This window comes from Diplotaxodon limnothrissa, linkage group LG22 (assembly GCF_057381915.1).
Source record: "Diplotaxodon limnothrissa isolate DT_005_m linkage group LG22, D_limnothrissa_male_GT1.1, whole genome shotgun sequence".
Taxonomy (NCBI): Eukaryota; Metazoa; Chordata; class Actinopteri; order Cichliformes; family Cichlidae; genus Diplotaxodon; species Diplotaxodon limnothrissa.
Window position 1 is genome coordinate 18,119,035 of NC_140616.1, and position 144,179 is coordinate 18,263,213.

The 144,179-nt window shown below is 40.7% G+C and overlaps 7 protein-coding genes across 7 annotated transcripts; 4 read left to right on the forward strand and 3 right to left on the reverse strand.

Annotated features, from left to right (window-relative positions):
• Nucleotides 1-230: 230 nt before the first annotated feature.
• Nucleotides 231-32,544, forward strand: spire1a (spire-type actin nucleation factor 1a). The gene is made up of 17 exons (XM_085345847.1): nucleotides 231-673; nucleotides 4,977-5,008; nucleotides 17,018-17,284; nucleotides 18,980-19,105; nucleotides 21,760-21,834; nucleotides 22,005-22,169; nucleotides 22,306-22,392; nucleotides 23,546-23,675; nucleotides 25,869-25,916; nucleotides 26,231-26,385; nucleotides 26,813-26,894; nucleotides 26,985-27,124; nucleotides 30,170-30,307; nucleotides 30,420-30,490; nucleotides 30,946-30,973; nucleotides 31,084-31,235; nucleotides 31,325-32,544. Exons 1-17 carry the CDS (start codon nucleotides 328-330, stop codon nucleotides 31,584-31,586), a joined length of 2,304 nt encoding a protein of 767 aa, XP_085201973.1. The 5' UTR covers nucleotides 231-327; the 3' UTR covers nucleotides 31,587-32,544.
• Nucleotides 32,545-35,435: 2,891 nt separating this feature from the next.
• klhl38a (kelch-like family member 38a) lies at nucleotides 35,436-41,488 on the reverse strand. Its single transcript, XM_085346106.1, has 4 exons — nucleotides 41,072-41,488; nucleotides 37,310-38,666; nucleotides 37,103-37,208; nucleotides 35,436-36,907 (listed from the first exon to the last, which is right to left on the reverse strand). The coding sequence occupies exons 2-4, from the start codon at nucleotides 38,663-38,665 to the stop codon at nucleotides 36,618-36,620; spliced, it is 1,752 nt and encodes a 583-aa protein (XP_085202232.1). The 5' UTR covers nucleotide 38,666; nucleotides 41,072-41,488; the 3' UTR covers nucleotides 35,436-36,617.
• A 3,665-nt stretch (nucleotides 41,489-45,153) lies between these two features.
• fam91a1 (family with sequence similarity 91 member A1) lies at nucleotides 45,154-70,365 on the forward strand. Its single transcript, XM_085346091.1, has 24 exons — nucleotides 45,154-45,401; nucleotides 46,502-46,586; nucleotides 47,449-47,600; nucleotides 48,957-49,014; nucleotides 51,035-51,102; nucleotides 51,403-51,516; nucleotides 52,076-52,166; nucleotides 52,616-52,678; nucleotides 53,990-54,096; nucleotides 54,237-54,275; nucleotides 56,395-56,507; nucleotides 56,839-56,948; nucleotides 57,404-57,516; nucleotides 57,928-58,014; nucleotides 58,211-58,340; nucleotides 61,848-61,996; nucleotides 62,650-62,784; nucleotides 64,895-65,008; nucleotides 65,228-65,300; nucleotides 66,791-66,937; nucleotides 67,441-67,542; nucleotides 67,750-67,873; nucleotides 67,984-68,053; nucleotides 69,611-70,365. Exons 1-24 carry the CDS (start codon nucleotides 45,330-45,332, stop codon nucleotides 69,794-69,796), a joined length of 2,502 nt encoding a protein of 833 aa, XP_085202217.1. The 5' UTR covers nucleotides 45,154-45,329; the 3' UTR covers nucleotides 69,797-70,365.
• Nucleotides 70,366-74,467: 4,102 nt separating this feature from the next.
• On the forward strand, nucleotides 74,468-76,265 carry lratd2a (LRAT domain containing 2a). The gene has a single exon (XM_085346378.1). The coding sequence runs from the start codon at nucleotides 74,836-74,838 to the stop codon at nucleotides 75,658-75,660; it is 825 nt and encodes a 274-aa protein (XP_085202504.1). The 5' UTR covers nucleotides 74,468-74,835; the 3' UTR covers nucleotides 75,661-76,265.
• Nucleotides 76,266-95,607: 19,342 nt separating this feature from the next.
• On the forward strand, nucleotides 95,608-99,214 carry LOC146609769 (uncharacterized). The gene is made up of 5 exons (XM_085346117.1): nucleotides 95,608-96,282; nucleotides 96,551-96,647; nucleotides 97,021-97,131; nucleotides 97,580-97,746; nucleotides 98,080-99,214. The coding sequence occupies exons 1-5, from the start codon at nucleotides 95,927-95,929 to the stop codon at nucleotides 99,125-99,127; spliced, it is 1,779 nt and encodes a 592-aa protein (XP_085202243.1). The 5' UTR covers nucleotides 95,608-95,926; the 3' UTR covers nucleotides 99,128-99,214.
• A 1,866-nt stretch (nucleotides 99,215-101,080) lies between these two features.
• Nucleotides 101,081-104,885, reverse strand: LOC146609770 (uncharacterized). The gene is made up of 12 exons (XM_085345936.1): nucleotides 104,502-104,885; nucleotides 104,321-104,353; nucleotides 104,135-104,224; nucleotides 103,652-103,723; nucleotides 103,455-103,543; nucleotides 103,240-103,342; nucleotides 102,860-102,962; nucleotides 102,728-102,780; nucleotides 102,530-102,608; nucleotides 101,842-102,308; nucleotides 101,449-101,642; nucleotides 101,081-101,340 (listed from the first exon to the last, which is right to left on the reverse strand). Exons 1-12 carry the CDS (start codon nucleotides 104,712-104,714, stop codon nucleotides 101,196-101,198), a joined length of 1,641 nt encoding a protein of 546 aa, XP_085202062.1. The 5' UTR covers nucleotides 104,715-104,885; the 3' UTR covers nucleotides 101,081-101,195.
• A 27,279-nt stretch (nucleotides 104,886-132,164) lies between these two features.
• On the reverse strand, nucleotides 132,165-139,329 carry trib1 (tribbles pseudokinase 1). The gene is made up of 3 exons (XM_085346441.1): nucleotides 138,660-139,329; nucleotides 137,573-137,865; nucleotides 132,165-134,759 (listed from the first exon to the last, which is right to left on the reverse strand). Exons 1-3 carry the CDS (start codon nucleotides 138,978-138,980, stop codon nucleotides 134,285-134,287), a joined length of 1,089 nt encoding a protein of 362 aa, XP_085202567.1. The 5' UTR covers nucleotides 138,981-139,329; the 3' UTR covers nucleotides 132,165-134,284.
• Between the last annotated feature and the right edge of the window lie 4,850 nt (nucleotides 139,330-144,179).

The window sequence follows — 144,179 nt, forward strand, 5'->3', positions numbered from 1 at the left end:
TGATAATTTATTGATTTATATTTTTGATCAAAAAAATATGACCCTTGATTACACACCGGAAGTTCTGTGAGTTATAAAAGACAGGAGTTTTGGCATGTTGCTGATGTTGATTGGTAATTAAACGTTCAGGCTTTAGGACCGCGCGGATCACGTTCTCGGTTGGCTGTGGCTCGGTGTGAACCGTTGGTGCTCCACGGCCACGGTACAGATAACACCTGGCTGACGGACGAGGCTACATCTTATCATGTAGCTGGGCAGCTCTGGGACGTTACCCGACAAACCTGTTCGTTTTCCCCTTTACGTTATGCGGACAAAAATGATTTGAGGATGGCCAAACGACCGGGGACTGAGGATGGGATGGTGACTTCGCCCACCGTTCTCCGGAATTTCGCCGCCGATTTGAGCATCGGAGACGTGAACATGGACTGCAGCGACGGAGCCGAGGAGCTCTCTTTAGAAGAAATCCTGGCTTTGTACAGCCAGCCGATAAACGAGGAGCAGGCATGGGCAGTGTGTTACCAGTGTTGTCGGACTTTAGCGCAGAAACACCGGAGGAGAAGCTCCAAGTCTGCTGTTGTCTCATCAGCCGAGCACCCGAGAAGGATTGAGGGACCCGGGAATGTGAGGCTCGGGAGAGACGGGACTGTCAAACTGCACTTTGAAGACAACGCAGGTAACTAAACCAACCAACCAAGACCGGGCAGGTGTCCGCTTTAGCTTTGTGTGCTATGAGTAACTGCACAGGTTAAACGAGGGAGACTGGCTTTGAACAGGCAGCCGTCAACAACGACAACAAAAAGCATTTTCCTCCACATCCCTGACAGGCCAAACGAATGGAGCATCCCTACGAAGAGGCCATGTTGTTGTAGCTGCCTGCTTTTAGCCATGTGGCGATTTTGTTTACAGGCGCCTATTAATAATACATCATAGATCACCGCATAGCTGCTGGGGGGGGGGAGACCACGAAAGCTTGTGTGATGAATTATTTACGTTGCGGGTTTGTTCTCATAACAGCGGCTGATATTTACATCACAAACATGATTCATATTAAAGCTCTGTTTAGACTGGTTTGTGAACAGGGCTGCCTCACAGCCACTCTCCCCTGGAGTACAGCGGTCAGTTAGTCAGCAAACACAAATCACGTGACCTGTTCAAATTGCAGAGCACCTTTTTGGGTGCCAGACTGCGGTGAAACAAAACACTCCCTACAAGCACGAGGCCGGAGACAGATGAGTCATAGCTGCTCTTTGTTGTGACATTTTGGGGTGAATTGGGGACAAATTTGGGGCCAGGAGGCAGAATCCATTCAACAGCAAGGTGCCAGGTGTAGGCTGAGAGGTTCCACGCAATTTAAATCTAGCTGGATGGAAGTTTGTGTACGCACGTTGACTGTATACATCCTCTATATCCACTCTGTTTTTGTTTCCGTCATGCGATTTAGAGGATCCTTGAACTCTTTAATACAGGCTCATTTTCTATACAGATATTTTTGGGTAGTAAATAGACTTTTGTTCTGTGCTTGGCTGTACAGATAGGAAAGCAAGTTATGTTTAATTCAATTCAGATTTTTTTATATGGCACCAAATCACAGCAGTAATCGCCTCAAGATGCTTCACATTGTAGGGTGAAGACCTTAAAATAATACAGAGAAAACCCCACCAGTCAGATGACCCCCCACTATGAGCAAGTGCTTGGCAAAAGTGGGGGGGGGGGGAAACACCCAAACGTTTAACAGGAAGAAACCTTTGCGAGAACCAGGCGGGATGGCAGATATCTGCCACGACCAGTTTGGGGTGAAGGGAGGAAGACACTGTAAGAGAGTCAGAGGTTAATAATAAGTAATGCAGAGAGGTGTATAAACATGGTAAAAAAGAAACACTCAGTGCATCATGGGAAGCCCCCAGCAATCTAGGCCTATTGCAGTGTAACTAAGGGAGGATCGTCAAAATTGTACTTTTAAATATCCTAGGAATAATAAGTAAACCAGCAGTCTGGGAGTGACACAATCTGTTTGGTTGATACGGTACAATGATGTCTTTAAGATAAGCTGGATCTAAAGTGAGAGTAGATGTCTAAGATGAAAACGCTCGACTTCTATAAGACCCACACCAGAAAAACGTATTAGAAGCCAGCAGGTCTCTGTGTACTGAAACTACAGATGAAACTGTAGTGTATCTCTATACACAGGAGAAAGGCTTAGTCTTGTACAACAGCTCAGGTGTGGAGAAAGGTGTGTAATGCCTTTAACTGCATTCCATTAATATTTCAGAGATGAGATTGGGTGTGTCTTTCTGCGCAGCCACATTATGTGGGGAACCTATTTGAACCTTTCTTATTTTTTCCGTCCCCCTGTCTTGAGTTGACCCCTCTGTCCAGCTCTGCCTTGTCTAGACTAACCAGTAATATTGTCTTCCTGTGACTCCGGCTCTCAGAATAAACAGATTCACTTGATGCTGCTTAGCATCTTTGCACCACCAAAAATAGAACAAATGTGTTGATTAGATGCACTGATTTTCAGAGTGCACATCAGTTCGAGATTATGGGGAGAGTCCTCTGCTGCTCCTCCTCGCTGGTGGCTGGAGTATTTTTGGGACAGCTTGGCCCTGTCCTGATTCCTATTAGGCCTGGTGATGAGAGAGATGTGAGACCTATTAAGCATCCAGCAGCTGAGTGGCTAGTGTACCACACCGGCATAAAATCAGGGCTTATGCAACCTGCATATGGCCTGCATGAGTCAGTGACAAGGTGGCATGATTTGGCCAGCTCCCAGACCACCAACAATAAGCTCCTCAACCCCTCTAGTGATATTGGCCTATATTAAGATTTTGACTGCTGCTGTGGGTGGTTATCAAGAAATCTCAGCAAGCGAAGAAGTGTTTATTTTCGTGACGCACAGCAAACAGAATCGGACTAATAAGCAGCACCAAGTCTTGGCTTATTTTGCGGTGAATCGAGGCGTGATGAACATGCTGCAGTCAGATCGGTTCACATGGAGCATGGGAAAGAATACCTTTGCCTCCTCTCCTGAATGCTGCATCAGACGAGACGTTTACCCTGATTTCAGTGATCCATACCAGCAGGAGCTTCTTTTCCTTCTAAATTTATTTGACTTGCGGGTAGTGATGGTTAAAGACTTAATTATCGTGTCTCTCTGTGAAAGCCGCGAATGCCTTTCAGCAGCACAGAGGCTATTTGAATGGACAGAATAGTCAGGCTGACACTACACTCCTCTAAATATGTCCGCTGAGATTTACTTGGCCTGCAAGGGTCCTGGCTGAGCCACCGCTCCTCTGCTGGGACAAACAGAGGATCCAGTGTTTCCCGAATGAGTATTCATGAGTAATTGTTGGCTGTTATTTAGTGGCCTGCAACAGAGTTGTTGCACACTATGAAACAAATGTTTTTCATGGATGTGTCCTTGAGCAGGAAATCTAATTTTATTTGAATAGTTTATGAGTTGAAGCCTAAATGGCACCAGTGTTAGTACGCAGAATGATTGCATCTCTGGCCAAAGTTTCTCATTTATATGCGATGACCTAATTTTACAGTCTGGACTGTTGCTCTTTCATTCTGTACTTTAAACTGTTGCCTCATTCTTACCGGTGGTTATAGGTAGCTCAACTCGCTGCCTCAGGTAACTTAATTAGGGCTGAAGTTCATAATTTTAACTTTAACCAATAGTTAAAAATTCCTAGTCCTCCCAGCACCTGGAATTTTAAAAGTTCCTCGTTTTCTTTCTTTCATGTTGTTTATGGGTGAAAAAACTTTGTAATGATTTGAAGTCATTTGGAGCAGTAGTACCCTCAACAGAGTTGTTGCACAGGCTGAAAATAACCCCTGTATCAACATCCCTGTGTTGGTGTTGTTCCCAGATCATCATAATTAATGTCACATTATCGTGATGTCATAGTTTTGCGATGTAGAAACACCATCCCGACACACACCGAACCCTGACCCCATAACTGTAACCCAAACCACATCCTAATCCCGAACTCTCCCACATTGGCTGTTATTTTCCACATCGCAAAGCTATGGGAATATGAAATATATGAAATTGTATTGAAAAGGAAAAATTTAGATGTTGGGTCAGGATGTTTTGGAGATATATTTTAATACACTGGATATTTCGAGCATTATTTTTCCATCATGTAAGATGGATATTGTGAACAGACGTGTTTGAACACAAACTGCAGTCTTTTTCTAAACTTAAAGTAATTTTTATGCTGTTGGCATTAAAAATCGGATTTATTGTTATATTTTTCTTCTGGATACAAAGGAACTGCTTATTTCTATTGATTTTTAGGATGCTTTGTGGACATCTTGAGGCAGTGCTGGGTGGAAAAATAATTGCCTGAAGAGATGTGGAGACCCTGATTTGCTTAGTCTTTTTTTCTTTTTTTCCCCAAAACATGAAAGATAATGTGTAGTCATTTTTTTTTTATTTAATTAAAAAAAACCAAACAATAATTGGTAACATTTCACCTTTTATGCAGGTATTTATTGAAAGGTCATAAACTTTAGGTATTGATTTCTTTTATTTTTCTTTCCATTTTAAGCAATGTATCCATGGAAACAAGAGCGAGAGAATGAGAGCAACGTTTCGATGTTTGAATGAAAATACTACTACAAGCAGCCCCCAGTGGCTGGTTTTGACATCTCTGTCTGCCTCAGGCGATGTGCGAGCAGTGTGCCGTGACTTGAGAGGAAAACATAATAATGTATTAACTTGCTCTTTTTACAATCATCTTCAGTGCCGTTGAGTAATCTTGCTCGCGTCTTCTAACCTCCATTTTGGTTTGTAACACCGTGTGAAGTTTTCCTCGCTTCGAGGCGCCTTTGGATGATTTGTACAGTGCGTTCCCATTAATGATTAAGAGGGTGTGTTTGACTTGGTGATTGTTACAGGCAGCTACTTGCACAATAAGTGACATCCTCATTGTATGAGTGAATAACTCTCCTTTCTGCTGTCATTACAGATAAATACCAGTCGGCCCCTACGTCATTAGAGGTGAGTTCACATTCAATTCAATTTAATTCAATTTATGGGTAAAGCAGCAGCACCGACTCATAACAGCAATCACTTTAAGGCGCTTTATATTGAAAGGTAAAGACCCTACGGTAAACCCCAACAATCACACGACCCCCAGTAAGCAAGGACTTGGCAACAGTGGGAAGGAAAAACTCCCTTTTAGCAGGACGAAACCTCCAGCTGAGCCAGGCTCAGGGAGGCAGGGAGGGTCAGTCATCTGCTTTGACCAGTTGGTGGGGTGAGGAGGGGAAGATGGGACACACTGTGGTAGAGAAAGCCAGTAATCAGTTTTGAACACTTTTTTTTTTTTTTTTTTTTTTTTTCCTTTCAGTGATCCCAGTAGAACATGTGGACGTTACTTAAACGTTTGAATTAAATGTTTACAGTCTTTTCATTTCACAGGAAGACTAATTTGCTTCAACGCAGACAAAACAATTTCACAGTCTGTTGCCATTAGTCTGACCGTCACTGCTCCCATTACCTAGAAGGAACGCTACAAATGGGGTGGCGTGGCAGCTGTGGTGCAGCGTTGTTCACTCTGGCCCTGCAAAAAACATTCCCTCATGTCTTGTGAGTGCAAGCAGATATTAAGCATTAGCCCATTTTCACTTTACAGACTAGGAGAAATATGGGGTGGGGAGCACATCCCAGCCAGACCTGTGATGCGCTTAAACCTGAGCAAGTGGGTAAGAGCGCAATACAAGTAGCGCTCTTCAGTTTGTTCTGCAGTTATTGTTTGTGCTGCACTTAAAAAGAGCAGCTCTGTTGTTGTTCACCGAATGTTGTTGTTCATCGGTTTATTTTTAGCTCACATCGCGTCAAACCTCATCGCCAAAACCACGTTAAAAGGACATGTGCCCAGTGTGTGTTTGTCCAGCACTATGTGCTGTATAATGTTGGGAGGAGAAGTCTTCATTATGTGTACAGAGAGGATACTTTGTGTAATTGGTCCATCAGGTCTGAGCAGTTTATGTTTGTCTTTGTTCACGTGATCTCAGGCATGCACAGTATGCAGCTGTCCCTGCATGGCTAAGTTTGAAATAGAATTTCTCTTCGTCAGCTGATGGTCAACACTGATTATCTCAGGGCTGAAGCCGACCTGTGGCAGCTTGGTTAGAAGTGAAAATGCTTAACTTGGGTTGGTTTTCTTTGCAAGTTCATGCATCTGCCATTGCATGATTGGTTTCTACAAATAAGCTGGGAAGAGGGTGTGTTTGTTTTTTTTTTTTTTTTTTTTTTGTTTTTTTGTCTTTTGTTTTTTTTTGGTGGTGATAATATCTTTCATAATGGTTATTGTTATCAAGTTTTTCAAAGCGTGAAAGTTCCACTGAGGGAAGTGTGGTTTAAGGCTTTAAAAACTGTATTTATCAGCTTATGCACAAATGTAACCAAAAGAGCACTCGGAGAGAATCTTCTGCAAATCCCAAAGGCTCTTGTCTGATTTTTTTTAATTTTTTTTAAAATTTTATTTATTTATTTATTTTTTTAAAGAGTGATAGCGATCTCTTTAGGGGGGAAAAAGGAGGGAAAGATTTCGGCTCGGGTATCACGCAAATTGGTTTTGCTCTTTAAAAAAATTCCCGTCTGCATCTTGCAAGTGGAAATTAATTCTTCTATCCAACCCATCAAGGAAATTGACGCCCAAGTTTCGTTTGTTGTGTCTGTGGATATGCTCCACTTCCCCACCAGGTTTCATGAAACTCCAGTTGTTGTTTTTTGTGTAATCCTGCTGACAGACTGAAAACATGTCTCCACCCTGGGTTTTGCGCTTTGGAGGAATTACCTGTCACCTGGGCAGAGCAGTTTTCCCACGTGATGGTGACAGCGTTGATGTGTTTTATTAGAGCTGGAATTTATTTTTTAAAATCACTGCTTTTATATGGACCAATCATCTGACTTTTCCTTTAGAAGCACTCTGAAGTTTAAATATTTTCAAATCTAAGTTTAGAAATTGTATTTTTGTAATTTCTTTTTAATTGGCGATTTGCATGAGAACCTAGCTCTTGCAGAAATAGCCAATGCCAGACACTAAAAGGGTGAAAACACAAAAGTAAAATAGAGTTAAAGTGAATTGAATTTCATTTTAACTGGGAATGATAATAGTGTTGTCAGAAAACTTTATAAAGACATTTAATTTCAGTGTAGCCAATACCTCAGTATAGCCAATACCTCAGTATAGCCAATACCTCAGTATAGCCAATACCTCAGTATAGCCAATACCTCAGTATAGCCAATACCTCAGTATAGCCAATACCTCAGTATAGCCAATACCTCAGTATAGCCAATACCTCAGTATAGCCAATACCTCAGTATAGCCAATACCTCAGTATAGCCAATACCTCAGTATAGCCAATACCTCAGTATAGCCAATACCTCAGTATAGCCAATACCTCAGTATAGCCAATACCTCAGTATAGCCAATACCTCAGTATAGCCAATACCTCAGTATAGCCAATACCTCAGTATAGCCAATACCTCAGTATAGCCAATACCTCAGTATAGCCAATACCTCAGTATAGCCAATACCTCAGTATAGCCAATACCTCAGTATAGCCAATACCTCAGTATAGCCAATACCTCAGTATAGCCAATACCTCAGTATAGCCAATACCTCAGTATAGCCAATACCTCAGTATAGCCAATACCTCAGTATAGCCAATACCTCAGTATAGCCAATACCTCAGTATAGCCAATACCTCAGTATAGCCAATACCTCAGTATAGCCAATACCTCAGTATAGCCAATACCTCAGTATAGCCAATACCTCAGTATAGCCAATACCTCAGTATAGCCAATACATGTAAAATGCTTTAAATTAAACCTGCTGAGCATAAGCATGTTAGCATTGTCTGTCTGGATGGGCTGGCATGCTCAACTAGTGATCCGATCACTGCTGTAACTGCCTGCCTCTAAGAGCTGGTAACTGCGTTTCAGCTTAATTTAATAATGTAAAGTCTTCTGACATTAATTAGAACTGTAAATTCATCCCATTGTTTTCTCCTGACCAATCTGCCTTCGGATAATTTGGGAAAATTGATTTATATCCCTTGCACACAAAAGGTGCAAAGGTGTTTATGGCCCAATTCCTGTGCTCCTAATTCTTGACTTTACATGTTTTTGTTGTGTCTTAGTCGCTTGTGGAAGTGAGTCAGCCACTACCCCTCTCTCTTACCTCTGCTTCTAGTTTTTGGAGCAAATCACTAGCTTGTTAACACCTGCTTTACAACCAGTAAAAATGGGTGTAATGGGTAATCAGTAATGCTAGAGAAAAAAAAAAATCTTTTCCTGACATTAAAAACGGTGGCATATTTGGCTTTCTCTTCTAGTGCTCGGTCATCTTTTAGGAAAAAATGTTTGAGTTGTACTGTGCACCTTCTGTTGTAACCTACAGGACAAGCTTAACCTAGTTTGTCCTCATCTGAAGATTAAGGTGAGATTACTGCTAGTATCCTATTACAAGGTCCAGAGGTTGCCAGATCTGCACTTTGGGGCCAAAATGATTAGTTTTCCAGTATAATGTTTGAAGTAAACCCTTGGAATTAATATAGATTGTAGTGGGCTGAGGTTTAGCTTTAGGGATTCTCAGAAAATTGGAGTTAATGCAACCTGTCTTTAGGTCTGTTTTTCTACTGCTTAAAACATTATACCCTTAAAGATCAGTTTAAAGTCCATGTGGGGACCATCATGTTGTGTTTTGTAGATTAAGCTTCTCAGATTGGGTAGAAATTGCATATATTTGCATTTCAGCATCGTGCAGTTGTGACTTCCGCTCTGTAGCGGGTTAAGCAGGTGCTGCTATGAGGGTTCTGTAAGCGCAGGGGCTGGATGTTTCTCCCTTCACCCTTATGTATGTCACTGGAGGTTATAAGCCTTGTCCCTGCAGAGACTGCCCTTCAGTTGTGTCAGCTTTGACGAAAGAGTGCACATTTGTGGAAGAAACAGGGTTTTCTTTATGTAGATCTCAGGCACGGCCGAGGATTGTTCTGATCTGTTTTCTGCATGCTTGTTTGTAGACGCAGCTTTTGAATTCAGTCGCAGTCCCCCGGGGTGAGTCTCAGTTGGATCCCTGTATGCCCAACATGTACCAGTGACCTCATTATGGCCTGTATTTATATAGCACTTTACTAGTCCCTAAGGACCCCAAAGCGCTTTACATATCCAGTCATCCACCCATTCACACACACATTCACACACTGGTGATGGCAAGCTACATTGTAGCCACAGCCACCCTGGGGCGCACTGACAGAGGCGAGGCTGCCGGACACTGGCGCCACCGGGCCCTCTGACCACCACCAGTAGGCAACGGGTGAAGTGTCTTGCCCAAGGACACAACCGAGACTGTCCGAGCCGGGGCTCGAACCGGCAACCTTCCGATTACAAGGCGAACTCCCAACTCTTGAGCCACGATCGCCCATTATGTTGCACCCTGCTTTTATTCAAATTGATCAATTGATTTTTTTGGGGGGATGCTGACTGCTTTTCTTTTAAAGCGGCTGGCATTACAGTCCCTGAGGTTACATTTCTGCCTGTACAAGAAAATTCACACAGAAACTAAACCGCAGGGATCTGTTTAGCATTTAGTGCTATTCTGGTCAAGGTTTTCTATTTATATCTAACACTGAAGAAGCTCTTGCTCAGTATTTATTTTTATTGTTTCTTTTTTTATGTGGTCCAGCCAGGCTTGAGAGATTAATATTTTTCTCCTGCTTGGTCTGTCAAGTCTATAAAGTTATCAGATCTTTAGCTCTTTGTGGTTTTTGGAACAAGAGGAGCTGTTTTTCTGCTGTGCCATAGAAGCTGTCTGTCAGATTTGTGGTGTTTAGAGCTACTTTAGGGATTCTGACAGCATTTAGGTCAAACTCAGTGGGAGGACTTTTCCAGCTGGTGATTAGTGTATTTCACTGCAGCCTTTAAACTCTGTAGGTTTGTGCTTTTCAGAGCATTTTTTTTTTTTTTTTTTTTTAATCCACACACTGCCATTGGCTTGAAGCTGTTTGATTAAAGGCTTGAAGCTGTTTGATTAAAAGCTGATTCTTTGTGTGATGTATTCAGTCTCAGCTCATGTGTAGTTTTTATCTGTATGTGCCTTTTTTCTTTCAAAAATGTTATCCTGCATTTTCAGTGTCTGCTTTTATGCCAGTTTCCTATTGAAGTGGAAATGATCATATGTAACATCAGAGCTGACTGTTCTCAGGGCTCAGCGTTTTCCAGTTGACTTCACTGATGAATGCAAACTCAGCTGAGTTTGACCTGAAGACGTAAAGAAGCTCCGTCTTCTGTCCCACTCTGAAGTGGGAAGGTGATGCTTCAGACCGGAGGAGGCTGAGCATCCGCTCCTGCAGTGGAAGACCTCACGGTTTAACTTTGGTTATGTAACTGTCTGTGTTGCGGTGGCTTCACTCTACTGCTGCAGCAAATGCTGAAGGCGGCTTATCTGATGTCTTTGTGAAATCTACAGGCCGCAGTGATACCCAGGGCTGTGCGATTGTGTTACCTCTGCTCCAGGAATCTGTTCGGGTAGTTGGTGTAGTCTGCAAAAGGGAAACTGTCTCCATTTCCGGTTCCACTACAGCTTGGAGAGTAGCTGGACAGTGTTTGTAGACACGTCCATCACTTTCATGCAAATTCCAACTGCATTACTGACTATAGTAGTGACCTAAGCAATCACAAGGAGGGATTTTTCTTTTCTCCAAATCAGTAATGCACGTTCTTCCCTCACGACAGGTGGCTGACAGATGGTCATGAACTGACCTTCATAGGACTGCGTGACTGGTCATTAAAAATCATGCAACTGCTTTCAACTGGTCAGGAAATCCTAATTTCTCTCCTCAAGCCCAGTGGCTGCCAGATGGGACTTTATTTGCCCGATCTTACATTGTCATCGTGATTGTCATTTGTCCGAGATGGTGGACAAGTTAACATCATGTGGTTACGTGTCTGCAAAAACCTCAATAAGCAAATTTCATTTCATTAATGGCCACATCAAGGGCCAGATATGCAGTTTATTGATATGCTTTAATTTAATTTTCTTATAAAAAGAAATGTTGGAGGTCACATAGAGGCTTCGTACAGGCAGTTCTGTCCACAGAAAGCTGTTCTCGCACATGCTTCTACAAGTATCACCTAACACGTTTCATAGATCCGAACTTATGGCTGTGTCAAAAAGATCATGTAGTTCACGTGCATCAGAGCCTGGTGCTGAAATTAGCCATGATAAAATCTACATTTTCAGTTTAAAGATGAACCAAAAACCTCAAATTGGCCTCTGTGACTTGGACATTTCCTCTTGTGTGATGTGGAAATGATGACGACAATATTAGACTTGAGCTTTTGCTATAGTTGAAATGTTTTTAAGCTCAGCAAGCTCAGCACCCTCTTAATCACTAGTGAAACTTTGAGTTTACTCACCTGTACCTTGAACCTTACCTTGAGGATTATTTGACTAGTACTATGTTTAATGATCAGACTAGTTGTAAATTCTGCATAAATTGGGTAGAGGTCTCAGCAGCACAGGAGCCTGACTTCTTTCTGCTTTGCTCGTGTGAGGATGTGCTGCTCTTCAGCACAAACGACTCATTCTTTGCACATCTGCGTAAGCGCTGACTCACCGATGGTTTTCCCTCCATCTTGGTTGCTCCTTGTACTGCTTTTCAGCTTATACAACTACAAGAACTACAACTATACAAGAGAATGTAAACAGTTGAGTTTTTTGCGATCTATTTAAAATAGTGAAAATTTGAATTGGCTACACATAAAACATACTGTAGTAGGAAGAGTTCTGTTTCGCTCAAAAACCCACATTGAACTGCACTTTGCAGAATAGGTTTCTGTGCTTTAATGTTGGTAAAACACTGTTTTTCCTCACGCTGTAGACTGCTGGAGCACATTTTCTCACCCTTTGTTTAAAACTCCTTCTTTAACATCCTAAACCTAGTCTGCTTAGCTGGTTCAATGAAAATATGGCAAAGCTGGTTACATAGTCATGGTGTTTCCTGGCTTAAAATAGTCCTTTGGAGGCTCATTATATGCATAAACTCTATTGGTCCACATAAAGTTAAACAAAAAGTCTGTATTTGCTTGCCTAACATTAGGCTGTGTATTTTCCAGGCTAATTTTGGTGAATTTGAGTAAGTAAAAATGACAAAACCTCACCAAAAATGCTTATATTTATATTTGCTCTGTGGTTTATTTAACCATCAGACAACCAAGGTTAGTTGTATGACAGATTAATGACTTTTCCAAGCAAATACATGCACGCACACACTCCTCCCTAGCTGTTGAGACAAAAAAATGTGCTTACTTATGAGTTCTTTATTTTATTGTCAGACAACTACTGTCTGAGTGTGCACCTAGTACAGACCTGTTTTAACTAATTAACTTTTTTTTTTTTTAAATAGTTTCATACACTAAAAATATGTTCCAATTATTGTGAATTGTGATCTGCCTTTTTGGTTCAAGAGTGAACATGAAATCTGTGAGGTGGACAAAGGTTATTCATGAATGAGGAATTCTTTTTGTATTTTGTCACAGATTCTTAAGATAATGCCTCTGGCACAGGGAAGTAGATTCTCTATGTAAAATCCCTCATTGTTAAAAACTTTCCCCATGCAGTGATGTAATGCAGCTGGTTATTATCTTTCTTTGTGGAGGTTGAGGGAAAGTGCACTCTATTTTGAGTGGATTGGTGATTCACAATCTTGAGGATGCTTGTAAACTTTCTGAGAAAGCCTGTCACGGAGCTCAAGCTGAATTCATTCTGTGTTACGATTTTCTTTTTCTTTGGCACCCAGATGACTCATCCTGCTGCATTTCCTACTAGGCATTTTTAAACACTGGTCATATCCCGTGTTACCTGCTGTGGCTGCCTGGGGAATTTACTTGGAGCCTTATTCACCTAATAGTTTGCTACCACACTTATCCCGTAGCTTAAACCCCAGCAGTGGTTTTCCTGGCTGCCTTTCACAGCTGTTTACCCACATGCTTCCTCTTCCTCCACCTCACTGCCTCAATCCTCTGAATCACAAGTCTTCAGATGTGACTGTTTTCAGTTACTCACCACAATCTATATTTTCCTTATTTCCTCTCCTGTTTTCTTTTCAATAAGTCTGGCTTTTGATACTTAAGATGCCTCTTCCCCATTCCTTCTGACTTGAACTCAAAGGAACTTTCTCCATATGTCGCTGAACAGAATTATTTAGCTGCTGTGTTGGTTGACCTGTGGCCCGTTCCCACTAAACACTGATTCTTCCATCCTTCAGCTCCCTTTGAGTTAAGGTTACCAGTTGGGGTCTGGTAACCTTAACTCCAGTCGGAGTCTGTGAGCCGTCATAGGGTGAGAGGCGAGATAAATCCTGTTCACCTAACCCTATGGACCATATGTGGCAAAATTCATCCAAATTATCGGGAATATTGTACTTGGTGCTTAATTATTGTGTTAAACAGTGATCCTTACTGTGCTAGTTGCTGTTGAACCACTGGACAATCACTGAAACTAATTTTGTGTTTGATTAGAAAATTTGATTCAAACAGTAACTGTTGGCTAAACGTACTCTTGACCCACCACTACAGAAAATGTCCTTAACTGGACATGTAGTATAGTGAGACTGCTTAGCCTGGACATGAAAACACGAGGTTTCTTATGTATACGTGGTGCAGTATAAAGCTGATGATCCTTTTTGCCTGTGAATGAGATCCCCATGTGCAGACGGTCACTCCTGAATTTCCTAGTTTCCCTGCCCACTACAGTGCATGTTGTACTACAGATGGATTAAAAGGTTGCATAATAAGACACTAAGGAATAGGATATTTGTTTTAGCCTGGGAACAGGATTATCAACTGCACACAGAGATGATTGAGGAATGATAACGATGTAACACTATGAAAGCAATCTTTTCCCAGTGAGAATAGGTGGGTTGATTTTTGGAAATTGAGAGAATCTATTCCTGCTTTTTTTTTTTTTTTTTTCTTTCTGGGGGGCATTTTTTAAATCTTTTGATGTTTAATAGGCAAACAAATTGTATTATTGGTTATAATCCAATATGCATATCTGTGCACAGACTTTGAAGAGCAGGTGCTCACGTCAGAAAAAGCCATTATAAAATAATAAGAAAATATTGAGTTGCACACAGTAGCAGACGCTTTCCTTGCTTGCGTACTTACCGATTTATTTATATCTATGAAAATATTTTCATAAAGAGTCGGTGATCTTATTCAATTTCATAATGTTCCAAAATATCATACACTTAAGTAATGAAAATGATGAAAAATCGATAAAATTTACAGTGATGTGTTGTGACTCCACAAAGATATGTTGAGGACTAATGCTCATGACATTATGATCACATGGTTCTTTCTGTTGTCACACATGGGGTCCAACAGAGCTCAGGTGATTTTAAAGCAGAATAGCTTGCTTTTTATAAGTGGGCTGTTACTGCTTATGTTCGTCCGGCTGTAATCGTATCTCAACTTCATAATGCTGACAAACGTGGACGAAGCTAGTGCAAACACGGTCGTTACCTGGCTGTCGCTAATAAAAGCAGGTCAGAGCCATGCTGCTGCTCCTCTGGGTGCTGCAACGGCACGCATAGCTGGCTGTGAAGATAAGATGGCTGGGCCGGGCATTGTTGGGCAGAGGTTAGTTTTTGTTTAATAAAATTGGAACTTAATTATATACAGTTTCTAAAATCCCAATGCGTTGAATTAACTGAAACTGATGCCCATTCAGAACTCTCTTTCACCATGATCATGGGTTCAGAATTTTTTGTCTGACCCTGTGATTCCTCAGATATGTTACCAGACCCGTTTTGGCTTTTGGACTATACAAACAAAACAAACAACACAAAAAAAACCAACATTTAAGCTACAATGTGCTGCACCTTGATGTACCAGGACATCAAATACATTGTCACAACTGTGAAAATGGATCGTACAGTATCCAAGTAAAATCCCACACTCTAGAACTGCGTGGTTTGTGTCAGTTATTTTAGTAGTCAGTCTGATTAAATGAGTTTCTTTTCGCCTTGTTGACCTTAACATACCTAAACGTGTGCACTCCACACCCTTCTCTTCCATGTAGTACACTCCCAGACTCCAAAGACGAGTGCAGTGCTGTTTTTGGCACCAAACCAGCGCATATCCAGCCATGCCCATCAGAACTAGCTTCACTCACAGCAACGGTCTGGTTTGTTTGGGACGCCTCCCTCTTTCAACAATACACATCTGGAAATAGAATATGCAGTGCAGTAATGACAGAGCATTTATTTAATGGCTCTGGTGACAAGTGGCAAACAAAATAAACACAGAAGTTATGGCAAAATTTACTGAAGTCAATTTTTGTGTTTGCTGCTGAAACTTCAGGTGAAGTGCTCTGTATCCTTAGCCTTTGAGTATCAAAGGATGTCCACGTGCGGAATAGTATTTTAATTTTTGTGGGTACTTTGCTAAATGTCTTCACTCCCACCGCGCTCTGATTGAAATCATTTGGCCCGGTCATAACGATATCTGACGTTTCCAAGGTTGTTTCAGGTCGACTGGCCAATACTTCCGACACTTGTTGACCTCAGACCGAGGGTTAGATCAGTGAACTAAGTGCGCTGATGTAAAACTAGCAGTTTTGTGTGATCTGATAGTTGTTTGAAACATCAGGAAAGAAAAAAAAAATGAAGGTCATGTCCTACTAATTAATGAGAGAAGGCAGTGATGAAATCATCTCCTGGATTATGGTAATTATTAAGTTTCAGTCGGATACACTGGCCTTTTTACTCATTCACTTTGAAGACGTGAACTGTCCTCCGTTCAGGTGAACTGAGGTTTGTTGTAGATACGGTTGTTTATCTGAGTAAGGCAAGGGTACTATGAAATGAGGCTTGTTCCATGAGGATGTGCTGGTGTGCTTTTAATTATAGCGGAGCAGGAGGAGACAAAAAGCTGAATGTCGTCTGTCAGCTGGAAAGAACATAATGTTGGCATAGTTAACTTGGAGTAAACAGATTTCAGCAGATGGGAAAGAAATGTTTTTACCCCTCGAGCTAAGAAGAGCCACCGATTTGAACCAATACAGTGAAGACTTACAGCAGAGTATTACTGCATTTGCTTTCTGCAAATACGATACTGAGGACATATGACATTGAATACAGTATAAAGGAAGTTTGTGGAGTGACCGATGTGATTACTCATTAAACGTGGTCTGATTTCATCAAGCTGAAGTTGTCTGGCCATAGTTCGCTCCTGCTTCTGCAGTATTGGTCAGAATTTAACCAAACTTGCAATGATCACCCAAATTGTGATCATAGTCACAGTCAAGGTCATTGTTGTTGGTCTCAGTGGATTTTAATTATTAGTGTGCACAATCCCGCTAACTAGTGACAAGAAAACGTATCCTTTTCTTTCTGTAGTTCACACATTACATGTGAATTTTGATGATTGTGAGACGCATGAGCTGCTATTCACTCACGGCGGCGTAACATCCGATTGAGCCATGTAAGAATAAAGGAGGTGTTTATCCAGAGAATTCGCACAGTGAGCAGAAGTCATGGTTGTTGCCTCCTTGATGCTCTGCAGAACATTTTCTATTGTCAGGAAACATGTCCGACTGAGACTCGCGTGACATTATGAAGCATTCATGTGTGGAAATCCTTTTCATCATAACTATTCAAAACACAATTCGACTTATCGAATGCATAAACGTTGTACTGTTCATGCCTTTAACACAATGAGTAATCACTCACATTGCGTGCTAGAAAAAGTAAGCAAACCTATGTGCTAAAGACTGATATTCTTTTTGGTGTTCCAGTTTAGGAGATGATGAAAGTTGTCAGTGTGTGCACCTTTAGAAGTGATCCTCACAATAATTAAAGTCAACACTTGCAAGTACAACTGTTTGTTTCAGAATTTATCTGTTGTTCAAGCCCCTGAGTGCCTAAAGCTACAAAATGTAAAATCAACTTGGTGGCCTGTACAAAATAATAACCTACAACCTCTTCTTTTTAGGTTATTGACTCACTGGGTGTCATGATCTACAAAGCTCTAGACTATGGCCTCAAAGAAAACGAAGAGCGCGAGCTCAGCCCGCCGCTGGAGCGCCTCATCGACATGATGACCAACACGGAGGAAACGGAGAGTGACCCCTGTCCCGACGAGGGCTACGAGGCCACAGAAGAAGAGGATGAATGCGAAGAAGAGGAGGAAGGGGACCTCGTGTCTGATGGCTCCAGCAGTACAATCAGTAGCATCCGGAGCTATCGAGACATCATCATGGTAGGGTTTAATTTTATTAAGATACACATGTAATCGGTTTGCAATGAGAGCTTAGTTTGTCTGCCAGATTCCTTGAGTACATAAATCTGTTCTCAACACGTGCTGCTTCTATTAACTCTAATAATTAACTACAGTGTTCCTGCTGTAGAGCTTCATCAGTCTGATCACTTGGTCCATAATGGATTGAAATGGCAGAGCAAATTGAAATAAAGCAAAGCTATCGCAGGCATATGAAATGTGTGGCTTTCTGTTTTGTGTGGAATAAACTGCCGTATAGTTTGTGTGCTTGCCACATTTTTACAGCTGGCTTATTAAGAAAGCAGTGCAGCCGCATGTAATCACCCCAGCACAAACGTTTTCCCCTGATAGAAGCTGTCACACTGTAAATTCCCCAAGTAGCTTCTGAATAAGACGGGTAATTATAGCCCTGTAAACACACTGGTATTAAGGGAATGGGGTTAGAAGGTTTCACAGCCTGTGTTATAAAGCCTTATAAAACTGATGTGGAACACAAATTTCAGGTCTGTTTGCTGCCTGTGTGCATCTTCCCTAAGCTCTTACTCCTCCAGCAATCACTCTGTTCAGTGTAAAGTCATTATGGCATGGCTGCGGACAGATCTGGCACATCTACATCCAGTCTTATTCTCTTCTGACAAACAGAGGTATGTCACTTTGAAGTTCCAGCGAAACGTGAAGCTGGTACAGTATGACAGGACCTGCTAGCTGGCATCCTACTTAGACAGGAATATTTAAATGTTAAAGTGCCGAATGGGTTTGCTCATTGCTCTTGTACAATGGAGTGAACGGAGGCTACATGAGCTGGTATTGTTCTACTGAAAGTGAGTTAGGGGTTTGGATCCAGCCACATTTATGCCAATTATGGCTCATCAAATGAAGCCCTGAGTTTAACATCAAATTTAACTCCATATTCTTATGTTTGCACACTTGATTTCCAGAAGTCGTGCTGTTATTTTGCAGTTTCACTTGGTTTTTCCATATAAACACTTTTTTTGCATGTTTCCACAGAGAATTGTTATCAGTAGAAACAATGGAAACGACAGCTGCTGTGATATTTTAAGAATGTTTTAACTCTCACTTCTCAGGTGTCATATCACCTGTTATTTTCCCATCGTGACAAGAAGGCGTCTGTTTGCAGAGTCAGACATTTTTTCAGCTTGCCAAGCCCTTTACCTGAAAATGAAAATATGCCATCCATCTGGTTCGGTATTGTTTTTTTTGGAGATTATTTGACAGCGCATGCATAACTCCTTCAGGTAACTCTTATTGTCACAACAATTGGACTCGGATACCACGCAGGTCGGAGCTTTAAATGGTGCGCAACCAGTGATTGTCAAGCAGTGTTGTTCCAGCTGGACAAGCAGGTTTAGTGTTATTTTTGTCAAGTTCCCCAACATCACACGAGCCTTTAGCCACGCATGAGGCATGACTGAGAATTAAAATGCCCACTTTGGTCCAGATTGGAGTTAAATTAGTCTCAATAGGGTTACAAAAGTGTACAAAGTGTATGATCCACAAGCATAAAGACGATTTACAAATGTACATAAAGGTTTGTGTGTAATTTGGAGTACTGACAAATGTGTGCTTCAATCCACACACAGATATAAAGCAGCTTTATTGATTGTTTATTCCATAAGCACCAGTATATGTAATACATTGCATTCTTTGCCTCTACAGCTATGTTCTTCCCACCTACCCAGTCCATCAGATGCCCCCAACCATTACCAGGCTGTGTGCCGGGCTCTGTACGCCGAGAGCAGAGAACTGCGCACTTTCTTGGAGAAGATCAGGAGTGCCAAGGAGGTATGAACTTTTGATGTGTGACATTATGACGTTATTGCTAATTGAAGTGCAGATGAGTGCGACAGTCTTCTGCACTTACCTATTTTAAATGTTATCGCTACATTTCCAAAGTTGGGTGAACTTTTATGTAAGTCACTCAAGAACTAAGAGGGCACGTCACAAATTTCTCATATTATAAACATGAGTGCTAAGAAAAACTGATGGACAGAACAGACTGTGAGAAAGGACCAAACTCTTTTCTAACGGTTTTACCACTCTGGTTTGGTACATATGTTTGCTTAAACTGCTGGAATAGGGATCTATTCGGCCAACGGACTTATTGCTGGGGAAAGAAAATCCCAGAGTGGTGCCCAGAAGCAGAAACAACAGCCCACGAAGTGATTATAGTACAGATTGACTGAGACGGTGGGTGTCCCTGGATGACCCTCTTGTTAGGCCAGCCATGAGCTCGAGTGCTTGGCATAACTTAATTCTGAATGGGCATGTTCTGGCATCCTCTCTCAAGTAGCTGTGCTCAACCTAACAGGAACGGTTGTGTAAGCGGGATGTTTTTACTGGAGTAGCTGAGAGTTATTAGGGTGGAATACCCACTTGTGCTGTTTTTCCTTTTTTTTAAATTTTATTTATTTTATTTAGAGCAATATAAATTATTTTTTACAGTCATGAGGGGAAAAACGATTCTCAGTTGAATAACTAAATATGCCCTTACTGCTTCCATATTAAGAGGTTAAGTAGCAGGAGGCAGGTGCTGCTAATCAAATGCTTTTGATTAACTGATCATCAGCAAGTCTTAGCAGCCCTATATATTAAAAAAAAAGAAAAGGGGGGGGGAAAAAGAGGTTTTGCCAGTTTCTGGTATGAGTGTTAATACAATGGCATGATCTTCCCAGGAGTGGATGTCTCAACAAATTCACTCCAAGTTCAGAGTGCATTGCTCAGAAAAAATGCAAAAGACCCAAGAGCTATGTCTCAGTTTACAGGCCTCAGGTGGTATGTTCAACCTTAAACCTTAGTGCAGTGCAATTAGAAAAAGACTGAACAAGTATGGCCTGTTTGGAAGGGTTGTCACAGAAAGCCTCTGCGCTCTAAAAAGATCATGTCTGCACAGCTTTTCTCCAAATGTAGACAAACTTACCCACTTTGTCTCATCTGTCCGAAAGTATGTTGTTCAAAAAGTCTTGTGTTTTGTTTAGATGCAGCTTTATAAATATAAAACAGCATATGAGCGCAAACGACTAATACCAACGATAAAGCACTGAAGTGGAAGGGTGACAGTTTGGGCTTGTTTTGCAGCCACCTGGGCACTTTGCAGAGATTGAGTTGACCATGAACTCCTCTGTGTACCAAAGTATTCTGGAGTCAAATGTGAGGCCATCTGCCTGGCAGCTAAAGCTTTGCTGAAACTGGACAGTGATCCCAAGAAAATCAGCAAATCTAAAAAAATAAAATAAAATGGCTGAAAAAGAGTCAAGATGCTGCAGTGGCACAGACCAGATTGAAAGGCCGTGGTGGGATCTTAAGAGAGAAATAAGTTTAAGGAGACCATGTAGCAAAGCCAGAAATGGTAGGTTTGCTGTACAATATGTACTGTAAACACTAGCTTCTGTAGCAGGCATGATTCATGCAAACAGTCTTATGTAAGACGGTGTGGTTATAGAATCAAGTTTAACTTTATTACAGCAATTTAAAGAGCTCACAGGATTGCATCAGACCACTGCTGTATAGGGGACTGGCTGTAGCCTTAAAGGCCTCTGGATGATTGCTAATAAGCAACCATACACTGTACCTCACACATCACACATGCTTCCAAATTAGGAAATGATCAGTTTTTCTTAGTTTCTCTCACCGTTTCGGACTTTTCTCTAACAAGATTGTGAACAGCATTCTTCTCTTGGGAGCCAGCCAGACTAGAAACCAATGTAAATGTATTGAAAACGGCGTCACTGACTCTGTTATCATCGTTCAAAACAGGAATGACCCCAGGGAAGTGAAGGTGGGAGATGCATATGCAACTTTCATATCACTTTCACTGAAAGACAGAGGTCGGAACAGTGGGAGTCGGAAGTTAAAATATTACATAACAATTTTTATTTTTTTATTTATTTTTTTATTTTTTCCCCCTTAGGGACTTCTTTCTTTGATCTAAAACCCTGGTGTTATGGTAATTTGTCATTTTAAAATTGAGATTAACCAGCACAGAAAAAAGATTGAAAGTATTGGACATGTCAGGAATGAGGTTGATCTTGAGCAGTATCACAACTGAAGTAGGTCACCCAGAACAGTTCTGCATAACAGATTCAGCAGTCACATATTAATGGCAGTCATTAGTTGTTCATTGACCTTTTTTTTTTTTTTTTTTTTTTTTGTTGTTTTTTTTTGTTGTTTTTTTTTGTTGTGTTTTTTTTTTTTGTTGTGTGTTCCCCTCTGGCATAAATTCGATTTCAAGATGAGAAGGATCCACCTGGTCATGTGAATCCACATTTGTTTAATTAAACAGGCTGCCATGACATTATGGGCAATATGCCTAGGACCTTAACCTAATATTTGTCTGGGAGAGAGTTGGGCACAAGTTCACTACCATCACTTTGCTCATTTTCTGTCTCATTTTTTCCTTGCTAACATTCCATGTTATCCCATTTTGCTATCTTGCCTAGAACCTTCGGAAGATGGAAGGGGAGACTCAGGAAGAACCTGTTAAAGACCTCAATGAGCTGCAAAATGCAGACTGGGTAAGAAGATCTACTTGGTACATCAATTATCACTTTAAGGCAGGAATGTCAAACTCATTGTACATCATGAGCCACATGCAGTCTACTTTGATCTTGAGTGGGCCAGACCAGTGAAAGGCATTGCAAATGCATAAGTGCATCACTAACCGTGCCGCTTGTATTCCAATCAGGCACGGTTCTGGGTACAGGTGATGAGAGATCTAAGACACGGTGTAAAGTTGAAGAAGGTCCAGGAGCGCCAGTACAACCCACTACCCATAGAGTACCAGCTCACACCCTACGAGATGTTGATGGACGACATCCGTTCAAAACGTTACAAGCTGCGGAAAGTCATGGTGAGGGTGTTTGGAGTTTTTTTTGTTTTCGTCCTCTGTGTAGTTCAAAGACAAGCGATGGTTTTGTTCTGTAGCGTGACCTTCCATTTTTTTTTTTTTATCACGTCTTCATGTTACTTTTAATGTCTTCTCCCAGGTGAATGGGGACATTCCTCCACGGTTAAAGAAGAGCGCACATGAGGTCATTCTGGAGTTCATCAGGTCACGACCTCCTCTCAACCCTGTGAGTCGTGCAGAACACGGTGTCAGTAATTAGTATGGAGGCTCAAAATCAATAAAAATACATGAATTTATTAATTTGCAATTACACACAATAATATTGTATTTGATAAATATATATATACACACTTTTAAATGTATTATCTCAAACAAATTTTGGCATTAATCTAAAAATATGTCCTGTTTATTTGTTGCTTGATTAGCTCTCGGTCACACAAAACTTGAAACCAGTCAGTAACCAGGCAACCACTGGTCAACAGGAAAGCAGTTGGTGAGTGGTTGTTCACGGTCGCTAGGGAAAATTGGTTGCAAAGCCATAAAGCTCATTTTTCTGCAGTTTTCCCATTTTAGTGGTCCTGGTTGCCAGGGCGCCCACTGCCTGTCTCTTAAGTTGGATTTGATCTTAGTTCTCTAGTGAACCCTTAATGGGCTTTAGCCATTAGCCAGTCAACCAATAGTACAATAGTACCAATTGTAGTATGCTCAAAACACACTTTAAATTATAGCTCGTTTAAGCTGCATCCGTGATAAAGTAATTATTTTTTTTTTTTAATGGATATATAGCTTTGTTTAGGGAAAAAAAACTTTTGTGAGCAAAATAAACAAGTAAATAAATAAAATGACAGATATAGAAGCAAAATAAAGCAGACATATAATATTGCATTTATAAAAAAAAAAAAAAAGCAAACAAATCTTCTGTTATACACTAGATTTGACATTTTAATGACATCAGTTTAATTATTGAATCCTAAATTTACTTTAAAAAAAAAAGCTTGGTCCTTTGTAGCATGTCATGTATGTAATTGGTATAGTATTTAAGTATACCTCATGTACTCCACTTTCAGTACAGTAAAATTGAACTTGGACAGTGACGTGACAATTGTCGTCTATATTCAGCACAGCTGTGAAAACACTGAAGTCCGTGACATCAATATTTAGTTGTCACTTATGATACCAGTACCCTGCCATACACGATGCTGCAGATGCCAGATGGCTGAGTGTGAATGTTGACACATGCAAGTCTATCATTGCTTTTAGCTAAATGATTAATTTTGACTGAGAAAATAGCTGAACGACGTCATCACGCACTCTTTCAGAGCAGAGGTGTGAGAGGAAAATCTTGGTAATCAAGTACGCACTCCTGATTGTCACGACAGGTCTCTGCTCGCAAACTCAAACCACACCCTCCGCGTCCCCGGAGCCTTCACGAGCGACTGCTGGAGGACATAAAAGCAGAAAGGAAGCTGAGGCCGGTTTCACCCGACATGATCCGCAGAAACCGCCTGGGTGAGATGACGATTACACAAACCCACGCTCAGAAATGATTCTACTTATGGCCTGACATATAAGCACGAACTCGCACTGCTCTGACTCACATGCAAATGTATTGATCTTTAGAAGAAATCTCTCTGGGGGAGCGTTGTTCTTAACTTTCTGCATGACAGCTTTCAGTGAACCTAACCCATCCACTCAGGACATAAAACATTATCCATGAATTAATCATTCTTAACTGCAGCCATCACGAGTACTCGAACAGCCTGCTTCCTGCATCGATCTCCTCGCTTTATTAAAGGTATCAGTGTTTAAACAAGGATCATGCTGACTGCAGCTGTGAGCCTTCATGTCTTTAGTATAGCTGTTACTGCAGTTGCCCAAAGATGCCCAGGTCTCTGCGTGTGACCTTAAGTGACATTACTCATTATGTAATGCAGTGCCTTTTGAAGTGAGCAGTACATAGGTCGTAATCCTCTTTTAGTATATAATGGTTATACATGGACTGAACATGGTTTCAATTAAAGCTAAAAAAGCAGCAGTCTTTACCATTCAGTGTTCTGTGCAGTTCATAGACCGATCCCTTTGTAAGTGACTTCAGTAAACTAATGTTCAGTTGTTGCATAATCGTACATATGGGGCAATTCTGTTAAACTGTTTATGAAAATCTGAGATTATGGAGCCGTTGTGAACGCATGGACGTGTTAAACTGGGATGATTCTGACATCATCGTCCATTATAACATAACATTTTCTTTGTTTTCTATTTTGCTTCCTTCCTTTCCTTTTTTTCCTCCCAAATATGGGCATATCTGTCAGTCATGCGACCCCTTAGCATGTCTCACAGCTTTGACTCATCAGGTAAAGTTCATGTCACCTGTTATGTTCTATCCTATTGTTGTGCCCGTGTCTTATTCTAGGCTATTTTTTAGGATTTAGATTCTTGCTTCTCCCTGATTTAAACACACCCCACATACTTCACGCTTGTGTTGTACAAGTGCATTTATGACACACTACTGTCACTTACTGGCTGTTTATTATAAAGACACTTTCTGAAGGTGAGAGGAAAGATGGGTCAGCACAGTGCACCTTAATCTTAGGATGCGTGAAACTGTGTTGGTAATGTTCTGTTGCTGGGGTGATTTTTGGGGCAGCCTGTGGACACAATAAACGTACAAACTCCAGAGAGGGAGGGGATATATTTTAGGGGAGATGTTAGTCACAGAGGCTGTCTGTGGTATAGCTGTTATGAGATGACAATTGGGCCAGAGCCAGTAAAGTGAGATTACAAATCATCACTCTCTCTACAGCTTGCCTCCCGTGCTGGTCATCCTAATCCTCCCTCTCAATGTGAAAAGTGAAAGAATTATGTAACGCTGCTGTCAGCAGCCTAACCCCTTAGATAAATGGTTGGGAATGGGAGATGACTGTTCGAATGTAGCGTTACAGTTCACGAGGTGACCACAATCCAAATTATGTACGAGAATAACTTTTAGCACTGTGGCTGCACTCATTGTCTTTCCCTGCTTCCTCCCCCGCACTTCCCTTCGTACGCCTCTCCCTCTGTGCTTTCTAGTTTACGCACAATGTGTTTAAGCTTTAATATAGACCACTATCGCACAGCGTCCTGTTAATTCACACCCGGGGTCTGTACTATGAAGCGGGCTACAATTGTGATTGCGCAAAGCGCTGTCAGTCGCAGGTTTTCACATCTCCAAGTCAACCCAGGTTTTCTGATTCCAGCTAGAGGTGGTTTAATTTACATAGAGCTGCATACTTCTCGCAAGGATGGATAGATAGATAGACACATACATGTGGATATATATAAATTGTGAATCTCAACCTCCTTATTCTTTATGGCCCACACTCTGAGACCCACTGGATTAATGTGTCCCTGAGATTTACTCTTGGGTAAGGCTGTCTTAAGTTTATTTTTCCAACTGCAACCCAGGTGGTGTTAAAGGCTCAAGTAAAGAATACATATTTATTAAAACTACAGGGCAGCCTTCCAGATCTTCTCGGACCCCCCCCCCCCCCCCCCCCCCCCCCGAGTTACCTCGCTAAGCCCGCAAATGCTGCTTCATTGTACAGGCCCTCTGCTCTGACAGATGCTTGTTGCTGTCGAGTCCTCCCCGTGGTTCTAGTCTGGTGTTTGTTAACGTCTGTGTGAGCTTCGACTGAAGGTTATATTCCCTTAATTCATCTGCAGGTGCAGGGAAAAGCATCAGCACTCCTCAGGACTTGTTCCGCAGCTCAGGTAAAGCACACACGGACCGGCGTGTCGTGGCAACTTTGGAGTCTGTGTGACAAAGCAGGAGTGTCGTGAAAATGAGTGAGGGGAAATTGATGAGAAAATCTGAACCGTTGGCATGTGGCTGAGGTTTATCTTCCTCAATTCTGCCTCTGTGGTGTCCTGTCATAACACTGTAAAGAAGTCTTTAATACCAGCTACTGAAGGAGTTGACTCGTGATGTGTGGTTCATGTGTACATGTGACATCTGTAACAGTGTCTCTGTTTATTATGTTGGACGCTGTATCTTCCCGCTTTAATTGACTGTGTTTGACCCACAGACACTCCTGATGCTCGGAGGAAGTTGACCTGCAGCACCCATTCACTGTCCAGCAGCACAGCAGGACCAAATCAGGGCGGCGGGCAGGCGCTTAGCCAGAGAAAGAGGGTGCTCAAAGCGCCCACGCTGGCGGAACTGGACGGCTCAGATTCCGATGTAAGATGTCTGACTCGTATGATTGATTGCAAATGATCATGCGTGTCATGTGACTTCATCAGAATCTTGGTTATTATGCCAAAAGAGCAACAAAATTATACACAGTCCTATTTGGTGCAAAGAAAGAAAACAAACCATCTTAACTTTTTCATGCACAAAATTAAAAAGGAGAATTTCTAATAAGCAGTATAAAACAAATATTTTAAAAAAATAGATATGTATGTGATGGCTTCTTGAGCTCAGAGCATCATTATGTCTAAAAGAATCTTATTCCACAACATTGCTATAATATGGTTAAAGTGACGTTCTGATTTAGTAGCTAAGCTCTCACAATTATTAATGACACGTTAATAATAGGCACACAAACTTGATTGTGGTAGTTATGAATTTTCGATGAATTGCTAATATGTCGTTTTCTGGATGACAGGAGGAAACCACACGGAGCAGCTCCAGCATGTCCACGTCTTTGATAGAAGACACGTCTCCTGACTCCGTCGCAGCCACGAAGGGTATTAACTTTTGAACATAGTGTATTACACAAATTAAATGTTCCCTCTCTGGCAGACTTTTTCATGCATATTTGTGTCCCATGTCTCCAGCTCCAAAGTTCCTGCCTGTCTCCGCCACTCCACAGCCAGACAAGCGACAATCTTCACAGAGGCGGCACTCTATCGAGAAGGAGTCCCCTACCAGCGTCAGGCCTTTCTTACCACCATCCAGACAGAGCTCAAAGTCTTTGGTACGTTACCTTGTGGAGGCTATTTCTATTGGACTCTGTTTATGACAGATCTTTATCATCTAAATGATTTAAAAAAAAAAAAGTAAATATAAAAGCAGATACTCGGAAGCATTTCTGAATGCAGTTCATGACCCACCAGTTACATCGATTAACAGCACCAGACGTACAATACGTCTGTTGAATTTAAATGGTAAATGGCCTGCATTTGTATAGCGCTTTTCTAGTCCCTAAGGACCCCAAAGCGCTTTACACAACCTGTCATCCACCCATTCACGCACACATTCACACACTGGTGATGGCAAGCTACATTGTAGCCACAGCCACCCTGGGGCGCACTGACAGAGGCGAGGCTGCCGGACACTGGCGCCACCGGGCCCTCTGACCACCACCAGTAGGCAACGGGTGAAGTGTCTTGCCCAAGGACACAACGACCGAGACTGTCCAAGCCGGGGCTCGAACCGGCAACCTTCCGATTACAAGGCGAACTCCCAACTCTTGAGCCACGGTCGCCTGTCCTGTGACCGGCCATTGGTTTGCAGTGAGGTCACTGGTTTTCTCTGACTCTGAGCGTGGTCCTATGATTCTAGTGAAGTTGATGGATCTAATTGAAAGCACAGGACAGCACTGTACGAAAAGGATTTAGGTCAAGTTGGTTTATTCTCACTATTTATGTATTTCTTTTCCTTTTCCTTCCCCCCCCCCAACACTGCCAAACCCAGATCTTCTAATTAAGCCAGACTCAACTTTTAAAAGTCTGTAGTGATGCATGTCAAGAATTAGAAGGCTTTCACAGAGAGAACTTCATATTTTAAATCTTTGATCCCTAATCCTTTCCAGAATCTTTCATAATTAGTGACAAATGTTGCTGATTCTGTTGTTTCCATTAAAATCTGTCCAGTTGACAGTAGAAACAACAAACAGTGACGAGATTAATCTAAGACATCTTTGATGAGTCACTTTTAAAAGTTGGAATAAAAAGTTACTGTTCATTAATACTAGGATGTTAACTCTTTCTCCCTCAGATTCCTGCTACGGGTAACCCTCGTTTCTCTTTCTGAGTTAAGCAGTTTGTCTTATTTCAGACCTGTTTCCAGAACAAAATGATTGAGTGTGCATCAGAAGTTGGTGGGAGGGATTTCTGCCTGTGCAGCTTTTCCCTGGTTTAAAACACCCTCTCAAACTTCATTCATATAAGAAGCTGAAGCTCTTTAGTTAATGTAGAACAGTCAGGTCTTTGTTGCATCCCCTCCCTTTCTCGTACTCCTGTTATATCTCATTTACATGTTTACTCTGATTAGCCATCTTCTTCCAAAGACTCACTTTAAATTATTTCTTATTTTCAAATGCTACAGCTAATGACGGATCCCAGTGGCAAGGTAACTAGGTCAATTTCCTGTTTATCGATTTATTTATTTATTTGCAATGTCCACTAATCCTAACAATTAGTACTAAGGAATGCATGCATGCACGCAAGGGAGAAAGTGATTTAAAGGAATGCCATGCCAAGTATTATGGCAGGAATGCCATAATACTAAGTGCAATAATCCTTTCTGTCATCGTTGTATTTTTACTCAGTTGTATATAGTATTTGTATTCTATTTTTATCTTATTGTATATTTATTTTATTTTATTCTACTGTATATAGTATTTTATTTTATTCTATTCTGTACAGTTGTGTACTGTATTTATTCTTATTGTATTCTAATTTTTGCCTCATAACTTTTGCACTGTCCACTTCCTGCTGTGACAAAACAAATTTCCCACGTGTGGGACTAATAAAGGTTATCTTATCTTATCAAGGTTGGAAGATGCAGCCTAAAGCCTATCACTGTATCCGGCTTCTTCAAAGCTGTTTTTTATTGCTAGATGTACTCTGTGTGGTTTAGTTGAGGGAGCTGGCCGTATAGTGTGCGCAAGAGGCAGCACACAAGCTTTGTACTAGGATTTGGCAGAGACCGAGGTCTATGTGAGGACACCTGATTGGGTGAAGTTCAGGTGGGGAGCGGATGTGTGAAAGGATTTTAATGGACTGAAAGGAAAGCTGCAATGTCAGTGAACAGCCTTCCTTTTGAGGGGTACATTGAGATCAAAAATGAAATGTCAAGCCAGATATATTTGTTAAAAATTAAGTAATCCTATGTGCTCATGCATGTTTGAATGTGATGATGTAATCCAGAAGTTTTTTTTGTATATCTTTTTATTAGATTTTATGCTTGGTTACAACGTTGGCTGTAAGCTGATGACAGACCACCTAATGGGTTCATGCAGTTCTTGTATTAAATTTTACTGAGCGTACTGTGTGTGATTAGCTCGTTGGAATATAAGGTCTTGCTTCTGTTTAAATATCCTGTTCCCTCTGTCTGCTGGTCAGGTGGATGCCGGCAGTGGTGCTGAGGGCTCGGTATGTCGCCACTACTGCAAAATATCAAATTGTATCACCTCCAAGCACTGTGTGGGGGAACCATCCTGAATGGCGTCTAATTCAATCGGCTTGTTTTTTAGATGAATGGGACCTTGTGTTGTAACTGCTTGAGTGAATGCAACATCTGTGGCGTACTGAAAATAACTCAGGGAAGATTATATATGAGGCCAGATCTTATACAAGCACTCAATCCCAGTAAATGATGATGATCAGTAGATGTGCTCCCTGAGACATTTTCCCCCCTGTGGACTTCTTTTGTAAAACTCCAGATGAGAGCTCAGCTGGCACCATGATGGGGGATTCTCTTACAGATTGTTTCCTTGGAAACATCTGGTGAATAACAGGAGCTCAAAACGTGTTTTTGACAGAGAATAAAGCAAATCTGGATTAAAGTAAAGAAATCCTAGAGTTGTGGTTCCAGCATGGGAGGTGTTGTGTTGCATCACATGGAGGTTCTGCATTTATTTTCACAGCGGCGGTGTGAAACTGCCATTCTCACATCTCGTTGCATGTTTAGGTGATGTGGTGTGCAGTGGGGCATTTTTGTTTGGGTTTGTCAAACACATCACTGTCTGTGTGTTTGTGAGCATGGTTTGATGATGTGATGCATGTTTCCCCCGCAGGAGGAGTTCTGTTATCCGGCGGAGTGTTTGGCTCTGACGGTGGAAGAGGTGATGCACATCAGGCAGGTCCTCGTCAAGGCCGAGCTGGAGAAGTTTCAGCAATACAAAGAAGTCTACAACGCTCTCAAGAAAGGAAAGGTACAAAACCACCTGTAAACTTATGGTTTTCTCTTAAACTGATAATTTGTCACATTGATTTTGAAACGCTAGTGCACCTTCCTCACCTCAATTTTTGTCCTCCCCTGTCCAGCTTTGCTTTTCTTGCAGGATTAAAAGGTTCTCCATCTTCACCTGGTCCTACACCTGCCAGTTCTGCAAAAGGTAATTTGAATCGCTGTTAAAAGGACAGCTCGACTTAAAGAGGGAGACTCCAACATTTAAACAAAGTCTGTATTGGACACTGATTCCCAAATTTATAGTTTTCCTGTTTACGTACCAAACATACCCAATTGGCCTCATATCAAACAGCCACATGCCCAGCACATCCTGGCTGGTATTTCATTAGTCGATAAATCTACTGGATGCATATGAGTAGTTCTACATTTTTCATTGTTTTTCTTCAAACGCGTACGTTATTTAAAGTGCTTTCTGCACTGCAGAAGTCTGAGTCGAGACTAAAGAAACCAAACTATCTACTGTAGGAGCTCGTCTCTCTGGCTCTGCTGCATTAGTTTCTGTTTTAAGCTTTAAGTGACAGTTTGACAGGAGTGCAGTACAAAATCAGTGAAGTGGTTTTCACGAATTTCCAGCTTATCAGTTTTTTAAATTTTTTTCAGACCTGTGTGTTCCCAGTGCTCGAAAAAGGTACGAGACTGTCAACTGCTACTTGAAACATCAGTTTAGTATTTGACACTCATTCTTTAAGACCTACATGAGCCTTTTTAGTTCAGTTGTTTTGTATCTCTTTGCCTCAGATGCGGCTGCCGTCTAAGCCCTATTCCACACTGCCTATCTACTCTCTGGGTCCCAGTGCTGTGGTTAAAGAAGACACAGGCACATCTGCCCCAGCTGAGCCAGACAAGCAGCCGTTTGGGTCTGCGCACACCCGGCACAGTCTGCGCAGAAGGTGACTTAATAATCGGCAGCATCATCGTGTTGTGGCTGCGACTGCTTTCCTGTGTGTGCACAGATATTCACTCAGTTGTCTCTGTTTAGGTTGTCCAAGCACAGCATCAGCAAAGACGGGCGGTCGCAGGATGAGCTAGAGCTGCCCAAGGAGCTCACTGAGGACTGGGTCACCATGGAGGTCTGTGTGGACTGCAAGAAGTTCATCACAGAGATCATCACCTCCAGCAGGCGCAGCCTGTGCGTGGCCACCAAGCGGGCCCGCCTCAATCGCAGAACCCAGTCGTTCTACATGTCGTCGTCCAGCTCTGTCAACTTCAGGCCTTCGGAGCGAACCATCAATGAGTTGTAGAACATCGGACTGGTCTGTGCACTTTAAGTTAAGCTTTGTCATTCAATTAAAAAAAACAAACAAATAAAACAACAACAAAAAAACCAACAAAAAACTCCAAAACAAACAAAAAAAACCCCTCCCACAGTGATGTGTGTACATAAAGTGGAGTTTCGCAAAGAAGTAAGAAGTGACCATGTGGCCGGTCCATTCCAAGCTAAAGCTAGTAAAGTTTCTGATACTTCATCCTCCTCTCAGATTGGCTGAGAGGAGGGATGCAATGTGGGTCACAGAGAGCAGCCGAGCTTCTGCATGTGGGTGACGTTATCGAGCTGCTGATGTCACCATCATGAACCGGGGTAAGGATGAGTGGGAGCGAATGACACAGAAAGCCAAAAGGTGCAGTGGTATCGTGTAAATAGTTCAAAGGCCCAATCATAGTAGGTTTTCCAGTTCCTGTTTACGTCTAGCACTCAGGAAGAACAAACGATTGTCTTTTGACAGAAATGCACTGTAGATCTTCCCGTCAGGTCTGCTGGGGTAGATGTCTGCCAGTCCCCTGCCCCTCTGATTCTTCCAGCAACACTTATGCCAAAAGTTACATCTCTTCTTTTTTTTTCTTTCTTTTTTTTTTTTTTAAAAGCCAGTTTAAATGTATATTTGCTATGATCTCATGTGGCTGATACAGCACGTTGAGGGGTTAAAAATAGCCTGGTTATTTTTCTGGGTGGGTTTTAGTATTTAATTAAATGTATAATCAATTCTGTGCCTGGTGCCAAAATGTAATTTCTTTCTCTGAATGCCTTTTGTAGTTACGGACCTACTGTGCATAAGGTTTGGTTTCTCACCATTCAGGCTGGCAATAGAAGCACAGACGTGTTGGGTTCGTGAGTGTGTACATGTTGTATATCTTAACTGTTCCAAAATTAGATTTAATATAAATCTGTAACAAAGTATAATTTTACCACGTTTTAGGATTTCTGCCTCAAGAGTTTCTTTATTGGAAAAAGTTGTTTATTATTATTATTACTATTATTATTAATGTTATTATGTTTCTGTCAATATAATAAAGTTTTATTTCTGTTCTTGTATAGTTTATAAACTTCTCAGTGTTATACCCTTCTAAATCACAAATAGCACTTTTACTGGATCAATTTATTGTTTATTTTTGTTCATTTGTCTTAAATGATTATGATTTATAATGTTTTGTTTCACCTCTTGGGGGTTCATAGTGCCATTTTCCCCACAGTTCATGAATGAAAATGTGTTTGAGCGACTTCTGGCTGCTTCACAGGAAGGACTAATTACTGAATCCACTAGAAACACACCACTGAATTGAATGTAGGCACTTTAAGTATAGGACTGTCATCCTTTACCAATATTTTAGCCTTTTCAAATCACACAGTCTCACACGTGTTCAAAGTGTGTGTTTTGGGGGTAAAAAAAGTTGTTACAAAATGAACACAAATCTTAACCAGGCTGTTCGACGATGATGCCATGTTCCAATGAAATAGTCCATCTGATAAGTTTTATTTTAGAGATCTGTAAAGGAACGTGTGCATGCTGTACTGTGTTTTTTTTTTTTTTTTTTTTTTTTTTTTTTTTTTTTGTTTATCAAGGAAATTCTAATAAAATCATCATGATTCTTAAGTCTGACTCTGTTGCCCTGTTACAGAATTCAGCCTTATATGCCTGCAGGCTTACAGAGCACTGTGCAAACCTGTGTTAGGCAGCAGAGGGCGATAGAGACAAAATAAAAATGAAACTGGTTTCCTCTCCATCAGCCTGCAGACACCAGGACATCAGGTGGTAAAGGATCTGTATTGCAGACAGATCCACAAGTTTTTCTGTACCATTTGTATCATCATCCATTTTCAGAAGCTTAAAATTAATTGAACAATTGACCGATAACAAATGTTGAACTCACTTTGAATATTTAACTGAAAAATGAAGTCTAATGAGATGCTGGGACGCATCAAAGTGATGGCAAAATTTCTGAATTGGCCAAATAAAAAAGGAATGCATTCAATATTAAAAGACCATGTAAGAACACTGAAGTAGATGATGACAGAATTATTTTCATGGTTAAGAAACGCAAATAACCTCTGACCGAGTCAAGAACACTCTTGAGGAGCAAACCACTGATTACACTCAAGAACAGGAAGTCCAGATTTGCTAGAAAACATCCTGCACAGTCCAAGAAACATTCTTTGTTCCGGTGACACCAAGATGAAGCTGGATAATGGGAAGAGAAAAGTATGGAGAAGGAGAGAAACCGCTCATGCATACTACACCTGGTCGAGGTAATTTTATGGCATGGGCTACCGCTGCGACCGCCACTGTGTATACATAATATGACTGCTGATTGAAGCAGCTGGACGAATTATGAAGTGTACAGAGCTATACTCTCTGCTCAGATTTAGACAAATGCCGCAAAACTAACTGGACAAAGCTTCACAAATTAATAGCAACCCAAAGTAAATGGCAAACCACAACATGTTCTTCAATGGCCAAATCACTCACCGGAGCTCCTCTCAGGAAAGCAGCTTTTTAGTGACTGAATGCTAAAGTAAAGAGGCAGAGGATGTCAAGGCAAGAAATGCAGCACATCTGGTGGAGTTTACGGATACTAAATATTTAAAACAATCCTTATAATTAAAATTATGTTAGTTTAATCTATTAATTCTGAGACTCTGAAAATGTTAATACAATACATTTGTTAAACCCAATAAACTAAAGCTGAAAGTCTGCACTTCAGTGACTTCAATGATGGATTTTATGAAGCATGTCAGTCGTATATATAAATGTATATAATTCTTCTTGCTGCAGTCACTGTGTGTGTTTATGGAGACACACAGAATAGGCAATGATATGCTACCCCTTAATGGGTTAGTAACAGATACTGAAAATAACCTGCCCAGGCCACAGCCTCCCTTAAGGGTGACCCTCACACACTGGTATCTATGGAAAGGTATTGAGCAAACACAGAGTCTGTAAACAATCTGAGAAGGCTGTGTGAGCAGCAGCTCAGTGGAAGGTTTCACTGGGCTTTCTTACATTCTGCTCTGTTTGACTGAGCCGAGCACGTGACTGCCGGTGACATAATCAGAAAAGTCACTGCGTTGGTGGATTCAGCATTTTGAGTTTAGACATTAAGCTCATTTTGCAAGCACGAGTTGTTGAATGCATTCACACAGGGTTACAGAGAGGCATTTAGAGGGACCAGGCTAACAAGGAACCATTTAACTCAGAGACAGTGATGAAATTTCCATTTGGTTAGTGCTTGTAGGCAAGTTTCAGCATTTCCACTAACACTAATGGACAAGCATTAAAGCGTAAGAGTGAAATCTGATCCCAAATCTCTTCCCCTAAGGTCAGCTTTGCTGGAGGGCTAGTTTTAAGTAGGCCATATACCTTGCAAACAGTGAGCCTCTCAGGGGGGCAGTGGTAACCGGATATGAAGCCTTCATACCAGACGCTCTGCATGAGGAGAATGTGCCCTGAAGGGTCAAGAGGTTGACACTCACATAAAGAAATGCATTCACTACATTCCAGGAACATCCCAATATTTTAATGGGTTTTGCACTGGTGTTTAATGATGTACGGAGAGAAAATGTGTCACCTGACAACCGGAACATGTTTCTGCATTGATGGTGTTCCCTCATGCACGAGGGGGTCGTGACTCAGCTAGTCTGCAGGCAAATTACGAGCCTGCTCAAAATGAAGACCGAGAAGCTGAACTAAGATGCGATTTTGCCACAGCTGATCTGTTTTTATGCGCAGAAAGAATCAATGCAACAAATAAGAAGTTTGACTCTCTCTTTAGTACATAAACACAACATTTATGCACATCGTACAAGTAATACCGCATACAAAAATAAAGAGGAAGTCTCTTAATGTGCAAGTAGCAGCAATGCATTGTTCAGTTGATTCGTGAGAAAGTCTCAAACATTAAGATGTATACCACAAATTGTCCAATAATGGAGCTACCAAGGGCTGGAGCAAAACACTGAATGCATGCTCCATGAGGGACAAGAGGGCTGCAGGACACAGAGGGATGTAATGGCAATCAAAGTCTTGACAGGTAAGGATTTCTTTGTATGACTATGATTTCCCAAATGAATAAAAAAATGAATTCCAGATCAGTTGGTGTGATTGTGCCAGATCACCTTTAGGTTGCCCCTGCAGTCTGATGTAGCCTGTAAACACACAAAAAGTATCTCTAACAACATTTTTTACTCATGGCCGCTCACAGCAGGCCACAGGTTGTCTTTATCTAACGACATTTGCATGCACAGTGAAATATGAATGTAAACCACCATTGAAATATTTGCTCACAGATCTTGGACTGATCCAAAACGTCACATCTTTGCATACTGGTTCTGCCATGTTTTAAGCAGACATCTTAAAAACAGAACAAGCTTTGTTGGGTTTTAACTGAAAATCAACCCCCCAAGACTGGAATAAAGAAAAAAAAGTTCTTCTTTGCAAAACTTCACCAAACATCAGAGCAAGTACAACTTTGCAGTAGCCCTTATTCTCATTAATCAGTTCCCTCTGATACACATCAGGGTCAAGAAGGAATGTATTATTTTTTGACCTATAAAGTGCAAATTATTTAACCAGTTTCAGTTTTGTCAAGAGTTAAGTGCAGCTGCCCTGCAGAGTGACAGGCTGTGTTCAAATATCTTGGAAAATACAGTATTAACACAATTTAGTTTGCTTTATACAAGTGTATCCATCTGCGGAAACAGCTTTTAAAGAGCTGTTTGGATTACATACGTGTCCGAGTAGCTGCCTCTCATCATTTCTGGGGTTCTCGGTTCACTTCCGCCCCAGATGCTTAGAAATGACACCTCTGCATGCCAGCTGAGCTCTTCTTCTCTGATGCAGATGAAAGTCAGCCCGACCTTAAATGCCGCTTTACTGAGCTGCGTGAAAGAATGGTGTCACTCTGACATGGTTTCCCATTTCTGTTAGAAGCCAATAAATAATGGCAAAGGGCAGGTGGAGATTACAATAAAAAGGAGCAAGCCGTGATTAGATGGTGGGTCATGGTGGGTTTGGTCTGTTGGAAACGCAGACTAGTGGGAGAGAGCCGTGGTCGAACAGCTTGTATGGCAGAGAACCTTTAGAGGTCCAAACGTCTGTTTTTGGGTCGTAGCACTCGAAGCAGTCCGAGTCCTCGATGACGTCGTGGCCATTCAGGATGCGTCCACCTGTGACGTAGATCTTGCCGTTGATCACTGTAGCACTGTGATGCATTCGTCGCTCCTTCAGGTTCTCACACTTGAAGAATTTGTTGGCTTTGGTGTCGTAGGCAATCATTCGCGTGGTGTACCCTGGAGATTAGATGGTTGGTAAGTCATAGTAAATTACATATAGTAAACAAATCCCAAAGTCGACCAAGCAGGTCGAAATATGAGTCAAACTATATTATAGGCAATATATTATATATAGTCCATATTTTAGCGTAAAACAGCTGCTGAGAACAACATTTTTTTCTCAGTTTCTTAAAAGTAAAAATGCGTCCTTACCTCCTATGATATAGATCTTGTCGTCTATGACGGCGGCGGGAGCACAAACATTTTTCACAGTCCTTGTCTCTAATTTGGACCACAGATTGCGAGCGATGTGATACACCTGTGTAACAGCACAAACACCATCAATCAGCCTTTTTGGATTTCCTGAGCATCGCAGGCTGTTCTTCACTGAATGCTAACTTTGACTGAAGCCTTCCTTACCTGAATCAGCCTGACTGGGTTCTGCATGGCGTCCTCCCCTCCAAAAACATAGATCTTCTGATCACTGGCTGCAACAGCTGGATGAAGCACGGCTGTGGGCATGGGTGCCATGGCCTCCCACTGGTTAAACATACTGTTATACCTCTCTACTGACTGAGAGATGCGCTTATCTACACCGATGCCTCCTAACACAAAAATAAAGTGCAGGTATGAGACGCTTTGGTGGGCATATCGTGGCTCCAGCATGGGCTCGGCAGTCCTCCACTGGTTGGTTTTGAGGGAGAGTGTGTAAACTGTAGCGCTGACCGAGCTGTCGCCTGATGCCATGCAGAGGCTGAGCCCGCCGAGGACGTAGAGGATACTGTGAATGCACACATAAGCAGCTTTGTAGAGGCGCAAGGGGAGCTTGGCCAACCACTGCCAACGCTGAGTCCTTTCGTCATAGAGTAACGCTTCCCTTGAAGTCTGTTCGTTGTTTTTGCGTCCTCCAACTACCACCAGCGTTTCTCTGCAGGTATAACGTCTCGGTGTGGTCCACAGAGGCTTCAGCTCACGGCTGCACTTGGCGCTGACTGTAAGCATAAGGCGACGGACTGACTCGATTATCTCAGTGCAAAGGCTGGAGCTCTGCACCAGTGGATCATTGGCAATGAACTGGAAGAGGTAAGTTGGGTGGATGTAGCGCAGACGGACTTTCTTGAAGAGATCGTGGATTGCGCCCCTTCGTGAGAACGGGTCATGGTGGATCCACGCCAGCAGGGTCTCAAACACTTGTTCCTCCTCAGCACAAAGTCGGTCGTCTTCTAGGTAACACATGAGCTCCGGGAGAGATAACTCACAGAAATCTTCTGTAGCGGCCACGTCAGAGAAGGACCTCACAGCCATCTCCTTGGCCCTCTCCTTCAAGCTCTCACAGTGAAGTATCTCAGACAGTCGGATCATGCTCAGGCAGTTTTCCGGGCTCAGCTGCTCCTGGAGGAACACAGAGCAGGCTTCAAAGAGGCTTCCGTAATGAAGCATGGAAGCTGCCTGCATGAGTGGGAGCACAATGTCCATGGTGATGGTGATGCAGCCCGTATAAACATAGTCCACAATGCCAATGAGCACATTTGAAGAGATTCCCTTCAGATTCACGCGGGCCTGGCTGCTCTCCAGAAAGTTACTGCAGAACATGGCGCGGAAGTACGGGCTGCTGGACACCAGGACGTTCCTGTGGCAGGGGATCTCCTGGTGTTCAGTGCAGAGCAGGACGTCCGTCAGGATGCGCTCCTGCCGGAGGACGTTGAGCTTTGCGAGTAGGTGAGAGGGAAGTTCAGCATCTTTGAAAGAGAAAACATCTTGTGGTCTGGTGGCCATTCTGCACAAGGGATGACAAAGCAGGAATCATTTTGTGACTGATGTCGTATTTTTGTTTTCCAATGGGAGAAAGTGGATGACCGGCTATGCTGATGATGTGTGATGTGATGATCTACATAAATATTAGTGACGACCACAGTTTTTAAAATTTGCTTGCATCTTACTCTCTGTGTACCATCCTCCTCTGTCACACTAACCATGTCCTTCACTACATCCATCAAACATTTTTGTTTTTCCTCTTTTCCTCATGTATTCCTAATATATCCAATGTCCCTCCTCTGCACGTGTCCAAACCATCTCAGCCTTGCACCTCTAGCTTTGTCTCTAAACTGCTCTACCTGAGCTGTCCCTCTGATTTCTGGTCAGTCCCAGTGAAAATATTGACATCTTTACCCTGCCACCTTCAGCCCAGCCTCCTGTCTCTTTGTTTGTGCCACCATTTCCACACTAAACATCACAGCAGGTCTCACTACCATCTTGTAAACCTTCACTTCACTCTTCTGTCACAAATCACACCTGACACTCGTCTCCACCCACTCCACCCCGCCTTCACACTCTTCTTCACCTCTCTTGAGCACTGTCTGTTGCTTTGGATGGCTGACCCCGGGTTTTTAAACTCATCCACATTCATGACCTTTTACACAGCTTTGCACCTGTGTAAAAGGTCATGAGGCCACACACATTATTCTGTTTTGCTCCTCCTGACTTTCATTCCTCTTCTCTCCAGTGCATACCTCCACCTCTCCAGGCTCTTTTCCACCTGCTCCCTCCTCTCACTACACATCACAATGTCATCTGGAAACATCATAGCTCATGAACTGACCTCATCTGTCAACCTGTCCAACACCACTGCAAGCGAGAAGGGACACAAAACCAATCCCTCATCCCACCCCCACCTTGAAACCATCATTCACTCCTACCATACATGTCACCGGTGACCTCATACATGTCTGCTGCTCCTTTCATATGCTTTCTTTAGCTCCACAAAGACGCGGTGCAACTCCTTCCGACCTCTACACCTCTGCTTCACATCTGTAGAGCTCTTTCTCAGCATGAAGCCATACTGCTGCTCACTGATCCTCACATCTCTTCTTATCCTAGCTCCAACAAGTCTTTCCTCGATCTTCATAGTCCGTCTCATCAGCTTCATCCCTCTGTAACCCTTGTTCTTGAAAATCAGTACCAGTACACTTCTTCTCCATTGCTCAGTCATCCTCTCACTCTCCAGGACCGTGATAGCTGCCCTCATTTCCTCCTTTCTAATCCTCTCCTTCCTGATTTACTAACCGTTCTCCATCCATCCTCCTCTCTAATATTCTTTATTCATGAGCTCCACAAAGTGCACCAATTAGATTCACAAGTGTGATTTTAATAAATTTGTATTTGCAACAACTTAATCATGCATGCTTCGAAAACCGTGTGATCTGGTTCATAACAAAGCCTTTCACTTATTCGTCTCCTCTCAAACTCTTAAACCTCCCACGTAGCAGCTGTCTTTAATGTGAATGACTGACACAGATTTCTGTTCCAAATCCTGTCTAAATGATCTCACAGGATTCGTGTGCCATTAGGGCTTATTTCAGTAATCAAGCTGCCCATCATCACTAACATAAACAGAACTGTATCAGCGGACCATCTGTGTTTGTCTCTGCAACCCATCTCTCTCTGGACTGGCCTCACAGTCTCTCTTGTTATTTTTTTCTATATGTTATGTTTTCTCTCTTAGTCCCAGTGTGTCTCTCTCTGGCTGGAGGGTTTGTGGTGATCCTATTGTTTAAAGAGCATGAATTTCATTGGGCTATTAGCAACATTAAGTCTTCAAATCATCTCCGTGCCAGCTACCGATTTACTCCCACTTACATGGTCCAGCCTGTCTGATATATTTAGACCACTAATCATTATTGTATATTATTAAATGCCAATAGCTGTGAGTGGCATTTCACGACTGGGAGTTTTAACTCAGACTTCAAACAAGAGCTGCTGGTGGAGCTGCAGAACCTCTCATGATAAACTGCATCTGAATTTAAAAATAATCCATCTGCACCTTAATCACTTAGTCAACAGTGGTGATGGTGATGAATTGATCATGTACGCAGCTTAAATTATTACACTTTTAACAGACAGTTTATAGCATGGCATCATATTTTTGAGAAACATTTCCAGTCTAAATAAAGAAATGTCATAAAATGCAATGACTCACTCCTTTAAATGCCCAATAAACAAGAGGAAACGTTTTAACCAGAAAATATAGATTCTTAACTAAGAGTTATGCTAATACAAAAGAAATTTCACATTTGAAGATTTAATAATAAAACTGGAGTTAAACTGAGGAGTTTGAGACAAACATCTGTGTGAACAAGATGATTCCAGTTCATCAGCAGTATCTGTGGTTAGCTCAGCCCTTACCTCCTGTCCTCGGAGGACCAATATTATCCAAAGTCGTCAGTCTTGACAGAAAAAAAGGATTAATTCCAAATGAAAGACAGTTTAAGCATTACTCAGAGAGAAAATGGGTAGTGACTCAGGGAAGGGTTTCCAGTTAGGCGCTGTGGAGATTGCCATGAGGCCACTGTGTACATTCCTACAGCTAAGAATAGTATCCTGGGCCACTGTGACTCCAGCCGGGCCTCTCATGTGACACAGCGCTGTTTGGTACCCAGCTGCCAGCTTAACAACTCAGCCAGGGTCCAGTGGAGGGAGTGTTTACAATAGCCGCAGGAAGGAGAACCATCACAGGGTCCTGACTCAGGCATTGTTCCCACCCAGGCTGGTCTTTCATCAAAGTGTCCCCGAGCTGCTAACCCTTGTCTGTCTTCTAGTGCCGTCCAAGTTCATCCCTCCTCCTCCTCTTCCCCCTTCCTCATGTGTGTAACCCAGGATGTAGTCAAATATAGAACGGTGCTGATGGGCCACTTTGATCAGGAGAAACAGCTGTAAGAACTGGGCTCAGTTTTCAAGGTGTGGTGGTGTTTCTGTTAGTGTCCATGAACGTGCACAACTGGACGTGACCACTGTTGCTATTAATCACCCGTTTGACAGTTAACTCGTTGCACTGTGTGTGTCAAATCATCAAAAAGTATTTGCCATACCTTTAAGAGTTGAGCAACCAAACGTGGAGGTCCACATTTATATCAGATATCATGAGGTCATCATGTTGCCAAGCAACCACTTAGCTTGGCAACATGATGGCTAAAATGACCCATTACTGGCATTTATGCACCTATAACACCTTATAAAAGTGTCATATAATTTTTATTTTGCATCAGTAACATCTAATTTCTATCCAAAAAGGCTGAATTATGTGTAATGATGTCATTATGTTGCCTGACAACCACATAGCAACTGGCCAAAATGACCTATTATTAGCAGTTATGCATCTCTAAGAGCTTATAAAAGTGTCATATAATTTTTTATTTTGCATCAGTAACATCTAATTTCTATTCCCAAAGTTTAATTATGTATAAAATGATGCATACAAAATGCAGGCTACCTGTTATGTAGCATTTGTGCACCTGTAGCACCTTATGAAACCATTCTTTTTTCTTTTTTATTTCACGACAGTACATCACTTACATCCACAAAAGCTAAACTACATGCCTGGCAATCACCTAGCAACGGGCTACAGTCACTCATTTTTAGTACATAAACATCTGCCAGTCTATTTTTTAAAAAAACTTCTCTCTTTGTGATTAAGTACATCACTTTAAAAACAACACAAACGGACCAAAACCTACTAGCATGAGCATGTACTAGTTTCAAAAATACATGCAAATTTAAAAGCACAGAATACATTACAGAGAAATGTTTTGTTGATAGTGATCGGTGACTCTGAAAGTTGAGGCCTGGACCTCAGTGCATTAGCAGGTGGAGAGTTAACTGTGAGGCTCATAAAATTACAAGCAGTTTATTAGTTAATCACTTTTTGTGACTCCCCTGTGTGTACTCAGAGTGTGAATGAGTCTTACAATAATAAGTACTGTCTCTAGAGGAATTACATGATCAGTACATAAAGAATAGCTGTTGTAAGAAATTTTAAAAAATTGATTATTAGACATTACTTAATAAAACAAGCTGCTGCTGCTGTGAGAAGACATCATGTGAGATGGTTTGAAATGTAAATAAAGTTGACAGTTTGTTTCCTTTCCTTTTTATTATTTACATTAAACACAAGCAGAGGAGAAAAGCTCAGGGTTACAGAAGGTCTGATCGCTGTTCACAAAGCAAAAATGTCCTCTGCAGCTCACAGTAGTAATCAGGTTTGGTATTTATTTTAAGGTGAGTCATTGTTTGCTGTTGCATGGCTACAGCAGATCATACTTAGGCTTCCCCTTGCTGTTAAATCCCACTTTAGCCCCTGCACATTAAAGCCTTGAGACTATGAAGAACTTTAATAGTATATTTTAAAAAATGTATATTTAATTCAAAAAAAGAAACACTATTCTTCCATCTCTATGCTTCTAGTTTAGAAACAATGTGTGTTTTCACAGCTTTTATATCATACTGTAGCCTTAGATGAGGTGTTTCACAAGTAGACAACGCTTTATTTTAAGAGATCACACGCCAGAGAAGGCTGGGGAACACTGTTACAGAAATAGGGTGCAAAGATTTCCTTTCCTTCAGAGATCAGATTGAGCCTCTTGTGATATTTTTTCAAATCAGTCTTGTGTGACTTTACAGAGACATTTAAACCTTCTTTTCCTTATATTATCTGTGAGCTATAATGTCATGAGGATTCTCAATCTGCAGCCCCTTTCTGCACTCCATGGAGTTATGCCGGTTGTCTGCCAGGCAGATGAATTACTGTCATGTTTGCTTAGCGGCATATGACAGGGAACTGAAGTTACATGCAGGCAGATTGAATGACATAGCTGCAAGAAAGTGAGCTGTCAGCAAGCCAGATATCATGACCCAAGAGCAGAAGCCACTTTGGTGTTGCAGTGAAATCTTACACTGAGTCACCAGTCACTAAGTGATAGTTTCATGCTTACACGTCGGATTCCTGTAAGAACAAAACTGCAAAGCAAACAAAAAACAACTCATAAAAGCTCCAGGTCAGGGTGCAGGGACAGATTTATGATTTTCTATTTTTAGTTAATCATACCGGCTTCAAACTTGAATTTTGCTTTTGTTTCCACTGCTGAACAATGATCACATTAACCACTCACTGAAATATTAAAATATACTGTATATATTTTCTGACCAGAATAAAGACATGATAACAGACCTACTGGGACAGAAGATATATTATCACACTAAAGGATTTTTTTATGGTGTGAAAATGAGAGAAAGACAGATTGGGGGACCTAAATAATGAAGGAATTTCTTTTCCAAAAATTATCTCAGGTGATAGAAGTGTTTTAACAGATCACTTTGGCTTTGCACTTTTATGTCTGACAGGAAAACGATGGCAGCATTTCAAGCTACTTAAGCTAATTATAATGCCCTGTGTTAAAGATGACTGTGTAGTTAAATCCACATCAATCCAGAGTTGTGCAGATGCAAACCTGACAATCATGTAGAACAAGAGATTAGAGGCGATAATTTATGTTTTTAACCAAATTTATCTGCAAGTATTGCACTGTGTTTTATTGTATTGTCTTTCTGTGAAGCTAGAGTTGCTCATAAGTGGGACAATGATACTATGACAACATTTTGCCGACGGTTTGTGGATCTGAATGTTAGATACACAGGGGAGACTTGTAGAAAAAAGTGTTATGAGTACTGAAATTGGTTAGAAATAATATAAACATACATGTACTGGACCACTTATCAACACCAATAGTATCATTATATGCTACATCAAAATATCTAAGTTTGTGTGTATTATCATAAATTTTATATTTCAGTAATGTCTCAGTTAAATAATAACCTCCTTTGACCCCCCCCCACCCCCCAGCTAATAAAGTGGAAGCAATAATAAGATACTGCTGTATCAATATTTTGACCCACACTAAATGCAAATACTCACAGTATGAGTGTGAAAAATATGCTCATAGCCTACAGACATATATAATATTTACTCCAGTTTGAGCAGGATTCCAAAAACATGCAGAGCCCTGCAGGTTTAGACTATTCCTTAGACTTTTCCCTCAAACAAAAGAATATCTTTTCTGCATCATCAGTGATATGGACAGGCTTTGGGAGATGGAGGCCCATCCCAAAATGTCATTGGGATGCCCCCCCCAGTCAAAGTGGCCCATCCAGTCAGTCAGACCGGCCCTGACTTTCTGGCTTCACGTCTTCATTAGGATTAAAACAGGCTGCCGTGGGGGTGGAAAATGCTCCACATGTGCTAAAAATACTAAAAATAATGCAGTAATAATCGCACTTTAAGATAAACCATTGATTTGGACGGCGCTAACATCATCTCTCATTTGAAACTCCGCTCTCTCCTGCTCCATTCAGGTCCACGGTCACTCCTCAACAGGAAGTGACGAAAGTAGCCACGAGCGTGACGAACGGCTCTTTCGAAAATACAACAAGGAAGTTACGGTTTATTGTGAAGGAAAATAACCGCTGGAGAAAAAAAAATTATCCTCAAACCGGGGGTCCCTTCGCTCGGTTGCTGGGTGTCCGGGGGGGGCGAGGTCACCGTGGACTTTCCCGAGAGCCCGTTTCCGATCATCTCGAGGAATTCTACTTGTAGCCAGCTAGCTAGCTAGCGATGAACACGGACGTGGAATTTCACATCAGGCAGAATTACCCGTGGAACAAGCTCCCAGCTAACGTCAAACAGGTACCGACTTTTAACGTTTCCTGTGGGCACGGAGAGAGGGGGGACACCGCAAGGGGAACCTGTCAATGTCACCGGGGCTGCTCTCTGTCATACTGGCAGCTGTCAGTGTCGCACTGCTCGCTCCCCGTCCTCTGCAGGGCTTCACCATCCAGCCGGAGCCATAACTGACCATCATTACACTCCAGCTACTGAAGCCACACTGGCATCACATGACAGTTTGTTTGATTGGGTGGGGGTGGGGGCACCACATGATTTTAGAGCGTGTATGTCACCTGCAGATACGGCTTTTACGTATTTGTGCCTGGTGCATTTAATGCTATTGAAATGTGCTGTTACAGTTAGTCAGTCAAATGCACGATCCCCCCTTCTCTTCTTGTGCCACTACGCCAACATGTCTCGGTGAAGAGGAGGTGGGTGGATGAGCAGTTTGAGCTGCTGCATCCTCATACACCCTCTGAAAAGTTGGATTACTCATCAGAAACAGTGAGACTCCAGAGGCCCCTGGTGTACACATCTGGCCTGATGTGCACAATATAACAAGTTTTCTCTCGCTCAAAACAGCTTTAGATACAATATTAAGCTTATGCCCCAATTCCATTGTTAATTTTCCTTTAATTTAAAATATCTCTTCTCATTTTTTGTGTGAGTTATCATGAATCCAGGGGCTACTGTGGCTCTAAAACCTGTGGATTACATCATGACACATAAACTGTCCATTGAGGATCAGACAGGTCATTGCTGATATCTGATCTGCTTAAGGTCATTATTGGTCCAATACCAACCGGTGTATTGGCCTTGTAAGTAACTAGAAGTATGCTGTAGGTATGTGCTACCAAAATCAAGCACAAGACGATGCTTCTTGCTTTATTACCTACCTCTTAGCCTGTGTCAAATTCAAATCCCTCATTGCATCTTTGCAGTTAATATGGTTTCACACGTTTCTCAACACATATGACATCACATCTAATAGCAGGAAATATTCCAGTATGGAAAAATATTTCACAGACAGCTGGAGAACAGGAGGTTTAAAAGAGGCCCTGTTTGGTTTCATCCCCTGACACATTAATGTGGTTGACCTGGGCATTTTCCTTTCTCTGCAGAGTTTGGGGAACTCTCAGCGCGAGTATGAGAAGCAAGTGCTCCTGTACAGCATCCGCAACCAGCTGCGATTCCGCAATAACCTAGGTGAGCAATATTATCCCCCCCCCCCCCCCCCCCCCCCCCCCCCACACACACACACACACACACACACACACACACACACACACACACACAGCAGGGGTAAACATACAGGGTGAGCTACATGATGTTTGAGTGTTAGATTAATAGACAGACAGTGGTTTGTAGCAGGATAAATATAACCCCACCAGAGAGTGCTTGATGATGGGCAAAAACTTTCTCACCATATCACCTTGCAGAGAAACATACCCCAGTGCTATTTTATCATTGCAGTAAGACTTCTGATTTTATAAAAGTCTATGGGAAAACAGCACTAAGGTTCATGGCTCTGTGACCTCAGTAAACACTTCTCTGATGGAACTGTAATCCCACTCTCTGCTTTCAAAGCAAATTCAGCAAAACACAAAGTTTATTTTGTAAATTATGGTGATAATTAGGAGGATAAACCAGGACACGGCTATCGGATCCTGCTTGTCAGTTAGCGAGTGAGAATGCAGTGTCCTCTGGTTCCCATTTAGAACTAACTTTCACTCATTATGTCAGGTTTCAAAAAAGTTACAGCAAAAACAGGAAGCACACGGGTTAAAAATGGGACTCCACTCACCTGTGGGTGATGTCTTATTAGCTCTGTCCATGTTTTGTTCTGCTTTTGGTGTTGATCATAGGATTATCCTTCATATTTGACCCGAAAAGGTAATATACAACTGAAAATACTTGTACTGTTAATAATCATACAGTGGCTAAACATGTGTATGTACCTGTATAATAAAGTGCATTATGTATTACATCGAATCACTTTAGATGTGATGTTGATGTAGAGAGATCGTTTCTGTATGTACACTCTGACTGCTGTTTGTTTTCTGAGCAGTGCGCCACGTGAGGAAGGATGAGCGCAAATATTATGAGGAGCTTCTGAAGTACAGCCGGGACCACCTGATGCTGTACCCCTACCACCTGTCTGACATCATGGTCAAAGGGCTACGAGTCACCCCGTTCTCGTATTACATAGGAATCATGGAGGTAAGCAACTCATGCTGCGTTGAAGAGTGCAATACCAGAGCATTAACTTTGCTCCCATTATCATAATCTCTGTGAACAGCCTCTCGTATACCTGAACATCTGTCGTTCTGTCAGTTCCCGTTGGTTTTAGAACGATGGGGCAGGTAAACCCAGAGGAACAGAGCAGACATACTTATTGTTCAACGGCAAAGGTTTTCTAATTGACTGGAAACATGCAGTCTGTTCATTTAAAATGAACAATGTCTTCAGTTTTTGGCATCCCTGGGAATGAATGCAGGAACTGCAGGGACAAAACAAGGACTCCAAAAGACCAATACAAGTAGAGGGATCTGAGCTTTTCACAGCTCCCAGCTGTTTAGTTCAGTGTGCTTTTGTTGCATGAATAGTACGAGTATACGGCATTGTTTGGTACACCTGAGTAGATGTGCTGGATTATTATGGTCACCCTGCATAAAGGATAAATGGGTGTATTGTCATTGGTTAGAATGATTGTGTGTTGGTTCATTTTTAACCTAAAAGGTAAGATTAAGGACGTCATAAGACATTGTGTAGCTTTAGGGAGGAATATGCTATGTTTCCTATGTTCCCCAGATCTGTCATCAGTCAGGCACTAGGTGTCAGTCAGCGTCTAGTAAAGCCTCATCTACCAGCTCAGGGCAAACACACCCGGGAAAAATCTTTGCTGTTTGCTCTGCAGTCAGTCTGAGCTTTGCCTGCACGACAGCTCAAACTCACTGATAAAGCAGAGAGAACCGGTCTGTCAGGGAGAAGGGTTCTCCTTGACTTTTGGCATTTTCATTTAGATTGCAAAGACTGAGCTCTTGTGTTCACGGGACTGGAGATGGAAAATAATGCATTTGTAATTGAATTACTTCAATTTTGTGGCTGACTACATAGTTGGTGTAATTCCTTTATACAGCCTGCTCTCAGATGTATTTCCATTACCACAACTCTGTGTGCAGATACCAACTGTCACATTCGATTGTTCCACATTTAGTGTACTTCCCATTTCATAGGACAGATGTGGCTAATGTTCTTTTACCTAACCTATAAATACACATAAAGGAACAGCATTTATTTTTCAGCTCACTGAGAGGGGTTTCACCCACTTTCTGCTGCACGCTAAACCAAACTTGACTGAGCTTTAATTGTGACCACTAAATTGCCAAAGGCTATGTCATATTCTGATAATCCGTCTTAAGCACTTAATGAAAACTTGGAGTCGAAATTAGCACGGCTGCTCAGATCTGCTAATCCTGTTATTAATCAGAGACAGGGGACATAGAAAGGGGAGAACAAAATTAGTTTAATTCTTCTTTTTTCTCCTTTCTCCTCTTTTTTTCTTTCCACCTCCAGGATATTATGAACAGTGAGAAGAGTTACGACTCTTTGCCCAACTTCACTGCAGCTGACTGTGAGTTATTTTTCTTCTCTTCTACGCTTATAAAATGGCTTGACTGTCTCTGGCTCCCCAACTTTCCCAGTTCTTGTTTAATTTTTTTTCTTTTATTAATTAAAAACTGAATACATTTTTATTTTCTGTCATTTTTCACACCAAGCAGTTAATCAAGAGAAATAATTGGCAGTTTATTTTACTTAATTTCTACTTCTTTTTTTCTATTTAGGGGAGACAGCTTGTGTAACACATCAGATTTGAAAGATAAATTAAAGCAACGTGTCAAAAATGTTTCTCAGAAAATCTGGCTTTTGAAAAGCTGATGATAAAGATGAAGATTGGCACCCTGGCTTTTAGGCATGAGTAGCACATGTTGTTTGTCTCTGTACAGTTTTCTCGAGTCATTTTTCTAAGTGGTTTTAGTGTTTTTTGGTTCTTGAATATTGGAGGTTTAAGGCTTCTTAGTAAAACTGCTGTTAGTTCTCTCAAAGCCCAAACCCTGCTGTGGTTTTGTTATTTTATTACAGGAATGCTTTTGTAACCCGCTTATTAAATTCAATAACAAACCTAAATAATTGCTTTGTGTTTCCATAACCAAACCAGAGCATTGCCATGGGTTTTAATTGGCTGGTGTAAATGCCATTTAATTATAATGAAAATTGCTTTTCCCCCTAAAAAATGGCCTCATTTCTGAGGACCCGCGTTTCTGGGAAATGACTGTGGAGCCTGATTAAAATTAGTTAAAAGTCACGGGCACTGGTTGTGATCTTTGATTTTTAGTTGTCAGCTGAAATGGGCTTTGGTGTTGACTAGTGAGTGGCTGAGTCCTGGCAGTGCAGGACCTTCATGCCGTGGAAGCAGAAGGCCGCCAGCAGGCGATCGTAGCCGTACTCGGAGGGGCCTCACTCCACTAATCTCTCTGGAGGAAGTCTGGAAGTGTGTCATGCAGAAGTGGGAGGATGGAGAGGCAGTGAGAGTGTGTGAGAGAGAGTTTTACGTGGGTGGATGTTTGTGTGTTGTGTCTGTGTCTCAGTGTAGCAGCAGGGTGCAAGTGTAGGATTCTGCGATCTTACTCGTTCCTGTTTGCGTTGGCACCTGTCCCAGCACGTTTTACTCTGCCCCCCTGCAACCCAGCGCAGCACAGGGGAGGGGACGAGGTGGGAGTTTTAGACAAATTTGAATATTTTAGTGTAACATGAAACTTTTTGCTACATGGCCCAGAATTTCCTCAGATTCAGAAAAAATGTGTTCGTTTGATTAGAAATAAATATGCATGCACACGCTTACTCTTGTTATCTCTGTCTGCCGGTTGGGGGATGGATTGTGTGTGTGTGTGTGTGTGTGTGTGTGCCTGTGTGTGTGTTTGTGTGTGTGTGTGTCAGGCAATTGTATTGGAGAAGGTGTGTGGGACTTGTTTGGGATTTGTTTGGACTTGCACAAACTTTGAACAAACCTCATGAGGGTTTTTTACTGAAATAACTTTTATTGAAAGAAGTTGGAAAAACACTAAAAAGGAACTGATTCTCAAACTTTCCTTCTTGACGAACGTCTTAGGTCTTACGTCTGTAATTACAAGAAGCCAGACTGAATATTGCAGGATCATTGCAGCCAGGTTAGACTGGACAAAAGTACTGAGCCTCCTACACATTACACTGACAGGAGCTGCTCAGCCATGGAGATCCATGCCAGGAAGCTCCTGGTGCACGGTTATTGTGCTGATTTTAATGTCAGAGGAGGTTTAAAACTGCAGTTACTGATTCAGGAGAGCGTTGGTGACTTTTATGCACCATGTGCCTCTGCACTCTTGTTCCTAAAAACGTCCACGTTGCAATAATACCACTTATAACTGACTGTTGAACATTTAGGGGGGAATAAATTTCAGAAAGTGACTTGTTGCAAATCCAATAATAAAAGTACCACATTTAAATTTAGTGAACTCTTTTGGGAAACTCATTCCTTCATAATTTTTGGTAAAGGCAGACTTGATTTTATACACCTGTGATAAGTTGACTGGCTCATGTTTCCAACCATCCCACAGGTCTAAGGCTACTTGGCATTGGGAGAAACCAGTACATCGACCTGATGAACCAGTGCAGGTCCTCCAAAGTAAGATGTCATTAATATGTATTTTAATCTGTTTTATTACACCTGTGCTCTTTTTAGTCTGTTTAAGCTGAACGAAGCCAGGTATACTTTGCAATCTGGGGCCCAACAGTGTACCATAGATGGTTAGTAAAGTCAGTACGGACTAGCAACTTGAATTAAAGTAAATTCTCCTTTATTTACTTTGATTGCTTGTCCATTAGTTTGTCCATCTTTGTAGTTAGAATATTAATATCTTTAACTTTTCTCACTTCACCTGCTAATTGCTGAGCCCTCTTTAATAATCTTTGTCTCCACCTTTAGAAATTTTTCCGCAGGAAAACAGCACGGGACCTACTGCCGGCCAAACCAGTCGAGATCTCCGTTGAGCCGTGGTGGGTGGCACAGACAGGCTACATCACCGAGGACGACATAAGGGTGCGACAGAAATTTGACTCTTTTCTTCTTGATTTGTTTCAGTTAAATAATGTACAATAAGACCCTGTCATTTTTTTTATAGAAAGCTCAGTGTCAAAAATCACATATTTGCCTCAAGCTCTTTACAGCCGTACAGAATACATACAGCGATGTGGTTTAAGGTACAGACAGGCCAAAGAAACCTGGGTGAACATAGGTAGGGAGGATGAGAAAGCTTGGATCCTCATGTTGGAAGTTTAGCGTAATTCTGTCTGTTTAGATGTTTATGTGCCATAGGAAGGATAACATACACATGAAGAGAAGAAGGAACAACATGAAATGAGTGTAGTGAAGACGGTGAAGAATTACTGGTGTAATGTTTTTGTTTTCAACCTAAAACATAAATGAGCAAATTCTTCTAACAATTCTTTTTTTCCACAAGAAAAATAAAGAAACAGAAAGCAACACATAATATAAAGTTGGATTATCACGGGTCCTTTTTTTTAAAACCCTTTTTTGAAGCATATTTCTGTGGTACAGGTGTGTGCTAATGTCATCTGTTTACTGGATCAACTTGCAGATCTGTTCTCCCGCTGAGAAGAAAGCCATTGATAAGATGATAGATTCTGGTCCTCAGCTGGCAGGATCCATGGAGTACAACGTGGTCTTAAGTGAGCAAAATACTCAGTTCTATTTGCTCGTGCTCAACCATAAATTAGGTGGCAAATATTTAAATCTTGTTAGTTGTTTATAGTAAGAACAGATTCAGTCTTACCTCAGTGTGTTGGACTGATTTTCGGAGGTGAAACACAGGGATGAAGGTTGTGTTCTTGCAACTTAGATGTTAATTAGAGATCAGTTTGAGTGTGATGAACCTCTACACAGGAGTGCTGGTAACTGAGTGGCAACAAATAGAATAAAATGCACTGAGACGCTTTGCAATCTGAATATGTGTAGATATTCTGATGAGATTTTTATTGGGTTGAGGTTTTTCCAGCATACTATTATTCTACTCTGATGAAGCAGTAACTGCACAGGTTCTGTCATAATATTAGTTTCCACATGGAAATAGCAACAGCAAATATACAGAGTATTTTATACTGTTTTTTCTCTGCTGTAGGCTTGTACAACCGGGGATTCATCTACTTAGATGTTCCCATATCTGATGACAGCTGCATCTCAGGTACGTGTGTGTGCGTGTGTATGTGTGTGTGTGTGTGTTTAAACATCCCTATTCTATTTTTTTTGGCTAAGAAAGTTTGCTGTTGAAATATTGAACATAAATGAAATGCTAAAAGCTAAAAAAGTATTATGGGAATGAATTTGCACTGATCTGAAATCACGTGTTATAAGAGTATTACAGACACAGTAGTGTGCAAACGTTTCAAGCTAACCTGAGTTTCTTTATGTTTTTCTTAAAGAAACCAGATTTTCTTATAATTTTTCAAGTGATTTTTAAGAAACAATTCTCGAGGCTCTCTGGCAAAAGTTTTTCTTTTGGACATTGGCAGCTTTTTCACTTATTTTTACTCCAGTCCTTGTAACTGACCATTTTCAGCAGAATGCATTTGTTTGTTAAGCCACTTAACACCTGATCTGTGAATCATTCAAGCACAAAAAAAGCATCTTACTGAAATATGTGTCTACACGTACCAGGCTGCTGAGCGAAGAGCTAATTTTAAATTGTATCTTTTGTTATTTTGCTACTGTCAGCCTGTCTCAAAAACACTTCTTTTGTTCCCATTTCTATAGTCGAAAAATGAAAAATGTCAAACATGACACAGTTTGACAGACATAATAGTGTTTTTGCACCAACAAGATGATTCCCAAACAACTATTAGCTGAAAACCTGGCATATCCCAGCATGAGACGAACAATATCTTCAAGCCATGTCTTTAAGAAATAGCAAAAATCCAGCAAAGACCTGACACAGGACCTGATAGTTGGCATTTCAGTTGATAAATCTACTGCTCACTGAAGCCTCATCAGAAATGGTCTCAGTGGAAGGATAGCTGTCAAATAGGAGGAAAGGCTGAGGTTTGCCAAATTACACAAGAACTGGACTGAAAATCAGTGGCAACAGGTCTGTGATGCTCAAATCAGCGAGGGCTTAAAACACGGTGGAGGCTCTGTCGTGGTAAATTGATGGAATTATAAATCAGATTTTGATCCACCATGCAATTCCATCTAGAAAACATCTGATTGACAAAAGCTTCATTTTTCAGTATGACAGTGACCCCAAACACACTGTCAGTCAAGTAAATTCATAGCTGCATAGAAAAACACACATTGGGAAACACAATCAGGCATGGATTGGCCTCCCCAGAGCTCGGATCTCAACATTGTTGAAGCAGTGTGGGATCAATGTGGGAAATGAAGAGGTCAGTCCACACGTTTGCACAGTACTGTAGTGTATTTAAAAAGAAGGGAACGGAAACAGTTCTGTGTTTGAAGAGTTGCTGAACAGTTGTTGGTTACTGTTTGTGTCTTTCAGTGCCCCCACTGGAAGGGTTTGTCATGAACCGGGTCCAGGGTGATTACTTTGAAACACTTCTGTACAAAATCTTTGTGTCCATCGATGAGCAAACAAACGTAGCAGAGGTAGGCTTTAGAAATGTGTTTCATTATCCTCTGGCTGCTGCAATCATAGTAAGAGAGTGTGTGTGTTTGTTTATCGATCAACATTTCAACCAAACACTTTTTTTGTGTCTCCTGATCCTGCCTCCCTCTGTGCTTCCCAGCTGGCAAATGTGTTGGAGATCGACTTGGACTTAGTGAAGGTAGGCATCTGTTCATCCTACTGTAACTGAAGTGCAGTTTTTCAGAAGGGAAATGGTAGATCTGAGAAATATGTCTTTCAAAATTTTCACAGAAAAATGCAGAAGTGATTTTCTGCGCTTCCACTGTTGCTTTAGAAGAGATTTGTTAAACGTACTTCTTGCTTCTCTTTGTCTGCAAAGACACATGGCAGAGCAGCGTTTAGATTAAATGAAAGAAAGGGAGCAGCTTGTTTTGAAAAATATGTTTTGCTGCATAGGAATAGGAATTTGCTTTTCAAGGATGTGACGTTGTGGCATTTTGTCTGATAAGCAGCTATCACATCGGATCTTTGTTGTCTTGGAATTTCAGAGACTAACTCTGAGGGGGGGAAAAGCTTTTGATAATATGTAGCCAAGTGAGGAGACATTTCAGCACAATTTGGCCGTTTCGGTTTGGATACACCCTCACGCAGACGTGTATTTGAGTACCACGATTAGATCCATCATGACCCATGACTCCACCAGAGGGGCTGAGTGGCATCATTCCTGTTGAATTGCTGCTCCAGATGCACTCCATCATCACTTGGTCCCATCTCATTGGTGCAACTGAAAAGCAGCACTTAGGAGAAGTGGTTGAAGGCAGCGATTTAAAGCGAGTCTCCAGCAGAAGGCCTGTAGCTTCTGAGATGATTGAGATGTCTGAGAGGTCTCCATTGTGCAGAAACTTTTCCCATCCTGACTTGAGTTTGAACTTTCCTCCTGTGCAATAACCACTTCATGGCCTAAGTCATTTGAAAGAAACTTCCTCCCAGGGCCTCTTTTGATAGGATAAGAGGATGACTAGTTGACCTCAGCCTGCACCTCTCGGGTGTGACACAGGTGTGCTCATGTCTGAGTAAAAGACTTAACAGCATGGCGAGTTGATGACTGTAGAAGTGGAGGAAATAATGAAAAGGCCAGACAGCTGTACAGTACAGCTGTACTACCTTTCTTTTTTCTCCAGTTTTTGAGACCAGTTGAGTCAGCAGCCAGTAATTGCTTTCTTTTCTCCCTAAGAGCATCATCCAAAAGACTATTCAGATTGCTTTTAGTCACTTTGAGACTCTCACAAGGTATCTCTGTTTACAGTATAATTTGACAATGTAATTTCAAATCCTCTTAAAGCCATTCAAACTGAGGGGGTTGGTTTTCTTGGGCTACACGTTTGTATGACATTTGTCCATCTTTGCACTGAAACGGTTGACTTTTTTTGACAATACATTTGTTTTTTTCAGGATTTTTAATTTACTGTTGATATTTAGATTAAAATGTTAAATGAGGTCTGAATTAAAATATCTTGCTAATAAACTCTTTAAAAGTTTGTAATTTGTATGGATATAACTGCCTGAACCTAGACAGCGTAGTTTTGAGTTACTCTTACTACTGCAGGGTGGATTTCTGTACTAGAAAAGAAAATTTAGTCAGAAAAATGTCAGCGGTAAAGCTAAGGGCGATGTTGTCATCAGAGATTGCACCATCGCACAATGCGGGAAGAAATGTTTCCCAGAAGAGAGAGATAAAAATACCAAATTTTCTGGTGACGGTCTCAAGACATTTTAGAGCAAAATCTGTAACCCGCTTTTCTTCTTTCCTTACCTTATTATTGCATCTCTCTGTTGTATCACTATCACACTCAACAACCACTTCTTTAGATACACTTTCCCAGCACTTGGTTGGACTTCTTTTGCTTTCAGAACAGCCTTAATGGCAGTAAAGGGTTTTGCATGGTTAGCAGCAATAATCAGATGTGTGGTGTTTAAATAAGGCTTAGTGGGTCCAAAGCATCCAAAGTAAGCCACAAAGTCTCCCCTACACAATTACATCATCGCCACCAGCCTGAACCCTTACAAAGCAGGATGGATCCATGCTTTCATGTTGTTTACACCAAATTCTCACCCTACCATCTGAATGTCACAGCAGAAATCGAGGCTCATTAAACCAGGAAACGTTTTTCCATACATGCGTTACGTGTCTGCCATGTGACTGGGAGCAGTTAAACAGGTGTACCTAATAAAGTGGCTGATAAGTGTACATATGGTTTCAGATATGTTATTTGTGGGATCAAGCATCATTTGCGTGTGCTTCTCCTGTGTTTTATCAGAACGCAGTGTCCATGTACTGTCGCCTCGGCTTCGCCGTGAAGAAAGGTCAGGTGTTCAGCTCAGACCAGCTCCACCCCACCTGGAAGAACGCCCCATCTGTTAACAGGCTCAAGTATGTGTTGTCATCGGTCAGTCAGCGAAACACCATCTGAAACCTCAGTGTAGAGCAATTTGTTGAAATACATTTTTACATTTACACAGTTGAGCACACAAAAAACCAACATTTTAATGGAAGCTTCGAGCGTTTGAGACTCCAGAAACCGCCACACACCAACGTTATTCTTATAAAAATTCCATGCCATCAATGTTTAATGAGTTTTAATTTCCCCAGCTTTAGGACATGATGAACTACTAGGGTGTGGTGACAGTGTGTGATGTGGTGACAGTGTGTGATGTGGTGACAGTGTCCTTTATGTACTGTGTACTGTTATGTACTGTTGTAGGAGCACTATGGACCCCCAGAAGATGCTGCTGTCCTGGGAGCAGGGCAGTCCTGTAATGGAAGGAGGCTCCTCAGCCACAGATACAGACACCACTAGCCTGGAAGACCAAGGTCTGTATACACACACACATGCACACACACACAGGCATATTCTGCAATGTATGCAAATGCTGATGTGCGCACATGGAGCACTTTATGATTTGAGTTTGAAGCAGCAGTGTTAATTAATCCCTAAGAAAGCTCAGTCATGTTTCTGAAACTCATTCTCACATTAATAGGTGTTTCTCTAAAACATTCTCATATTTAAACTGAGTTTAACTTTGTTTTACATGTTAAGGTGGCACTGTTAAATTTGCGTTAGTGGATATTGTCATATAAGTGACTGTTGATCAATCACATCTCCATGTAAATCAGGCCTGTTTGATAGAGAGAGGCTTTAGTTTTCGTCTTCTAAATGCAGTTAATCATAAAAACACTAGTTTTAAAAGAATAACTCGCATGTAGCTGTGCTGTTAGACTTGCTGCAGTATGCATGAGTGGTACAGCATATTTTTATGTCTCTGTAGCAGACACAGGTAGCGTTAGCAGCCTGAGCACCCCAGCTGCACCCACCAAGAGGATCGCCTTCCTTTTTGACTCGACCCTTACAGCCTTCCTGATGATGGGCAACTTATCGCCGGTAAGTGAAAGAGTGTGGACGTGAAGGCTTCGCGTCAGTGAAAGTGGGGTAGGGTGGGGTAACAAGCATAAGATAAAGATAGTGGCTGTGCTGTGATCTCTCAGAGGGAAAATATTCATCAATGCAGTGTTGCTCATGCATGTGAGTTCTGCTGCTCGCTGAATGGTGCAGAGGGATGTTTGCCTCAGTCTGAACTATAATATGAGTGTACTTTTTATTTTATTTTGGAAAAGTAAAATCTCTGTGTCTAAATTTCTGAGTAGCAAAATCTGAAGCAACTAGATACCTCAAACTATGTTTGTATCATTATCACTGCTGTTAATCATATAAAAACACAAAAAACAAAACTTATCTTGTAAAAAATTGGATGTTTACTGTTGATCTAATTGTTTTCTGTTGTCATGCTATCAGAACCTGAAGAGTCATGCTGTGACCATGTTTGAAGTGGGCAAACTGTCGGATGAGACTCTCGACAGCTTCCTGGCTGAGCTGGAGAAGGTGAGACCAGAAATCAGAATTTCTTTCTTGTTTCCAGAAAATCTCTCATCAAAAGCTTAGCTTAAATTGAGAGGATGCTAACTAGGTGCAACAAATACACATGTATGTACAGACATCAAACACTACATGCAGACATCTGAATACAGTCACACAAACTCTGAGTTGGAACTTCTCCACTCGTTTCTGTTTCTCTCAGGTGGAGAGCACAGCAGAGGGCGAGGCGCAGCGTTACTTTGACCACGCTCTGACCCTGAAAAACACCATTCTCTTCTTGCGCTACAACAAAGAACTCACTCAGGACCAGGGACCTGATATTCCAAACATAGGTAATTATGCAGTTACACCGCCTTTATTTTCAAATGAGCACTTTGACGAGGACACGGGGTCTGTTACCAGTCACCCGTCCATCCCCAGTTTACAAGACTGGCTACCCTTCTTACAGTGTTGGTCAGATTTTAGTAAAAATTGTATACAGTGATCATCCAATGGGTCTTCATCCAGAAGTGTGCTCAAAGGCAAGGTCACTTTTGTTATTTTAAGGACAATTACCTATGAACTGTGGTCGATTGTGAGCTAAATGAGTTACTATCTATAATATAGAGCAGGGCGATATGACCAAAAATATTTATCACGATATACATTTGAAAATTTGCGATAACGATATAACTGACGATATAATTGACGCTTTACTTTACAACTCCTCAACTTTATTAGTGCAAAAAACCCCATCAATGTATTTTCACTTAAACAAGCCGCTGTTTTTTAAGTGCATTAAAGTTATATAAAAAATTAACTGACTCCTCGCTGACAGTTTAACCAAAAGGCATTTCCAGTGGAAATTGGCCGACATATCCTCAGCATAACCATGTATAATATCCACAAAACTTAAAAAGAGGTTATACACACACAATACGGTAATATTATGTTGAAGCACAGTACGTATCACTCCGCGAGACTCCTGCCTACGATAGCTGTAAAGCTCCAACAATCCATCAAGCGGTGCGGCTTCGTAGCTTAGCAAAGTCGTACTGAAACATTTGACAGATTTTCGAGCGCCGTGTACCACATAAAGTCGTTTCGAGGTCAGTAAACACAACCACAATTCATACATAAGGCACACGGGATTATAAGGGGCACTGCCGATTTTCAGAAAAATCAAAGGATTGATTTTAAGTGTGCCGTATTTTCCAAAAAACACGGTAGTAACGACGGCCCGCTAGCATGCTCTACCAAAAATAGTGCTTTGTTGTGTATCTGACGGACGAAAGCCAAACCAGTTCCACACCACTGAAGTTGCAGCATTTTTACAAACCAGTTCTGGTCCATCCGTTTCATTCAACGATCCACTTTCGCTCTCCTCATTGCCCAACATTACACCGGTATTACCGTGAGCGGTATGATATGGCCCAGCCCTACTGTAATATATTGATTTTGTTGTTTCAGTATCATGGAGAGAAACCTGTTCAGTATCTTTGCTTTTGGCATGCATGAACTGAAACACCAAAACTCTGATTATTAGATGACCTTATCTACAGCTACAGTTACATCCATATAATTACTGTTATAATTATAGTGGTGGATGCTCATTATCATTGTGAGCCAGAATCTCAGGATTCAGCCTGCTTTAAATATTTGGTTTCACACAGCTTTTGTTTTTTTCTTTACTCTTAAATCATAATAATGGGATAGAAGGGCGAGATGGCCCTAATGTGGTCATCTCAGGGATCAGGTCTCACAGCTCTGGCTGTAATTGGCTAATCCTCTCAAACCTTCTGTTTACAAGTGTCAGCCACAATGATGGTTTACAGGAAGAAGAGCTAAGCAGCTTTTTTCAGATAAAATGAGCTGAGCTGCACCGAAGTCGGTTATAAAATAAACAATGATTATTTTTAATATCAAATATTAAAGTTACGCTGTCATAATAGGGTCTAAAAACAAAAGCACTGAGCTTGAAGTAATAAGCTCCCTTTTAATGTGACACAGTGTAACTTTGAAGTGCATCAGTGGTTCTGGTGGTCTGTTTTCAGCTGATCAGGAGTTCATGTTTTTATCCTGACTCTGTTACCTAAGAAAGTACTCTGAGCTGCTCTGACTGCAGTTATAGAAAATGGTAAATGTCTTCCATTCAGCAACTTGTTCTGTGATCTCAGGAAATCAATACATGATTACTTTTTTGCTGGTTGTGCTGCTTTTGGCTGGCATCTCTCACTATTGTCTCTTTTGGCCCTCACTGCTGTCTCTTAAATATGCTCACAGAAAATACTGAAGACAACGGCATACTATGTACACAGAGTAAACCTTTATTGTTCAGCTTGTGTCTCTAGAGGGAGCAGAAGAGAGTATGTCCTCCAGCATCGACAAAGCAAGCCTCTGAGTTTCTGCGTAGCTTCCATTGCGCCACCAGATGCTGTTTGTTTGGTTTGGCTGTGTGCCTCCTTTCTGATTGTCTTATCTTTGTGTGCTCCTCATGCTGCTGCTGCTCAGCTGAGGAGTGAGAGCAGTAAGAGCCTGCTGGCTGAAGCTAAACTAATCCCCCAAAGAGTCTAATGATCATTGTTAATTTGGGAAGTGAAGGAAATTTGTCAAGCAAAGAAAAAAAACACATTTGGTAAAGTCAGAGGAGATTTTTTTTTTTTTTTTAATTATTGGACCAGCCATTCATAACTGTATTAGAATGAAGAGAATAGAAAGTTGAAGTGTGCGTGCCATTTTCCATGTTACAGGTGTAGTTAATGATGAGTTATTATGGCGGTAAATCACTTTTTACAACAAAACACTCAGAAACAATTGATACTGTCAGAACGAACATTTGCAAATCTTGTAGATTATTAATCCCCGTTTTGTCAATTAAATATAAGTCACTTTATGTATCTTTGAAATTATTTATCTTTCACCCCTTTTTAAAATCTATTTTGGGGGATTTCTAGCCTTTTTTTTTGATCAGACAGTAGAGAGAATGCAGTAAAGCTTGGATAAAGACCAGGGGGAAGGCACGGCAGTAAATGGTGTTTGGACGGATGCAAACCTGGGCTTGTGCATTGGTCTTATGGCACATGGATCGTCTGCTCACCTAGTCAGCTAAACCAGCCCTCCTGTCTTTCACCCTTTAATATCATAGACATCTCTTAGATTCAATAGGTTCCACTGCAAGATACAAGGATTTTAAATCCAAGGATGCCAAAAATATCCTTTGAAAACTTAAGCAAGAAAAAAAACTTTGCTCTGTTCAATCATCACATTATTGCCTAAAGCATCCACACTTAGAAATAACTATTCAAGCCCTTTTTTTTTTTTTTTTTCAAAGGAATAGTTAACATTTTAGGACACATGATTACCAGTTTTTTCACTGAAGATTAGCTAAAAAGATCCTTCAGCCTATGGTTTCTAAGGTATTCCTGGGCCAGATGAGAGATATAATCCCTCGAGGAAGTTCTGAAAAACTCCAGATCTCAGCCCAGCTGGATGCACCTGGAAAATCTCCAAAGAAGAACAGTCAGGAGGCATCCTAATCAGATGGCCTCTGCTCCATGCTTTCCAAGCTCATCACCCTATCTATACAGCTGAGCCCAGCTACCCTACAAGGCCAACTCTTATTTTGCTCATTTATATCTGTAATCCCATTATTTTAGTCACTACCCACAGTGCATGATGACAGAGCATGGTTGGAACAAAGCTCCCAGTTCATCATAACAGTCCGGTGGAGTGCAAATTTTTTGCTGTGGCGTTAAGTCTCTCTATCCTGAGACAACACTACAAATTTAATGCGCATAAACATTTGCATTAGCCTGTTTAGGAAGTAAGTCAAGATTTTCTCATGTTTTTCCTCTCACTAGGTTTCCCCTTGGACATGTTGCGCTGTGAGAGCCTGCTGGGTCTAGACCAGGCCACCTGCAGCCGCGTCCTCAACAAGAACTACAAGCTGCTGGTCTCGATGGCACCGCTCAGCAACGAGATCAGACCCATCAGCAGCTGCACCCCTCAGGTATGATGCCTGGAAGGAAGGAGAGCAGAAGGGCTGCTATTTGGCATGCTGGGATGTTTGGGTACATGTCGAGTGCGTTTATGTGTGTGTGTGTTTGTGTTCTAGCTGACAGTTAATGAGTTTGTCCGTTTGGTTGTGTTTGCCTTCTCTTGTAGTGTACACACTCATGCGCTCGGGATTGATTTGTGATTGTGTGTGTGCTCCGAGTGCTCAGCCTGCAGTTGCCCCAACAACAAGGCTACACATAGAGAAAAGGGAAGGAAAGGAGGCGAGGCTCACCAGTAATTCCTCTGCCTGGCCACACTCCAGCTTTCTAGCTGAGCTCAGAGAGACAGAGGGAAAGAAGTTAAACTCTTGTTGTGCCGTTCACGCTGCTGCTTATTCTAACACTGCTGCGACTCAGTGAAGTGGAATTTACCAAATTCTTGTCTTTGTTTTCTTCTCACGTCTCTAATAGCAGCTTCAGTTTCCCCTCAGACAGAAGAACAACACGGACGCAATTATTGTCATGCGCCTGTGTTATTTTTTTAGGTTGATGTGAAGTGTGAGTTTATACAAGGAATGAGATGGGAAAACTGCCCAGTGTGCATGCGTTAGTTCTGCTTCTGTAAACTTATGTATGAGTGCGTGTGTGTTTTTGTTTCTCCTTGTAGCACATTGGCCCAGCCATCCCTGAGGTGAGCTCCATCTGGTTCAAGCTGTACCTGTATCATGTGACTGGCCAAGGCCCGCCGTCTTTGCTGCTCTCCAAAGGCTCCAGGCTCCGCAAGCTGCCAGACATTTTCCAGGTTTGTCCAAACTAATGATTAATTAACTGTGTAAGTCAGAGGCGTAGAGACACGGTCTAGTCAGATTAAAAAACAGCAGTACTGTGTTGGACCAGCAGTTGGCTGAGTCACATTTTCACTCATCTTTTAAAACCTACCCTCTCAAATCTTTGACCTTCAGTGAGTCGGAAGGACGGGTAATCAGAGCGCTGGCTAGCTCTTTTCTAAACAAAGGCTCTCGTGGACCTTGGTCATATCTCACTGTAAACCTGCATTTTTCTCTTCAAAGGCTTCCTACTGGTTGTGGGATTTGTTTTAATAGCTCTGGGATTGTGAGACAAGGACCTAATGATGACTTGATACAGTAGATTCTCAGGGGAAGATGTGTAATGTCATGCAAATGGACCTATTAGACCATAGCTTGCATGCATGTATTTTTGCACCTTTTATCTACATGTCTCTTACTTTGTTGGTTCAGAAAACATGCAAAATATTTTTAATGGGTCATTGTAACACTAATTACCTAGTTTTAAGGCAAATGCTAACTAGGAAAGGTAAGAAAGTAGAAATGCTGCAGCTTCATCCATCCAGCCAGCCAGCCAGCAGGTTGACAGTCTGTTGCAGGGCTAACACTTAACATGTAGTAAGAATCATGTGAAAGCAATTTTTGATTTTTTGGGAATTTCAAATTGACTGTGGAAAGACAGAGTTTCCATTGGAGAACCAGGTTATCTCACGCTGGGATAACATATGGAGTAGAGGCTTGCGGGGGTAAATAAGAAAACTTTTTAAGGGATTTTTGCCTTAAAACGATCTCACAGTCCTGTTAAAAACTGAGTACACTCTTACTGCTTTCACAGGTGATAAGAGTGTAAGTTGTAGCCAGGTGCTTCTAATCAAATGCACTTGATTAACTGATCATCAGCAAGTGTGAGTGTATTCATAAAAGCTGAAGTTTTGGCAGCTTGCTGGTCTGAAGCATTCTGGAGTGCGTTAACCTGAATCCTCCAGTGCCACAGCCCTTCGGGGAGAGTACAGTATTTAAACTCCTCTGTAGCAAACTATTCCAGAGTCAGATGCGAGACTATCTGTCTGACAGCTAAAGCTTGGCTGAAATTGGGTCATGTAACAGGACAATGTTCCAAAGCGCAGCAGGAAATCTACAACAAAATGACTGAAAAAGAAAATAACCAATGTGCTGCAATGACCCAGTCAAAGTCCAGACCTCAAGCTGATTGAAATTTAGGACCTTAAAAGAGCTGTGCATAAATAAATATCCATAAATCTCAATGAACTGAAACAACGTTGTAAAGAAGAGTCGGGCAAAATTCCTCCGTAATGAAAAGAGAAGCTGATGAAGTGACACAGACTGCAAAGTCTGAAGTGCCGTTTGGTGTTGAGCCCTGTGTGTGAGTCTGTTGATCAAAGGAGAGACTGGGCCAGCTTGAGATTGTCACTGAAGAGCGAAGGGTGGAGGAACTGAGTTGGTTGTTTGTTTGCTCTGCCTTCTCATGGCAGTGCAGGAAGTTACACATTTAAACAATTTTAAATGTGTAACTTCCTGTCCATAAGTCACTTATGGACTGAAAATAATTAACCAGAGACATGAGAATAACACCTTAATTTCATCTAAAAGCTCTCTCTCAGTTTGAGAGAGCCAAACAAAATCCTTGGCATGTGAAATCAGCAGCAGGGTGGAACCTTGATTAATTTAACCGGCTAATATTGACCTAGTGGGAGGTTGACAAGATGGCATGACAGTTGAACTAGAAGAAAATCGTGTTTCCTCTTATTCTTTTTTGTTTTTCGATCTTCTAAATTAAACAAAAACTGGTAGATGGTTCAACTGAGATGCTGTCCTACATGTAGAAACCTGTATTTACATTTACATAAACAATAAAGCTATTTTGGGGCAAAAAGAAGTGTAAAATTGCAAACCTATCTCCACTTTTACACATCTACTATCATTTATTAGAATTTATTATGATTTATAAAGCTTTATGTTAAATAAAATGTGTTTTTCTTCATATTATTATTTTTTGTCCAGTTTGTTGAAAGCTGCTTTGGAAAGATCTGATGATGAGTGAAGTTATTCATTTCTGAATCCCTTGAACCTATTCTCTCTCTTCAGGTCTATGACAGGTTATTGATAACTTCCTGGGGTCACGACCCTGGAGTGGTCCCTACATCCAACGTGCTGACAATGCTTAACGATGCCCTTACACACTCTGCTGTTCTCATCCAGGTAAACTCACTCAGATGAGGCTGATTTTTCTATGTCATTGTCTTAAACCTCATTTAAGTTGAGAGGATAAAATATTGCCTTTAATACCAGATTATTTAACGTAATATTAATTTAATGCTGTCTGATGACATTTTTGTACGTTTTCTACCAACTCTTGCTGTGTTTGTGTATAAATGTGCACTGATTGTAATTTAAACTACATGTGCATGTAATCCACAGGGTCATGGTATGCATGGGCATGGAGAAACGGTGCACATCCCATTCCCTTTTGATGAGGAGGATCTGAAGGGAGGTAAGAACCTGTCTGTGCATAAACTATTGTTTTGATATAGCAGCTTTCAAATAGCCAACCTGCATTTAACCATAATGAAGAGTCCTGTTTTACTGAGTCAGACAAAATGTTAAAAAATGACATTTTCTTGGCTCAAAATGGACCTTTGGAGACTGACTTTGCACAGAGGCGCGACTGTCTCACATGCTGAATCTGTGTTGTCTTATTTTACAGAAATCAAAGCATTTTCTTTTCTATTTTTGATTTAAAGATTTAAAGTTTTTGAATAAATCAAACTGTTTTAAAAACACTGCTAAACATCGGCGAACCATAAGTGTACCTATGCAGAGAAAGCTGTGGCTGTCAAAGAATGAGAGGTGATAGTGAAATAACAGGAGAAAGGGGTTTTTCTCATAAGAAAATATGAAACCATGAATTTGCTTCACAATAGTATTCTTGACACGCTACTGTTCTCTCCAGAAACGGAAAACTCAAACCCACAGATTGGAGATTAGGAGGCCTCGCAGACTCTTTATTTGATTTCCTATGGCTATTCATGGTGCAGAATAGAACCCCGTCCTACAATTCAGCATATTTCAATAAGATATAAACATTTCAAAAATAGATTTTAACACAATAAAAACCTCAGATATCAGGCCATTTTAAGTTTTTATTGATGTTGTGAAATATGGCTTTTTCCATCTGCTCATTTTTCGTGCTCCTAATCTGACCTTGGGTTCATGTGTTCCAAAGGAAGAGGAAATGTACAAAGTCTTCAGTTTGCTTTTGGTGGACTCGGTGACTCATAGCCAGAAAACCTGTGGTGTAAGATGCATAGAGGGAATCTGAATCAGATATCAGAACAACCCTGAAAGGCTACTCTTAAATGTAAAGGATGGTCTCTCTACTACTGATGTCCTCTTTAAAGGTGACTCTGAATGTAGCTTAAAAGGGCTGTCAATGAACATTAAATTATTATATAAAAATAAAACGGATTCACGTCTTTCTATTTGCATGTTCGTACTTCCTAACATTACAGAGAGATTAGGTAAAGTGTAGCAATGTGTCCGTGGTTTACAGCCTTAAATTGCTAACTGATAATACTGTTATACTGTATTATACACTAATGATATATCAGCATTGGTATACTTTCACTGGCAGGGTGTGCATAAATTACAAGCATACCTTCAAACTGTGATCTTTTCTCTGCTGACTCAAACATTCACTGTTTTCAGCTTTGAGGGTTTTAACTCATCAAACACTGTTAGATTTTGAATCCTGTAAAATCCCTCTCTTTGTGCATTTGCTTAAAAGTACCATTTAAGTCTCATCTTCCTAATGTGCTTACTGAACAAATGTAACAGGCCAAATGAATAAACACAGTCCATAACAGCCTCATGCAGCAGATAAATTGTGGCCATATCTTTGCATCGTGTCATTTTGAGTGTTAGCTTTGCCCCGTTTGGTGTTTAACATGATCCCACTGTGTGTGTTGTGTGCCTCCTGTGCAGAGTTCTCCTACTCCAACATGTGCGTGCACAAGGCACTGCAGAAGCTGAAGGAGCATGTGGATCTGGAGCACCAGTGTGGCTACATCACCATGCTCAACTCCAACAACAGGCACCGCCGCAGGCCCAGCGACAGCACTGAGTGCAGAGGTAACAAGAGCTCGCACGTGCACTTTTTTTTTTTTACGGCTGTGCATGTGAGGGTGCTGGATGGAAAGCATGCCGGGTTGAACTAGCAGTGGTGCATTTACCTGCGATGGCCATAATAGCACTAATGGTGCAGATTGGATAAATATCGCTCACAGTCCAGTTTAATTATGCCGTTTGTCTGCAGAATAGTTTCTTTTATTGTGATTGCCTTTGCTAATGCATACGGATCGAACACTTTTAGCCTTTACCTTCAGATCAGCTGATTGAATCTTGATGTAAATGATCACAAATCTCATTTAACGCGCCAAGTGAAAGATACAACACTGCAGGTCTGATTTTTAACAGATGAATTTCCAATGTAAATCCCGCAAATGGCAAGAAATTATTTTAAAAAAGCTTCTCAGTTGAAGGTCTTATAGGCTTTATTCTAGCTCTCACCATTTACCCACAAACAACACTCAAAAGCCTTAACTGTGACTTAGATTTTGTCACTTCTCTTCCAGGAGACACCCATCTAGGTGGAGGCTTGGACACTAATGGCAGCACTGAGTCCTTTGAGCTTGTGACAGAGGAGAACAACGGTGAAGGCAAAGGAAAGACAGACAGTAAGTGTGTGTTAATTTAATTAGGATATCTCCAGTAGTATTTAATCAGATGTTTGTTATTTGAAAGTGTTTGGGAAGAATCTAAGAGCTAAAGCTAAAGTGTGACAGAGGCTCCATGCTAAATTCAACACCAAAATGCTCTTGTCAGTGTCTTATGTTGTAATTTGTGTCCATCTTTCCCTTGCCAATCTCTTTCCCCCCCCTCAGCCCTTTCATCTGAAAACGAGTGGGTCCCTCTTGAACTGTGCTTTGGCATGCCCCTCTTCAGCTCTGAGCTCAACCGCAAAGTGTGTCGAAAGATTGCTTCACACAAGCTCTGCAGCAACGAGAGGTAAAAACCAAAATCAGGCAGCATCCTCTAAAGCTTAACTTTTACATAAAAACTGTGACAGGAGCTTTGACGTGTGTTGATGCTTGACTAAAGATTTGTTGTTGTTTCAGCCTTCAAGAGCTACTCCACTCGAGCCGAAAACTGTCACTCAAGGTGTTGAGCTTCGTTCAGTCATTCCAGGTAAAATCACTTTGCAGTTTCTTCAGGTGTCCGCTTAAGAAATCCTGCTCAAAAGTAAAAGTCTTGGCCAGTGAAAAGAGCAAATGTCAGGTTGACAATAATTTATCCATTTATTTTGATAAACTGTTTAAACTAATTCAGATCGCCACAATTTGTATCTAAAAAGCGTCCCAGACTGATAATCCATTCAAATGTCCAGTCAAGACACGAGCCACGTGGGCCTTATGAGACAGAAAGAAATATCATAGTAATAACAGGAAAGTACAATGTGGTAAAAATATAAATATGTTGTTTTAGCATAATTAATGTTACTATTTAAGCATTGTTCATTTTCAATTTATTTATATATCGTCAATTCAGAACAGCCTCCTCAAGTTGCTTTAAATTGTGTGGTAAGACCCTACAACATTAAACCCCAAACAATCAGGTGATGGGCAGCACTTGGCAGCAGTAGAAAGGAAGTACTCTCTTTAACAGGAAGAGACCTCCAGCATAACCAAGCTCCGGGAGTGGCAATCATCTTCTGTGATTGGTTGGAGGGTCAGAGGGGAAAGAAAAGAGAAAGAACAGAGCTTAGAGAGGAGGACAAAACAAACACGATAAAAGAGGAGATAAAAGTTAATGACATATAAAAATGGCATCCAAATGCACAGGGAGTGAAGAAGAAACTGAATGCAGACTGATTGCAGTGCAACTAAGGAAGGGTTCAGTTTTATGCATAATTAACAACTGTTATTACTTTTAACCTCAGTGCTTTAAAGTGATTCTTATTCACCACTTTAAACACACGTTCACACTCTTCATGAACACTGTTGTGACCCACAGCTAGTTTAGGGAAAAACCTTCAAACAGACCTGTTGTGCTGATTTTCATTCACATTTTAATAGCAATCTCTATTTATTTCTATTTGGCCTTGATATGGCCCCTTAGTCTCATTAAGGCATCTTTCTTCTGATTGGTTGCCCTTGGATGACTATATTAATGGCATCTGTTCTCTTTGTAATCATAAAGAGACAAAAGTAGAAAAAAATGGTCTCAATCAGAGTGTTTTAAGCAGTCTCTAAGCTCGGCTTTCAGCCTTCTGCGATTACTTACACATGCGCTGACCTCATTAGTTGAAGCTTTTGCCAAGTGTAATAGGAGCATTCAACATCGTAATAGTACATATGTGACAGAAAATAAGGAACTGCATAATGGGTCCACTTTAAGTTGGTGTTTATTTAATTTTAGTGATCAATTAAAGACATGAACATTACAATGCAAAACAGGAAGTGGAGCTGGGTGAACATTTAGTGCAAGAAAGAAAGAAAAGACAGAAATTGGAGACAAAGGAAAAAATAAGTGAAGTAATCAGAGCTGAATCAGGGTGTTGCAGCACGAAGGTAACATGATTAAGCGAAAGGACGTGGCAGCAGTATTTACTGGTTGAAATGGTGGGCTGTTTCATGAATCACACAGGAACCCTTCTGCTGGCTTTTCCTCCTATAAAAATATATCCCTGCCCTTCATATCGCTGCCTGGTGTTCTGATCTGTCACCTTTGACCCCGTGTTGGCAGGATGGCAGCCAGCCCTCTGACCTGGACAGCGGCGTGTCCAACCCTCTCAGCCAGCCCCCGCCAGAGTCCGGTGTCCCCCTGCCCGCCCTCAACCTCCTCTTCAAGGACGGGCAGCTGAAGGAATGGAGCGGGCGCGCCCCTCCTCCTCTAGACATCTCAGCCCTGCAGAAAGACCAACTGACATAAAGCATCAGCAAAACTTCCAGATTTAGGAACGAGGAAGCAGCGTCCCAACAAAGGGGGCTAATGTCTTTTCGCAGCGTCACGTCTCACTGTGGAAATTCCTGTTCGTGGTTCCAGCCCTGCATCTTTAAATCCAGTCACAAGGAAACTCCCTTATTCGTAAGCCCCGCCTTCTTGTCCATCAGTATCCAGTCATAGGATAATTGGCCCCATCAGAACTTTGTCATTCACCTACTGTATGAGGAATCATCGACACTAGTACCAACCCTCTTTGCTGTCCTCCTTCCCTCCCCTCTGTGATTCCTCGTATTCGTAGCAAGGCAGTGTTATCTGTTGGAGTGGTGCTATTATCACACTATATCACAGCGATGCAGGTAAACATCATTTAACCTGGAAGACCATCTAACTGGAAACAAATGCGCTGTTTTCCCACTGACTCCACCCCACCCCCACCCCTTCAGTCGATGGATGTTTTGTGACCCTTGAGAGCAGAGTGTAAAATGGTTAATATTGCATAGATGTTCTAAAAAAAAAAGAAAAAAAGACCTATAAAATAAACATTAAAGTGTTGAACAGACTTCTTCAGGAATCATTTGACAATATGCATATTCTAGGACCAATTCTTTGGACTTTAACCAGGTTGATAAGACCCCGCTGCCTCCCTGTATTGTCTCATGTTAAGTGATCTAATGCATGATACTATTGCACAAAAAAATCTTTCCTCTTTACTTGTAATCAATATTTGGGGCATTTATTATTTGCACTGTGCAGGATTTCTTCAACCCTGTGGATGAAGTAACATCATGTAATTATTATTATTTTTTTAAATGTTGGCTCATTTGTAGTGTGCACGTGATTTTAGAGCTCACCAAAAGGAAAGTGTCATACGAGGCATCTGAGAAACTGCGTTTTTTTTTTTTTTTTAATCCATTAGAGAACACCAAAGACCTTATTTCTTTATAATGATTTATTTTCTTTTTACTCCTTTCTCTGTTCTTTTATTTTGGTGTTGCCTTATTATTTTCAGCCAATCAAAAACTACCAGGTCTGGGATCATATCTCCTGATTTTTTTTTATTTCCTTTTTTGGGGGGTTGTTTTTTTTAAATCTCACAAGTTTCTTTCTTTTTTTAAAATTGTTAATATGCATTCGATGTAGTGTGTCTAACTAATAAAAATTACCAACGTCGGATCAAAAAACCTGCCAGCCATTATCAAGAATTTGACAAAATGAATCAAACTGAACCAAACTGAAAAGAATGGGAACAGTTAGCTCTGCGTGTTTGACCCAGGGCTGTTGCCACTGTTGCTTGCCAGCTATCTCTCTCTGCCTCTCTGTGGATCAGCTTTTGTGCGGTGCACTCTTGGCCAGCCTTGCTCACTCTCCAGGGGATTCTGTTTACACCATGTTTTGAAAAAAAATAAGGGGGTTAGTAGTCTAGAGAGAAGGCAACTTTGTTGTGAAGGCTGTTGCAGACCCAGGGGATGGAAATGCTAATGCTTTGCCCAGCATCTCAGAGATGTGATGGCCCAAAAAGTGTCTGAAGCCTATCGTGAATTTTTTCAGTGTTGCTCTGAGAATATAGAGTACTTTTTTTTTATTGCGTTTAAATGGAAACCCAGTTTGTTGAGCTCTCTCTCCATTTTTTTTTTTTTTTAAAGGAATCTACATTCTGTTTTTGACCCACTTGTGGTAGTTTCTGATACGTGATGCTAAAATAGGGGAAAAAACAACTGTCACAAGGACCTTTTGAAGCATGATGACTGTAGAAACCATTGTGAGTATGTTGCGTGAGTATTGTACACGTCACGGGTGTGTTTTAATACACGCCTACCTTTCACAGTAAGAGTCTCCTCCCAGTCCTGCCTGTTTGTTATCTACTTGCAGTTACTCAGTCGTCCCAGATACACCCCCCTACCCCCTTCCTCCCCTAGATATACATCCACCGCAGTGTTTAAAATGCTAGTTTTATATGTCAGCAGGTATTTTAGGAACTCTTTGTTGTAGCTTGTTTAATGGGACTGTGGATATTTGACAGATTTAAACATGATCTTGTAATTACATTGGTTACAAAAAAAGAAGAAGAAAGTGACATTCCTTCACCATGCCCTTCCTTTATCCTTTTCTCCATCTTGCCTCGTCTCCGGTTACATACTATTACAGATAAATATGTAAAAAGTATATGAAAATATAAATAAATATGTAATAAGATCAAACTCTCTCCTCCCCCCTCTCCATTATAATATCCTGCAGTGGTGTATTTTATTTCTTGTACACTTTTGAAGGTTTTGAATCACTGATTCCACCGCCCACAGCCTCTGACTTGTGGCCAATCACATTACACCATAGTAGGCCATTAGATGTTTTCCAAGCCAGGTGGAACAGATGGTGTGCAAGACGCAGCGGTCCGGATGCTCTGTCCATCTGCCTCAAGTATACACATATTCAACTATCCTCATAGATTTTAACGGACACTGAGCTGAAAAACGCATTGTTGAATACCTGCTTGTGCAGCCTTTGAAAAAGCTATGAAAAGCCTGCAATTTTGGGATGGGGGGTGGGGGGAGATTAAGGTGTCAGTCTGAGGCTGGCTGTGTCCCCATCGGACAGGTGGAGCCCTGTCTAATTGAGTGTGTCTCCCAGGCCTCCCTGCTCCAGTAATTTCCCAGCACCACAAATTACAGAGTGTTACCAGGGGGCACCGGGGGCGTAAACTGGGTCATGCCACCGGAGGATAAGAAGCACCAAGAAGCGGTCAAATAGGCTGCATGTCACCACTCTAACAGTCTATTTCTTTCCCAACACCTTCAGCCTGCGTTGATATAAAACCTCATCCTCTAAAGGTGTAATACATCTGCTGAATTCATTCTGCATGTTATTTTTGACTCCTATCATATGCAGCGTCAGACTGAGGCTGCTGCAGGGCATCAGAGTGAAATAAGAGGAAAGTAAAACACGCGCGCACACAGCCGCACACAAAAGCCCAGAAAAAAATTGTGCTTATTCACACAATGAGCACAAACTTGAGCCGAAGTGGATGAAACGCTTGTGAATGGTGAAATTACACCAGCCTCTTACACACAGTCTGCTGCTTTGTCATTTTTATGTCATTTCAAGAGAAATCAGAAGTAGATGATCTTTGAATGAAGCTGCATCAGTATCGGGTCAAACAATGACACACATGCACACCCTCATACTCCAGTAGAGCATCTGGGGGCCACAAATGTCACAAGTCTACAAACTCTTGTGCCTGATTAGATTAATTACATTCGTTCAACTAGGAAAAAATGTGCTGATGTAACTCTAAAAGTGGAATTACAGTTACATACAGTGCTGTATCCATATCTGGAGTGCTAACGCTCAGTGGCACTGTTGTGACCTGGAAATCTGCATTACAGATGCACTTTGTGACCCTGCCACAGTCTTACTAACCTGGAAAAACATTCATCCTGGACTACTTGGGGGTTATGGGGAAATAACTTAATGTGATCCTCTGCAGCTCTACCACATGTCAGTCTCTTAATTAACCTGATAGTCTGGAGGAGTGCTGCCAAAAGGTCTCCTTCCTAATCTGTTGAGTTCTTAAATGAGACCTTTCTACCTGCTTAAACTGCAGAAATCTGTAATAGGTGACTCTGCATTTCACCAAGGACAGAATGACACTGAAACTATACTGAGGTCACACTCAGGGTCATTCACCCTGCAAAGTTTGTCTCTCTCTCTCTTGTCTTCATAATGTAACATTTGTTTCCTTTAAACTGCAAGTTTGCTCGGAGCCCTCAGCACCTGTCCTGTTCCTCAAGCCGTTTCACATACAGGTGTTGTCACACAGAGGTTGCTGCAGCAGCAGTAGCAGTGTGTGCCATTTCGGGGAGCATATTCCCTTTGACGGAGGGATACAGTGGTGAGAAAATAGTCCATAACCGAGCACCTCCAGGCATTCTACGAGCCAGTACAAACATAATGGAAATATTATGGTCCCTCCAGGAGATAGCAGGCAAAGTACTTGGCAGCTTCAGCTCATTCAAGGACAGAGAGGTGGTCAAAACTGTAAAAATATCTCCAGATGTTAGAACCCCGCCCCCACACCCCACTCCACTGTCCCCTTATAGGACAGTGGTAATTTGTACCAAGGCATCAGTCACTTATCTATAGATTCATCATTCCAGGATCTAGTTTGATTGACTAACTGATTTTCTTTCCAATACACACCACAAATCAAAGAACATCACAAACACTTACATACATGTTAAGACCATGACAGTGTGCCTGCAGTAATTACCAGAGCACTAAAAAGTAATCATAAAATTAGTCTGTTTGTTCTCACAAATATACATATATCCTCAGTTCCAAAACTATATTTACAATTAAAATAACCAACAGACTCAAAGTAGATCCATCTGACTGCAAACAACTAACACAATAAAATGTTTGTGTATATTGTTTTACAGTTTAATGAGTCAGTCTGAGCATGAACTGAGAATCCGAGTGAACGAAACGGCTCATTAGAGAGCAGGAGCGGATATTAAAGATGCGGTGGAGAAAATTACGCGCACTTCCGCTTTAAAAGCGGCGCTGCGTGTAGCTGGAGAGAGTCCCTGCTGATGCCGAGTCACCCGGTGTGGCACGCTGCTCAGTTCCTGAGCTGCTTATATCTGCGTATGTAGGCAAACACGTCGCTCTGTCGTTGTGTCTGTGGAGGATTTTGCTTTCATCGTTTCTTTTCCGACAGAGGGCGGACGTAACTTTACGCAGGGAAACAGGAGGTGAGGCTACACCTGAGGGATATTTGTCCTCGCCGAATCTGTAAGCAGTTTGTCTTTTCCTCCCAACTCCACTTGTTGATGGGGCACCGAGTGGTTATCGGCGCATTCGGTAAACGGAGTTACTCTTATGCGTAATTTGGACAAAACCCTGTCTGAGGGCAGGGCGAAGGAAGTTTTTTTAGCCTTTTTGTGGCAGATGGTTGGGATGTTTGGCGACCGGTAACAGCCTTCGGCATCAGATCACATTACACAAGCTGCTACCAGGTGAGCAGCGGCATGGGGAACCAGATGGACAGGCTGTCGCATTTAAGTTACGCAGAAGTTCCCACAGTGGACCCCAACGGCGTGGACGCCGAGGACGGTCCGCGGATCGGCGTCTCTTACATATTTTCCAACGACGACGACGAGCTGGAGGACGGCTGCGCGGTAGACGGCTCCGATAAAGACCCGAATCAGGAAGAGAAACAGTACGACCAGCGCGACGAGGTGGAATGCGCCGTCTACAACAGAGACGAATGCATTTACGAGAAGAGCGCAAAGTCGGTGAACCTGGAAGTTTACTCCCCAGAGAATCTGCTAAACAAATGCAAACCAGGTGATCTGGTGGAGTTTGTGGCTACGGGTCAGTACCCGCACTGGGCGGTGTATGTGGGAGACTTCCAGGTGGTGCACCTGCACAGAGCCGAGGTAAAGAACCGCTTTCTGACCGATGCGAGTCAAGGGAGGAGGTGTCGGATTGTTAACGAGCTGTACAAATTCAAAGCTCTGGGTCAGGACATGGTGGTGCAGAACGCGATGGAGCAGGTGGGATTAAAGGACCGGGAGCTGAGCTGGAGAAACTCTGAGTGTTTTGCAGCCTGGTGCAGGTTCGGCAAGAGGGAGTTCAAAATGGGTGGGGAGATACGCATAGGCAAGCAGCCCTACAGGTTGAAAATATTCATGACGGGCAAACAGCCGCACGTGCTGGAGTTTCAGAGTTTGGAGGACATGATCATGGAGAAGAGGAGGAACGATCACCTGGGCAGGACAGCCGTGCTTCGGGAGCTGGCCGCTCATTACAGCAGGATGGAGGAGATCAAAAGCGAGCCGGGAGCTGAATGATGTCCGCTTTTTCGTGCTCTTCAAAATAGGCTAATTGCGTTGCAACTTAAGTGTAGAGTAGCCTTTACCGAACACAATCTGTTACACTGTCCTCCTCCAGCCTGTAGCAAACATCCATATCTTTGTTTTCTGTTAAGCACAGATGTCATAATTCCTACCTGAATATTGTCAGTCCAGCTGTGGATTTTTGGTCCATCATGTTTTTATTAGTTACATCGACGCTACTGCCTTAACGCCACAATCTTCAACATCCTCTGTTGCCATATGGCCTTAGCAAACATGAATTCAGCTATCTAAGATAAATTGAATAGCCTGATTTTCATCCCCTCCCAAAAGCCTCTCCAATCACAGAATGTATAGTTTTATAAAAAGCTTTACACATCTGACTTAAACTGTCATGACTCTGTAAGTAGAGCAGATTTTTTTTTCTCTATTTATAGCGTGTCTTGTTACTCGATCCTTGTGTGGTTCAACTTCATCTCATTTCACCCAGACAGCAGTGTCAGAGCTGCTCGCTGAATACAAGCAGTGTTCGTTTTGCCCTTAAGGGTAATCCTCACTCCAGCACATCTGAAGAAAATGTTGTGGAGCTTGTCTTTGTTATCTGTACCCGAAGTTTAAGTAAACCATGAATCTTTGTCTCTTTTTGAAATGAGTCTTGTTGTCTGTGCTCTTATGTTTGATTATTAGAGTAAGAAAAACACAATATGGATTCAGTGCATCATTGCATATGATACATTTTCTTAATTGTTGACTGTCCATAAAAGATGGATGTAGATGCTGGGTCTCAAAAGTAAAGTCCACGTAGAAGTGCCTGAAACTTGTGGGTTTAAAAAAAAAAAAAAAAAAAAAAAAAAGGCCAGCAGGGGGTGATTACTCTGGCTCATAGACAGTATTAAAAAACAAACATGGATGCACATACCCCAGAAGGACTTCACTGGTTAATGAGGTCCTGCTGTGAAGCATTGGAGAAGAGTTTTGTCATCAACACCTTTTGTGTTCTGAAGGTTGATGTTAAGAGCGAGGGACAGGTCTGAGTATGAACACTTACTGGCTAATCACTTGTCAATTACAAGTCATTAACCAATGAGCATATTCTGGCTAATCCTCTCTTCTTGTTCTCAGAATCACCAGAGGTATAAGATAAAGGAAGTTGTACACAGCCAGGCTTTCTTTACCTTAGCTGGTTTGACAAAATCTGTGGTTCTTAACTTTCTCTCTTAAGTTAGGCTTTCGGTTTCAGGCTGTGACGCTGTGATCACATAAAAAGGGGAATGCAACACTGCTGCAAAAAATACAGGAAACTAAAGCCACATCAATCTAGTGATCTAGCACACAGAGTGGAAATATATGTTTAAAATGAAGTTGATTACTTTTATTAGTGCTGCATGACAAAAATATAACAGGATACCACCTGTGCAACAAGTGCAGTTTTAACTACACACTTGCTACTACAATAAGTGGTATTACAACAAAGGTGAAGCGATTGGAAACGACAGCAACTCAGCCACAAGTGGTAGTTAATGTAAAATTACAGACTGGGGTCAGTGGATGCTAAGGTGCATAGCGGGCAGAGGTCACCAACCTTCTGCAGAATCATTTACTACAGGCCTCCAAAATCCATGTGGTTTTCAGATTAGCTCAACAACAGTGTGTAGAGAGCTTCATGGAATGTGTTTCTATGACCGAGCCGCTGCATCCAAGCCTTACGTTACCAAGCGTGACGCAAAGCCAGTGCAGTGGTATAAAGCACATTGCTACTGGACTCTAGAGCGGTGGAGACGTGTTCTCTGGAGTGATGAATCATGCTTCTCCTCCTGGCAATCTGATGGACGAGTCTGAGTTTGACAGTTGCCATGAGAACGATATTTGTCTGATGGCATTCTGCCAAGTGTAAAGTTTGGTGGAGGGGGCATCCTGTTGGTGTGGGGTTCCTGTTCCAGCATAACTGTACCCCAGTGCACAAAGCAATGTCCATAAAGACATGGATGATTGAATTTGATATAGAAGAACCTGTCTGGCCTGCACAGAGTCCTGACCTCAACCCCACAGAACACCTTTGGGATGAATTAGACCAGAGACTGTAAGCCAGGCCTTTTTGTCCAATATCACTGTCACACCACCAGTGACCAGGTTGGGTTTTGGCCAGTAAAAAACATATCTTGCAACCCATTAATGGACTCAAAGTTCTATTTTGTACGTCTCAAAATGAGTGACTCAATTGCAGGAGGGCTCAGCCGGACAACGTTTTCCTACAGGAACAGAAGTTTTTTAAAAAAACAAACAAAAAAACAGATGAAACATCCCTGTTGACTAAAATTGATGAAGGTTTTTGGCACTTTTGGCTTCATTTTTCAGACCTGGATGCTATGTTCATCTTTTACACTGATGGTCTATGGTCTGACTGTAAAAATAAACCCAGCTATATAGAAGTCGAAGGGGAAAACAAATGTACTGCCTACTTGATTTGTGATTTTGGGAAACAGTTCCCTGATGGGTTTATAGGTCAAATTGCTGGTTTAAAGTGGCATTCAGTACAACATGAAGTTCCAACTTTGATTTGACCACACGGTTTTAAAGGCACAAGCTGAAATCTGTGCTCTTTAGTGGAAATGTGCATGATTTACCGGTTATTATGAGTCAAGTCAAGTCAAGTCAAGTTTATTTATAGAGCACATTTAAAAACAACCAAGGCTGACCAAAGTGCTGTACAGTAAATACAGATAAAAATACAATAGAACACAATTTCGTAATAACACCTCGCTGATAAAAATAAAATAAAAATATATAAAACAAATAAATTAAACCTTTCTAAAAGCCAATGAAAAGAGGTGAGTTTTAAGAGCGGTTTTAAAAGTTTCTAGGCTTTTGGAGAGTCTGACGTGAGGAGGTAAACTGTTCCACAGTCTGGGTGCAGCCACAGCAAACGCCCTCTCTCCCTTTGTCTTTAATTTATACCTGGGAACATCTAAAAGCATCAGGTCGGCTGACCTCAAAGATCTCCTGGGGCGATAAGTTCTAAGGAGTTCTGACAGGTAAGAAGGTGCAGTGCCATTTAAAACCTTAAAAGCCAGCAATAAGATTTTAAAATCAATCCTAAAGGCAACTGGGAGCCAATGGAGAGAGCAGAGAACCGGAGTGATGTGGTCTCTTTTTTTTGAACCGGTCAACAGGCGAGCGGCAGCGTTCTGCACCAGTTGAAGGCGATGTAGACAGGAACGATCTAGGCCAGCATAGAGGGAATTGCAGTAGTCTAGCCGTGAAGTAATAAAAGCATGGACCACTCTTTCTAGATCGTTCCTGCGAAGGTAAGACTTGACTTTGGCTAAAATCCGCAAATGATAAAAAGATCCCTTAACTACAGAGCTGATTTGTTTATCAAGTTTAAAAGCAGCTATGAGGTAGCTTTGCATTTCATCTGGGCTCACCTTTATTAGAGCTGTCACCATAGTAACCTAAGCTGCTTGGATAATCTGCTCTCTCCTGGTTTAGACTATCAGAAAGTAAAATGCCTGCATTAATGAACTCTGAAAAAACACAGAGCCACAATCTGAGATGATTCCAGGAGCCAGAGAAAGGGAGCCGGAAGTAGATCAGAATTAATAATTAACAAAAAGCGCCTTAAGCAATATTTGTTCTGGGGACCCTAACGTCATGCCCGTGTTCCTGCTTGCAGAAGTGAGATATGCACTGTATTCAGCCAGAAGCAACAGGTCATAAGGTGAAGATTTGGCCCAGTGAACAAACTGGAGGAAAGTTTGGATGAAAAACTTCTCACAGAATGAAGAATCCCTCCTCCTCAAACTACAACGAGTGTTTACAGTGTTTTTTAGACCATCTGTCCACTTTGCTATTTAACTAGCACTCCAAACAAATAGCAGGTGGCAAAAGGACCATCATACAAAAAGCTGCATTGGTTTTTGCATATAAACCCACTTTTCAGTTTTGCAGTGTTCCAGACAGTAAACCGTTTCCACTGAAGCTCTTAAGAACACGATGGAACATGGTTATTGAGTTTTTAAAAGCCCCAGTGGGATGATACAGCTTTACATCGGCAGAAAGACTGCACATTGTTCCTCACTGATGGCAGTGATAAGCGTAAGTAGTTAGAATTTTAGTAGTCTGCATTGTGCAGTTTTCTCTTGAAGCCCGTGCATAACAAACAATTACTCCAAACTATTTTGAACATATTAATTTATTTGTGCAGTTTATTATTCGTGAAAGAACTCAGATGTTGCTGCAAGGCAAATATTCATCAGAGTGTCTTATATATAGGTTGCAATCTGAGCACTAAAAAGAAAGGCGTCACATAAATAGATTTTTACTTCACCCACAAAAATTAAGAATACTGGGGGACTTCTAACAAATACCTACACCTCATGTCCTTCACATTTCATTTATTTCAACTGAAATGCAAAATGACTGCAGGTTGCATTGACATGTCAAGTATACAGTAAAACTGAAACCACGGCTTTCTGATGTTTTTAACTTGTACTTAAATGTGACATCCTGTCAAACCTATCAGAGGAACTAACATGCTAAAATAGTTTGGTTCACGTGGTTCACCACTGTGAGAGATATCTGGGCTCTTAAAGCTACTTTGTGTTTCCTTTTCCCAGAGGTTGCTTTCACATTCTTTGCAGCACTCTAATCAAATTATGACACGGTAAACCATCCTTGGAGTCTTGTTGAGCTCAGTCTTTCCAGAGTATATTAGACACTTTTGTAGTGAGCCAGGAGTCGTTAAAAAAGACAGGAGTGCATCTGCGCAGATGTTACTGCCGTGGCTGCAAAGAGCTAATATCCTCTCATGTGAAAATGATGGAACAGCCTCCATGTGAGTGGCACTGCAGACAGATTAGGTCAATATTACAGGGCATGAACTCAAAAATGACTGAGAGACAGTTGAGACCCTGTTTTTATCTATCTGTACTTTTAGCTTGTTTCCTCACTGAGGTTTGAAGATGGTTCGTTTAGAGTCGGCTGAGGTTTTTAGCTCGTGACCCCTGAAAAGGAGAAAATTCCTAGATTGTGGCCTCACTGTGGACACGAAAAATCCTGAAAAACCTAAATAAATAGCAGAACACAAACTCAGATATGCAAATGAATATCTAATTAATAAAAAAATTGTCAAAAAGTTATATAAAGATTCCATTTTCAAAAAATTCTGTTCTTAAGCAACATGTGAGCCAGTATATTGTAAACTAGTTACTCCGGTGTTCCTGTGATGTTCCTGGTAGCCAATGTGGAACCTTTACTTTTATCACCAAGTGTGCATTATTTTCATCTGGCTTCTTCTTCTTATGGTAGATGAAAGGACAGTCTGACTGCTCTTACTGGGAGGCAGAAGTCATCCAGAGTTAACGGTCTCCTCCGTCCTTTCACCTGATGGGATGTGAAAGTTCGGATATTGCCAAGGCAACCCAATTAGAACTGTCAGCGCTAGCAGCTCTGCCTGCTTCCACTGCTGTGTAGGCTTTGTTTCCACAGGATGCTGATGAGTTGTCGAGATTAGTTGAACTCACATAAACACGTTAACAGCCCAAAAGACAAATCTTATACTTATTCCCAGCTCCATATGTTATTCTTGAACTCTTTTAGAGTTGCTTTGCATGAGTCACAGGGGATGGTTAACTTTGATTTAAAGACACTTAAAGAGTTACTAACAAGATTATTTTCCTCATAAATAGACCAAGAAAGCTTTGAACTCAAGGATGACCACTGTGCAGCAACATATATGCTTCGGAAAGCATGAATTACCACCTGGATACTGAAAAAGCATCTATCAGTAAAATGCTCATCGTAAAATATTTCACATTTCCCACAAAAAATATCTCATTTTGCAATGCAACTGCTGCTCGTTACTTTTATGGCGATGTTAGACACTCGCAGCACTTGTTTAATGTTATGGCTGGTAAGATCATTGTCCTTGGTTTTGGATTATGAGGCACTGCAATGTACTCCTTTAAAGTCTATAACCAAAGGCCCGAGGGCAAATATTCATTACGCTCACTGTTTTCAGGCAAAACATCTCATTTAAAGGAGTAGACTGACATCTGGGGTCTGGGAAGAACCAATCTAACCCCCCATCCACACCCCCGTGTCTTTTTTTAATGTAGCTTAATGTAGCATAAGTAAGAATCTTTTCATCCAAGTCTTTATAAGAAAGTGACGCTCAACTACTTCTATGATGATAACACTAGAGTACAATAACAAAATTATCATCTACAGCACATAATAGCTTTTTGAATTCCTGTGTTTTTTTGTTCTTATCAAGCAACAAAAAAGTAACAAGTCCACTTGATTCCATTAAAATGTATCTTTTTACAGCAGTGAAAATATCTGCAGATCAGTGCCCTCAAATAAACAACCTTGTTTAATCCACTTCAGGACAGCAACATACAGATTTACAAGGGCGCACGAACACACAGCTTTTACTAGAAATGAGAAAATAAACTAAAAAGATCAACAAACTGCCCCCACACTGAGGGCCGCCACGGTTTCATTTCCCCCCCAAAAAGTTGATTAAAACGTTTGTGAGCACTAAAGGAATGTGAACGTTTTAATATTCGAGCCCTGTTGTTTTTGTGGCGTGACCTGTCTAGACAAACGGGAGGGGATGCTGGGAAAGGCTTTTGTTGATTACGCCTGCCTTTTTTTGATAGTGAATAACACAGCCACGGGTGCAACGCAGCCACCACTCTCTGTGTCTTTTGAGTCATTCCAGGAAAATTTCCCAGTGCCTCCAGGACAAGGATTACACCGTGATGTCATCGTTGAAAGACGGCCGAAATGAGAAATGACTAATCAGGGTAAAATCAACTAGAACGCAATGCAGCAAATCACAATGACTGATTACTGGTGTGTTAAATAATGAGGATTTTATGAGGCGGTCATTCTGAGATGGATCCAACGTTCATTTGAAAGCAAGACTGTGTGACCTTTGCTGAAGAGCAGTCAATATGGAGCAGCAATTAGTGGATAATAGCAAAAGCTAACATAGAGAGTGACAGTAGCATAAATGTAGAAGAAAGCAGGGTGAGCATCAGTGGTTTGACTTGTTGTGTTGTCTAGCCTGATGCGTTCCTATTTATCAGGGATATTTGATGTATTTTATTTTGAAAGGGTTTTAGGATACTTTTTGCTTACTTTCCTGTTTTAATTTGTTCCTTATTCCTGTCCACCTGTCTGCTTTTAAACGTCTGCCCTGCACTTATTAGTATCACCTGTGTTTAAACTGTTATACCTGTTCCCGTTAGCCAATCAGATTTGAAGTCTCCTGTTTTGTGCCTGCCCATTGCTAGGCTGTCTTTGAACCACTATCATGTGGTTTTTCTTGTTTTCCCAAAAGATCCGTTGGACTGTTTCTGTCGCGTGGCGAGAGGCAGAGTAGACTCAGTCTGCCATGGGATGGGGCTCTTTCCAGTTGTTAAAATACCAATTTTCACAGCAAAGAAGAAAGAAATATGCTTATAGAATGGTATAAAAAACATTTAGGTCCATTTTTCCAGAACTTAATTGCAAATTATGCATTATTTAGGGCATGGCCAGACTAATTAGCAGACAGCTGCCTGTCTGCAATGACTGACAGGGGGCATAAAACAGAGGCTGGCTCTCACATCACCTTAAAGTGGAATTTATGGGAAATTTTCACAACAGCAAGTGTAACTGCTAAAGTCAGCTAACTTTTCTAGCCTTAACCACCCAGCCACAATAATTTCCTACTGGCCTTTCAAGATTACTGCTGAGTCGTGAGACTTCTAGAGGGCTAAGCAAACTAATCGGCACATGACATAACAATGACAGCGTCTGTTATCTAGACAGTTTATGGTCGGATGAGACCAAGAAAGTCACGTAGAAGCAGCAAAACTACACAGAGTTCTGTATTTTTCATGGATCATGATTTCATTCCAAGAATTGTTCTGTTTAAAATTTAAAGTCTTGCAATCATGGCATGACAGAATACGCTTTGTTGGACTCACTTTGTGCTTATCTCACTAAGTTTGCACGCATCCCTTTACCGGGAAGGCTGCCAGAGCATTTCTCCCAAAGCGTTGCCTGAAGCGGAAGTCTTTTGCTTGAGATCCACACATGAGAGGCTCAGCCGAGCGGGCTAAGATGCAGAAGAGACAGGTGGCTTCATTGTCTGTGTGTGCTTTGTTTATAGCCGCCGTTATACTGGTCTTTCCCATGGCAACGCTTGCTGGCAGTGGCTCTTTGAACTGGTCATTTTGGGAGGAGAGGGCCTTGTGTTTACTGGGGGTACTGAAGTCAAATTAATTGTGTTGTTTTTAATGTCCCCCAACTGGAGCCAGGACAATTTGCATCAGCTAAGTAAACACAATTATTAAACTCTTGTTCACAGAAAGCTTTCAGCGAACAGGTTCGTTAAAGCTTGACTCCTTTGAGTAAAACGATCCGTGGTGTTTAACAGCCTGACGTGTCGCATGTCGTGTCTCACTACAGTTTACTGTACACCAGAAGACTAGCTCACCTTGCAGAACAATACTTTGTTCTCAAAGTCACTTCACTGTGAGATGTGAGGTTTGGAAATCCAAACGCAAATTTGCACACTGTAACCAAACAGTCCTTTCTCTGTGGTGTTAACGCACCATTAAGCCGCTAAATTGGAGGACACAAGGGCGGGCTCTGTGAGTCAAAGGACGTGGTAGCCTAACATTTCTTCTTTATTGCTCCTTTATCTGTTTAAACAGCTGCATATACAGGCAGCTTTCAAAGGGAGGAACAAACATACCTCAACAAATTACACAAATGAATACTTTATGCTTTTATTTCATCTACGAATGATGACAAAGTTTAATTAGAAGGCATATCTAAACATCTGGATGCTAACTTTATTTAATCTGGCACTAGTTCCGTATTTAAGGTTTAACTGCTTTGCAGTTGCTGTTGTCACCATTCAGTATCCATTAACTAGAAAAATCAAGTCATTAAAAATAATTCTGCCATTAGCTAGCAGTTTTTTTTCCATAGTTAAACATGTATTCATTTTCCGTCTTGCTTTTTCCAACTATCCAAATGGGGCTGTGGGAGTAGTGGGTACTGGAGCCTATCCCAGTGGACACGGGGCAGATCATTGATCCATCACAGGGCTAACAAGGCAGATAACCAAACAGCTAACATGCATGCATGTGGAAAGAAACTGGAGGAAGCATGAAGAGAAGATTCAAACTCCACATTGCTTTAAACAGCCCAGAGAGTGGACTATATTTATCAAAGATCTAATACGAACATGGAATGTGTGCTGATCAGGCGCGAGGAAGACAGACACTGTACAAAAATGGCAGATTATAAGACGTGAAATAAACAGAAGCTGCATCAGGCTGGATGATAAAGTAACGCACAAACGCAACACAGCAAATCTTTAAACAAGACCAAATTAAAGTGCCAGAAAATGGAATAAACAAACAGAGCACAAAGAGGAACTGGAACACGGGACCAGCAAACAGACAAAATAACTAACTATGCAGAAACAAAGCATTTTATTTAACACTTGCTTGAACTTAACATCATCCAACCACCCAGCTCAGGGTTGTTGGAGGGATGGAGCCTGTCTGAGCTGTCACACCATCCAAAATAACTCAAATCAAATGAATCAAACTGAAATAACAACTCAAATTCAGAGTAAATATTTCCTGTCATCACACCATGAAATGATGAAACTTCAGCAGTTGACAGACGCTCCCCCAGCACCAGCAAAACAAGAGAAACACAACATTAGATAAACTAATGTAAGGGTCTAATGCATTTTCAACAAATGCTAAACAAAGATGAGCACGTTACATAGAATCAAAGATTAGGTGTTATCATGAAATGCTCTGCAAACACTGAAAAGATTGTGTTGCCATCGGTGTGCATGTGTCTAACAGGTCTGCTCCCCTGCCTGCATCCCGACATTTGCGCCCTCATTTTGTGACAGTCTCCATGCAGACCGCATCGGGCTGGATCCCTCCAGGCCACAGGAGTGCCACTGTCTAAAATAATTAGTCTGTTTTAAAGTCTTGAGAGGCTGTTTAAAGCACAAGAAGGCAGTAAAGCGGTACTCCAAAACTGGTTTGAATTCTGTCTCTCCTCCTCGTGTGTCTGCAGCTTTCGCTCAACAAACAAATTAACAGCAACTTTCACGAAGCTGGCTGAGTAATTACTTGTTCAAAGTGCGATGCTCTTGAATGCACAGAAAATTGCACTGCACCAAAATGCCAATTTTCACATTAATTATGAATGTATGGGCGTCTTGACTGTCATCTGCTTGCACTTATTTTCAAGCAAAAAGAAAAAAAAAAGTAATTTTCCGACTTTGCTCAATCTTTTCGGTTCCATCAGCTGATTTTCGGCCCTTCTCAGAGATGCAAGTTTGCATGAAAGGATTAAATTATGAATATGAAGGAAAATACACGCTCTTAATGAGTCTGTTCCACTTCGATCTGGTGTTTTTTTTTTAAGGTTTATGGCCTAAATAAACTCAAAACATTCACACTTTGTTATATTGGATGGAGCACATCATGTAAACGGGCCATAATGGCATGTTCTCCTGAGCCTCCGCTGAAAGGGAGCATATTGGTCATATAATTTTGATGGCCGACGGAGTGTAGGGGACGAGTAGATGGTTGAGCGACAGCCTCTCTCTGCTGGGCAGCTGCACGCAGCTGAGGACATGCTCTAACTGCCACATGCCATCTGTCTGGAGATCTGGGGACCAAGGTGTTGCTCCAAGTGCGTGTCATTATCATTTTCATTGTGAAATGGGAGCGGAATAGCAATCGATCACTCTCAGAATCTGATCTTAGGTTGTTGTTCATTTTTCACTTCAACAGCTGAGGGCAGGGGTTCAGGGAAACCGAGGAGAAAACTGAAGAAAGTAGGGACATTTTAATTTTATCGTTGATATTCAGCTGGGACTTGGATGCCCTCCCCTGTGACTTAATCAGTATTCAGGAGGTAGCCACTCACATTTCTCTCCACAGGGTCTGAGGCTTTGGCTTACCTGTCTCTTCTGAGAGGCTATTTGTTCAGATAGTGTCAGTATGGTGAGCTTCCTCTGCTAATGATTCCACACGCGGTTGAGGTGCTGTCACTAACAGCTTTGCCAAAAGAGAAAATTGACTCCTCTGGTATGGTACATAATTCTGCAGAATTCTGACTGCAGGGAGGTCAGCCAGGATGTTACACGACATATCAGTATTCATGAAATTTTAGCCTATCCTGGAAACCCCTCGGCTATCTCGTCTTTGATCTCTAGTCGTGTCTGGGGAGTACGTTAGGCCAAATGAGCATCCACAAACTAATTGCTGCTCATTTGCATAAATTTGTAGCTTCCAGATGCCAAGAGTGTCAAATGCAAGGATAACAGCTGGCTGAGTCACCTCCCCAACATGTGAGGGTGAACTCTGACCTTTATCATGGCTCTAATTCTGCGTCACTCTTTTCAGAAATGTCACTTTGGAAAGTAATTTTACTTCAGGTGGATATATTTATTACTTTATTTATATACTTCAAATTACAATCTTGTGACAGCATGTAAAGTGGAAATAAATACAGGATACAGTGGTATGAAAAAAAAGGAAAGAAAAATGAATTATTAAAGGACAACAACTGAAATATGTTTATATGGATTTTAACTCCAACTAAAGATTTCAGAAAAGCACAACAAGGGCAAATAAATGAATAAAAATAAATAATAAACACCTGTTGGAACAGCTCACAACTAATTAGTTTCATCTGCAAACAGGTGAATAACACGACTGGAGTAAGGCTGTGTTAGTGTCGTCAGATTTGTTTAGAAAGCTTCCTAACTGAGTGAAGCGACCGTAATAAGAGCTGGTCAGATTCTCTAAATACTAAAGAAGGGTGCTTCAGTGTTTCCTTTTTTTTTTTTTTTTTTTATCTCCATCAGCAAAAACAATCTGGATAACTGGCAGGTGGCAAATCATGTAAGTCTAAATAATTGTACGTATTCCATTTCCAGGCCATAACCTACTAATATGTTTTGAATGTTGAATTTTTTTTTTTTTAACAACAGGCTGTCAAACCCACAGCTGACCTCTGCTGTTATAAAAGTTGCTTCAAAATTAGTTGTTGTTCTTGTTTGAAAACCACAGAGCTACATCAGCTCTCTGAATCAAGATTATTGTTGATAATAACTCTATCAAAGGGCTTTAAGAATCACTACAGTTCAATTTGTGTTATTGTCCGTTATTACATTCTGGGTCTCTAGAACCATTTTTTTTTACTTTGGATCAGGTGTGATCGTCGAGGCCTGGAGTTGGAGACCCCTGATGTAAATATAAATAGAAATGTACATATTATTACATCATAACACATCTCTATTTATCAAATGACATATGAATTCACTTCTACACTTTACAGTATTACGAAGGTGGTTGGATTCTAACTGAGATACATCATCACTGTAACTTATGTTAAACATTTAACAATTCAGTTCAGTTCAATTTATTTATATTGTGCCACAACAACAATCACTTGAAGGCACTTTATATTATAAGGTAAAATCCTTTCATTAGAACAGACTATATTCAAGTTTAGAGCTCAACATGTATGAAACCAATCACCAACTAATCAATACTCTTGAGCAGAGTGTCAGCTCTCCTGGAAGATCTCTAGACCTCAATACATGGAAATAGGATGAGCTAAAGTTTTAGAGGGTCTAAAGTTTATGTCTTCCACTAAACAGCATAATTTGGTGCCAAATGTAAATTATTATAAGCAACTTTGTTCCTGCTTTTTCCAGGCTGCAAGCAATTTTTAAATAATTCAGTGTTTTTTTTATAGGGTGATCATATTTATACTGATGTGTCTGCAGCAGCTGTGTTGCATTCAGTCTGGGTTTTCTGTTTAACCCTCTTCATGTTTTCCTAGTAAAACAGTTTTATTATTACAAAATCAGCTTTTCTGTTGCCAGTGGGTCTGTACAACTTTGTGATTAGCCATATGGACCAATGTGACCCCTTTCATGTGAACACACTTAGTGTTATGTTGGAAAACCTTTGTATCACTTATTGAGATAATAACTGCCTTTGTGTAACAGCTCAGCTGGATTGCAGGCAAAGCAAAAATATCCTGGTATGTTGAATTTGCTTGAATGAGCTTGAATGAGCTCAAGTGAAAACTGTTTATTGCTGCATACAGAAATGCAAGTAAACACTACTGACGTTTTGCGGACACATGACCACAAACCATATGTCATTAACATGACTGCCATTTTTTTGACAATGGAGTGTTTGTTGAACCTTTAGACAAAATATATAAAAAATATATCAAATTTTAATCTGCATATATGAGTTTTAATTTGTATCACATTTTCTACATTTGCCATATTTTTGCAATTTAGTCATTAAAAATGCAATTTATATCATTTTTTTGAGGGTAAAAAAGTCACGCCGATGATGTAGACGTCTCAAAAACTCACAAAAACATGTATCATGTACGATACGCCTGGCTCTGAAGGGTTAAAGTGGGATTTGCTTTCAAAACAAAAGCTTCACTTTTCGAAACACGTTGGCTGCAGTTCTGAGACACAACTTTAACTTTGAAAGTGAACTCTCTTCATTTCCTGTTTGCGTCGCAAGTTGTGCCACCGCTTGGCCAGTAATTAGCAAGTATTTGTAGACAAACATGAAAAACTATAGGCAAAGCAGAAGGAGACTTTTGCTTTTGGTGCAGTGCTTTCTTTTAATCCAGTTTCAGAGGAGGTTGTATCACGTTAAATATGGCGGCTAGCTCTGTGAGAGCAATGTGCACACAAAAGCTAAAAACATGAGGTTTACGATAACCTACGGCAGGGAAAACACCAAAATATAATATGTATATACTTTCCCTAACCTAATCTAAACTGAGTCAAGAGATGGTAAATGAAAATTTACAGCATGCTTTTGTATCTCTTTGACCACTTTAATCCCTTTTCGGACTCCAGTATTTTGCCCCAAAACACGTTGAGATGCTGACTGGAGGAGGCAGAATTGAACCGCTGACCTTCCAATTTATGGCTGACCTGCTCTGCCTCCTGAAGCATATTAGTGAAAAGGTGTGTGTCAGGTACTCACCATGTGGTCCACCTCCTGTGCTGCAGGTGTTGCCAGGCAAATGCAAGAGCCACTTTCAAATTCTAACCTTGAAACACAATACTAACCCAAGGCCGGCATGATGGAGAACACTAGTGAGCATCAGGCTTTAATTGATATCCACAGGTCCCTGCTGATATAACATATTTTATGAAAATATTTTATGAGCTACAACTTCAAGTGAGAAGTATTTAAAGACAATCATTGTAAAATGTTAGTGAGCGATGACTTCATTGTTTGCTTTATTAATCTGTGCAGCTCAAGAAAAAAGAAAATTAGAGCCAAATATTTAACACATAGTAATCCTGCTAATTGCTGAAGGAAAATATTTAGCTAATTTTAGATGTTTAAGCATCCAGTCTGATACAGATTTTAAGAAGTGTGGCAGTGAACACATAGTCATTAACTGGAAAGAGCTAGAACAAAACCAAACCACCCCTCCTCTTCATAAATAATTCTCTTTTGTTTTTTATTGAGCATGATGTTTCCTACCCAGGTAAGTTCACTCTGTTTTTGTATTCACAATGTGGTTAAAGCTCAGAATAATGAGCTCACCCTCATGAGGTGCATTTTCATCACTCTGCCCGGTGGTGGGTCAGCCAAAGGAGAGGAAATTCCACTGCTGCAAGAGGGTTGATTATGATAATAACATCAGCAACAAAAAACAAAGGATAAAGTCTTTGCATGGGGAGCGTAACGCTGGAGAGCCTTATTCTGATTAACACGAGGGTGTTTTAACAGCATGTGCCATGGGAGGAAGTGTTAATAACAATGTTTGGAGTCAGGATTTGGGTCCGTCAGAAGGAAACGTCCTGCTATTGTTTTCTTTGTTGGTGTTGAGCATTTTATTGATGCAATTTGGTTTTTATTTCAGCTTTATGTGAGGTGGTTTGCAGTGTGTTTTTGCTAAGGGTAGCTCTATGAATGAACTTTGTTAACATTGCCCTCACATTGACATTTCTACCTCGAGGCAGTCGTCACATTCAACACTTGTTCCCACAGGAGACTTCATGGCTCACGGCTCTGTAACAGTATGGCTGAGCTCTCAAGTCTCAGCAGGAAGAAGGTTATGAACCCTATCATTAGAGGGAATATGTCACTGTGTGTGTATTTGTGCGTGTTTGTGAAAAGACTACATAGGGGGTGCATTTGTTCTAGGGGGTCGAACGGAACCGGCATCAAGGTAAGTCACCTGTCCTTGCCTGCCTGCCTGGAGGCTTGTACTGTACTGGATTCGGTGTGAGAATAAGTTTCACGTCCTCCATAACCGCGCTGCAACCCATCAACCTCTGCATGTGTCAACCACAAGAAGCCTTCTGTGTCTGCTGAGGTCAAAGTCATCTGTCAGACTGTCGAGATGGCTGGCTGGCTGGCTGGCTGGCTGGACGAAGGTAATTGGTAGCATTGCCGCCTTATAAGAGAAGCTTGACAAAAATCTTGCCATGTGTCAGGGAGGTTTGATCGGGGAGCGCAGCCTCCTCTGATGGTTGCCTTTGCTGAGACGCAAGCACACAAGCTGAACGCGACAAAGAGGCACGTGGCCACTATCACGCATGAGAGCAACCAAAGGTGGCTGAAACACTTCGCTCTTGATGGAAAAAGAAAAAACAAACCAGAAAACAGTTCATACGAGGAGTCTTTAGTATATCTGCCACCCAGAGAAGATATTACTATCTATGTAAATTGTGGGTGTAATGAAGCGTATTTAAAGGAACTCCAGGCCTGGAGTTTTACTGCTCTTAACAATGGAAGTGTTTGACCGAAGAGGTGGTTTGAAATGTGACATATTTGTGCCTTAGAAATCACCCCCGGAGATGTTTTAGCTTCAGGCCAGAGATAAGTCCCAATCACATCTCCTGGCCATTTCTATGGTTGCCAGGATACAGAGCTTCACATAAGCAGTAGTTCCAGTCAGGCTTTACGAACAGACAGCTGAGCCAAGTAGTGGAAATCAGGGAGCTAGTTAACCGTCTTCCTTCTAAATCTCCTGTGTTAACTGTGCCAAGGAAGCTATGTTCCTGCCCCCTTTGTCTGTTTCCTTCACGATTAGCAGGATATTTTAGAAGACAGTGACACTCAGCTGAAAGTTGGACTACTGGCCAAAGGAGATTTGATAAGTGGTGAGCTGAAACTTGGCGATGACACTGGCATTAACGAAGACAGTTACTTTATCTCTTGGTTCAAAATGAGAGAAAATTGTAACCCCTACTACCTCTTTATTTAATTTTTGCTAAGCATTTTAGGAACTTTTAGATTATGGTCTTGGTCTAATATGACAGTGATGGTGAAACACTAGGTAACAAGAGAAGTTTTTCGTCATTTCCTTATTTGTATTATTTTGTATGCTCGTTTTGAACAAAACAGTGAGTCAGCAAAGCAGACTAAGCTTTGTCGGTGAGCTTAAAACTGTTAAGTGCAGATAATACAGCTCACCAACCATAAGGCAAGAAGCAAATGTGAGAAGTTTAATGTCAGTGTGCTGTGCGAGAGCATAGATCCATGTCTAATGTCTGAGTAAGGTTCTGTCAGTATCCAACGTGTTATCAATTCTAAGGTGTCAGGACCTAATAAAAATCATCAAGCCCTTAGGAGGTATTAAAATTAGGTAGACATAATCTCAGATGAATATCATCATGTAATGTGTTACAGACTGGTCTGTTTTAGTGAATCGCTGTTCAAATATGCAATTGCGGAAACAAAGCGCCTCTTCCTGCTGTATTGACACAGAGCCTTAAGATACTTATTTCCTCTCTGCACCTGCTGCAGAAATTCTTTAATTTCTTTTTCCACATGTAATCCATAAAAAATGTGCAGCTTAACAATGTGAACCCACCCTGTGCTGTAATCCCCATCGCAGGATGCCGTAACTACAACTGTGACATTTCTAACGCGTCAAATAAATATTTTATTTAAAATAATTCTCTAGGGTCATAATGTGTTTTGCAGTTTTGTGACGTGGGCTGTTTTACTGCATTGTTTTGTTTCGTCTTGAACACTGACACAGTTTTTGTCTGGGTTGCCAGGTTTTGTTCTCCGCATACAGCCTAGCTTGTATGGCTCTCAGACCTGCACCTTTTAATCCTCACAGCAGTGTGTGCTCAGTGGTAAAATTACCTCAAGGTCCGCTGTGAGACTTAAGTTCATTTCTCCACGTTAAATCTCCTGTAAAGAGACTGGCATTTGGGATTTATAATGTGCCAGTGACTGACCTTAAAAGACACGCTGTCCTAAACCATGCCAGTGTCATAACTTGTTTAATTAAAGGTATGTCACAACTTTGTCACATAGGAAGGGCTTTCGGCCTTTAGAATTAAATGTAGATGTTGTCATCATTTGTCTATCAGTTTCTGAACTGGTTTAATCTGACCTCAAGTGAATACAACTGGCATAAAAGTATTAAAAGTGAACTGTGGCATTGTGCTTTCCTTTCACAGTAAGTTCAGTGAGTCACATGATGTAACTTTACTTTAAATAATGCATATCTGTCTAATCTTGAGAAGAGCAACAAGCTTAAACGTTTTGACTCTGGTGGGATGGAGCGCAGTGTCCGGCACTTTTAATTTTCCTCTGCATGCAGACCCTGGACTGTAAGGTAAGGACGGGGCTCAGAGACCCTGTGCAGATTTATGACATGGCTGAGAGGTGTGCCCTTCAGACAAGTGCAGGTAACAGCACACTTGTGAGGTGTCGAGCAAGGTTTATCTCTTTGTCGGAAATTAGAAGAAGGCCCATGGGTTACAGTCAAGTATCAACCTCTTAGGTTGAAAAATGAAACCTCCTGCAGTTCCTCCAGTCGCTACTTAAGTGAGTCAGACTCAGTAGACTTGCATGTGAATTCGCCCAACTTCATAGCATTTCAAGGCAGCTTGGTACAAAATAAGTTAGGACCTCTAACTTATATTGGAGTATATTATGTCTACTGTAGAGTGGTGACCTGTCCAGGGTCTACCACAGCACTAGCCCAGTGACCACTGGAGCAGCTCCAGTGCCACCCCCATGACTCTGCATTGGATAATCAGTCAAGAAAATGGATGTGTGTGGGTGGATTTAGTTTTTTATATTCATACATCTGGATGGTGTTTGTTTAAATGACAGGGATACACAGTGAATTTAAACTGACCTTTTTCCCAGATGATTCTCTAAGATCACTGTGGATGACTTTTCTCATTGGCTTTGTGTTAACATGCCTGAATGCTCCGGGCCAACAAATGATCAAAACTTCTGTTTTTATAGAAGTGCTCACACTTGGTGATGATGTATTAACCAAGTGGGTTTGAGTTTCAGCACCTGGCTGTTACTTCCCCTGCGTTTTACCTTAATTGCTGTTTAAAAAATGATTTCATGGTATAATATGTCATGCTGCTGTTTATCTGAGGTTGCATTTACCCAATTTTCAGGCCTGCTATGCATTGTTTTATTATGTCCTGATATATAAAAACCTTAGACCTGAAGAGGCGTGTGCTTTGTTTTTCACCGTACCTCAACGTAACACTTTCACATTCAAATATGGCAAAATTTGGCTACAAAAAGTCAACATCTAGGTGGCCTTAACGCTACCATTGAGACTTCAGTTTGAGGAGTCCACAAAGCAAGAGGTGATGTGGCCCGAAGCCCATCCATCTTTTATGGACGATCTGATTTCCTCGTGTCAGCATTGTTCCCACATCATCATAATTAATGTTGTTCCAGGTTCAACATGGCAAGTGACCAATCACCTTCTTGTGACGTCATTCCTTTGCGACTTCGAAATACCCGCCTTCGAGTATTTCGAAGTACAAGTGAAGAAGCGAGAAACCGCCGCCTGTCCGCCGAATTTGAAGTCAATTTAGGATACTTTCCTTTAATAAACGGTAAGCATTATACATATGTTCCTCACTTGGCTTGCTGTTTGTTTGCTAGTGATAGGCTACTTGACGACAGCATTAGCTAACCAGTGTTACGGTAAGCATTATACATATGTTCCTCACTTGGCTTGCTGTTTGTTTGCTAGTGATAGGCTACTTGACGACAGCATTAGCTAACCAGTGTTCTCTAGACCAGCGTTCCCCAACTTTTTGGGTGTGACTTATGGTTGTGTGCTGAATCTATGAATCAAACTATCACCTGGAAACATAATTAACTGGTCCATAGCTGTGAAACTGGACATGAGTTCTTGATTCTATGGAGATTAACAGTAATCCAGAAATTTACAAATTTGTCCTGGTACATCGCGTAAATGTTGTCCCCGGGACATCGCGTAAATGTTGTCCCCGGGACATCGCGTAAATGTTGTCCCCGGGACATCGCGTAAATGTTGTCCCCGGGACATACCATATGAAAGTTTAGCTTCTTTTAGCCCCTGTTTGATATATATATATATATATATATATATATATATATATATATATAGAGATATAGAGATATAGAGATATATATATAGAGATATAGAGATATAGAGATATATATATAGAGATATATATATATAGAGATAGAGATAGATAGATATATATATCTATATATATCTTTTTTTAATATTATATTTAATATTTACATTGTATTGCAAAAAAAACCAAAACAAGTTAAAATGAATTAATGAATATTGACTAATTAAACCTTCGTTATTTTTCCACCAGAAATGGACGATATAATTAGAAGAAGTGTTCTGAATGACGAAAAAAAAAAGAACTGGAAAAGACACACAACTTTGTGTGCATGTGTCACAATGCCAGGAGGACCCATTCAGTGTTGTGTTAGAAAAATTGAACTCATTAACCCTTCATGGACATTATAAATGTTTAAATGTTGCCTCAGGCAAAGACAGGAAAAGAGACTATTACAAATTCAACTGCATCAGAGCTGGGGAAAAAAGTCGAAACAGCTACAGAGCAGTGGGCTGTAAGGCCTATGTTTCATTTAAAGTACTCAAATGTTGGAAAGACCACACAGTCATCGTGCAGCGTACATATGATAAGCATGATGGGCATGATCCTTCGGACCCAAAAGACGCACATTTCAACAATATTTCCAGTGATTTGAGGAGGAAGATTGAGGAACTGCTTTCCCTTGGAACTAAGCCAGCCATCATACTAACCGAATGTCGTAAATGGGCCAAAGAACATGGACACAGAGATCTTCACAACAGAGAGCATTTTGTCACACCACGTGACATTGACAGTGTTAGAACCTGCATGATGAGGAAGAAGCACTTTAACTGTGGAGACAGTCAAAGTGTACATACCTTACTTAATGGAAAACATCAAGAACATGTTCTCTTCTATCAACCATACACATCTGACCAAGAACTAATGATTGTTTTGCAGACACCTGTAATGAAATCAAACATGGAGAACTGTGCAAAACAGTTAGTATTTGTTGACACCACGCACTGCGTTAACCAGTATTCATTTCCCTTATTCACACTTGTTGTAAGAGATGATCATGGGCATGGAGTCCCTGTGGCCTATGCTATTGTCAGCAACGAAAGTCAGAAAACCCTGGAAACTGTTCTTGGAATAGTTTGTGAGCATTTCCCAACTTCCCTGAGGTTAAAAATACATTGACAGCTATTAATTTTGAAATAATTCCTTTTCAAAAAAGTTATAACATGCCAGAATCTAATGCTATAGCTGCAGCATGGGCTGCAAAAAACTTTCCTTTCCAGTTGTTAAAGTTATTCCTATAGGCTGTATGCAGTATTTTATATATCTACTTGTGAGTTGAAATGTTTAATTTGGCATTGAAGTGGTGCTTTGAGATAGCAAAAACATTTTCATACTGTTTAATCTCATTTAGTGTTTTCTTTTTTTCTGTAGAGCATTTATGGTTGACAAAGACTTTGCGGAAATAAATGCTTTGCAGAAGGTTTTTCCAGAGTCAGCTATCCTTCTATGCTGGTACCATGTCTTGCAGGTAAACCACATTGTTTTCTTTTCACGTTGTCTAAGATGCACCTGAAACACATTTTTACAACAGGGTCCTGTTGTTATGATTTGCCTCATTGTGATATTCACCTACTCAGGTTAATGAATATAAAGGGATAAAATGTTGAGTGACTTTGTCCATTCATTTAAGACCACAGTGCACTCATCTTCTGGTGGCTGCTTCCCAAAGCTCTTTTTGACATTTAAAAATATGTTTGCCTGGTTGATTTCTGTAATGCACAGGTCCTCTTGTCCAGTGAGTGACAAAGTTATTTTTGGACGTCAGCTTTCTTTTATGCTTTTTGTACAGCTGCTCCTCTGTCTCTCTCTCCAGATTAACTTTTTTTCTCTTACATTCACAGGCTGTTAATCGATGGCTTTCAAAATCAGAGTCCGGGGTCCATGGGCTTTCTAACACCCAAAAGAGAAATGAAATCATTTCTTTCTTTTGTAAGCTGAAAGCTTGCACATCTGTAAGTGTAATTTGTCTATTTCACATTTTGATTTCTTGATTACACTAAGAGCATAATAACTTTCAGTTGCTAAAAGAAGTTACAGAGATATACAAAATAGATTTTTGAAACAATTTCTAAAACTGGCTTCTTATCTTGCTTATCAAAACAAGTACTTAAGCTGTGCAGACCATCATTGTGTCACCCACTGTGCAGTAGAACTTGTGAGTGGGATTCTTTCACAGACAGATGCTGAAACCAAATATGCTTATAGGTTTAGTGTTCCTTCTTAGCCATTGTAAGGGAAGAAATAATTGCTTCTTAATACAAAAACACGACATATTATTAATAACTTAAAATTCTTAATGTTATTCAATAAAAGGAAAAGGGCTTCAATACATAATATTAAAGATTTCAATAGGTCTGTTAAATGGATTGAAATATATTCTGTTGCATCCAATTCTCTTAGGAGGACGACTTTAAAGCCACATCAGCAGAGTTCTGCCAGACATTTAAGCAATACCCTTTGGTGTGCCAGTATTTTCAGAAGCACTGGGAAGGCATTGGCCACATGTGGTGTGACTACGGCCGTCGCTTCAGTCACGCTCGTTCTGAAACAAACAATGTGATTGAAAGGTATGATTTATTATTTTGACCTCATTCGATTGTATTGCTGAAAAAAAAGATATTATGCTTTAGTCCAAGAGGCTAAACTGAGTAGGTTCGTCATGTCATTGCCAGAACAGGTTTTAGGCAAATCCTTTAAATTCTAGCAGCGTTTTTTATGTTATCACAACAAAAAACAGAGTAGGTGGATTTGCCTAAATCAGCTAAACCGGCACAGAGCATTCCTTTATAAAAGACGTGTGCAATAGGTATTCCAATTTTTAAAAAAATAATACAGTCTTGATTAAAACTTTAAATTCCTTCAATTACAGTTACTAATCATTTCAAATAACTTTTGTTCAGATTTTTCCACCGCCTGAAATACCAGTTTTTATCTGGCTACACGAATAGGCGTCTGGATGATCTGATTGAAGTGCTCCTAGGGAAGGCCGACGACTACTTCTCAGTCATAAAAACCCTGCAAGATGTGGGCCGCATGAAAAACAGGTTTGCTGACACCTTGTCTCAAGTTTCAGACTCTGCTTCAAGACTGATGGAAAGTGGTTGGGCTCTTAAAATTACAGTCAAGAACAGCCATGGAGTTAATGCATATCAAGTCCCATCTGAGTCAAGAGAAGACATAGTGTATGATGTCTGCCCTGTTGAGTCCTACTGCAACTGTACATATGGCTTACGAGGACTTCTTTGCAAGCATCTAGTGTTACTTGCAAAATTAGCAGAGGTTGACAATGACATCTATCCAAACATGGAAACAGACATTTCTACCTTGGCAAGAATTGCAGTGAAAGAAAGGCATTACTTTGTACACTGTGAGGACTTGAAAGTGATAAAAATGCCAAGTTTGTTTGGAAATCTGTGTTTTTTTGCATCGGCTGAAACACTTCAGTGCACTTGTTGTACGTTCTCTCACTATAACACATGTGCTTGCCTGAAGGTGGCTTGTAGCCATTTTAAACAAATGAAAAACTCTCTGAAAAGTCCTCTATCAACTTTGAATGACACTCCTGTAGTTGAAAGCACAGACAAAAAATGCACAGAAGATGCGGTTGGAAAACTAAATGCTGTTTTAGACACAGTTAAACAGTGGGCATTCATTCCAGAGGGTATTACTGCAATGATAGATGAACTGCATACAAATGTCTTAAAAACAAAACAAGTAGGCAAAAGTATATGCCAGTACGAAATAAAGACGACAGATAATGCACGCAAAATTAGGCCATTGTATTCTAGCAAGAAACGTTCGGCCAGCATCGACATTCCAGCAGTCTGTGAAAATGAATGTGAACAGTCGATAACCACTGAAAGAGAGACATCCTCTGGAGAAAATGAAAACCTTTTGGAATACAAAACAAAAAAGAGAAGAGTTAAAGCTAAGTATATGCACAAGTAGACTTTTGTGTGACATTTCAAAGGGACTGCATCCATTACTTCTGTTTATTGAAACCTAAAGCTGAATAGCTGTCTTAACTTTCTGCCAAGGAACAGATGAAAAGAAATTGTTTGCTCTCTCAAGCAGTTGTTATTTATGTGTGTTATTCATTACTTTGGCTTGGTTGCTGTTTTTGATACAAATTCATCTGTGCCCATTGTAATATTTTCATATGTTACTATTTTTATATTGCTATGCATTATAAATAAAGGATTACTTATTACTATTAAAGGTCTGCATTTGTAATTGTTGGTATTATTTATAAAATATGCGCTCTTAAGTTTTTTGCTCCATAAAACGATACCTGTCACTTTTTGGACATGGTAAATGGCCTGCATTTGTATAGCGCTTTTCTAGTCCATAGGACCCCAAAGCGCTTTACACTACATTCAGTCATTCACCCATTCACACACACATTCACACACTGGCGATAGCAAGCTACACTGTAGCCACAGCTGCCCTGGGGCGCACTGACAGAGGCGAGGCTGCCGGACACAGGCGCCACCGGGCCCTCTGACCACCACCAGCTGATACAGACAGAGTATCAGCTGTTGAGAACCCCCGGCTCATACAAAATAGAAGTAAAAGGTTTCAACATCCAGCCTTTTTATGATTAAATACAAAGTGTAATAACAGAGTTATTGGGGTGTGATTTTGTTAATAGTTAGTCTTAAGTATAAGTTTAATAGTAATGAGTAAAAATATAGCCAGAATAATGGAATGAGACTAACACCTGACCTCACACTGAGATTTGGTATGAAGTGGCATGTTTGTGCTAATGCTGACATTGGGGCTCAGAGTTCCTCTGTGTGTATATATTTGTGAACGTTAACTTGGCTAATGTCCAAGGGTTTGACTGCTTTCCTGTTGGATTGTATCACAAAGAACAGGGATAAGAGCACCAGTGGCCGTGCACACCCTCATCTCTCTCCTTCACCCGATCATTAGTGTTGGAAACCGGCATTAGCTCAGAGTAGATTAGACTTCAGTATAGTGCAAGTGATTTGATTTTATGATTATTTGATTCAGTTTTTTCTGTGTTCAAGCTCAATTACTTTAATAAAATATGTGGAATTCAAACAAATAAATAAACAAACTGTGGACATTACCCTTTTAAACCTTTCTGAAACAAGACAGGTAAAAACCAGTGTATAAAAGTTTACATAGGTATAAATAGCTCTAACACTTTACTCCAGCCTGGCGTCCACACATGTGGACATCACATTTTGGGTTATTTAGACCAAAATACTAAATCTTGATCAACAAGCGCCTGATATACAGTTACGAGGACATTATACTGCAACTGTTCTATCGAAATTTCAAATGAATGTCCTCATGTGGCTCTCATTTTTCTCAGAAACAAAAATTAGGTAAAAAAAAAAACAAACAAAACCTGGTAATTCTTTCTTTTTACATTCATCGGGTTCCAATCGGCTCAAATATCAAAGAGAAATTAAAAATGCATGCCATGGAAGATTTCGGGTCTTAGGGGGTTAAAATGACCAGACCCCTCCGGCCTGTTTTCCAGGCCACTAAATTAAACCCAGTCAATTACCAATTGAACAGAATAAAAACCTACGAGGTCCACTAATAGTCCAAAAGTCCAAATCTTTAATAGAAAAGACAGGCAGAACTCAAACAAACAATAATCCAAACGAGGAGCATATATACACACTGGAAAGTAAATAATTATAAGTTATTAAATCAGACTAACTAAATACAGTAAAACTAATAAGGGAAGACGAACACACGGGAAACAAAAATAACAGTGTAAACATACCAAAACTCAAAATAAAACAGGAAAGCTACTACAAACCGAGTGTGACACAATTACATTCATATTGAAACATATGTGATAATTTTCTTTCTTTGTAGCATTTTTAAGATGTGTGTTAGAACAGTCATTATGCTGTTTGGATTAGGAACCAATCATTTTTGCCAAATAGTTAACACAAACTTAGAACAACAATGAACAATTTTCAAGATTCTGATTTACAGAACAAACAAAAGTCACAAAAGGTTTCATTATTTAAGAGACAAGATCAAGTTTTTCACACAGGAATGAAATGACAGAATCCAGTGCAGCGGGGCCAAAGGTGTGTGTCAGCAAACTGAAGGTTGAGGAATCAGTCAGTTCCTGTTTAAGGTTGTGTTGGATTTTGAGAAGAGTCTGTCTGTTATTAGAAAGTAAGATTAACAATGTTACACCAATAACCCAAATACGGGGAAATGACAAATAATACCAAAAAAGATACAACTTTCATACTGTTTTACTAACTTACTTTGTCATATCAGCACTTGAATGGTCGATGCCTTTACAGACCATGTCTGTTGTGACATCGCAGGCCAATCTTCCGGCAAACCCGAGGGCTAGCTCCCCAGCCTCCTCTTCACTCAGAACACTAAACACTGTTACTTTAGTTTTGGCCTTCTTAGGCCTGTCAAGAATCATTGCGGGCAGTTTGGCTTTACGGCCCTAAAAAAGAAAAAGTGCAAACACCAAAAGAGCAGAGAGAGACACACACACGCGCACAAAGTTAAATGCTTTTGTTTACATGGTGTAATTGTGTATATGTTGCAGCAAATGCACAACTTCCAGCCACATTGTCACTTCATTGATACGAGTAACCCGGATTTATTTCAGGTGACATCAAAATCACGAAATGTATACCTACCCCAATCAAACCTCTGAAAACATGAACTGACATGTTCTCTGCGTTGATTCTGCGCTTGATCTCGTCTTCTGTTATTGTGTAGGTTTTCTTTTTTGGTACAGATAAGCGACCATGCACTCTGTAAACTGTACTAGTTCCTTCTGAATCAGTTTGGAATTCTGTATCTGCATCGATCCTGTCAACATCATCAGCAGCAGCATTATCTGTACTCAGACTTGTGCTGTATACTTCTGCTTCTTTTTCGTTGTCTTCAGTCTGTGTACCTTCAGTGTGTACTGTCAGTCTTCCTATCTCACTGTTACTTGTCGATTTGCTGCAGATGTTCTCTCCCTTAGGAACTTTTCCTTTGTCATTCGCTGCCTGATGCTTTCCCTGATGACATTCTTCACTGGCTACTTCTATTGCTCCTCCTGTATAGCCACCTACTATGCTGCACAACTCCTTTCCCTCTGCTGTGCTGCACTGTGCTGTTACATAAAGAAGAATGATATAAACAGCACTATATCAATTTAATTGTGAAGAGAAATCCCCACAATACGACACAGTTATGTCTAAAATAGTTTTGTGTAAAAACTGGATCTTGAAACATCCACTTTAATAACACAGTCCTGGTGTGCAAAGGCAAAATTACGAAAAAAATTTTCACTTTAAACATTTTTGGACATTGTTTAGTTATATTGTGACTTACTCTCACAGAAGATACAGATGCCACAACCAGACTTTGAACAACGCATGTGCTTGTAGGCACCACATTTCTGGCACTGCACCTGTGAATTAAAAAAAAAAAAAGAAGAAGAAGAAGAAGAAGAAATAAACAAACAAAAAACAAATGAACAAAGTCCATTATATAAACAATCTATATGGCTAAGGACATGTCATAGTGTACCCGGTCTTTGGCTGCAATCACACACCAGCACTGACTGCACTTCCTAGTTCGATCTGCAAAATATAATTTGTTTAAGTACAAGTTACATTTTCCAATGTTAGAGAAAAAGAAGGCGGCTAATTTTATCTTTACCTATTGAGGAAAATAAGTAGTGGCAAAGTCGGGACCTGAGCTTTGTGACTTCAGTGTTGTACTCCTCCACTTGTGTTTTACCGTCAATGAGAGATTGGGCAAACTAATAATTGACGAAGAAAAAAAAAAAAAAAAAAAAGAGCAAAAGAATTAGATTAACAAAGAAATGTTTTTGTTTTTAACCCCCCCCCCCCCCCCCCCCCCCCCGAGAAAAAAACACACAAAAAAAAACAGAGCAACCAAAGCAAAGCATTACTGCTGAAATGGTTCAATCTACAAAAAAAATTGAGATTTTACCATCCTGCCTCTAAGGCTTTAAAAACTGAATAGGCAAAAATGTAAACATTACTTATATAGGTTAAAGCTATAGTTTTCAGTACCATTATGACATGCACTCCACATGAGTTCCCATCCTGTTGATGTGGGTGGCTCACATGTGACAAGGTCCACTCTCCAGCGCAGCCTCTTGCTGAAGCAAATGAGCTGAGAGATCGCAGTTATTACAAATAAAAAGCATATAGAGAAATCAATAACCACGTTCGGTAATGATTTCAATTAAATTAAATATGTTATGTTAAATATGTTAATTAATTACCTCCAGTTTTTCAACACCGCACTTTTTCTGACCTCCGACTCGCCAAATGAATTCATATAGACTATGGTCCTCTTGGGTATATCACAAAACTGTTTTGTAAAAAGATGGATATGGTAGGCTTGGGCCTTGAGCTTTCCTAATGAGGGACACTGAAAAGTATCATGCACAAGAGAGAGTGCAAAATCTGTGCAACTTACAAACAAGGTCCAGTGGCTGCCGTTTTCCAGACAGGCTCCAATCAATTTCTCATACATCTGAAAGATGTTTTTCTGGAAATAAAAAGAATGTGACAAGTATGTTTTTCTGTCAAGAATGACACTGCAAAACTGCGAAAGCTTGTCAGGTGAGACTTGTAATTAATTCTGCAGATACACAAACATATAGAAAGTGTCATTTTTTGTTTACATTAATTAATTTCTATAGTGTGTACAAAACAAATCAAGACCACAGACTCAACACGCATCACTCAATTTTTGGTGTTCTTTATCAGTTGGCCAAGACAGAAATGTTTTAATCTGTGTGCATTGCTTTTGAGCAAGTCTTTACACAGAAAAGGTTTCAGAAAGGTATTTTTCAGGTTCTTCTGACAAGGCTTCAATTTTGGAAAATGCTGTTTGTTTATAGTGGCAACTTATAAACCCTTTGTGATAAGAACATAGTTACCACAGTCCAAGTCATACCTTCAAAAAGTATGCACTTTGTGCTCTTGTGGACCCATCCAAAATTTTTCCAGTGATTTGGCTTGGTATTGGATAAATGTGAGGGAAATTCTATAAAAATAACATAAATACACCTATGTTTTCAAATACATTACAAAAAACGTAAACATGCTATGTCATTATGATCAAACAAGCTTTTCAACATACCTCACACTGCAAATAGATTAGGCCATCTATTACCTTATAAAACAAATAAATAAATACATATAAATAAAAACAGAACTAAGGAATACGATTCATTAAGTAAATTGTACAATAAAGTGTATTTAAAGCAGAATTTAACATTAGTTTTATGACAACATAAAAGGATTTTTATGTCAAGAGGTACCTCATCTGAAATGTTAGTCTGGTCAAACAGGGATTTCAAACTTGAAATACCAATAGAGTTTGGTCCAGCTACTCCCACAAGGTAATCTGTGAGAAAGCATATGCTGTAGTCAACAGATATCATTTTCTTTTTGCATGCTGCAACCATCATCCATTTCAGTCTTCTAGGAGCTTTGTCTGGTTGTAGTTCTTTTTTCTCCTCCTCTCCCCTCATCTATTAATTAAATTGTTTTCTGACCTTCCTGACTGTTTCTGACCTGTCTTCCCAATGTGATGTTTAAGCAATATATGTATGGTCAGAAGGGGGTGAAATTTTCATTGCAGTTGTACGTGTAACATTGCATGTGATAATAAAAGGCTTGATTGGTTGATTATTCAACATGAGTTGACATTTACCTGACATTGTGAAGGAGTCACAGTTTCTGTAAGGGTGTAAGAACATAACATGTGGATTTGTTACACTTCTTTTTCACAAGTTAATAACAATCAATAATTTTCATTCCATTATTAACAAGCTATCACACGATGTCCCAGGGACAACATTTACGCGATGTCCCAGGGACAACATTTACGCGATGTCCCAGGGACAACATTTACGCGATGTACCAGGGACAACATTTACGCGATGTCCCTGGGACAACATTTACGCGATGTACCAGGACAAATTTGTAAATTTCTGGATTACTGTTAATCTCCATAGAATCAAGAACTCATGTCCAGTTTCACAGCTATGGACCAGTTAATTATGTTTCCAGGTGATAGTTTGATTCATAGATTCAGCACACAACCATAAGTCTAGGCCTTTTAGTCCAGATTCTCTTCACTTATGTTTGTAAAATGATCAGGGAAGCTACTGCAATTTTGCCTGACCCAACCCCCGGACCACGAAACACCCAAAAAGTTGGGGAACGCTGGTCTAGAGAACACTGGTTAGCTAATGCTGTCGTCAAGTAGCCTATCACTAGCAAACAAACAGCAAGCCAAGTGAGGAACATATGTATAATGCTTACCGTTTATTAAAGGAAAGTATCCTAAATTGACTTCAAATTCGGCGGACAGGCGGCGGTTTCTCGCTTCTTCACTTGTATTTCGAAATACTCGAAGGCGGGTATTTCGAAGTCGCAAAGGAATGACGTCACAAGAAGGTGATTGGTCACTTGCCATGTTGAACCTGGAACAACATTAATTATGATGATGTGGGAACAATGCTGACACGAGGAAATCAGATCGTCCATCTTTTATATACAGTCTGTGGTTACACCCCAATTTGAGTAATGAGGTCACGAAAGAGAAGAAAAGAGAGGTTTATGTGCTGCCCCAGTTTAAGGAGAAACATAGTTGTGCGTTTTCAGTGTAGATTACAGATGCATGTTCTAAAATATATCACAGTGCATTAGATGCCTTTTCACAGCAAATTAAATAGGACCTGCTGCTGATACTTGGGGTATGCCACATAACAAAACAATGCCATTAACTCACTGATTGAAACATAAAACGCTTCCTGAATTCTCACTTTATGTTTCAGATGATCCTGGAGTAGAGGAAGGCTGACTTTTTTAAATGCATTGCAGAGGTGCAACAAAATGAAAACAGCTTTTTTCAAACTCTAAAGACACTACTAAGTGCAGTAGGTGTTACACTTCATTGAGTATAGCTGGAGGATGAAAAACAGCATGCTTGAATGAGGACAGAAACGAGAAAAGTCTAAGAGCGCAAATAAAAATAAAGTTAAAAAATGTGTAAATGGTGATAAGAGAGGAAAGTTGGTGAATCACAGTGTAGTGTGTTGGACCGATCAAGGCCTTCTGCAAATGGATCCACACATCGTGACCACGGGGACAGGTGTGTTTGAAATGACTTTATGCTTATATTTAAGGCATTTTTTAAACTACACAGTGAAGAAAGGTGGTTGTGTGAGGCAGCAATTCCCTTTTTTAGAAGAGTGACTGAGCATAGTTAAGAGTTTCACAACGATGCAGTCTCATTATGAATCATCTCACTTATTCTCGCAATCAGTTCCCATTTTTACTCTACTCTTTCAAAGTTAGCCTTGAAAACGTACTTTCTTTAACCTCAACACTGTGCTAACAAATGGAAACTGAAGTAATTCCCCTTAAAAAAAAAGAAAAATCTGCAAATAACATTTAACACACTCGATGTATGTAAAGGCCTTCACCTTTGAGTTCCTCGGCACAGAGGAGTTCACGCCTGCAGAAAAAGAGAGCACTTGGATAATGGCTTTGTAAGCTTTCTGACATGCTGAGACGCTCTCCAGCGCAAACGTAATTACAGCCTGACAGCGGGTGGAGGCCCTCACAAAGGCTTGATAATCAGAGGCTGGTGATCGGAGCATGTAGCTCATGACCAGGAGAAGCAGTGACGCTGAAAAGTAATTAAAGTCCCCCATAGAGTGGAGCCATGCAAACTGCGCTCCCAGCTTGCTGCAACACCCCTTCTTGACTTCTTGCTGTTCTATTATTCTCCCTCTCCTTTTCCATCTTCAGTCTTGCTTTATTTTCTCTCACATCCCGCCGCTCCATTCCTTCCCTTTGTCTCCCTCCTAACGCTCTGCCGTCTTCCTCTCGACTCCTGTCTCGCTTTTCTCTTCATGTGTCCATCATTCCTCCAGCCTTTGAGTGCTTTAAAGTGCCTCTCCATCCATCACCTGCTGATTCATGAATGTAGCAGCTACCTGTTATGTGCAAAAAGAAGTGAGTAAATGAACCACAGGATCCCATCAACCATGTACCACCCACATGTTCCAACGCTGAATTTACCCTAAGCTTTTATTTTACAGCCTAAGTCGTAGTGCTGCTACATTTAAAAGTAATGTATGCATACATATTTTCTCTTTATGTTCGATCCTGCATACCTGAATGTGTATAAGCTCTTCTACATCTTCTAAAATCTCTCAAACTTTTTTGTCAAGCACGCAGTGTTTCATATTATTTTCATGCTGTGGCGTGCAGCTTATCTCCAGCTAAGTCTTTGTGCTATGCAAAGGAGTGAAAGATTACCTCGCGTACTGCTCCCCCGTTCATAGCCCCCTGGCTCACCGATGAGGAGCTCAGAATAAATGGAGAAACGGAGATGTAGGCCATCGAGCAAGTATGTGGATTGGTTAATCCCTTCTCCTTCTCCCCCCTTTTTTGGCACAGTTCAGGCACCGTATGTGGCCTGCAGTCTCCCCCGGCAATGGAACTAATCACAGAATGTGAATAATATTATTACTCAATTAAATGTTTTCACTTTCTCCAAGCTATCCACCCACTGATTATGGAACAACTACTGGATTAAAGGACAATCCTGAATAAAGGTCAAGAAATGTGTGTATTTTAACCTTCCAATAAATTCCCATCAGGCAAATTATATGAGAGAGCCGTGGCACTCAAAGAATGCCAAGCAGAAAAATAAAGGAGAATTCCTAAATGCTTTTGATAGCACCTGCCCCGCTCTACCCATCAACACTGAAACCTGGAAACATGAAGCGCATTGAACCTTTGAGGCTGATAACACTTTCAGCTGTGTGCTGGCAGGCATACCAAATCATTACTGCAGTGCACGCCCATGCTACGGTATTGTTGGGCCTGTTTGTGCTGTTGGCAAACCAATATACTTAATGATGCTGAGAAAAGTCAACAAAAAAAAAAAAAAGGGGGGGGGGTTCAGCCAAAAAAACATTAGTGTTGCCATGATGGCTGCCAAGTGGCAAGACTTGGATCTTGAAGTTTTGCCAGTTTGCTGGTTTGGAGCATTCAAATGTGTGTTAACACAATGCCAAGGAGGAAAGACGTCAGCAGTGATTTTAGTAAAATGAAGTAATTGCTGCTGCCTATCAAGTTTGGGAAGGGTTATATTGCCTTTTCCAAACAATTAGAAGACCATTATTCTGCAGTGAGAACGATTATTCGCAATTGGAAAACACTGAAAATAGTTTCCATTCTTTCCAGGACTGAATGCCCCAGGAAATTTGCCCTAAAGTCAGACTGTGCATCAGAGAAACTGCAAAAAGGACTGAAGGGTTGCCAAGAGACAGCGTCTTCAGAAGAAAATGGCAGAACAGCATCAGAACAAACCACATGACTTCTGGAATAATGTCCTTAGGCCAGAAAGACCAAAGTGGATATGTCTGGTAATAATGTACAGCACCACGTTTAGTGAAAATTAAACACAGCATACTTGGGCTTGCTGTGTAAACGCAGGGCCTGAGAGTCTTAGAATCACTGAGAGAACTCCTCTGTATAACATCTCTTTGACAGCTAAAGCTTGGCCCAAACAGAAAAACAATCCCAAGCGCAGCAGAAAACGTACTACAGAATGATTGAAAAACAAAAGATTCAAAATATTGCAACGAGCCAGTCAAAGTCCAGACCTCAACCTGATTGAAATGCTGTAGCGGGACCTTAAGAAAGCTGAGCTTGAAGGAATTTCTTCACAATGTTCTGAAAGACTGATAAAGTTATTCAGAAAAGGATTACTTAAAGTTATTGCTGCTAATGGTGGTTTTGCAAGCTGCTGAATCACGAGGTGCACTTACTGCTACACACTTCTGCATTTTTGTTAAATTAATAATAACATTAGAAGTAAAAAGTGCATGCCTTCTTTTTTTTTAATACAACTCTGTTATCATGCAGCTTTCCACAGTTTTTCACATTTAACATACTGCTCAAAAACGTAATCTTCACCACTCACACACCACTAAAGCCTACAACTGCTATACAACAAGCTTTCAGTTCCTGCTTAATAACCCTAAAGCTACTCATGGTGTAACAAAATATCACTCCTTTTTTAATTTCACAATCCTTGTATGGCTGACTGTTTTTTTTATTATTATTATTGTTTTTAAGGGTCGATTTTATGCCCCACATTTCTGCACAGTAAATTCAAGTGTTGCAAGTTTCATTCTTAGTTGCTCAAGTCTCAGTTCAACTTCCTTCATGACTCTTGCGGCTTTTATACGCAGCAAGAAGCGTGTTTTCAGTGAAAAAGTCAAAAAAAGTGTTAAAAACCTGCAGTTCCTTACCTGTTTGGCACCAAACGACAGGCAGACAGCTGGCCACAAGCTGGCGAAGCATCTGAAGAGAGATTTTCTGCATTGTTGTGCATGGTTTGGTAAACACAAAAAGCTAAAGGAGAGTAAATATTTGATTGATATCCAAGTAAATGATAAATGCTATGTGTCTGCTGATTGAAAAAGCAATTGTTTGCCATAATAACGCAAAAAGGATATGACAAATGAATTTTTAGCTCAGCTTTTCTAGGCATGGTAGATTTATTGATGCAAGTCGTTTACACACGTCTCCTGATCCCCGTCTATTCTTCTTTGATGATCTCTCAAGCTTCTCCAGATTTGATGGTCATCTGACATTTAGCTTTGTTTTCATTCATCCCACAGGTTTGAATTGGTATTCATGTCAGGGCCTTATGCAGCCCACTCATGTCATGTGAACTCACGCTCACTTTGGTTTTCTGGAAGTAGTTTTTCACCAGGAGTGGCGTATGTTTTGGATCGCTGTCGTGCTGGAAGACAAAGAGATGACTCAGACCCAGTTTTTCAACTGGCTGGTTGAAGTTTTCTTTGACAGTGTCCATCAAAGTGCTTCACACAAGATTACAGCAAAAGGCAACAGAAACAGTTACAGTATACATAAACTTTCTCCAGGTTGTCCTTACCATACATCCATCTAGATTGAAGCAGTTTTCCTCAGTCTGCAACCTCGCAGTCCAATCCTGTTCAGTGATCCAGTGATGCTATCAAGTTATCCAGTAGATTCTTGGCAGTGGTTCTGGGGTCTCTGGGATCTCTAACCAGTTTATTGTGTGGTATTCTCTGATGATACTCCTCACTCCAGTTGACACTTGGGAATGCAGCGATAACTTTGTATATCCATCTCCTGCTTTGTGTGCATCAATAATTCTTTTTCTTAAGTCTAAACTGACTTCTTTTGTTTTCGGCACGATGCTTTCTTGAGTGACAGCTCAAACCCTCGCTGAAGTTTTATACTGTGTGTAAACTGGTAGATAACCCTCCGTTTTAACTTGTTTTACAAGGCATCACAAAGTTAAAATGTATCATTGCACAGCAGTGGTTGTGCTATGGCTCAATAAAATGGGGCTAATAATATTGAAACTTATTTCTGAAATAATTCTGTCATTGTGTGCAAATATAAGTAATTTATACTTTCTATAAAAAAAGTAGTATGCTCGGAATCCCTTTCTCTTTTAAAAAAATTACAAATATATTTATTTTATTACTGGATTTTTCTTTTAACTGATGATCATCATCCCATTAACATTTACATTTACATTTAAATTGGATTCAAATTAGCCATATGGCAACACAGAGGTAATTTAACTCTATATTTCTGGAATTACAGCAGTGCAATCCTCTGAAATGTAGCTGCTTATTAGTGTAATAGTATAAAGTTGATAGATACTCCAGTTCCTCTAAATGTACTTCCGACCTCTTATTTCGCTACTGTCCTCTCAAGCGTGCAGTTTAGGGTGTAAGTACAGGAGCAGGGGAGAGGTTAATGCCGCTGCTGTGTACAGCTGATCTGTGTTTTTCCTCCAAAGTACAAAGGGACCTATGTGCTCCACTTCTAATCCTGGAAATGAAATGAGCAGCAAGTTGGCTAATGGGCATTTTTAGAGAACAAGAGTTATTACAAAGCCCAGTGACTTGAAAGGCTGCAGCTACAGCCACAGTATACTCATTCAGCTAACACGGGGCCGTGTGGCCCGGGCCAATCCCCCTACACTGTGCTCTTTGTTTCATTTTGAGCTAATTCCTTTGGTCGGTGCAATGTTTTTTCCTCTCACATTAGTTGGGAAACTGCTGATTTATCGATTTTTCTTTTTACATGGGGGTGGGAATGAAGCAGCTTGTCCAACACCCAACGTCATGCAACACACAAAAAAACATATCAGGGCTTCAAGGAGAACTGCTTACGTATTTTAATGGACATATTTTAATCCTCGAGAAGTTTCTTACTGTTTAGTGTTTAATTTCTCATTTATATTCTTTCACATTTTGGAAGCTGTTTTGTGCCTTTCAATAAGAAATAATCGACTCCTTCCAGATTACATTTTATGCCATGAATGATGAAAAACACAAAGTTGATTAATTTCTATTCTCCTCACAGATGCGGGTCTATGGTGGTGATCGTGTTCAAGCTCTCGGCTCTGCAGGGGGAAAACAAAAAGTCATGTATTGGGTGGTCGACACTGTGGCTTCTGAACAAGGCAGCCCCGAAAGCACAAGATACCACGTGCCCTTTGAAGCATGAGTGACATGCATGAGAGGGCGATTCTGAGTAAAAACACTCTGCAGGATGACAGCGGCGCACCCCTTCATTTCAGTATCTCCAACAAGACAAAGACACCACTGTACTCGAGGAGTAAAGAGGTAGCTGAACATCTTGTTTCACTTTGTTGTTTTGTTCTTTTCTGTCTGTTATTTGTAGAGGTTTCGAGGCCTCTTGCTGAAGTTCCTGTCACTCTTGAAAAACGCGATGCATCTCGAAGGGAGTCAGAGAATAAAGGGACAATTTGCTTTCCACACTTTGATTTTTGTTTTGCACCTGTGTTTCTCCAACGTCTTTTAGAGCGCATAAAATAACAATAGTCTTCAACTCAGTACACGCTGGGGGAACCCGAGGCCATCGTGACTTTGACCAGAAATAATCAGGATTGGAAATGTAAGTGCAGCATGTCAGCATTAAAAACAAAGAATTATTCAGAGCTTTGTGTCAGCAGGGTTTCATGAATGACACGAATGCTCAGGTGCACCTTGTTGTCTCCATTAGCAGCAGGCATGAGTTAGTGTCAACACCACAGCCTGAGTGCACAGAGCTGGCGGTGGAATAACACATTTCTAGGAAACTGCACGGGAAACATACAGTGGATTCCATGCCTGAAATGACATAGAGCCTATTTCCTATTGTGCTGCAGCTTTTAGAGATAAATGGATACAATGATGAGTGTTTGTGGGATGTAGAACATGCACTGTATGCTTGCCAGCTTGAATTAAACCTTTCTTTCTTTCTGTTTTCTGCACTGCAAGAGACACATGTGGTCTAATGGAAAAGGGAGGTTCACCAGTGTCTCACGATGTAAGAAAGACAAAGAGCAGCACAACTGGAGGAAAATAGCAGTAGATGAAGAATGTTGCTTTAATTAAGGCAAACAACACCAGCTATTTTTGAGTTCTTAGAAAGAAGGCAGTTGGACTTGTTTGGGTTTGTGAAGAAGTTTCTTCTGTAGTTCTAAAACCAATCTCAGAGTTCCAGGTATTTAAACCCACAGTGGGAGCCTTGGAGGTGTTCTTTAACCCTTGTGTTGTCCATGGGTCATTTTTGTCCTCTAAAGAAATCTTTTGCTATCAAAAATGTATTTGTTATTCATCAAATGGGCTGAAAATAACAGAAGTTATTCATTACTATACTATGAATGATTGGAATAAGTTTCAAGTAATTTGATTTATTTATGTGGTTTTTATTGAATTTTATAACGTTGTTGGCCCTCGTGGACAAAAATGACCCCAAAGTACAAAGTGTTGCAAAGAGCCGTATTTTCACACCATACTGTTTTCAAACATCTTTGATCTTGGATCACTGATGTGTGGGGTCAAGCACTGGTCATAACAACCACAACAGGCAGCACAATGAGGAGGCAGGTGCTCTATATTCAATGAAATTTTATTTATACAGCGCCAAATCACAACAACAGCCGCATCAAAGTGTTTCGTATTGTAAGGTAGACTCTACAATAATACATACACAGAAAGTATCCTCAAAAGCCTCCATTGCACTGGAGATTTGCATACTTTGATGAGCATACTTTTTTTTACCATGTTGTGCAAAGCAATGACCAGTAGGACAAAGCACATATTGTCCTCTAGTATAATGAGGAGGAAGAATCAATGTTCAGGAAGATCCAGGGTTAGAAGATATAGAAAATATTGTCAATATTTAGAGCACATGCTACCCTTTCTCTGAAAAAGCACATCAGCCACCTGCAGAAGTGGAAGAAGGCTATGAAGTGAAGAAAAGTGATGAAGAATCTGAACTATGTTCAAGTAGGTTCTCAGGCATCCAGGACATGGTAGTCTGAGGAGCTTGGAGAGAAAGTGACTGGGCTTCTTGAAGTTTCTTGAATTTTCAGAATGTGAAACTGAAATAGAAGATGTGTCAGAGGACTACACATCATCCATTTCAATTATGATGAAGACAAAGAATCAAGCAGGAAAGAGGAATCAGCTGAGACAGAGGAATATTTGCAGTAACGTGAGGAAACACTGATCTGGTCTTCTAACCTTCCCAGTGACAGACGATGCCTGACTCTCTCATGTGCCTCAGAGAAAGATGATCTACCACAGTCCAAGCACATGTGCCAGGTCCCATACTCCTTCAGTGGCTTTTCTACTCGAGTACTGAAAGCATTATACACAGTGTATTCTGCTTGTATTCTGCTTTTTAACGTTCACATGCCAATGGATGCATCAGAGACCAAGTTGGGGTTCAGTAACTTGCCCAAGGACACCTTGGTAAGAACTCCAGACTAGAGCACACAGAGATTGAACCAACAACCATCCAATTAGCAGATGACCTGCTCTACAGCCAACTCAATGATGAACAAGGAGGGACAACAAGAGAGGAAGAAAAATGGACCGAATGCAGCTGTAGGCATATGTGGGTGTGTTGATTCTTACTGCCGTGCATCCAGTAGAGTCGCTACGGCCAGTTTATGACATCCTGAGTCTGGTAGAGAAGTTTTCATGCTGACACAAGATTAATCATAGAAGCACAAAAAGGACATAATTTCTTGATAAAGACACAATAGATGATCGTCGTTCATGACACAAACGTGCTCCTGTGAGGTGTATGATGTGTGTTGGTGTTGACTTGACTTGAAACACAAGTGGGTGTTCCTCCTGCTGTGATGTAAGATCCTGGTACTGATGTGACTGTATGAGCACCAAGTCCCCTTCAGAGGACTCTGTCCCCTCCAACAGAACATCCAAGTAAACCAGGGAACTTTGAGACAAAAACATGGGCAGCATGTGATGCAGGTCCAGCTGTACATGGAACATGCTCGTGTGCGATGGCAAACCGTCTGTCCTGCAGTCAGGACACGAGTTGTCCCTAACATTGCAGGTTTCCAAAAGAAAACAATCACCTGTAACAGCTTGTTTACTGTATATGCCCCTTGGCCTGCAACTGCAGAAAGAATGCTGTCCATGATGGGACCAGTGCAGAGGAATAAACCTGAGCTTCCTCCTGCACTTGGGTCAAATATGGACACGCCTTTGTCCTCATGAAAGTTTGCCTTCACTCAGACTCATGCCCTCCTACCATGCCAAAATATAGAAAACTGTCAGGCAATGAGTTGGAATAAAGTTGAATAAAACCTTGAAACACAGAGATGGATGATATTTTATACTTGTTGCTTCAAAGCAAACGGGGTCATTTTTGAGCCCTGAGGACCACAGGTGTGATTATGTGCTGCCATTTAAAATTTATAGATGGTTCAAAAAAAGAATTCTCACTAAAGTTCAACATACAGCACTCTGTATGTTGAACTTTAGTGAGAATTTTAAAAAATTTTTTTTTTTTTAAATATTTAATTTAATTAAATATTTAATTTTCTTGTTTTATTTTCGCTAAAAAACAGGGTGTATTTTTTGTAAACAAGGTCTGGTGGCCCTAAAATGTAAAATGTTGAGTAAATTTTGTGTTAATGTGTTGGTCTTAAGTAAAACTAAGGTGTAACACTGAATTGATTGACAATTTATACTTTTTACTTTAAAAAACAGTCAAATGAAGTGGGGACATTTTTGACCCCTGAGGACCACCAGTGTGATTATTTGCTGCCATTAAAAAAATTTAAATGGTTCAAAAAAAAATTCTCACTAAAGTTCAACATACAGCACTCTCTAGTTATTCAGATAGTCAAAATTATCTAAACAATTAAATATTTAATTTTCTCAATTTGTTTTCGCTAAAAAACAGGGTTTATTTTTTGTAAAGAAGGTCTGGTGGCCCTAAAATGTAAAATGTTGAGTAAATTTTGTTTTAATGTGTTGGTCTTAAGTAAAACTAAGGTGTAACACTGAATTGATTGACAATTTATACTTTTTACTTTAAAAAACAGTCAAATGAAGTGGGGACACTTTTGACCCCTGAGGACCACCAGTGTGATTATTTGCTGCCATTAAAAATTTATAAACGCTTGAAAAAAAAAATTCTCACTAAAGTTCAACATAAAGCACTCTCTAGTTATTCAGATAGTCAAAATTATCTAAACAATTAAATATTTAATTTTCTCAATTTGTTTTCGCTAAAAAACAGGGTTTATTTTTTGTAAAGAAGGTCTGGTGGCCCTAAAATGTAAAATGTTGAGTAAATTTTGTGTTAATGTGTTGGTCTTAAGTAAAACTAAGGTGTAACACTGAATTGATTGACAATTTATACTTTATACTTTAAAAAACAGTCAAATGAAGTGGGGACACTTTTGACCCCTGATGGCTCACATTGTATGCAAATCGGGAGGACATCACAAGTTAAGGTCTTCGTCCCATTATTAATCAGTCTTTACATGAGGCGTGGGTCATTACTGTCACTGGGGCCACTGTTTGGTTTCTCCTAAGAAGACTGATGGTTTGAGAGAGGAGTAAATGAGGCAACAACATCCACTGTGAATGACCACAGCTGAAGAGAGGCGGTGGCTTATGACACCAGCTATATAATGCAGTCTGACCTTCCCAGGTGTTGCAGTCCCTACTGACACCTTGGCTGTATACCAATTCAGGGTCTGCAGCCTTAAAGTACGCAGCCTCAACGATCCTCAAGGGCCGCGTACTCAAAGACCGCTAAGGCCGGAAGTGCGAGGCTTGTGAAATGGGACGGTCTAGCCTCCGTTGCGCTGCCCAGGTTGCCTAGCAACCATGATACTAACCACTGGAAACGTGTCATACAGCTTTGTTTGACAGAAATGAAGGAGAAAACCTTTTGTTCATTTGTTTGTTTGTTTCCACATGAGCTTTGATCATTCTCTGTAAGATTAAGCTCAGCTATTGAACGGCGTGTATTTTAAAGTAAAGGCTTTAAAACCAAGTTAGTACAAACGTCACTAATGTCACATAACTTTGCCGACATGTGGCCAACAGTAATGTTTAATCTTCTTCGTTATTAAACATTTGCTCATAAATAAGTGACATAATATTCAGTACTTAAAGTTTACTCTTCGGCCGCCCCTCATCCGCCGTTTTTTTCTGCAAATTTATCCACACCCATTGCCGCGCTATGCATTCTGGGATATGTTGGGCCACGAAGTCTACACTGCCACAGCCTTAAAATTCAGGGAAATGAAGGACGCATTTCAGGGCCACATTTCGAGCAGCCTTTGAATTGGGACAGCCTTCGGCGCGCCGCTGTGACATAATCGGCCTTGAAATGCGGCCTTTAAGGCTGCAGACCCTGAATTGGGATACAGCCCTTGCCTCAGGTGACCTCAATAGCTCTCGTTGACCCCAGCTATGGCATGCCTATTTAACACCTTGTCGTGGCCTGGCTTATGATGACTCAAACGATAAATGTGAGTCAGGACCACCTCCAAGGGCACTGCCTCACAGCCTCTTGGATGAGAGCATATATGCCTGTATGAACCTAAAGAATGCTGCGCTTTTATATGAAACATGGAAACTGACTCCAAATGACTCCACAGCTGTTAGAAGTTGAACCCTCTGCCCACCATTTTAATTCAAGCACACTTCTCTGGCGTGAACTCAAAGAAGATTATTGGAAAGAACTCATCACACACTGCCAGTATTTGCAGCATAAATTAGGTTCATGTGACACTTAGTAATCTTCTTTATGGCTAAGAGGAACAAATGCTAATGAAACTGCGAAATAACATGCAGATGCTCTCAAGATAATAACCGCGGCGTGCGCAGGAGAAGAAGCCTTTAAGGTGCCACTGTACATAATTTAAGAGTTTTTTCATCCTTATGACTAATGTGATGACACATTGAACGTTACTGATTCAGACTTGATCACTTTAGCAACCAAACAGTTCTGGTCTGCTGTGCATTAAGACCCCCTAAAACACAGATCGGATCTTGTTTCATGATGTTTCATGATCGTGGTGGGAAATTAGAAATGCATCTGTTTGGTAGATTTCAGCACACTTACATGTTCATTCATAATGAAATGTTTTTCTTTATAACATTAACATTGCTGTTTACCTTAATCCTAACCTGACACTCCTCCAGCCAAAGGGGACAATGTGGCAGATACATGAAAACACCACCCTCTTCTGGAATTTGACTGTAATTGACATATGAAATGTTCCAACCGGTTCTAATCCCTAGTAAACTATGCTTAATGTAACATTAACGTTATGTTTGCCTTTTCACTGTAATGACACAGCATTAATGTGAATAATGTTTCACATTTGGTTTTTAAGATTATAAAAGGATTTTGACTGTCCTCTTCTCACAACATGTTGTTTCCAAATATTATCAGTGGAGTGAGTGATCGCTGGGCACTTAATGACTTTTTATAGTTATTCTGATGTATGAGCTTATCTGTTAATTAAACTGTGCTCAATATTTTAACTTCTGTCCGTTATTTGTGGATCACCTGTGATTCTGAATATCAGCTGTTAATTAATTCAAATAACTTCAATTAAATGTTATTTCTAAAGCATCAAGGTAAACAGTCACCACGAGGTGTTTTATAGTGTAAGGTAAAGAGCCTACAAAAATGCTGACCCCCCCAACAATCAAATTACCCTCTATGAGCAAGCACTTGGCAACAGTGGGAAGGAAAAACTCCCTTTTCACAAGAAGAAACCTCTGGCAGAACCACACTCAGGGAGGGGCAGCCATCTGCCACAAAGGAGTGGGAGAGACAAAAGAAACACTGGAAGAGAGCCAGAGGTTAATAATAACTAAATCACAGTGTATAAACACAGAGAGTGAAAAGAGGTGAATGAAAAAGGAAGAAACACTCAGTGCATCATGGGAAAACCCCATGATTTGGTTCAGAGCAGTGAGCAAGTGCACATAACCATGTGACATTCTGCAAACATATGGATGCACAGTGCATATATATATATTCTTACATCTAGGGCATGCATATAGACACTGAGAGAGCAGTGAGACTAGGCTTCCCTGAAGTTTTGTTTAAGTTTCCTTGTATTTAGTTTTGCTTCCTAGGGCAATTTTCATTGCTCTCGTTATTTTTGGTTAATAAATGTCTCTCTCCCTCTTTTTTCTTTTCTTTTCCTTTTTGTTCTTTCATTCTTTCTTTTTTTAAAACACATATTTCTGCCTCAAGACCTACAACTTAATAATCTCTTTAAAACTTTCTGCTGCTAAATAACAACTCCCCATATATAGGGTCTTAGTGCTACAACAATCAACAGTTTATCTAAACTGTGGTTTTGAAGAATGCAAACTACAGGGAGACAAAGAAAAATGTAACTAGAAAAATTTGCATTTCCTGCGAAAATGCAGTGTGGATGCTTAAAGCTGAAGCTGTATGCAAAAAGTAGCTGAAAAAGCTGAAAAGTTGCAGAAATTGTAAAAACTTTGCAGAAGCAAAAGAAGTTTGCTAAAATGGAATAACTTAGCAGAACTGCAATATCTTAGAGGAAACATAATACTTGGCAGAAATACAATAGCATAGCAGAATTTAGCAGAAATATTGTAACTTACCAGAAACATGATAACTTCTCAAAAATACAAGAATTTAGGAGAAATAGTATAAGATAACAGAAAGAATATATTTAGCCAAAAATACTTAAACATTACAGAAACACTATGATTTAGAAAAATAGTACAACAGAGCAGAAATATTGTGATTTACCAGAGACACTGTGATGAACTATGAATATTGTAATTTTAAATTGAGACTATGTTTTAGCACAAATATTATAATTTGGCAGAAATACTATAATTTAGCAGAAATACTATATTAAGCACAAATCCTATAAAAAGCAGAAATGGTATGATTAAGCACAAATACTACATTTAGTAGAAATACTTTGTTTTAGCACAAATCCCATAAAAAGCAGAAATACTGTACTATGATTTAGTAGAAAAACTATAATTAATCAGAAATACTAAATTTAGCAGAAATACTATATTAAGCACAAATACTATAAAAAGCAGAAATAGTATGATTAAGCATAAATACTACATTTAGCAGAAATACTATATTAAGCACAAATCTTATAAAATAGCAGAAATAGTATGATTTAGCACAATAGTAATAAGTTAAACAGAAAAATTGGAAAAGCAAAATGGACAGCTGAAAAAATGCTGAACATGCTGAGGGTCCCTCAAATATACTTGTTAAATGACAAAAATCTGCAAAAAAATTTATTACAGCCACACAATCACAAATATGTACACATGAGGAAACACACATGCACAGAGAGACCCACACACAAGATCCAATTCAGTCAACCAGTCTAAATATATTGAATTTAAATCTTAGAATGAGATCATCCCATTAAAAGCCTTTCTCTCTCTCTCTCTCTGTCACACACACACACACACACACACACACACACACACACACACACACACACACACACACAGGGAGAGAGAAGTAAGTTTCTAGGTCAGCCTGGGAGCTGGTGAATTTGAATCCACCAATCAGAGAGGCTGTGCACTTTTCCCCACCAAAACAGGTGCATCTGTTTACACACGCAGCAGCACAGAGAGACACAGGATTTTTGCAGTCTATTTCTCATAGTGACGACTCCCCTCAAACAAATGACCGTAATTTCCTAACCGTAGGGGCTAGAAGGGTCATTCTTACACCGTTTTGTTCAGAAGAGATGGGGGAATCTTCAAGTGTTGACAATTTAATATTAAAATATGAATTTTTAGAGATATATGACATGGATGACTTGTTGACTTAGAAGCCACGAATTCCCCAATATGCAAATTTGAATGCCTGAGACCACATATGTGATTGGCTGGCTGGGAAGCCGTGCAGGCCCTGATTTGTGGATTTGAATTCCTCAGCCCTCAGATATGATTGGCTGGCTTAGAAGCCACGAAGGCCCCAATATGCAAATTTGAATGCCTCAGGACACTTATTTGATTGGCTGGGAAACTGTGCAGGCCCTGATTTGAAAATTTGAATGTCTCAGTCCTCACAGAGGATTGGCTGCCTGGGGACCTGGCAGAAATATATAGAAATACTATTATTAAGCATAAATACTACATTTAGTAGAAATACTATGTTTTAGCACAAATACTATAAAAAGAAGAAAAACTATAATTTAGCAGAAATACTATATTAAGCACAAATCCTATAAAAAGCAGAAATACTATAATTTAGAACAAATAGTATAAAAAGCAGAAATACTATAATTTAGCAGAAATACTATGTTAGGCACAAATCCTATAAAAAGCAGAAATACTATAATTTAGCAGAAATACTATGTTAGGCACAAATCCTATAAAAATAATAAATACTATAATTTAGCAGAAATACTATATTAGGCATAAATCCTATGAAAAGCAGAAATAGTATGATTTAGCAGAAATACTGTATTTAGCACAAGTACCGAAAAGTACCAGAAATACTATGATTTAGCAGAATAGTAATAACTTATTGAAACACAAATGCACAGAGGGACACACAAACACAGGCTCTAATCCAGTCAACCAGTCTAACTATGTTCAATTTAAATCCTACAATGACATGCTGTCAAATAAGGGCAGGGTCCTCTCTCTCCCACTAAACACACACACACACACACACACACACACACACACACACACAGCACAGGGAGAGGGGACTAAGTTTCTAGGTCAGCCTGGGAGCTGCTGAATTTGAATCCACCAATCAGAGAGCCTGTGTACTTTTTCCCGCCAAAACAGGTGCATCTTTTTACACACGCAGCAGAGAGAGGCACAGGATTATTGCAGTCTATTTCTCATAGTGAGGACTCCCCTCAAACAAATGACCATAATTTCCTAACCGTAGGGGCTAGAGCGGTCATTCTTACACCGTTTTGTTCAGAAGAGATGGGGGAATCTTCCAGTGTTAACAATTTATCATTAAAATGTGAATTTTTAGAGATATACGACATGGATGACTTGTTGACTTAGAAGCCACGAATTCCCCCAATATGCAAATTTGAATGCCTGAGGCCACATATATGATTGGCTGCCTGGGAAGCCGTGCAGGCCCTGATTTGTGGATTTGAATTCCTCAGCCCTCAGATATGATTGGCTGGCTTAGAAGCCATGAAGGCCCCAATATGCAAATTTGAATGCCTCAGGACACATATATGATTGGCTGGGAAACCGTGCAGGCCCTGATTTGAAAATTTGAATGTCTAAGTCCTCACAGAGGATTGGCTGCCTGGGGACCTGGCAGAAATATATAGAAATACTATGATTAAGCATAAATACTACATTTAGTAGAAATACTATGTTTTAGCACAAATACTATAAAAAGAAGAAATACTATAATTTAGCAGAAATACTATATTAAGCACAAATCCTATAAAAAGCAGAAATACTATATTAAGCACAAATTCTATAAAAAGCAGAAATACTATATTAAGCACAAATTCTATAAAAAGCAGAAATACTATATTAAGCACAAATCCTATTAAAAGCAGAAATACTATATTAAGCACAAATCTTATGAAATAGCAGAAACAGTATGATTTAGCACAATAGTAATAAGTTAAACAGAAAAATTGGAAAAGCAAAATGGACAGCTGAAAAAATGCTGAACATGCTGAGGGTCCCTCAAATATACTTGTTAAATGAAAAAATCAGCAAAAAAATGCACAGGGAGAGAGAAGTAAGTTTCTAGGTCAGCCTGGGAGCTGCTGAATTTGAATCCACCAATCAGAGAGCCTGTGTACTTTTTCCCGCCAAAACAGGTGCATCTTTTTACACACGCAGCAGAGAGAGGCACAGGATTATTGCAGCCTATTTCTCATAGTGAGGACTCCCCTCAAACAAATGACCATAATTTCCAAACCGTAGGGGCTAGAGCGGTCATTCTTACACCGTTTTGTTCAGAAGAGATGGGGGAATCTTCCAGTGTTAACAATTTATCATTAAAATGTGAATTTTTAGAGATATACGACATGGATGACTTGTTGACTTAGAAGCCACGAATTCCCCCAATATGCAAATTTGAATGCCTGAGGCCACATATATGATTGGCTGGCTGGGAAGCCGTGCAGGCCCTGATTTGTGGATTTGAATTCCTCAGCCCTCAGATATGATTGGCTGGCTTAGAAGCCATGAAGGCCCCAATATGCAAATTTGAATGCCTCAGGACACATATATGATTGGCTGGGAAACCGTGCAGGCCCTGATTTGAAAATTTGAATGTCTAAGTCCTCACAGAGGATTGGCTGCCTGGGGACCTGGCAGAAATATATAGAAATACTATGATTAAGCATAAATACTACATTTAGTAGAAATACTATGTTTTAGCACAAATACTATAAAAAGCAGAAATACTATATTAAGCACAAATCCTATAAAAAGCAGAAATACTATATTAGACACAAATCCTATAAAAAGCAGAAATAGTATGATTAAGCATAAATACTACATTTAGTAGAAATACTATGTTTTAGCACAAATAGTATAAAAAGCAGAAATATTATAATTTAGCACAAATAGTATAAAAAGCAGAAATATTATAATTTAGCACAAATAGTATAAAAAGCAGAAATACTACATTTAGTAGAAATACTATGTTTTAGCACAAATCCTATAAAAAGCAGAAATACTATAATTTAGTAGAAATACTATATTAAGCACAAATCCTATAAAAAGCAGAAATACTATATTAGGCACAAATCCTATAAAAAGCAGAAATACTATATTAGGCACAAATCCTATAAAAAGCAGAAATACTATGTTAGGCACAAATCCTATAAAAAGCAGAAATACTATGTTAGGCACAAATCCTATAAAAAGCAGAAATACTATATTTAGCAGAATAGTAATAACTTACAAAATTACAAATATGGAGGCATATTGGAACACAAATGCACTCAATTTAAATCCTACAATGACATGCTGCCAAATAAGGGCAGGGTCCTCTCTCTCCCACTAAACACACACACACACACACACACACACACACACACACACACACACACACACACACACACACACACAGAGGGAGAGAGCTGCCGAATTTAAATCCACCAATCAGAGTGGCTGTTTACGTTTTCCCGCCAAAACAGGTGCATCTTTTTACACACGCAGGACAGAGAGGCACAGGATTATTGCAGCCTATTTCTCATAGTGAGGACTCCCCTCAAACAAATGACCATAATTTCCAAACCGTAGGGGCTAGAGCGGTCATTCTTACACCGTTTTGTTCAGAAGAGATGGGGGAATCTTCCAGTGTTTACAATTTATCATTAAAATATGAATTATTAAAGATATTTGACTTCTAATGCACCATAACTGAGTAGAGCGAAGCAAAAACTGCCTTGACTTGCCCTCAAACAACGCTTTGTGACTTGAAATCTATTTGGAGTATCGATATCATTCTTTCACCGTAAGAGACAGCAGGCTTTGGTGAACAGTCATAGAAATTTTCAGGTCTCTGTGGAAATCCAACAAAAAGTTATGACGAGAGAAAAAAGTGGTTCATTTCCACAGTTTGAAATCTGAAGAAATCTGAGCGAAGGACAAATTTCCTACCCTCAAACAAGTCCAACTCATTTCAGAACGGTAATAGGTGAGAAAGAAATTCTTGAATTGTGAGCGTCAGGAGTGTCTGAAGATATACGGGGACAAGCCTCATGTCTTAACTTTGCTTCGTTAAGGAGATATGACGATTCGAATATGCCTCTCATTACAGAAATGCAGCGATGATTTTGAACAAGCTCTCCATTCACTTTATATGGAGAGTTTTCTGACATTGTGTTGGTCTGAGGAGATTTGCGAAAATTCTATAAATCCCACAACAATGATAGTGACATTTCCTGAAAGCCAGCAAAAATACCTACGTTTTGATGTATAATTTGTGGAAGTTGAGTGAAAATTGAGCAAGTAGCAAACAGTTGTTCGGACATGAAGAGAAGACTGCAAAACCTTCAGTGACACACTGGAAGCCAAGAGCATAGCAACCATAACAACGCATGTATTTTGTGAAAAATCACAATTTTGCAACTCAAAACTTTAAGAGGCATAAAAGTAAAACAGTAGAAGATTTGAAAAAGCTGAATCATACCTGAATAGCCCAATAATTTGTGAACATTTTAAAATTTGAATGGTTGTTCTAGGTGAAAATATGAGGAAGTAGTTAAGTTTCAAAAACAAGCAAATTTTAGCAGAATTGCAGAAGTTTCCCATTCATTTCAATGGGACAAATTAAAGGAAAAAAGCTTAATATTTTAAAAAGTATAATAGTTAAAAATAGCAAAAATCGTAGCAGGAATTAGCAAAAATAGCAGAATAGTTTAAAATTTGAACGGTGAAAATCGGCTGAAAATTGTGGAAGTAGTTTAACGGCGAAAAGTGTACGGAAGCAACTAGAATAAAGTATAAAGAATAAAGAGAAACAGGAACTCAATAGTGTGGATGCTTAAAGCATCCACACAATTAACTATTGTTCCCAGTGGAACGATCTGTTATCATCAAGCTCAATCTGTTATCTGCGTTGTAAATTCTTGACGTTTGTTTGCACTGCATAGTGTGTAGTGCTTCATTCCGAGTAACAACATAACCCCAATATCAGCTAAGCCAAAGTCCATACTCACTTAACCTGCAGATAATTTGTAACATTGTATAGAAATAAAAGATTACAATGAAAACAAGTTTCATTCTTATCTGTCTTTACACCTGACTACTGATATGTAGTACTCATCGGCCACTTCATTAGTTATATTTCATTAGTATTGGGTTGGACACCTTTTCCCTTCAAAACTGCCTGAATTATTCAGATTCAATAATGTTTTATATATAAATATCTCAAATATTGATATCTTTGAGGTACTGAGCACCACACAGATTTGTTGGCAGGACATCTATCATTTTCCACCACATGCCAAAGTCGATCTATCTGGGAAGGTATTTTTGTCCAGAGTACTGCAGCTCACTGGATATTTTCTCTTTTTCTGACCAATCTCTATGAATTCTAGAGATGTTTGTGTAGGAAAATCCAAGCAGAGCAACAGTTTCTGAAATACTCCGACCAACCTGTCTGGCATCAACAACTGCGCCATGTTCAAAGTCACTTAAATCACCTTTCTTCTTCATTTTGATGCTCAGTTTGAGCTTCGCTAGATTGTCTTGACCAGGTCTACATGCCTAAATGCGCTGAGCTGCTGCCATGTGATTGGCTGATTATATATTTGTCGTAATGAGGAGTTGAACAGTTAGTGGCTCCATAGTGTTGCAGTTTATATATTTGCTTAACACTTAAAATTTCCTAATTTGCTGCCAGAAAGAGGCAATAATCTCAGGAGGAGAGCAGCTGGAAGAAGTTGAACAAGTGTACCTAATGATGAGTCTGATGAGTGTATGTATCATGTTAATTTGCAGGCAGTTCAGGAACACCTAACCTTGCCCGTCACTGAATCAGAACTTTTTTTGTTTGACTTTGTATGACTTCATACTAACATCAAACTCATTTTGGTGCATATAAGTCTTATATTGGAAATTGGTGCAAACAGCACACTGTAACTCACCCTCCCTTTAAGCCAACTTTTTTCTGATTGGCTGTCTGAAGCCTGAACTTTTATTATTATTTGCACATACACTGATTTCATTTTTTGAACTTTGGCCATGTTCAGTAGGAGCATGTGCCACTGGAGTGCATATATGACAGATAATGAGGAAAAGTAGAACAGGTTCACACAGTTCACAACAAGCTTGTTGATCAGTAGGAGAGATAGATTCATGATACTTGAACTGATTTATTTTTGTAGATCAGCCGCGATAAAAACAATCGTGTAAACCGGACCTCCTACTGCCATGTCATCAGCATATTTTAATGTCCTAATAATGTTTTTATGTGTCTCATTCTGAATAGAAAACAATCATGATCATAACACACACTTCCAGGGGGCATAACCTCATCAGAAAGATGTTCCCTGATCCTGCTCCTCCATGTTTTACAACACCCAAACACTTCCATTTACCTCCAGTGGAGATTCATGCTGTCAGAAAAAGATAATTACACTTTTCCATGTTTTCTTGTAAAAATGAATTTACTACCAAGGATAACGAGTTTTGTCGCTGTTGATTAATTTGCTGATTATTCTTGTGATTACCCTGCTGTACTTTTGACCACCAGCAGCTATGGAGCAGTGTTTTTAAGAGGTGGTTGCCATTTTGTGTGTGACAACCACATTTCTGCAGCTGATTTCTTACCATTCGTGATGGTAGCATGCATGGATGAGACAGCAATGCCCCAATAATGGGAATAAATAAGATTCATGTCAAGTAAACATGCTTATATGTACAAGGAAGAGTGCATAAGATGCATAGGATGGGAAAAACAATGCTAGAAACATGAACAATAAACATAAATTGGATCTAAAAATTTATGGTCTGGTCAGAAAACAGTCCCAAGTTTCAGTTTTGATGATTTACAGTGTCTCGTTTTGCTCAAACAAAGCAATAAAACCACAACATCAATGATTTAGTAGCCCATTCAGCTCATGATCCATCACAGTACACAGGTTACTGTAATGTGTAAGGCACAGAAAGAAAGTTTTCTTGTCAGAAAACCACAATCAAATCAAGGACAAATTAATCTCCTGCAACACCAAATACAAGTGTTTGAGTTCAGGAGTTTTATGAGTACATGGTCAGTTGTAAACAAAGTCCATAAAAAGCATGAAACACATCAGCATGCCATAGCAGTGACTGTAATGTTAGCGCAATGGTGACGGGAAGGCCCCAAACATACCCTCCTAATGTGGGAACCAGCTAATATGACCACTCCCTCCAGTAACGCAACTAACATGTGCAAGTTGTGCAGCAAAGGGACATTTTAAACCATCACATCACTTGGTAAAATTCTCATACTGTGCATGATAAATATGGAGACAGGTTGGAATCAACATGAAGAATCTTAATCTAACAAAGGTTTGGCCCTAGATCTTGGCTGGCCCTAACCTAGCTCAGAACAATGTTAAATGTGCCCTTGACCTTTCCATTATTTTACAGAGAAGACCCATTAGGTGATCACTGTGTTTAATGAATTTGAATTAGATTTTGCACCAAAACAGTTCTTTTGCTCTGATAAAATACATATGAAGCAATAATTTTGAATAAAATGCAACAGAAATATATAAAATCAGAGGTTTATTTATCTAAACAATTAATCATTATGGAAAAATGCTTGGTATAAACTGAATGTATACCAATCCAGTAAATGTCATTTGACCAGATTCCATTAAATGTAGTGTTTTGCATTTTGTAACTAAATGACATGGAAAATTTCCATGTAATCAAGCTACTTAAAGTTAACATTTTGGGTGTAAATTGTATTTATTCATGTATTTATTCATTTATTAACTGTAAGCAACACTGTAGAGGGAGTAGTGATTGTTGTGAATTGTGGACAAATTGATGCCTTGTTGTGGTTGAGACTTTTGGTCCTTCAGCTTCGATGCACTTATAATATAAACAAGAGAAAAGCAGACAACGATTGAGAATGATTGGGTTTAATGCTTTAAAATATACTTATTATGAACAGAGTTCTTATTCATTTTTGTCAGTTCTGTATTTAAAAGGCAAGATTTACATAATCCGAGGTGTCCTTAAATAAATAAATGATCAATACTAATCTTTTAGTAATATTATTCATTATTATTTATTATGTTAATTTGTATTAATATTATTAATATTAACCTTAGATGTGTATGTCTGCTAAGTAACAACATGAATCAGGAACACATACAATTAGCATACAATTGTTTTTGTGTAAGTACATACCTCTGTGCCCAACAGTGTCATAAAATGCAGGAAATACTCAGCTGGCTACTGAGCAGAGATGATCTGACGCAAAGCTGCAGTTTACAGTTTCTCCACAAGATCGCAGCAGAGATCACAGCTTTGTCTTGTCACATAAATTGCAGGTATGCCTTTGTGATCTAAGATGAAAAGGCGAAAATACCAGCCTTATTAAAAGCATTCCTTCCCGAACGACGTCAACACAATGCCCCGCATTCCTCTGGGGATTCGTATTATGAAATAAATCAGGTCAACATGTAATTTAAACAGAGGAGGCTATTTTCAATTGCATCACCGGAGTGGTCAACCGAGCCAACAAGTTCCAGGAAGAGGCATAACACTTTTATCATCAGAGCAGGTGCTTTACTGTTATATTTCAGATATGCCGTTTCACTTCCTCCTGTGGCATTTTGGTAATAAGGAGATCAGAATGACTCCTAAATTACACCTTTTCCCGTTTGAGCTACGTGGAAAAACAAAGCATATAGTTTTTAAATGAAAGATAATGTTGGAAAAGACTATTCTGTCATTTATGTATTTTACAAACCTTAAAATCATTTCTAAAAATCCACTGAAATACTATAAATTACCCTGTTGTCATTTTTATTTTATGAAATGACATCATAGATAATCAAGGAAGTATCTGATAATGCCCTGGTGAGTGTAATATCCAACAAGGACAGCTGTAATGCTTTGGGGAAGTTTGTGAAGTCTGCTGTTTACATTTAGGTGGTTGGGAAACTTTAATGATCCCGGATAAAAGGAAGGATAAAGTTTACACTTGTGGCAGGATGAGCTCACACAGACACACAGTGTGCCTTAGTCCGTTTCAAAACACCTCACCTTAAGTTAATATTTACCACAAAAACTTTTGTTAACCATGACTTTAATTTCAATAAATGCACTAAATAGCCTTCTTAGATCAGACAATCATTGTTAAAAGTGAAACTAATGATTGTCTGACACGAAGGTACTAGGGTAAGATAAGCAGGGTCCCAACCGAACAGTTAACATACACCAATAATTTACAGTCTGAGCTTTTTGCTGAGACTGGTACAGGTGGTTATGACATTCTTGGCTTTAAAATAGTTTGCTAGCAGCTCGCTAGTAATCAGAGCTAGCAACCAGAGCTAGCAACCAGAGCTAGCAACCAGAACTAGCAACCAGAACAAGCAACCAGAACAAACTATGTATAGTTTATGAAAAGTGTAACACAAAGTTACATGTTTTGAAATGTGGTGGTTGCTGCGTTGAGGCACAACTTTCATTTTGAAGGTGAACATTGTACATTTCGAACCGCGCAGCTCGGAGCTAGTAGCAAGCATTTGAAGACAAGATGTGTCTTCCATACAAACTACCAGTAACAGCTTCGGGCTGCTAGCAACCAAAGAAGTCGTTTTTGGTGGAACACTCTCATTGACACTAGTTTCTTCTAGTAACCAGTCAGGAAAAACCAATTTTTCGCTGGCAACTGTTAGTTGTATCCCTTTCAATATAGTGGACAACTCTCACGTGATGGTCATGTAACATGACATGAGAAATCGCTGTTGTTCAGCCACAGATGCTGTTAATTAGACAATATGCTAATAAAATATAAAAATTCCACCCACCATAATTGAAGCTATATTAAACAGAGAAATCTATTAAAGTGCTCCAAAAGACACTGACAACCGAACTGGAGTTACCAATCCAGTTCTGGAGTTTGAATCAATGGCGCTGATGACCTGCAGACAATTGCCACATCTGTCAAAGTAGCCATGACCCTAACTTTTAACCTTAGGAAAATCCAAGCTCTGTCCACACCTGTATGGGTATTTTGGTAAACGTAGCTTTTTCTATGCATTTTAGTGTTTTGGCAACATGCAAACGGCTTGTTAGGTCACTGAAAATTGACCTTTTCTAAAACTCTTTCCAGGGTGGAGATTTTCAGAAATTCATTGTCTTTGTATGGAAGTGCATACAGAAAACAAAGATTTTTGTTATGCATTATAAGGCATATGCCTTTATTTTCCTTTTAGACGTCAGACTATGTGAGCTTCTGATTAAGCAATATTTTATATAATCGGGGTTATATCGTCACTTGTTACTTTGACATGTTCTTGACAATGCTTGACATTGACATTGTAGCCACTGGCTACATCTCCCTATGTTGGCACATCCTGCCATTCAACCCTAGCTGTCAATCAGCATTGCTCTAAGCCTTACCGGTATGCAATCCTTTGTACTCATAGACAGAAGAAAACAAGAATGAATCTTACGGGTCATTACAATTAAGTTAGAACTCCCTCAAACCTGCATTCTATCTTAAGGCCAACAGATAACAAAAGCCGTGGCTCCAAAAAGACTTCCACTTTCATAGAAGTCTAAGGGAAAACAGCTTTCAGTTTTAACCTCTGTAAACACTTTGCTGATGGGTTTTTGGGCTCAGACACCTGTTTTAGGTCACACTGAATCAAAAAAATTAAGTCTATTTAGTACATCTTGGTCATACTTGAAGGATTACCTGTAAACTAAACACTCATTGTTTAGTTTACTTGTCAGTCACGTCTGTTTTTTGCAAATGGCTATGCAAAAGAAACGCTTACGTCAAGGCTTCAAAATGGAAGTTTAGACAGCAGAGGATGACATCATGGTAGCTACGTTCATCTTTTGTACCGTCTGTGTTTGCTCCAGACCATAAACATGCCTTTTAATGCTGTAAAAGGGATGTTGTAGCATGGCAGTCTACAGGGATGTACTCTCTTTTGGAGCTAACCTGAGGTGGCCTTTGCAGGAAGTGCACTCGGCACTTCCGCGTTGGCTTCATTTTTAAGCCCCAGAGGTTGTCGCTTGCTACACACAATCAAATTTCCTCTCAAACACACAGTCCCCCAACACACATCTCCAGATATTCATTACTCGACCTTCGACTAGCCTACTTTTCAGGGGCCCTGTTGTCATTCCTGGAGGAGCCCGGCTCTGATGTGTTAAGCAATCGTTTGGCAGCTTCCCAGCAGCTGAGACACTCCAGTTACCCTGTTGACACACACACACACACACACATGCAGGCAGGTATGCACATGAACACGCACACACGAACAACGCTTACGCAAGCCCCGGCCAGCCATGCCTAAGGTAGTCATAACACACAGAGGGTGGAGATATGCCAAGCTCTTATAGGTCAAATGATTCACAGGCAAACAAGGATTGGATATGAAAGCATGTAAGTATTTGACTTCAAATAGTGCTGTTGTTCACTGTTTGATGGGATGACCTCGAGTTCCCCTGGTTACTGCTGAAGCTGGAGAAAAAGAGAACGAGAGCAGCGCTTATGCTCCCCCTTGTGTGTTCCAGGAAAGAAACACTGACCCACTATTGACATTTGTGTGTTTGAGGAGTTAAATGTTACATTACACAAAGGTCAGAGAAGAGTAAACGGCTAGAGGCAGAGATGGAGAAAGCGGGAGAGGCAGTTTTCTTTTCCTCGGTTCCTTTCTCTTGCAAAAATGAAATTGAAAGCGCTGAGGGAAATCGCATTGTTCTCCCTCACGGTGATGAAGAGCGGCGCTGAGAGAATTCTTCCAGGAAAACCTCTGAGGCGTGCGTCAGAGCCGGGCAGGCGTTAGTATGGCTGTGTGTGCGAAAGACAAGTGGCAGTGATAAATAATAACATGCTGTGAGAATATGAAAAATGTGATCTTTATTCAACAACTCCACACATATTTCAAATATACATATTTACATATTTTATACAATGAATATAACTCTTGTGTGTAACCTATCCGGACTAAAAATAGCCTCTAGGTTGTGTCACAAATACATAATTCACAGTGCATTATGAAGATTGTGCACCCGTGTCAGTTTACATGTCACATGAAGGCGTGACTCACTCTACATGTATGAAACAGAAACAACATCGTTAACCTCTTAAATTAATTTCGCTGTGAAGGACAATTGCGATTGTCACAAGTCTCCTTCCATCTGGTCTTCTCGAGCAGATGAACGAAAGAAAGAACCGCGAGATGCTCTATTAGCCTACTGCGTGACTAAAAAGAAAGAAAAATTAATGCGCAACACTTCTCTGATGTGCCAGATTTAGTACCATTGTTAATAAATTGTACCAGAGCAAAACAGCTGGCTATAATAGCTTGAATGTGGCTGAAACTCTCTATTTGCTTTTCACAAACGAACAGTGTATCTTAGAGCGTGGTACAAAATGTCACCAACTATGAAGACTAGTCTCCATGGATCCGTAGCTTTCAAAACAAGAAAAAAGGAAAGGGGGGAGATTAAAAATAAAAAATAAAAAGTACCACTAAAGAGGTGAAACAGTCTGAACAGATTCTTCCAGCCAAGGTCATCACCATTCTCTGCAGACACGCCCAAGTGTTGAGTCATCAACAGACAACCAACATCAAATATCGCCTGACTGCGACTGATTCAGAGTCATTCAGTTTATGAAACACAGTGATACGGGCACAACACTCAGCACACAGCTCGGCTTTTGTTAAAGCAAAACAGGTTCACATAATGTTCCGACAGAAATGAACAAAACAGGCTCGACTGCTCAGCTGGGAAAGTCTTCATTTTTCTGCAATGCGTCGGTTTCCAATTTAAGTGCATATTTGGCACATTTCATGAACAAATGCAGATTTTTTTTGATTGCATCGGTGCTTGTTTTCCCTTTTTTTTCTTTGATTGATTGAACCTGATGCCATCGGGTTCAGGAATTATTCAGTAATCTCTGATGCTGCTGATTCATGTGGCCAAGTGTTTAAAACCAGGGTTGCTCCCAGCATTTAGGTAGTTAAACCAGAAGCATTAGTGTTGGGTTTTAGCTGATGGCAATTGCACATATGCAGGATTTCAGACATGCTGGATGGACTGATGCTCATATTTGTGTTCGGATTCAACCTCTAGGCAAGATATTCAGCTTTGAGCTTGTGCCATAAATGTTAAACAGTCTTAACAGTTCTAAATGATAAAATGACCGAGATGTACTTTTCTCTGTTAGCCATTAACAAGGACTTGTGTCAGCATCGTGTGTGTGTGTCGAGCTCTTACCATTTTTCTGCCAGTCTTACACCAGTAACACCCTGCCTGTCTCAACCTTCTGTGCGTGGTGTGAAATTTGTAAATGCGCTCCATTCGCGGAGACAGTGCCAGATTGGCAGTGAGACACCTTTGTAGTGTCCCGCTGAGGATGACACATCAGTCCTCTGCTATCCATCTTTCTCACTTTATGTCACTGTCTGCTTCAAGACGTCAAGCTCGTGCTTGGCGGTCCTCGAGCTGATCGGTGAGTCAGCTGGTGAAGCCTGCAGTCTGGTTAGAGAGTGAGAGGAACAACATCCTGGTCTCCTCGCCTCCCGCTCAAGATTCAGCTAATGCTTTATGAAGTCTCATTAGTTCACACTGAGAACAAACATCAATGACTTCTCTCCGACTGGTTATTAAATTCCCGTGACACGCTCGGAGAAGCCTGTGGAGATTTTTTTTTTTTTAAAAATACACGATCTGGCTTATTTCTGTCATGGTTAATTCTTCTAGCACCAAATAATTTCCAAATCACACATACAGAAACACAATGAGTGATCATTGTGAACAATGCCCTTAGCGAGTAACATGTATACGACAACAAAATACAGTACAGTAAGATTTTGTAGAAAGCTTGAGGGTGTATGTACACACAACAGTACACAAATGGGTTTCTAAAAAGTGCCAATGTAAAAAAAAAACCAACAAAACAACAAAAACAAAACAACAATGAATCCCTCATAGTTTGTTTTGGTCCCTCAGTCAGACTCAAATCGAATCCGTCAGCAGAAGAGGTCGTCGTCCTCTTCCGCATCAAAGGATGGCACCGTTTGTTCGGCCGAGCTTACTTCCTGGTCACCCAGCGCCGCTTCCCGGGACGATGGCGGCACGTGGAACCACGGGTGAGCGAGCAGCTCAGTTGCTGTGAGTCTCTCAGAGGGTTCTTTCCTCAGCAGGCTCTGGAGCAGACACTTGGCCTTGGGAGACAAACCTTCAGGCAAACAGCACTGGCCTCTGCGAATTTTGGAAAAAAGTGTGGCCGGGTCCGGGTCGTGGAAGGGGTAGCGGCCGACCAGCATGGTGTACAGCATGACCCCGAGGCTCCACATGTCGGCCATCTTGCCGGAATAAGGCGTGGAACCGCTGAGGATCTCTGGGCTGACGTAGGCAGGGCAGCCGTGGGTGTCTGACATAGAGTCATCCTTGGGGTCCTCCAGGACGCGGCAGTCCTCAAGGCTTTCTAGTCTCACCTGCGTCCTGTAAAGCAAGTAAAACCAAAGGTCAAGATATCTGGAATGGACTTCAATAGCACAAAATGTCAATATATGTATGTTTGAGCCAAACCGCTATTGCACAAAAATAACCACAAGAGAGGGCTTTAATTTTACTGTAAAGCAGCATAAGTACAGTGTGTTTCCTTCCTCTAGCTTTAATCTGTGCAACAGACAGATGGACAGACAGTTTTACACACACACACACACACACACACACAGAAGTGAACTTACTACGACCCAAGTGCGCCACTGTGATTCCCGTTTAAGAAGCAGAGCTGCCTAAGCAAATTTCCAATGACTTCCTGGCACTCACATGGTCATGTAAACACACATAAATACACTACACCAACACCCCCCTCCTCCTTCTTTACTCTCACACACACAATGCTATATTTAGCCAAGTTAATGACAGGACGTACATTTAGTCCTGCAGCAGAGCAACTAAGACTGTGAGAGCACATTTTTTTTTCAGGATGAGGTACTCACCACTGAAACGCTCTTGCGCAAAGATAGAACATTTGATGGGAAACTTTTGCCATTTCCATGGGCAAAAAAATATGTCATGCATTTTTCTACTTTTTTTTTCTTTTTACAGCAGCAGATACAGACTGTTTTTAGTTCTAATTTAATTTGTGTATAATGACTGGAGGGGATTTCATCAAGTGAAGCGCACATAAAGAGTTCTGTTGTATCTCAGTCTCGGGGGGTCGCCCCAGTGAGACACTTGAGATGTCAGATGGACTGACTGCAGACAAAGAAAAAGCCACGGAGACAGGATGAAAAGAGTGACAGCCAGAAGGACCAAGACGGAAAAGCAAATGATATTTAAACAGCGAGATAGTGGAGGAGATATGTCAGGAGAGGAGAAAGGAGATGGAGACAGAAAAGGAAACAGAACAGAGAGAGTTAGAGGGGTGGAGAGAATGACTCATCCTACTGTTGAGAGTACATATCTCCTCTCCTCCTCCTCCTCCTCTCTCGCTCTCTCTCTCTCTTTCTCGAGCCGAGGCTATCTGCACCTGGGTCCCACACTTGCGGCGCCAGCCATCCCATAATTACCCTCAAATGGCTGTTGCCACATCAGTGACGCACGGGAAGGCTGGCCTGACTGTGAAGCTCTGCATGCTTCAGAGTGCTAGTCACCTTTCCTAAACTGGCTCTCCCAACTGCACTGTGTATGTCTGTGTGTGTGTGCGAGTGTGTGTGCGAATGCAGCTAGCATTTGTCAAAATGTTGTGACTTTCTCTGTCGCTGGCTTGGCCGCTGCATTGTTGGCCAGGACATCGCATCACGGCTTGTGCGCTGGGGTTTGAAAGATGCCTGATTGTGAATTTTGGAGGAATGGATGACGGAATAAATGAGGTCATGCAGAATCGTAAGAGCTCAGTGAGCCTTAAGTTGTTGTCTGTCTGTGTTTGGACAAAAGAACAAAAGAGGTGATCTCAGGGTGAACAAAGCTGATTTTCTGGAAACGAATACTGCCAAATTCCATTACGTCACAGAGCCGTTTAATGTTATCAGCAAAGCCTGCAGGTTAGTCACGACAGGATGCTTTTGAGTTTTTTTTTTTGTAGTGGCGCTTTGAAATGTTACCACAAAAAGTGCACAGAGAAGTCTGCATGAGAAAAAAAAGATGCCGTCACCACACATCTTCACGGGTCGAGCAGGTCAGCCTACCAACATTAATGTTGCAGTGCCGTCGCTCCGTTGACGAAATACTGAACTGCCAGCAACAAGCCACTTGAACTTGCAATGGACCGCAGCTTTACAGCTCTGAATGCGCGAACATGGATGGACGGACACATGCACACGCACGAAGAAAAAAAGAAAAAAGCTGTGCAACACCCCCCTCCCTCCCCTCTTCCCCTCTGCCCATATACACAGTGACTCATCGCTCTGCAGCCATATAGCTATCAGAGGGACGCGACTAACTTCAACTTCTCTCACTGGCTGTCTGCTCTCATTCATCGACTGTAACCCAGCTAACCCAGAGGTCATGACTGAAGAATGTTACTGTTCAAAAGTCTCCATGAAAAAGGCCCTTTGGAGAGCCGGATTGGGGGGTGGGGGGGGTGGGGGGTGGGGGGTGGAGGGGATCAGTGGACGCTTACAGAAAAGAGAGTGACGCAAGGGCAAAGAGGCGACAAACAGTTTTGCAAGCATGGATTTTGTGTATCTTCCTGAACTATATCTGGCACTGGGAGATGCAGGCATTTAGATGTGTGTGTGTGTGTAGGTGTGTGTGTGTGGGAGCAGGTTCAAAGCATACTACTTCATGGATGTAAGTGAATGAAATCTTGCTGGACACGCCATTTATCCTGCAGCATTGCTATGATGTAATTTATTAATAAATGATGAGTAATAAATGCATTCTAAGATATAGACCACAGAAGGTATGATTTTCTCATTCAGCAGCCTCGTCTCGCAGCTCTGCCAAACTACCACCCACTACATTCACACATGCTTGCCTGTGCACAAGCATGCAAAACAAACACACAACGCTGCATACAAAGAGACACATCGAGAGTGAAATAGGGAGACAGACAGAGAGGGCGAAAATCTGGGAAGCTAAGCAGTCTGCCTCCACAAGTACAGAACCTCCTACTCTATCTGTGCCCACATTGATATCTGCACACATGGCCTGTGTGTGTATCAGCTGCTGCTGTCTTCGCTCTGTGTTTTCACTGGCATGTGCCACTACACTAGATGTTTGAGAGCATTCAAATAAATCTGTATAGCTGAGATCAGTGTTAAGGACTGAGAGCAATTCGAGAATCGTGACAGGTGAATCCTCACCTTTTGTCATCAGTGAAGACAAACTTGCGTAATTTCAGGTCACCCAGCACAATGCCTGCCTGGTGGCAGTGGGCTACAGCCAGGGCCACCTGACGGAAGAGCCTGCAGGCATGTCCCTCGTCTAGTCGGCGACAGCTCTTTACCAAAGTGTGCATGTCCCCAAAGTCTTTATCCAGGAACACGTAGGCCTTGCGCTCACCGAGGATGATGTCCCTGATGCCGGCCACATTCTTGTGTGCTGGTAGAATACCATAGGCTCTGATCTTTTCCTGGTATACCCCCATATCAAAGACCTGGAAGAAAGATGGGAGGAAAAGGAGGGATGCAGGATGGAAATTAGAAAGATGGGTAAGGAGGAGAAGAGAGAGAGTGAGTGTGAGGAGGAGGAGGACGAGGCAATAGGTCAGTGTGTTCTTAATGATCATCTAAGTAAACAACCATGAACATTTGGCAGCGACATAAAAAAGGCTTGGGATATGCTTTGATTCCAGCTCAATACATTGCTTTTGCAAGCGCGTGACAAATGAATCATCAAAGCGTGAAGCGATTAACTTTATTAATCAACAAAGCCAAACGCCTGCAGGTCTATCGTGCAAAATAAACAGGGATCTGGAACAGTGGAGGACCCTGTCCTTATCGGGAAAGATCCTTATCACGAGAGCCTTTTTGCCTCACATGTTTGCATTTTTGTGTGTCACAGCGTGGCGTACTGCGGTGACGTGTATGCAAATGAGCCCAGTTGACAGACACAGTGCGAAGCACCGGTGCCAAGGATTGGTGGGCTTCAGTATGATAGGCTGAATTTTCACAATACAAAACAGGCAACACAGGGTTTGGCTGCTCTTTCACGACGTGTAAAAATGAAAGGAGCCTTATCAGGTTCAGACATTTAAAAAAATAAAATAAAAAATATATACAATGAAGTAAGACTTTTATTATGGAAATCGTGACACATTTCGCGTGAGAATGACATCTGGTGAAAAAGTCAGCCAAATACGGATGACATGTCAGACAGGGTATTGGGCAATGGGATGTCTTGAAACATCCTTCATTCAAAGAAATTGCACAATGACTGGATTGCGCATACCTTACACAGTAGTTCAATGCCAGTATTGGTGTTCATCGCGCTGTGCATGCATTCCCGGTCCGCCAGAGGTAGAAGTAGATACGATCCTATGCTGGACGGTCCCTGGTGAGTCGGTGGGACAGAGGTTAAGCCGGGGCTGACCGGGGATCCGGGAGAGGTGCCGAGGAGTCCCTGCGTGTCCCCAGCCTCGGCGCTCAGCCGGGCGCATTTGGCCGGCGGCTGATCGTCTGAATCAAGCCGCTTGTGCGCGAGTCTCCCCGCGCGGATGCAAGGTGCCCGGCTGCTCCACTGCAAGTTCATCCTGATAGGCCGATTCACCATGAAAGCAAAAAAAAAAGAAAAAAAAAGAAGCGAGGTCCGTTCCGTCTGCTTTTAGATGCTCCCTTTGACGGTTAAAAGAAGCTACAAACTGTGCTCTCCATTTCTCCGTAGAAGACTCAGCACTGGTGACACATAAAAGAAACTTCAGCGGATTTTGGTAATAATCCAAATCGACGTCCTTCTGTAGAGTGAGTGCTCGTGGCTTCTGAGGTCTGTGTACTTTTGGTGAGAGGAAAAAAAATCCGATCCCTCATAGCCCAGAGTCAGTGTTTGTTAGAGAGAGAGAAGAGAGAGAGAGGAGAAAAGAGAGAGGACACAGAGAGAAAGAGAGACCGCCTCACACTCAAAGAGTGGCTGAGAGTGAGTGAGCTCCAGTGATGTTGAGCTCTGAGCTCAAACACTCCGCCCGACCAGTCCAGCCTCCTGGTGACACAACCATTGAGCAATCCTGCTCAGCGCGGCTCTGATGACACTACCCACTGTATTAGCTTTCTCAGACGACTTCGTGAGCATATGCTTCAAACATTATTTATTTATTTTTCCTAACCAGTGTGTCATGAATCTTCAAATTCCCCCATAAGAGTTTTTTTTGCTGATACCAAAGGAACTTGAGGAGCTGATGAGAGGAGTGAAGAAATCATCTGTTACTTATCAGCTGCCTCATCAAGCATGCACATGTTTTAGGCAATAATTAACAATCCTTGAAGTACCTTGTCTGACTCAGTTGTTCCTTAGTGTTCGGCTCTTATTGCCCTTTATTGCCAGTTGTAACATTTTCTCCACAGACCTCTGCGTGGCACCGGAACTGTTTGCTCTCTAAACGCTGGGCTTCAGGTGTGAACCAGCCCATACAAAAAGCTTCAGTGTGCTAGCTTGAACTCTGGCTTTAACAACACCATGATATTTTCCCATGCTGGGTCTGTGGATATGACTCACCCCCGTAAAGCTGTAGTTTTGTTGGGCTATAAGAACTCACAGAAAAATATGCCAGCTTGGCTCTGTAAACAACATCATAGCAGCCGGGCTAAGGTGAAACCACTTGTACATCAAGCACCCCTACCAAAGGAGCCAAATGCTGTGCAATTCTTTATGAGAATTATGCAATGATAGGAATCAAGCGAACGATGGACCGTCAAAAATTCAAGGGTGAAGTGCAGGATATAGTTTGAAAAACATTCCTGTGATGAGCGCTGAGACGAGTCCTGTTGGGCAATTATAAATGTGCATGTTTGTGTGTGTTTGTCGGGGTGTGTGCACACGTGTGACCATGTGCGTGTTGCGCAAGAGTTTTCTTTTTCCACTGCTTTATGTTGAATGAGCACAGTGGCTGCAGCAGAGGCTCACTGAGCATTCACTGAAAACAGAGCAGCAGCTGGCCTGTGTGCGCGTGTGCACCGTCAAACCTCTTTAGTGCGGCCAATCCTGCCAATCAGAAGCAGGCCGTTCCCAGTCGTTTCTTTTCACATCTCTAACACGGTTCCTTCCACAACATGTCACACACTTAACCGGGTCACAGCGGTTGTGCACAGCTTGATTCAAAAAGGTCATGCAAACCTGTTTCTGCAGGCTGTCCAAACATGGATGAGCTGCAGATTCCATAGGAATGATGGCTGTTATTTTTAGGCCTTGCATTCTTTCTTTGCGCAGTGGTCGTCCTACGAAAAAGGTGACTCACTCAACTGATTGATGCATGCGTGTCTCTGTGAGCAAGTGTCTTTGTCATGCTGCTGAGCAGGCACGGGAACAGGTTTCCTCTCTCTCTGCCTTCCCTCTTTTTCTTTTTAAGAAGTCGAACAAACAGGATAAGCAGTCACTGTGGGAATGGGAGGCAGAGGTACTGAAGGTTTATTGTTATGTGACATCAAAGTGATTATGTGTGTTTGGAGTCTGTTTGTGCGTGACACGGTGTTTAGGAGGATACTGGAAAAGCTGACTTATTTGTGTTGGCTGTGATTAAAGAAAGCTTGTGTGCGCATGTAAGGTCACATTTTGTATCAGTGTAACTGAGAGTTCACGCTGGAATATCACATCACGCAAAGTCACATCAAGATATGTGGGCTGTGGACTACACAATATAGATTTTATTGCCGAATAGCAGGTTGTAGCAGTATATATAGCTGGTCAGCCAGTGTGTGCCTCATGGTGTGTGTGGGTATGTGCATGTATACAGTGCCTGAGTAGGAGTGTTACTGAGTAGCCAGTGAGCTAGAAGTGAAAACAGTATTCAGGGCATGATCTTCCTTGTTATAATTAGCTGAGTCACTCACCACTGGCAGCAATAAAGAGAGACTGGGAATTGATCTGCTCTGAGAATAGTTCAAGTCTGATCTGGCTGACATCCAGGCATCACTGTGGGTTACTTTTCATTCATGCTCATTTTTACCAACGTACACAGACACATGCAATTAACAGAGCTGCAGATGTGAGACAGTAACTCAAGTTAGATGTATAGTCACCAGAATCAGCTCAGCCTGCTTTAGGCTACCTCTTTCTGTTGATACTTTAGATGCTTTATAATAATTAAAAAACTGTTAAATCTTCCACATGTTATCAGTTTCTGTGTTAAACATGATGAGTAAACAGCGAGAATGCTTCTTTCATGTGTGTTTTTTTTAAGTTTAGTTTAGTTTTGTAATATGTTAAAAAAAGATTAAAGATTTGTTTTTATTTAGAACTGTTTTTTCTTTCTTTTTTTGACCCAAAAAAGAGTTACACACTGCACTTTACTCGCATCTATAGCCAAATTAGAATCACCAGTTGACCTAACATGTATTTCTCTGGACTGTGTGAGGAAACCAGAATACCCGGGGGTAACCTACACTAACACAAGGACAGCATGCAAACTCCACACAGAAAGGCCCTGCAGCCAGGATCTGAATGAAGAACCTCTGCGCTATGTGTTACCCACTGTACCAGTGAATGCTAGCGTCTATCCGGTTGTTCAGTCTGACGTCACTAGCCGTGTCTGGGTCTAAACTCCGCTGCAGGTCCATATATCAAACGATCACTGTGGCATTACTGAGAGTTGAAAAACTGTCTAAAGTCTTTCATCTTTAATAAAATGATCAGCGTTCTGCTCTACCAGGTGTAACAATTGAGTTTAACACCCAGGCATCCATGAAAACGGAATTTATGACATTTAACGGAGTTAGAAGTTAGCAGGGAGTTAGCTCGCTAGCTTCTATCTAAATACAATATAGCATGTCCTGACTGCGGGGTTTTGGAAACAAATTCAAACGTACAGCTCTGTTATCACTTCCAGCATAAATGAAGACAGAAAACTAAACAGCAGTGACGTTTGTAGGGTTACTGAAGTTGGGCTAGCTGGTATATAATGATGTGCTACGTGACCGCTAGCGACATAGCTATGCTAGCATAATATAAACAAGCTAACTTTTTTTCCACGCGATAAAAGTTAACGTGAGTGTTCTCAGTGGTCAGAAACAAATGTAATCGCATGGCAGGATGCTGTAAAAGGACCAAACTTCAGCCAGGAGAACAACTGAGATAATCCATCCACAATACGAGGTTAGTCATTCATATACTGCTGCATGGGCTGGGCTGTAGTTAAATCCTAAGGTTTTAAAAACTGAGCTTAAATAAATGATTAGTGGTAATAAAAGCTGAGGGAGGTCAACAGGGATCACTGACTGTTTTAGGAGCTTTTTGAGATCAAATAGAAGAAAATACATAACATTAAACATGTTAACAACACAAAAGCCATATTAAACGCAGACTACTTTAGACCCGGAAGTAGGATTCGTCGCGTCATCACTGAACAACCGGATTGACATAACCTGACTTCATGCAATTGATGGAGAAACATCTGTTTGCTATCTTGATGGTAACACCACAGAAATTGTCCCGTTATCGCACGTTTGTTGAGTTCAGTTAAGTAATTTCGCATTAATCTTTTTTATTCGGTTTTTTCGGAGACAGATGTGAGCATGTTTGGCCATGTCTCACAAGCAAACACATACTTGGTTAGCCAGGTGCACCCGTAGAGTCCATTCATGCATTGCAGAGAAACAAACAAACTTCGACTGAACATTCACCGAAGCACTGTTACTAAACTTGACACAAAACTATTCACATCCTTTTCAGTTAATTGCATGAAAACTGCTCCAAAAGCATCCCGACAGTGAAAAAATGGGAGCTCCAGATCAGTCAAGCTAGCAGGCTAGCAAACAGCTAGTGACTGGATAAGCACCCACTTAAAAGGCGATACACCGCTTTTTGCAAAGCTTTACGATTGAAAAATATTTTGAATCTTCTATGCATATTTATCTAATGTAAAGCCCCAAACCTTTTTTCCCAGCATGTTTATTTCAACTGTAAAGTTTGACATTTTGAGACAGGAACTGACCCAAATGTGAAACTTTCACTTTTAATTTCGATTTTTTTTTTCATCTGTTGTTGGTAGTATGCATTTATTTGCTAACATTGTTAAAATTATTATCCTTGTTAAGTATTAGTCAAATGATTTTAGTGACTGCACCTCAAATCTTAAACTCCTCCCCCCAAAAACTCTTCTGCAGCAAAGGAAAGCTGATCTGTATTTCTCTGACAAAGTAACAGCTTCACAAACTTCATGATATCAGTTAAGTATAATTACAGCTGAACTTGGATCCTATTCTTGTAAATCTGGAAGAAGCAGAAGGAAGTAGGGACATTATATGAGTCTTTTCATAAGCCCATCATTTCCACTGTTGGTATCATGCAGCCTGTTTTCTTTTATGACATTTGCAAAGTAGAATTTGTTTTCTCCAAATGTCTGGTTGTCTGCCATTACCATTGTTTCTCTGGCCAGCTGACAGTTTGCTATGAATGCTGAATTAGAGTGTGGGAGATAGAAGTGGGCCAATGGATTTTAAACTACATGCTTATAATGAAAAATTATTGCCTTTCTATTCTGTCAAGATAAAAATTCTGCCTAAAAGCATGCAGTACTCCTTTTTTCTAGTGTATATTCTCACATAAACGCCCATATTGTGAACTGCATGAACTTAAGTGTTGAGGTCCCAACCAAATTAGCCATCAATCCGCAATAATCATTCCTACTGAATATGCTCTATATTTTTACAACCTAGACTGACCTCAAGGACAATCAATCAAACCAGGAGCTGAGATGGAGATTGTTTCATGTGGAAGGACTCCAGACTGTAGTCTGGCCAAACATTTCTGCAGTCCTTGTTAGTT

Bases quoted from the DNA above. Each gene is read 5' to 3' on its own strand.
- klhl38a (XM_085346106.1), bottom strand. From the start codon at position 38,665: ATGGCCACCAGACCACAAGATGTTTTCTCTTTCAAAGATGCTGAACTT. The intron at 37,209-37,309 runs GTAAGGAAGGCT...GCTGTTACACAG, and splicing joins ACCCAGTCAGGCTGATTCAG to GTGTATCACATCGCTCGCAA. The intron at 36,908-37,102 runs GTAAGGACGCAT...TCTAATCTCCAG, and splicing joins CAAGATCTATATCATAGGAG to GGTACACCACGCGAATGATT.
- trib1 (XM_085346441.1), bottom strand. From the start codon at position 138,980: ATGGTGAATCGGCCTATCAGGATGAACTTGCAGTGGAGCAGCCGGGCA. The intron at 137,866-138,659 runs GTATGCGCAATC...TCTTTCTTCCAG, and splicing joins GCATTGAACTACTGTGTAAG to GTCTTTGATATGGGGGTATA. The intron at 134,760-137,572 runs GTGAGGATTCAC...CTTGCTTTACAG, and splicing joins GTCTTCACTGATGACAAAAG to GACGCAGGTGAGACTAGAAA.
- fam91a1 (XM_085346091.1), top strand. From the start codon at position 45,330: ATGAACACGGACGTGGAATTTCACATCAGGCAGAATTACCCGTGGAAC. The intron at 46,587-47,448 runs GTGAGCAATATT...TTTTCTGAGCAG, and splicing joins GCGATTCCGCAATAACCTAG to TGCGCCACGTGAGGAAGGAT. The intron at 65,009-65,227 runs GTAAACTCACTC...TGTAATCCACAG, and splicing joins ACTCTGCTGTTCTCATCCAG to GGTCATGGTATGCATGGGCA.
- lratd2a (XM_085346378.1), top strand. From the start codon at position 74,836: ATGGGGAACCAGATGGACAGGCTGTCGCATTTAAGTTACGCAGAAGTT.
- LOC146609769 (XM_085346117.1), top strand. From the start codon at position 95,927: ATGATGAGGAAGAAGCACTTTAACTGTGGAGACAGTCAAAGTGTACAT. The intron at 97,132-97,579 runs GTAAGTGTAATT...CAATTCTCTTAG, and splicing joins AGCTGAAAGCTTGCACATCT to GAGGACGACTTTAAAGCCAC. The intron at 97,747-98,079 runs GTATGATTTATT...ACTTTTGTTCAG, and splicing joins ACAAACAATGTGATTGAAAG to ATTTTTCCACCGCCTGAAAT.
- spire1a (XM_085345847.1), top strand. From the start codon at position 328: ATGGCCAAACGACCGGGGACTGAGGATGGGATGGTGACTTCGCCCACC. The intron at 21,835-22,004 runs GTAAGAAGATCT...TATTCCAATCAG, and splicing joins AGCTGCAAAATGCAGACTGG to GCACGGTTCTGGGTACAGGT. The intron at 22,393-23,545 runs GTGAGTCGTGCA...TTGTCACGACAG, and splicing joins CACGACCTCCTCTCAACCCT to GTCTCTGCTCGCAAACTCAA.
- LOC146609770 (XM_085345936.1), bottom strand. From the start codon at position 104,714: ATGAGGGGAGAGGAGGAGAAAAAAGAACTACAACCAGACAAAGCTCCT. The intron at 102,963-103,239 runs GTACTGAAAACT...GTCAATTATTAG, and splicing joins GTGGAGTGCATGTCATAATG to TTTGCCCAATCTCTCATTGA. The intron at 102,309-102,529 runs GTAAGTCACAAT...TTTATGTAACAG, and splicing joins CATCTGTATCTTCTGTGAGA to CACAGTGCAGCACAGCAGAG.